This window comes from Ornithorhynchus anatinus, chromosome 17, assembly GCF_004115215.2.
Source record: "Ornithorhynchus anatinus isolate Pmale09 chromosome 17, mOrnAna1.pri.v4, whole genome shotgun sequence".
Lineage (NCBI taxonomy): Eukaryota > Metazoa > Chordata > Mammalia > Monotremata > Ornithorhynchidae > Ornithorhynchus > Ornithorhynchus anatinus.
In genome coordinates, this window is record NC_041744.1 from 21,965,145 (window position 1) to 22,070,067 (window position 104,923).

At 60.5% G+C, this 104,923-nt stretch overlaps 10 protein-coding genes across 15 annotated transcripts; 6 read left to right on the plus strand and 4 right to left on the minus strand.

Moving 5' to 3' along the window:
- Nucleotides 1–1,086: 1,086 nt before the first annotated feature.
- On the minus strand, nucleotides 1,087–10,155 carry PIF1 (PIF1 5'-to-3' DNA helicase). The gene is made up of 13 exons (XM_029082773.2): nucleotides 10,101–10,155; nucleotides 7,615–8,178; nucleotides 6,402–6,528; nucleotides 6,172–6,297; nucleotides 5,411–5,564; nucleotides 5,091–5,211; nucleotides 4,229–4,335; nucleotides 3,877–4,016; nucleotides 3,209–3,315; nucleotides 2,595–2,682; nucleotides 1,838–1,983; nucleotides 1,509–1,700; nucleotides 1,087–1,382 (listed from the first exon to the last, which is right to left on the minus strand). Exons 2-13 carry the CDS (start codon nucleotides 8,167–8,169, stop codon nucleotides 1,323–1,325), a joined length of 1,923 nt encoding a protein of 640 aa, XP_028938606.1. The 5' UTR covers nucleotides 8,170–8,178; nucleotides 10,101–10,155; the 3' UTR covers nucleotides 1,087–1,322.
- A 181-nt stretch (nucleotides 10,156–10,336) lies between these two features.
- Nucleotides 10,337–14,370, plus strand: FAM183A (family with sequence similarity 183 member A). The gene is made up of 4 exons (XM_003430180.5): nucleotides 10,337–10,570; nucleotides 12,315–12,374; nucleotides 13,068–13,171; nucleotides 14,184–14,370. The coding sequence occupies exons 1-4, from the start codon at nucleotides 10,438–10,440 to the stop codon at nucleotides 14,283–14,285; spliced, it is 399 nt and encodes a 132-aa protein (XP_003430228.2). The 5' UTR covers nucleotides 10,337–10,437; the 3' UTR covers nucleotides 14,286–14,370.
- Nucleotides 14,371–14,496: 126 nt separating this feature from the next.
- Nucleotides 14,497–23,292, minus strand: EBNA1BP2 (EBNA1 binding protein 2). The gene is made up of 9 exons (XM_029082201.2): nucleotides 23,191–23,292; nucleotides 19,074–19,157; nucleotides 18,769–18,938; nucleotides 17,687–17,810; nucleotides 16,003–16,092; nucleotides 15,483–15,558; nucleotides 15,281–15,374; nucleotides 14,980–15,142; nucleotides 14,497–14,819 (listed from the first exon to the last, which is right to left on the minus strand). Exons 1-9 carry the CDS (start codon nucleotides 23,263–23,265, stop codon nucleotides 14,769–14,771), a joined length of 927 nt encoding a protein of 308 aa, XP_028938034.1. The 5' UTR covers nucleotides 23,266–23,292; the 3' UTR covers nucleotides 14,497–14,768.
- A 76-nt stretch (nucleotides 23,293–23,368) lies between these two features.
- On the plus strand, nucleotides 23,369–48,391 carry CFAP57 (cilia and flagella associated protein 57). Of its 5 annotated transcripts, none has more exons than XM_029082196.2 (23): nucleotides 23,370–23,461; nucleotides 24,651–24,837; nucleotides 25,672–25,988; nucleotides 27,509–27,795; nucleotides 28,781–28,988; nucleotides 29,344–29,496; nucleotides 29,596–29,735; nucleotides 29,918–30,083; nucleotides 31,531–31,644; nucleotides 32,386–32,598; nucleotides 32,820–32,993; nucleotides 34,133–34,294; nucleotides 35,689–35,844; nucleotides 36,873–36,966; nucleotides 37,623–37,813; nucleotides 38,815–38,988; nucleotides 39,635–39,793; nucleotides 39,940–40,083; nucleotides 41,971–42,087; nucleotides 42,469–42,603; nucleotides 42,719–42,862; nucleotides 47,266–47,398; nucleotides 48,001–48,391. In XM_029082196.2, exons 2-23 carry the CDS (start codon nucleotides 24,681–24,683, stop codon nucleotides 48,186–48,188), a joined length of 3,726 nt encoding a protein of 1,241 aa, XP_028938029.1. In that variant the 5' UTR covers nucleotides 23,370–23,461; nucleotides 24,651–24,680; the 3' UTR covers nucleotides 48,189–48,391. The 5 variants fall into 5 exon arrangements, 4 of the variants coding, with proteins under 4 accessions (XP_028938029.1, XP_028938033.1, XP_028938030.1 ...); XM_029082197.2 differs by having other exon boundaries at nucleotides 23,375–23,450; XM_029082198.2 differs by lacking the exon at nucleotides 23,370–23,461 and adding an exon at nucleotides 23,606–23,623.
- Nucleotides 48,392–52,390: 3,999 nt separating this feature from the next.
- Nucleotides 52,391–54,668, plus strand: TMEM125 (transmembrane protein 125). Its single transcript, XM_001512731.5, has 2 exons — nucleotides 52,391–52,564; nucleotides 53,453–54,668. Exon 2 carries the CDS (start codon nucleotides 53,547–53,549, stop codon nucleotides 54,216–54,218), a length of 672 nt encoding a protein of 223 aa, XP_001512781.1. The 5' UTR covers nucleotides 52,391–52,564; nucleotides 53,453–53,546; the 3' UTR covers nucleotides 54,219–54,668.
- A 321-nt stretch (nucleotides 54,669–54,989) lies between these two features.
- Nucleotides 54,990–59,429, minus strand: C17H1orf210 (chromosome 17 C1orf210 homolog). Its single transcript, XM_029082240.1, has 5 exons — nucleotides 59,381–59,429; nucleotides 58,948–59,019; nucleotides 56,864–57,056; nucleotides 56,599–56,721; nucleotides 54,990–55,675 (listed from the first exon to the last, which is right to left on the minus strand). Exons 2-5 carry the CDS (start codon nucleotides 59,011–59,013, stop codon nucleotides 55,374–55,376), a joined length of 684 nt encoding a protein of 227 aa, XP_028938073.1. The 5' UTR covers nucleotides 59,014–59,019; nucleotides 59,381–59,429; the 3' UTR covers nucleotides 54,990–55,373.
- A 935-nt stretch (nucleotides 59,430–60,364) lies between these two features.
- On the plus strand, nucleotides 60,365–72,749 carry TIE1 (tyrosine kinase with immunoglobulin like and EGF like domains 1). Its single transcript, XM_029082242.2, has 23 exons — nucleotides 60,365–60,635; nucleotides 61,772–62,065; nucleotides 62,145–62,255; nucleotides 62,585–62,740; nucleotides 62,918–63,049; nucleotides 63,545–63,685; nucleotides 64,572–64,700; nucleotides 64,872–65,021; nucleotides 65,241–65,387; nucleotides 65,560–65,724; nucleotides 65,910–66,047; nucleotides 66,509–66,823; nucleotides 66,928–67,218; nucleotides 67,476–67,696; nucleotides 69,710–69,920; nucleotides 70,042–70,152; nucleotides 70,254–70,444; nucleotides 70,574–70,687; nucleotides 70,848–70,918; nucleotides 71,038–71,078; nucleotides 71,562–71,658; nucleotides 71,938–72,037; nucleotides 72,243–72,749. The coding sequence occupies exons 1-23, from the start codon at nucleotides 60,575–60,577 to the stop codon at nucleotides 72,312–72,314; spliced, it is 3,459 nt and encodes a 1,152-aa protein (XP_028938075.1). The 5' UTR covers nucleotides 60,365–60,574; the 3' UTR covers nucleotides 72,315–72,749.
- Nucleotides 72,750–75,213: 2,464 nt separating this feature from the next.
- Nucleotides 75,214–83,023, plus strand: MPL (MPL proto-oncogene, thrombopoietin receptor). Its single transcript, XM_039914557.1, has 12 exons — nucleotides 75,214–75,292; nucleotides 75,976–76,156; nucleotides 76,261–76,439; nucleotides 76,666–76,829; nucleotides 77,560–77,716; nucleotides 77,813–77,942; nucleotides 78,067–78,251; nucleotides 78,356–78,498; nucleotides 81,596–81,755; nucleotides 81,849–81,948; nucleotides 82,430–82,520; nucleotides 82,661–83,023. The coding sequence occupies exons 1-12, from the start codon at nucleotides 75,214–75,216 to the stop codon at nucleotides 83,021–83,023; spliced, it is 1,932 nt and encodes a 643-aa protein (XP_039770491.1).
- Nucleotides 83,024–85,986: 2,963 nt separating this feature from the next.
- Nucleotides 85,987–92,415, plus strand: CDC20 (cell division cycle 20). Its single transcript, XM_029081683.2, has 10 exons — nucleotides 85,987–86,277; nucleotides 89,019–89,164; nucleotides 89,268–89,364; nucleotides 89,516–89,644; nucleotides 89,859–90,055; nucleotides 90,988–91,082; nucleotides 91,186–91,414; nucleotides 91,543–91,668; nucleotides 91,759–91,876; nucleotides 92,218–92,415. Exons 1-10 carry the CDS (start codon nucleotides 86,088–86,090, stop codon nucleotides 92,394–92,396), a joined length of 1,506 nt encoding a protein of 501 aa, XP_028937516.1. The 5' UTR covers nucleotides 85,987–86,087; the 3' UTR covers nucleotides 92,397–92,415.
- A 283-nt stretch (nucleotides 92,416–92,698) lies between these two features.
- Nucleotides 92,699–99,636, minus strand: ELOVL1 (ELOVL fatty acid elongase 1). 2 transcript variants are annotated; one of them, XM_029082889.2, is made up of 8 exons: nucleotides 99,509–99,636; nucleotides 95,158–95,220; nucleotides 94,780–94,970; nucleotides 94,515–94,595; nucleotides 94,336–94,392; nucleotides 94,120–94,225; nucleotides 93,890–94,026; nucleotides 92,699–93,689 (listed from the first exon to the last, which is right to left on the minus strand). In XM_029082889.2, exons 2-8 carry the CDS (start codon nucleotides 95,201–95,203, stop codon nucleotides 93,456–93,458), a joined length of 852 nt encoding a protein of 283 aa, XP_028938722.1. In that variant the 5' UTR covers nucleotides 95,204–95,220; nucleotides 99,509–99,636; the 3' UTR covers nucleotides 92,699–93,455. The 2 variants fall into 2 exon arrangements, with proteins under 2 accessions (XP_028938722.1, XP_028938723.1); XM_029082890.2 differs by lacking the exon at nucleotides 99,509–99,636 and adding an exon at nucleotides 96,496–96,705.
- Between the last annotated feature and the right edge of the window lie 5,287 nt (nucleotides 99,637–104,923).

The window sequence follows — 104,923 nt, forward strand, 5'->3', positions numbered from 1 at the left end:
TTTTTTAAAAAATGGTATTTAAGAGTTTACTACATGCCAGACACTGTACTAAGCCCTGGGGTAGACACAAGCTAATCAGGTTGGGCACAGTCCATGTCCCACATAATAATAACCATCATCATGGTACTTGTTAAGCACTTATATGCCAGCACCGTTCTAAGCACTGGGATGAATAGAAGTTGGTCAAATTGGATACAATCTCTGTCCCCCATAGGGCTCATACTCTTAATCCCCATTTTACAGAAGAGGTAACTGAGGCCCAGAAAAGTGAAGTGAATTGCCCAAGGAGCTGGGATTAGAAAAATAAATAAAAATAAATGTTGGTATTTGTTAAGCGCTTACTATAAATGTTGGTATTTAAGCGCTTACTATGTGCAGAGCACTGTTCTAAGCGCTGGGGGAGATACAGGGTAATCAGGTTGTCTCACGTGAGGCTCACAGTTAATCTTCATTTTACAGATGAGGTAACTGAGGCACAGAGAAGTGAAATGACTTGCCCACAGTCACACAGCTGACGAGTAGCAGAGCCGGGATTCAAACCCACGACCCCTGACTCCCAAGCCCGGGCTCTTGCCACTGAGCCACACTGCTTCTCACAATTAGAACCCAGGTCCTACTGACTCCCAGGCCCATGCCCTATCCACTGGGCCGCACTACTTCAGGTCGATTCCTGTCAGACCCCAACTCAACACACTGCTGTGTGGAGTCAGGCAGGCTCAGGACGCTTCCGCTTGGCCGGTGACACTCCACGGCGAACCTTGGGCCCGGCCCCATCATAACAATAATAATAATGATGAGGGCATTTCTTAATCGCTCACTCTGTGCCAAGCACTGTTTTAAGCTCCGGGATAGACACAAGGTAATCAGGTTGTCCCACACGGGGCTCACAGTCTTAATCCCCATTGTACAGATGAGGAAACAGACGCAGTGAAGTGACTTGCCCAAGGTCACAGAAGAGACAAGTGGAGGAGCTGGGATTAGAACCCACGTCCTCTAACTCCCAAACCCGAGCTCTTGCCACTAGGTCATGCTGCTTCCCCCACTTCATCGTGCCCCTCCCTTCCCGGCAAACGCTATGGCCCCATATTGGAAATTCTATCAAAGGATGCTTTATTTCGGCCCAGCACGGGGCAAGGAGGGACACTGCGGTCTGGGAGTTGGAGTGGAGGGGAACCAGCCCCATCCCAGCTCCAAGGGAACAGGGGAGGGGAGAGGGCCCCGCGTCAACGCCCCCCCCCCCCAAGAAGGGGAAACACCGCTCCTGTGGAGTAAGGCAAAGAGGAAGGGTCCCATCTCCCCCACCCCCTAACCAGAGACAGGGTTCAGAGATCCGGGGCCACATTCTCCTGGTCAGAAGCGTCCCCTTCTTCGGTCGGAGGCATCTGAAATGCGCACGGGCCCGGGTCAGGTGGTGATCTTTGGGTCCTGATCTCACAACGCCCCTGACCGCGGTCACCTAGAAAGCCCCCCGTCCCCGGCCCCGCTCCCCACCCTCAGTCCCCTCTCACCTCACCGGGCCTGCCCTCCGGCCGCAGGGAGGCATAGTAGCGCAGCACCCGGGGGTCAGACCGCACCACGTCGGGGTCAAAGTCCAGCACGCGGAGGCCCTGCAGGCTGCGGGCTCTGGACAGTGCCACGTAGGCCTGTCCGCTCTCAAACACCCGAGCCAGAGAGATCTCCACGCAGTCCAGAGACATGCCCTGGAGTCAAGAGATCGGAGGGGCAGGGAGGCCGTTGAGAGTGGGGTGCAGAGTCCGATGCTCCCCCTTCCAGCTCCAGTCGCCCCCCCCCCCCCGTTTCTCGGCGGGGGCTCTCCCCAGCCCTCTCAGCCACCAACCTGGCTCTTATGGATGGACAGGGCCCAGGCCAGGCGGAGGGGCAGTTGCTGGCGACTCAAGGGTTGCCCCCCTGGGCTCTGCAGGTTCCAGCGCTCAAAATGCACAACCTCCGTGACCCCACATAGAAATCGCACTTGGGGGAGCCCTGGGAGAGGGAGAGACAGAAGAGACAGAGACAGAGACAGGGCCCAGGTGAGTGGGACGGGCAGGGAGGGAGTTGGGGCATAGTTGAGACAGCTGAGCGATATATGTAGGTATTTATTGAATGCTTACTGTGTGCAGAACACTGTACTAAGCGCTTGGAAAGTACAGTTCAATAATAGAGACAATCCCCATCCACACCGGACTTAGTCTTTGCGTGGGTACGGTCCGGTAAGAATAGACATGGTCCGAGGGAGCCGGACCTGAATATAAGCTACGGGTAAAAGACACCACCGAGTATAAGATGTATCGCTAGGTTCATCTGCAGAGACCAGGGAAAGACCTCCATCCCACCTTCTCCTCCCAGTGTGTGAAAGCTCACCCCAACCCTGGTGTCCTTGTAGCGCTGACCCTGGGACAATCGAGGCCGACCGTTTAGCTCTCCCCAGCCTGCCCACCTTTCCCCGTCTCCGGCCAGTTTGCCCGCCCCGACCCTCCAGCCAACACCCCCAACTCGAACCCACCCTCCAGATTACCTGGCTCCCGGAATCCACACCCCTCACTGCTGCCCCGCCCACACAAGCCTCCCCGACCCACCCCACCCCACCCACTCACCTTTCTCTCCGGCCTCAAATCCCACCACAACCCCACGGGCCCCGTTCACCAGTCCTCGGGTCACCGCCAAGTTCTTCACCAGGATCACCTGGGATGGACGGGAGCAGCCCGGAGAGGATGAGGCCGAGGGGGAACCGAGACCAGGGGCAGTCAGGAGAGGACGAGGGCGGGGTGGAAACGGGGGACGGGAGAGGTCAGGAGAGGAAGAGGCCGAGGGGGAACCTGACCTGACCTGACCTGATGGGACTAAGCCTCCCGGTCTCCTCCCTCCCTTCCCCTTCCCCCTTCCGAGCCCTGCCTCACCCCAAATTTGGGCTCACCCTGACCTAAGCATGGTGCCCACTACCACGCTGCTGTCTGCCCACATCTAGCTGAGGTCTGTGCCCGCGCTTCCGGTCCTTGACGACCTGCGACGTGGCCCAGGGAGCGAGAGAGCTGCAGCGGGGTGGAGAACTGGGGCTGTGGAAGCTCTGGCTGCTGGACCACCCTCCCCCTGTTCAACCCAACGGAACCTCAATGTGGGGAGGGGGAGCCGGGGGTTGGGGTAGAGGGAAAGCCGCCTTCCTGGATCCCGTCCCAGTCGTCAGTCGCCTCCTACCCCAGCCTTCGGTCACCTGGGCTCCCAGCTTAAGCTGCAACTGCTGCCCCACTGGACACTGCCTATTGATGGTTCCGGCTTGCTCGGGGTCACTGTCCACAGCCTCGTAGCACCGCACAGCCCCTGGGGGTGACGGAGTGGGTCGGGGTAAGGGAAGTGAAGCATGAGAAGCACTAAAGACCACCCTGCCGCCGCCGCCGTCCGTCTGAAGGAGGAGCGGCCGTCCCACACCCACCAGCAAGGAGCTAGACAGAGTGACTAGTAGGTTTAAGGATAGAGATGAGGGTCTCTTTATTTAGAAACCTGAGAAACGAAAGGCTCAGAGACCCCTCTCCACCTAATAATAACAACAGTGGTATCTGTCAGGCACTTACTACGTGCCGAGCACCGGAATAGATACCGGATAATCTCGTCAAGCACAGTCCCTGTCCCACGTGAGGCTCACAGTCTAGGGGAATGCAGAATGAGCTTAGCGATGAGGAGGCTGAGGCCCGGAGAAGGGAGCGACTTGCCCAAGGTTACGCAGCGGTTAAGTGGCAGAGCTGGGATCAGAATCCAGGTGTGCTCTGACTCCCAGGCCCGTCCTCTTTCCACTAGGCCACGCTGCTTCCCGGCGAGCCTCAAGGTCCCGTGCGGATCTCCCCGCTCAGACCCGTCCTCCTGCCCCCCCAAGCCCCGCCTCACCGGGCAGCTCCTGAAGACGTCGCCAGTTTGTCGTCTCCACGTCATCCTGGTGGGTGCAGAGCCGTGTGGCCACCACCCCATCCCGCTCCAGCTTGTGCCCGGCCGTGGCCCGCAGCTGCCGGGTCACCTCCTCCGGGCATCTGGAGGGGCCGGAGGGCAGGACGGGATGAGGGGAGGGGTCTGGAGGAAGGCGAAAAGGAAGGGCCCCTATCCCCTGGATTGCTGGGGGCAGGGAGGGCGGGGGTGGGACAGTCGGGCTTGGTTTGGGGGATGGAGGAGGAGGAGGACAGGAAGGGGTGCTGCCCCTTCCCCGGGGACCCCGCTTCCAACGTCTTCTCTTGGACGGCCCCACCTGCCCAGCCGCACATTCCGCAGCAGGGAGATGAAGGCTGGGTCGCTCTGCCTCCGGACTTGGGTCAACTCCATGGTCACCTGGATGCATCGGGACCAACTCCGGGCCTGGGCGGGGTGGGGGGAAGAGAGGATGGAGCAGTCTCACTGAAGGGTGGGAGCACCGGGCGACTGACAGAGCAAGGCAGAGACACCTGCGTTAGCCTGGGCAGCAGCAACATACTGAGTCCCTGGCCGGCCTGGGCCTGGCTGAGGTTATCTCATACCCCGGGTCTGATCTGTCTCCTCGACGTGGTTTGCAGGGAGAGGTCTACACACCCCCTCACGCCATTGCATTTCCCTTGCAACCACTCAAGAAGCACCACGGCCTAGAGCACGGGTCTGGGAGTCAGAAGGACCTGGGTTCCAGTCCCGGCTCTCCCACCAGTCTGCTGTGTGACCTCGGGCAAGTGGCTTCACCTCTCTGTTCCTCAGTTCCCTCGTCTGTAAAATGGGGATGAAGACTATGAGGCCCATGGGGGACAGGGACTGTCCAACCTGATTACCTTTTAACAGTGCCTGGCATGTAGTAAGTGCTTAACAAATACCATTCCAAAAAAAAAAAGAATAATCAAAGGTAGTGAATGCTTAGTTACGCTGGGAAAGAACAATACGTTGGGGCTGGTTGACCCTATCCCTGCCCTAAAGGAGCTTACAGATTAACTAGGGGAAACCAATACTAAAATAACAGAGAAGCACACATCCTTGTACTCTGCTGCTTCCCCTAAGTGCTCTGTTAGCCTAGTTTTTCCCGCTAAAAAAAGCGGAGCTAGGCACAGCCCCAACCTGGGCCACCTGTGGAGCCCCGGGACTCTCGACCATACCTGGAAGCAGAATTGGGGGCGCCGCGTGCGGTCCCCTGAGCTCACGGGTGGCAGCTGCAGGAAGTCACCACAGATGATGAGCTGGATCCCCCCAAATGGCTCCTCTCGCTGCCGCACGGCTCTATGGAGGGAGAAGGGGAGGAGGAGGGCGGCGACTCGGGGCTGACTCCCAAATGCCCCCCCCAGTCTTTCCCGCAAGCCCTAGAGTCGCTGCCCGCTACCGTTCACCTGCCCATCCAGCCAATCCATCCATCCCCTCAGCTCCCGGTGTCCCCCGGTCTCGCATAGCCCCCCGCTCCCGGACCTCAGCTGACCCTCACCTGGCCACTGCCTCCAGCTTGTCGAAGAGCGCAGCCTCCACCATGGAGATCTCGTCGATGACCAGCCGCTGGCAGCTGAGCCAGGCCCGCCGCACGCCTGGGCGCCGGGCCCGAGCCACGCACTGCTCCAGGGGCGCCTGGCCTGATCCGATGCCTGCGGTTTGGGGGACAGTTGAGGGAACGGACCGGGGGCTTTCCCCGGCCCCTCTGCTTGACCGCCCCCCAGACCCACCCTCCCCACTCAGCCCCACTCCCCACCGCAGCCCTCTAAATCTACCTGGGCTCCGGCGCCCACCCTCCCCGGAAAGCCGAGTGGCGCTGGAAGAGCCGAGTCTGGAGAGGCAGCCCCAGAGCTTTTCTTTTTATGGTATTTGTTAAGCACTTACTATATGTCAAACAATGTTCTAAGCACTGAGGTAATTAGGTCAGGCACAGTCCCTGCCCCGCATGGGGCTCACAGTCTAAGTAGGAAGGAAAACAGGTATCCCCGTTTTACAGTTGAAAAAACTGAAGCCCAGAGAAGTTAAGTGACTTGCCTAAGGTGACACATCAAGCAATTGGCAGAGCCGGGATAGAACCCAGGTCCTGTAGACTGACAGGCCCGTGGTCTCTCCACTGGCCGAGCTGCTTCTCAAGGACCCTCAGGCCCTCCAGAGCCACCCATTCGTGGGGTCTCCTTTCGCCGTGCCCCCACAGCTGGGCCGGGCCTTCCCCGCACCTCCGAATCCCCCCCATCCAGCAGGGCCTTAGCCCCCCTGTACCCGCAAAGCCGTGCAGCGTGGTGCCCCCGATGAGGCAGGCGGCTGCCCCGGTGCTGGCCGTGGCCACGGTGCCCGCTGGGGGCACCGACCCCAGGATCCGCTTCATCAGAAAGGATTTTCCTGTGCCTGCAGGGGACGAAGAGCTCTCAGGGCCCCAGGCCGGGAGCAGAGCCCTCCCCGCTCTCCGATCCCACCCCCGGGCCGCAGCTCTCCTCTCCCCATGCCCCCACCTGCGCTGCCCGTGAAGAAGACACTCTTTCCACGGAGCACGGCGCTCAGCACCTGCTCCTGCTCCCGGGACAGCTGGAGCCGAGGTCGGGGCCGGGGGGACCGCAGCGGCTCGGGGGTGGAAGTCTCCTGGAGAGGTGAGAAGGAGGGAGCTCCCGGTTCCCTAGCCGTCTCCCGTCGCAATCCTGCCTCTGTCCTGGAACGCCCTCCCTCCTCATAGCAGACAGATAACGGCTCTCCGCGACTTCAAAGCCTTATTGGAGGCACAACTCCTCCAGAAAGACTTCCCTGACTGAGCTCTCCTCTTCTCCCACTCTTTTCTGCGCCGCTCATACTTGCTCCTTCATTCATCCTCTCTCCCTTCCCCAGGGCGCATAATAATGATAATAATAATTATGGTATTTGTTAAACGCTTATTATTGCCGGGCACTGTACTAAGCGCCGGGGTGGATACAACCAAATCAAGTTGGATCTAGTCCCTCTCCCCTGTGGGGCTCAGTCTCAATCCCCATTTTCCAGGTGAGGTAACTGAGGTCCAGAGAAGCAAAGTGATTTGCCCAAGGTCACACAGCAGATGTGATGGAGCTGGGATTAGAACCCATGACCTTCTGACTCCCGGGCCTGTGTTCTATCCACTCCGCTGTGCTGCTTCTCCTAGGTATATATGTATGTTTATTTAGGTACATATGTATATATCTGTAATTTACCTAGTTATCTATGTATTTATTTTAATGTCTGTCTCCCGCTCTAGACTGTGAGATCACTGCGGGCAGCGAATGTGTTTAATGTTATGTTGTACTCACCCAAGGGCTTAGTACAGTTGCACTTAAAGTACAGTGCTTAGATTTACAGCATGGCCTAGTGGACAGAGGCCGGGCCTGGGAGTCGGAAGGTCATGGGTTCTAATCCCGGCTCCGCCACTTATCTGCTGTGTGACCTTGGGCAAGTTACTTCACTTCTCTGGGCCTCAGTGACCTCATCCGGAAAATGGAGATTGAGTCTGCGAGTCCCTTGTGGGACAGGGACCGTGTCTAACCCGATTTGCTTGTATCTACCCCAGTGCTTAGTACAGTGACTGGCACAAAGTAAGAGCTTAACGAATACCGCGATTACTATTAATAATAATGATAGTCCTAGGTCATCCCACCGTCCCCTCCAACCCTTGTCTGGCATCCTGTAGGTGTCCCCTTCCCCCCCCCCCCGGCCCAATCTCACCGTGTCGGCCCCGGCGCTGGGCCGGACCCTGGCCCCCGGCCCCGGCCGCTTCCGGGGGGTGGCATCTAAGGTCGCGTCCGCATCCTGGTGCCGGTTCTCAAGCTGGACGGGGCTGAGGGCAAGGAAGGCCCGGGGCCGGGGGGCGAGCAGGCGGGCCCGGGCCGGGGTGGTGGGGGGCCCGGGGGCTCCGGCCAGCTTGAGCTTCAGGGTGCGCAGGAAGCGGCGCAGCCGGTAGGGAGGGCAGTCGGACAGCAGCAGCTGGACGGAGCCCGAGCCGGAGTCCGGGGCCGGGCCGAGCCGCAGGCCGCTCCGCCCGGACGCCGAGAACCGGGTGAACAGCCGGGCCGCCCGCAGGGGGAAGAGCCGGGGTCCCGCTGCCGCCCCCGCCTGCAGCCGCAGGACCAGCTCCCGCCTCTCGTTGCGGCCCAGGCTGAGCTGGGCCTCCCGCAGGACCTGCCGCCGCCACGGCTGCCCGCCCGGGCTCAGCTCCTCCACCGAAACTCGGCACCGCAGCTCCGTCGCCTCCTGCTCCGCGGCCTCCTGCTCCGTCGCCATCCCTGCTGCCTGCGGGCGGGAGGGTGGGTCATTCATTCAATCACATTGACTGAGCGCTTACCGTGCCCGGAGCACTGGACTAAGTGCTTGGGAAGTACAATTCAGCCACAAAGAGAGACCATCCCTGCCCACACCTGGCTTACGGTCTATAACGGGGGGAAACAGCAAAACAAGGGAACTGGCATCAGTACAAATAAATAGAATTATAGTTATCTACTTTAGTGCCGTGGGGCGGGGAGAGCAGGGAAAGAGCAAAGGGAGCCAGTCGAGGGGACGTGGGACGGAGGGGGAGCTGAGAATAGTCTGGGAAGGCCTCTTGGAGGAGGTGAGCTTTCAGTAGGGCTTTGAAAGGGGAAGAAGAGTGATTGTCAGGTGGATTTGAGTAGGAAGGGCGACTCGGGCCAGAAGTAGGGTGTGGGTCTGGGGTCGACGGCGGGGCGGGCGAGATGGAGGCCCAGTGAGAGGGTTAGCGCCGGGGGAGCGGAGTGTTTGGGCTGGGATGGAGGAGAGAAGGGAGGTGAGGTAAGTAGGGGCAAGGTGATGGAGAGCTTTGAAGCCAATAGTGGGGAGTTTCTGTTTGATTCTTTGGCAAGGAGCAGGACAGTCGGGTCCCCAGGCCTGGGGGCGCAAAGCCGGTCCTGGGGGTGAGAGCAGGCGTGACAGGCCAGGCAGGGTGTCAAAGGGCAAAGTCGAGGCTGGCCCGCCTTCCACAATGCACAGATTCAGAGCCAAGGTGCGTAGAACTGGACGTAGGCCCAGGATGAAGGGTGCCCAGGAAGCGACATAATAATAATAATAATGATGATGGCATTTGTTAAGCGCTTACTATGTGCCTAGCACTGTTCTAAGCACTTGGGGTGACACAAGGTAAAAAGGTTGACCCACCTAGAGCTCAGACGATCCCCATTTTCCAGATGAGGTAACTGAGGCACAGAGAAATGAAGTGACTTGCCCAAAGTCACACAGCTGACGAGTGGCAGTGCCGGGATTAGAACCCACGACCTCTGACCCCCAAGCCCGAGCTCTTGCCACTAAGCCATGCTGCATCTGAAGGCCGGCACGGCCTCCTCGCACACAGATTCAGAGCCGGGGGTGGTTAGAGCCGGATGAAGGGTGCCCGGGGGGCAACATCTCCCTCCCGGCATCCTTTGGCACCGCTCATTCATTCGATTGTATTTATTGAGCGCTTACTATGTGCAGAGCACTGTACTAAGCGCTTGGAACTGGACGGGCCAGAGGACAGCGCCAGGAAAGAATCCGTGCCCTGTGGAAGCCGGGCCGGCTTCGACTTTGCCCTCCGACACCCTGCCTGGCCTGTCACGCTGTGTCTCTCCTGCCCCCACCCCCGGGACCGGCTTTGCGCCCCCAAACCTGGGGACCCGATCGTCCCGCTCTCCACCAAAGAGTCCGTCGCCGACCTCTCTCCTCTCCAGACCAGAATTCCAACTCCAACAGCGTGGCTCAGTGGCAAGAGCCGGGGCTTGGGAATCCGAGGTCGCGGGTTCTAATCCCGGCTCTGCCACTTGTCAGCTGTGTGACTGTGGGCAGGTCACTTCACCTCTCCGTACCTCAGTCACCTCCTCTGTAAAAGGGGGATTAACTGTGAGCCTCACGTGGGACAACCTGATTCCCCTGGAAATCCACCCCTGCGCTTAGAACAGTGCTCGACACGCAGTAAGCGCTTAAGAAATTGATTAAGAATGGATTCAGCGCTTAAGAATAGATCGACTTAAGAAATACCAACATTATTATTATTTGTTGCGATTAAGTTGTCTCGTTTTTGTCCGTCTCCCCCGATTAGACCGTGAGCCCGTCGATGGGCAGGGACCGTCCCTGTCTGTTGCCGACTTGTTCCTTCCAAGCGCTTAGTACAGTGCTCTGCACATAGTAAGCGCTCAATAAATACTATTGAATGATTGAATGAATCTTACCGGCAGCCTCCACGACCTGGATGATGCTCGACTCCCTCTCCGCACCGGAGCAGGAGCTTTCAAATCTTAGCTCAAGGAAAGCAGCCAATCGCCTGAGGGGCCTTTAACCCTCTCGGCCAATCAGAGGCGTCGGGGGCGTGGTCGGGGGCGTGGCCTCCAGGGCGGGCCGTACCACGGGGAGAGGGGAGGAGAGGGAGGCGGGCGTTACCACTTGCGGGGCGGGGGGGACGACGCCGCCAAAGCGTTGCCTGGAGACGGCGAGCTGGGCCAGCAGGGCCAGCAGGGCCAGCTGGGCCAGCTGGGCGAGCTGGGCCTTGGGCCTCGGTGGCCAGGGGGCATGGCCGGCCACGCCAAGGAGAAGCAGCCGCTGGACGAGGTCCAGAAGAACCTGATCATGTGCGAGCTGACCCGCAAGGAGCTGCGAACCCAGAAGCTGCACACGCAGTACAGCGTGAACCCCAACAGCAAAGGTGTGGGCCAGAGCCCCATAAGAAGAAGAATCACGCTGGGGTTTGCTAAGCGCTTACTGTGTGCCTTGCGCTCTTCTAAGCGCCGCGGGAATAATGCTGGGATTTAAGTGCTTACTGTGTGCCCGGCACTCTTCTAAGCGCTGCGGTAATAACGCTTGGACTTGTCAAGCGCTTACTATGGGCCTGGCACTGTTCTAAGCGCTGGGGTAATAATGCTGGGATTTAAGTGCTTAGGTGCCTGGCACTGTTCTAAGCGCTGGGGTTATGATGCTGGGGTTTGTCAAGTGCTTAGACTGTAAGCCCGTCAAACGGCAGGGTCTGTCTCTATCTGTTGACGACTTGTTCATTCCAAGCGCTTGGTACAGTGCTCTGCACATAGTAAGCGCTCAATAAATACTATTGAATACTATGTGCCTTGCACTCTTCTAAGCACTGGGGTAATAATGCTGGGATTTAAGCGCTTACTATGTGCCTAGCACTGTTCTAAGCACTGGGGTAATAATACTGGTATTTAAGCGCTTACTATGTGCCTTGCACTCTTCTAAGCGCTGGGGTAATAATGCTTGTATTTGTTAAGCACTTACTATGGGCCTTGCACTCTTCTAAGCGCTGGGGTAATAATGCTTGTATTTGTTAAGCACTTATTATGGGCCTTGCACTCTTCTAAGCGCTGGGGTAATAATGCTGGTATTTGTTAAGCGCTTACTATACGCCAAGCAGTGTTCTAAACACTGGGGGAAGATACAAGGTCATCGGGTTGTCCCACGTGGGGCTCACGGTCTTCATCCCCATTTTATTCATTCATCTAGCAGTCTTTATTGAGCGCTTACTATCTGCAGAGCACCGTACGGAGCGCTTGGAAGGTCCAATTCGGCAATGAAGACCATCCCTGCCCAATAATGGGCTCACGGTCTAAACGATGAGGTAACGTCTGTAAGATTTTCCAGACGAGGTAACCGAGGCCCAGAGAAGTTAAGTGACTTGCCCAAGGTCACCCAGGAGACAAGCGGCGGAGCCAGCATTAGGACCCGCAACCTGACTCCCAAGCCCGGGCTCTTTCCGTTAAGCCGCGCTGCTTCTCAATAACCCCCTGGGAGAAAGGGGAGAAGGGACAGAGTGGGAAGGGAAAGAAGAGATGGGACTGGTGTCACTGGGTGAAGGGGTAGAGGAACGCTAGGAGAGGGAGGGCATCCCAATGGATGGAAAAGAGGGGGAAATGACCCAAGGCCCCCTGTGATCGACAGGGAGGCAGAGGGGCTTAGTGGATAGAGCAGGGCTCTACTCCCAGCTCCACCACGTCTGCTGTGTGACCTTGGGCGAGTAACTTAACTTCCCTGGGCCTCAGTCCCCCCCCCCCGTAAAATGGGGATTAAGAGTGTGAGCCCAGTGTAAGACAGGGATGGGGTCCAACCTGATTAAACAATCAGGTTGGGACTGTGGAACTCTAAAGGACTGTGCCTCGGTTACCCCCATCTGTAAAATGGGGATTGACTCTGAGCCCCACATGGGGCAACCTTATACCTAGTGTGTGGCACTTAGTAAGCGCTTAACAATTAAACACTATCATTATTAACTTGAATATACCCCAACGGAGAACGGAGCTTGGCGCGTAGTAAGAGCTTAATAATTAACAAATACCATCATTATTAACTTGAACATGCCCCGGCACTTAGAACAGTGCTTGGCACATAGGGCTTAACAAGTACCATAGTTATTATTATCGTTATTGATTATACCTCTCCAGTTCACACCTTCACCAGGAAGCCCATGTCCAGGCACGATAACATGGAGGAACCCGCAGATGGTAAGAGCTCCTTCATACAGGGCAGAATCATTTGGGGTGGGTCTAGTCCTCGGGCCAGTTTAGCAGGCCGGAAGCCACCTCTGCCCCTAATTCTGCCTCCTGTCCACACGTCTGACCTGTGTTCACGGGTGCCTCTGCTGTTTGTCAATGTCCCGTGCCCACCGCTGCCAGTCAATTCCCATTCTCACCCGTTGCACCTAGCCAGAGAGCGACTCTGTCAGGCCCCAGCCGGCAGGACTTCCCAAAGATTTTCAGAGCCGATCTGCCCTTGCGGGTGTCACGCGTCAGCACTGAAACCCTGACGGGATCCGAGGCTTGCGGCCGCGGGACCGGATCTTCCGATCTGCTTCCCTTACCCGCTTTTCGGCCTCCCCCGAAGAGCCTGTCAGCATCGGTATTAAACGCTTCCCGCGTGTGAACCTCGCAGGCTCCGGTACCCGGCCCCAAATCCGCTCGACGGCTTTCCTAGACTTTGAAAAGCAACATCAGGCCGGAAACTAGTCAGGAGTCCAGATTTCGGAATCACCCACCGAAATTGGCCCCTCGAGGACCGTCCTCAGGGCTCGAGTTAAAAGGCAGGAGCGTGAACGGCAGGGAGAGAGGTGGGTCGACACGAGTGACCCGAGGCCGATGAGGGCCAGCGGCCTCGGCTCGGCTTCCCTAATCCCGTCCTGTCCGTCTCTCCTTCCGCAGCCAGGTTTCTCAAGCTCTTTCACTACGCAGCCCAGGGACCCAAGATGAAATACCCGGAGCCCCAGACGGAGAGCCAGGAAATTGGATGGGACACGGAGCCCTTGGTGATCGTCTGACTGCTAGAGGAGACCCCCTTCGGGTGTTGGGGGAGGACGGGGAGAATTCCCCACAGGGGTCAGTGTGGCTTACCAGCCTATACCGACTTCCAGGTCCTTTCTACGATGCACCTTCTATGCCCACAAACCTGTGGAGGTCCAGGCCGGGGAGGGCGCAGAGAGAGGAGCGAAGGCAAAGAGCCACTGTCGTCCCAGGCCTGAGCCGGGGTTAATCCCGGGGTCGGGTTCCGGCAGAGGTTACCCCACCATAAATAAGACTCCGAGCAAGCCGTGCCCGACATCACAAGCACCCACGCCGTGGATCCTTCCGACACGGCGATGCGCAGTACCCAGGCCAACGTGTGCTTTGTCAGGCTGGTCCCCAATCCGTTACTGCGTCCCGGCCAGAATGAGGAACGAGAGTTCGTCTTCTGGTGCAATGGATTTTCCCACCGGACTCTCCCCTGCGCATCCTAAAAAGTCTGGCAGCAGCATCTGACAGATGATTCCAATCTTGGGCCCAAAAGTGGAGCACAGAGGAATGCCTGATAATAATAATACTGGCATTTGTTAAGTGCTTATTATGTGCCAGGCACTGTACTAAGCGCTGGGGTGGACACAAGCAAAACAGGTTGGATACAGTCCCTGTCCCACGTGGGAGCTCACAGGCTCAATCCCCATTTTAGAGAGGAGGTAGATGAGGCACAGAGAAGCAAAGTGACTTGCCCAAGGTCACACAGCAGACAAGTGGCAGGTGTCAGGATTAGAACCCAGGACCTCCTGACTCCCAGGCGTGTGCTCTACCCACTGTGTCACGCTGCTTCCCCAATGGGAAGGGAAGAAGAGGGGAGGGAGACAGGGCCGAGCCCATGTTGTTGGGAGGCGTCCCGGCAGCTCCCGCCCGCTCAGCATCGCCTCCTTCTCCATCAAGTGGCTCCACCCAGATGGGCTCTCCACACCCTGCCTGGCAGGAATGGCCGGGCTGCAGCCCCCCACCCTGATCCCCGCATCCCTCCTGCAGATCGGCACGGACTGGAGCGACCGCCGGCTGCGCTTCTCCCACCACACCACCGAGCTGACCAGGTACATGGCCGAGATCTGGCGGGGGAAAGAGCAGGAGTAGCCGCCGGGAGCCGGATCCGTCGGGTGCCTTCCCCGCTCCGGGCTGGCTCCCGCCAGCAGCTGGAGATAAACCCTGTTGCAAGTTCTGCCTCTGCTTCTCACTGACCCTCGCCACCTTGGTGCCCACTGCCAGGCAGCTGCCACCGGTACCTAGGCTGCTCCTCCGCCACGCGCCTGCCCACCCCTCCCAACTCACGGAACAGAGAGCGCGGTGGCAGCAGGGCAGCCGAGATGAGCTCTTTAATGTGGTACCCGGAGGCCCCGACACAGGCCCGGATCCACTGGGGAAAAGAAGTCCGGGCGGGATCGGCGGGTCGGGCACCACCTCGGGCGCCGCGCCCCTTTCCGGGAACTAACCGGGAGGCTGCGGGTTCCAAGGGAACCCCTGGGCCGGCCCAGGTCTCGCCGTCGGCGGACGGTCGTCCCGGGACGAGTCGCGGGCGAAAGAGCCCCGGGCCGAAACGCAAGGTGAGGGGCCGTGCCGTCAGCGGGCTCTACTCTTCATCTTCTGCCTCGCCCACTTGCCGGGTCTCTTCTGTGGAAGGAAGATGCGGTCAAAGCCCGCTCCCACGTGGTACCCCGCCCCCGGGATGGGTTTGGACCCCACGGCTGCCGGGTCCCCCACCCCTCCCCCTGAGGTCCCGAACCCCACTGTCGGTCCCTGGTCCCCGGCCCCCAGCCCCCAGCCCACTCACGTTCGATCCCTTTTTCCCGGCCTTCTTGGCGCCCCTGGCGTGGGCCACGCTGGCCCGGAAGCCCGACACGTCGTTGTGGCTTTCCCGGGTGTTCCATTTGGAGCCCTTCTTCTTTCCCCCGAAGCCAAACTTCTGGTTCTTGTAGCGCCGCTTGGCGTTGGGCCTGAAACGGACCTGGGCTCACTCGGGCTGCCACCACACTCCCGCCGCCCCGCTCCTCCGCCCCGGGCGGCCCCCGGTGAGACCTGAGCCCCGGGCAGGCCCGTCTCACGCTAGAACCCAGGAGGAAAGTCAGACTCACCCTTTCTTCGTCTGTGGGGCTTTAGCGTCCTCCTTTTTGGGCCGGCTCGTGGACCCCTGGTCGCCCTCCAGAAAGTCCAGCTTGTCTGTCAGGCCTGAAAGAGCCAAAGAGTACCGCGGTCAGGTCGGCTGAAATCGAGGGCCCGATGACCTGGGTGGCGATCACGACGGCCCCTTCCACCCCCGTCCCCGTGCCACCTGACCTTTCTGGTACTTCTTAATGGCATTCATCATGGTTGACTTCTCCTTCTGCCTCTTCTGCAGAACTTCCGTTTGTACCTGGAACAGGGAGGGTGGTCTGTCTCCAAGAGACCCCGGCGGCCCAATCCCTCCCCCCACCTCCTCCAACCTCAGCGCCGCCCGGTCTCGACACGACGTCGCCGACCCCACCCAGGCCGGCACTTTTCCATCAGGGAGGAGAAGGTGGGGGGAGAAAGCAGGCAAAGTGTTCACCGCTGACATATTTCCACAACTGCCGACGTGGAGCGATGCCACTTTTCCCCCAGATATGGATGAGGAGAGGCCACCTGACCCCGTGCCATTCCTAAGATGAGCCTCCCACTATTTTCCCCACCCTCCTCGACCCAAGTTTCCCGTGACCCCTGGCATTCCCAAGAAAACCCTCAGGAGCCCCCGAAATGCCCCAAGACAACTCTCTCTGCCCCCCACCGACATTCTCCCTGAGGTCGTAAACTCTACTGGCCAGGAGGCCCCCGCCCTCACCTTCTTGCCGAATTTCCGCAGGGCTCGGAGCTGTTTGGCCTTTTCAGACTTCTCCATGGCCACCTGCTTCGCCTGAAGCTTCTGGCGGATCTGAGGGAGAAAGAACCCGGGGGGTGGGGAACAGCCACGGATGCCCGCTTTTCGGCAAAGCAGAGGTTTTCCAGTCTCATCCCACCACCCCACTCTGCGGTCTGAGTGCTAAGGAGCCCAGAACTGTAACTGTCCCATTGAACGCCCCCACACCTCCAAACCTCGCCTCTAGGAGACAAGAATTTAGCCGTATCACAGGATCTTGAAGTCCTAAGTTCCTTGACCTCTCCCCGCGTGGGGAGAGAGGGGAGTGTGCCCTCAGCCCCGGTCTCACACCTGCTGCCGGCAGTTCCTTCTTGACCGAAGAAACGACAGGTAACTGGTCGCCCCCACCTTGATACCTGAACTCAAGTCAGTTCGATAAGACGGGGGACGCAATTTCAGTTAGAATAAAACCAGGCAGGTGGCCACCTGGGAGGGACGGATCTCTTGAGGGGCAGCGTTCTCACCTGGGGAATTATCCTACAGGCCCGGGTCCCGATTACTTGGGCTCCTGGGGTTCTAACGACACCCTTGAGCCACGCCAATCAGACACAACCTGACACCTCCTGCCCTAATCAGAACCCAACACCGGCAAGAGAAAGAAAATTTCACTTGACCACAGGGACCCCAACCCTCCTACCCGGTCCCGAACGTTCAGGGAAAGCTAACTCCAAGGAACCACAACCGGCTCAATAGGCAAATCAGTTTGCACATCAGGGACCGTTTCGGCCCACTTGTGTGGATCTCCCAGCCCTTCCTAGTGGAGACCGCACGGTCCTGCAAGTCAGACAGACCTGGGTTCTAATCCCGGCTCGGCCACCCGTCTGCCGTGTGACCTTGGCAAGTCGCTTTACTACTCTGGGCCTCAGTTACCTCAGCTGTAAAATGCAGGGGGTGGGGATTAAGACTGCGAGCTCCATTAATAATAATAACGATAGTAATAATTATGATATTTATTAAGGGCTTACTGTGTGCCAGCAACGGTACTAAGCTCTGGGATGGATACAAAAAAATTGGATTGGACACAGTCCTTATCCCACACAGGGCTCAGATTTAATCCCCCTTTTACAGATGAGAAAACTGAGACACAGAGAAGGGATCTGCCCAAGTGACGGGGCTGGATTTAAAACCCAGGTCCTTCCGACTCCCAAGCCTACGTTCTGTTGACGGGGACTGTGTCCATCCTGACAACCCTGTACCTACCCCAGCGCTTAGTACAGTGCCTGGCAGATAGTAAGCGCTTAATTACCACTTTGTAAAAAGACCGTTCCCTCAGCTCGACGCGACCGTGGCCACAGAAACGCCAATCCCGGCTACCTCGAGAGCAACGTTTCTCGACCAGGCGGGAAGGCGGAAGAGAAGCCAAGGGCGAGGCTGACCCACAGAGTGTGAACGTCTCCGTCCCGCACTCAGGAAATCCACGTGTGCCGAGGGAGCAGACCAACCGGGATGGCAAATTCCCATTCACCAGTTCCCAGTAACTCCCGAAGGCCCGCTGGCAAGAGTACTGACCATCCACCGAGCCCCCCGCCTCCAGCGGAACCGTCAGGCCCGAACCGGGACCCCTCTCCCCCTCATTCTCCACACCGGTGCCAGGCACCCCCAGACTCACCTTCTGCATCTGCTGGTCCGACTTGGCCATTTCTGCGAAGTAGTCGTCGGGCCGCTTGGTGAGGACCTTGTGCTGATGGAGGCGGGGCAGGGCCGTGAGCACGGCCGCCTGAGCCTGGCGATAGCTGAGGGAACAGCGGGATCGGGTGGACGTCCGAGGGGGCCGCGGAGGCTCGCTGCCCAAGCGGCCGGCCGATTCCCCGCTTCCTCGACTCCCAGCCCACCCCCCGCCGAACACTCCCCCGGGAGAGAGGGAAGCGGACGGCCGGGCCACGAGGCGTCGCCGCTCGGACAACGTGCACACGACGGGGTTCTGCGGGCCCCCGACGAGGTCCTCGCTCTAAAGGGCACATCCCCGGTGCCTAGCACAGTGCCTGGCACATAGTAGGTGCTTAACAAACACCAGAATTATTGTGATACGCTATGTGCGGCAGGAGCCGTCGTGAAGGCTGGCTGACATTTCATCAGCAAACCATCGCAAAAATGCCCGCCCCCTTCACTCAGTCAGTCAGTCGTACTTACTGAGTGCTTCCTGTGTGCTTAGCACTGTACTAAGTGCTTGGGAGAGTACAATACAAGAATAAACAGACACATTCCCTGCCCACAATGATCTTACAGTCCTGAGGGCCTCCTGGAGTCACTCCCCTTCTCCTTGTCCCGAAGAAATGTCCTCGCCAAACACATTCCTTCCCGCCGCCCAGAACTGGGTTCCCTGGGGACACCCAGCCGGCGGGATGAATGTGAAGGGCAGCAAAATCCCCCCGTGTTTCAGAAGCATTTCTAGCCCCATTCACTTGTCCCCGTCTGGTTCGCCGCCTCCTAATCCCGGCTCTGCCACTTGTCTGCTGCGTGACCCCGGACAAGTCACTTAACTCTGGGCCTCAGTTACCTCATCTCTAAAACGGGGATCAAGCCCCATGTGGCACAGGGACTGTGTCCAACCTGATTAGCACGAATCTACCCAGCACTCAGAACACTGCCTGACCCACAATAAGCGCTTAACAACTACCACCACTATTATCGCCCTCCTGCCCCCCCCACCGTCCCCAGATCTTCGGCCCCAGGGGACCCTGGCTCACGTACAAGCTCATCTCCCTCTGGAAGTCGTCTTCCGGGTCGACCGCTTTCTGATCTGGCGTGTGAAGCGTGGGCTGCGAGCTGGGGATTTCTGGCACCGGCCCCAAGGTCACATCAAGTCTTTCGATCCAGGCCAGCTTCTTCTTGAATTCGGACAGACAGTGCTTCAGGCCGTCCTAAGAGGGAACCCGAGCCCGGGCCCGTGAGGGGCACCCCAAGCCAGCCTCTCCCGCCTGGGCCCGACCGGCTTGGACCCGCTCCGTGCCCCCGAGGGGCCGGGGCCGTTCCCGCTGCCCCAGACCCGCACTCACCACGTTGTTGACCTTCTTCTTCGGCCCTTCCAGCACAACATTGAGCCCGGGCTTCAGGATCCCTTTGGAGAACGCTTCCTGCAGCTGTGAGACACAAGGGGACACGCTCAGATTCTCCGCTGCCCCTTCGGTGCCCAGCCTGAGATGGGGACAACTCTGTCCACATGCCCGCGGGCATCCGATGGGGGCGGGTGCCCAGCCCACTAGCCTCCTCCGGCACCACCTCGCACCCCACCGTGGCGAGCCAAGGCCGACCCCTTGCCTTCATCCTCCGTCCGGTCCGGAACTCCCTCCCGCTTCACATCTGACAGTCCACCGTTCTCCCGACTTTCAAACCCTTTTTCTTTTACGGTAAGCACTTGCGTGTCCAACACGATTCTAAGCACTGAGGTAGGTACAACTTAATTAGGTCGGACACCGTCCCTGTCCTGCACGGCGCTCGCCGTCTAAGTAGGAGGGAGAACAGGCGGGTAACCCCCATTTTACAGTTGAGGCACAGGGACATCGTGACTTGTCCACGGTCAGAGGGCAAGCGATTGGCAGAGCCGGGATTAGAACTCAGGTCCCCGACTCCCAGGCCCATGCTCTTTTCACTAGGCCATGCTGTTAATCTCCTATCAATCGGTGGTATTTATTGAGTGCTTACTGTGGGCAGAGCCCTGTACTAAGCACTCGAGAGAGAACAACAGAGTTGGTAGAGAGGTTCCCTGCCCACCAGGAGCAGACAGTCTAGGGGGGAGAGGGACATTAAACTAAATTAAGGATATGGTCGTCAGTGGTCGTCGATATCAGATACTTAAAGGGAACAGATCCAAGGGACACAGAGGAGAGAGTAGGGGAAATGAGGGCTCAGTCGGGGAAGGCCTCTTGGAGGAGACGTGATTTTAATACGGATTCGAAAGTGGGGAGAGCGGTGGTCTAACAGATATAAAGGGGAAGATCCAGGCCAGAGCCAAGGAGGCGAGATGGGGGTCGGCGGTGAGATAGGCCAGGTCGACAGTGGCATTAGAGGAACAGAGTACGGAGACCGGGCCGTAGTAGGAAATCGGCAAGGACAGGTAGAAGAGGCAGAGCCGATCAAGTGTCTTCAAGTTGACGGTAAGAAATTTCGATCTGATGCAAAGGTGGATGGGCAACCCCTGGAGGTTCTTGAGGAGTGAGAGGGTGGGGACTGAATGTTTTTTAATAATAATAATGTTGGTATTTGTTAAGTGCTTACTATGTGCAGAGCACTGTTCTAAGCGCTGGGGTAGGCACAGGGCAATCAGGCTGTCCCACGTGGGGCTCACAGTCTTAACCCCCATTTTACAGATGAGGTAACTGAGGCACAGAGAAGTTAAGTGACTTGCCCAGAGTCACACAGCTGACAAGTGGCAGAGCCGGGATTCAAACCCATGACCTCTGACTCCAAAGCCCAGGCTCTTTCCACTGAGCCACGCTCAGACAATGATCCAGGCAGCAGAGTGAAGTATGGACCGAAGGAGGGAGAGACAGGAGGCGGGGAGGTCAGCGAGGAGGCTGGGGCCGTAGTCCAGGTTGGGATAAGCTAAGTGCTGGGACTGGCGTAGTGGCAGTAGGCGAGAGCACGGGCCTGGGAGTTGGGAGCTGGGTTCTAATCCCGGCTCTGTCACTTGTCCGCTGTGCAACTTGGGGCAAGTCACTTCACTTCTCTGTGCCTCAGTTAGCTCATCGGGAAAATGGGGATTAATGTGAGCCCCACGTGGGAGAGGGACTGTGTCCAACTTTATTGCTTTGTATCTACCCCAGCACTTAGAACAATGCCTGGCCCGTAGTAAATGCTTAACAAATCAAATGGAAAAAAAAAAAGGCACAGAACCGGAGACAGGAGTCCGGGGTTCTAATACCCAGATCTGCCACTTAACTTGGGACCTCAGTTTTCTCATTTGTAAAATGGGGATAATAATACCTATGGTCCCTCCCCTTTAGACCGTGAGTCCCAAGTGAGAGGGAATCAAACCCAGTGCTTGTCACTCCATAAACAAGCTCGTTAAGGGCAAGCTCATTGTGGGCAGGGTTAGTGTCTGCTAACTCAGTGGTACCGTACTCTCCCAAGCGCTTAGTATTAGGCTTTGCACGTAGTAAGCGCTCAATAAATACTAATGATTAAGTCGGTTGTTCAGTCAATTGAATTTATTGGACGCTTGTATGCAGAGCCCTGTACTACACACTTGGGAAAGTACCATATAACAATAAACAGACACATTCCCGCCGCTGACAATTTAGAAATGAAGACAGCCTTCAATACAAATAAACCACAGATATAGCACTTATCAAACACCGCAGATAAAGGATCAACAGCCTTGTTTACTGTAATTATTATTGCCTCTGTCCCTCAGAGAGAAACAGCATGGTGTAGTGGCTAGAGAAAGGCCTGGAGATCAGAAGGTCAGGGGTTCTAATCCCGGCTTCGCCACTTGTTTACTGTGTAAATTTAGGCAAGTCTCTTCACTTTTCCGGGCCTCGGTCACCTCCTCTGTAAAACGGGGGTGGAGACCGTGGGCCCCACATGGCGCAGGGGTCTGTGTCCGACCCGATTTGCTTGCATCCGCCCCAGCGTTTAGCACACTGCCTGGCACGTAGTAAGCGCTTAACGACTACCATCATTATTATAAGAGAAGCCGCGTGGTTTAGGGGAAAGAGCCCGGCCTTGGGAGTCGGAGGTGGTGGGTTTTAATCCCAACTCAGCCACTTGTCAGCGGCGTGACTTTGGGCAAGCCGCTTAATCCTTCATTTGTATTTACTGAGCGCTTACTGTGTGCGGAGCATTGTACTAAGCGCTTGGAAAGTACAAATCGGCAACAGAGAGTCCCTGACCAATAACGGCCTCACAGTCTGAAAGGGAGAGACGGGCGGTGCGACAAATCAAGTAGTCAGGCATCAGTGCCATCAAAATAAACGGGATCATAGCTATATCCACGTCATTGACAGAGTAATAAATCACATATAAAATATAAACAAGTGCTGTGGGGGAGCGGAAGGGGGTGGAGCGTGGCTCAGTGGCAAGAGCCCGGGCTTGGGAGTCGGAGGTCGTGGGTTCTAATCCCGACCCCTCCACTTATCAGCCGTGTGACTTTGGGCAAGTCACTTCACTTCTCAGTTCCCTCATCTGGAAAATGGGGATAAAAACGGCCAACCTGATGACTCTGTATCCCCCCTCCCCCCGCGCTCAGAACGATGCTTGGCACATAGTAAGCGCTTAACGGACGCCACCATTATTATTATGAGAGCAGAGGGAGGAAGTAGGAGGGAAGGGGGCGGAGGGAAAGGGAGGGCCCTGGGCACCGGTTACGTTGTCTGCCAAACGGGGGCTGAAGCCCGTGAGCCCCACGTGGGACGGCCTGGTTCCCCCTGGGTCTCCCCCCGCGCTCAGCAGCAGCATTGGGGCTCAGTGACAAGAGGCCGGGCTGGGGAGCCAGGGGGCGTGGGTTCGAATCCCGGCTCCGCCACTTGTCAGCTGGGTGACTCTGGGCGAGTCACGTCACTTCTCTGGGCCTCAGGGACCTCCTCTGGAAAACGGGGATGAAGACGGGGAGCCCCACGGGGGACAACCTGATCACCTCGTAAGAATAATATTCATGTTGGTATCTGTTAAGCGCTTACTCTGTGCAGGGCACTGTGCTAAGCGCTGGGGGAGATACAGGGTCATCGGGTGGTCCCACGTGAGACCCACAGTCTTTATTAATGCTGGTATCTGTTAAGCGCTTACTCTGTGCAGAGCGCTGTGCTAAGCGCTGGGGGAGATACAGGGTCATCGGGTGGCCCCACGTGAGGCTCACAGTTGATCCCCATTTTCCAGACGAGGTCACGGAGGCCCAGTGAAGTGACTGGCCCACGGTCACACGGCTGACAAGGGGCAGGGCCGGGATTCGAACCCATGACCTCTGACTCCCCAGCCCGGGCTCTCGCCACTGCCCCACGTGGGACAAGCCGAGGCCGCTGGCTCCCCCTCCCCCGGCGCTCCGAACGGTGCTCGGCTTAACAAATGGGGATTATTCAGAGCGGTCGGTCCCCGGCCGGGGCCGAAGGGGCACCACCAGCCTCCGGGTTGCGATGGGAATCCCGGAGGGCTCCCTGGGGGAGGAGGGGAGCCACTCACCTCCCAGTCCGTGACCTCGGAGGCGTCGGACTCGGTGTCGGACGGGGAGGCGGTGGAGTCCGCTGGATCGGCCATGCCGGCAGGCGGGCAGGAGGGCGGGGCGGGGCGGGGAGGATGGGGCGGGGAGGATGGGGCGGCCACCGGAAGTGGGGCCCGCCGCGGGATTACTTCCGCTTCCGGTCCGGCGGCCGCTTGGCCGTCTCCATGGCAACCGACCGGTACCCGGCCGGCAGGACCGCCTTCCAGCCCGGGCCCGTTTGGTAACGATGATGTTGGTATCTGTAAAGCGCTGACTATGTGCGGAGCGCTGTGCTAAGCGCTGGGGGAGATACGGGCTCATCAGGTTGGCCGTTTTTATCCCCATTTTCCAGATGGGGGAACTGAGAAGTGAAGTGACTTGCCCAAAGCGCTGGTCTAAGCGCCGGCTCATCGGGTGAGACAGGCTCATCGGGTGGTCCCACCTGAGGCTCCCCGTCTTTATTAATGTTGGTATTTGTTAAGCGCTGACTATGCGCTGAGCACTGGTCTAAGCGCTGGGGTAGGTACAGGGTCATCGGGTGGTCCCACACGAGGCTCCCAGTTCGTCCCCATTTTCCAGATGAGGTCACGGAGGCCCAGAGCAGTGAAGTGACTCGCCCACAGTCACACAGCTGACAAGTGGCAGAGCCGGGATTCGAACCCATGACCTCTGACTCCCCAGCCCGGGCTCTTGCCACTGAGCCACGCTGCTTCTCTTCCGATGTGCCGGGCGCTTCGGATCTGCCCGGCACTGTGCCAAGCGCCGGGGTGGGATGGGCCTGGGTCCCGATCCCGGCCCCCGCCACCCGTCAGTCGCTTCTCTTCTCGGGGCCTCGGTGACCTCCTCTGGAAAATGCAGAAAAGAGGCCGGGCTGGGGACTCGGAGGTCATGGGTTCGAATCCCGGCTCCACCACATGGCAGCCGTGGGCAAGTCACTTCACTTCTCTGGGCCTCCGTGACCTCATCTGTAAAAAGGGGGATTAAAAAATGTGAGCCCCACATGGGACGTAGTAAGCGCTTAACGGACGCCACCATTATTATTATGAGAGCAGAGGGAGGAAGTAGGAGGGAAGGGGGCGGAGGGAAAGGGAGGGCCCTGGGCACCGGTTACGTTGTCTGCCAAATGGGGGCTGAAGCCCGTGAGCCCCACGTGGGACGGCCTGGTTCCCCCTGGGTCTCCCCATGACCTCCATTAAGGCAGAGCCTCGCATGAGATGCGGACTGTGTCCAGCTTGATTAACTTCTATCTACCCCAGCATTTAGTACGGTGCCTGGCGCGTGGTAAGATCTAAAGAAATACTATTTTTTAAAAAAAAGTTGGAGTCCTGATGAGGAAGAAGGGAAGAGGAAGAGTTGCCTCTCTAAAGGAGATGAGAGGCCAGAGGAACCTCCTTCCCCCTTTTTCCCTTCCTCATCCCATCTCCTTCCATTCCACTTTCAGGGTTCAAGGCAGGTGTGGCCAGCTCCAGTCATGTCGACCGTCGTGGCTCAGTCTCTCCACATCTTCGGGCTCCGCTCCCGAGTCGCCAACAATATTTGCTTTTTCGATGAACAAACTATCATATTCCCCGCCGGGAATTACTGTGTGAAGTACAATGTGGACCAGAAATGGCAAAAGTTCATCCCAGGTAAAGCCCGCTTTCCCTCCGCGCAGGCCTCCCCTATCGCCGTTCCCAGAGGCGCTTGAGGCTCAAGCCGCTTCTCGCTTCCCAACCCCCGGAAAAATCCGCTCGAGAGGAGAGAGGCCCCGAGTCAGAAGCCCACGCGGGGACCAGCAGAAGTCGTTCCATCACCATGGGGGCGGAGGGGGGAGATGGACCTTGGGCAAGTCACTTCACTTCTCTGGGCCTCAGTTACCTCATCTGTAAAATGGAGATTAAGAGTGTGAGCCCCATGTGAGACAGGGATTGGGTCCAACCTGATTAACTTGTATATACTCCAGTGCTTAGAACAGTGGTTGGCACATAGTAAGCGCTTCACAAGTACCATACTTAGGCACTCACTCAGCGACACGTCCACTTTCCTTCTTCCCCATAGCTGAAATGATCTTAGCATCCGTCTCCCTCGCTAGAGCGTAAGCTTCTCGAGGACGGTGATGACTCCGAATTATAGTATGCTCTCCCAAGTGCTTAGGGCAGTGCTCTGCACGCAGTAGGTGATCAGTCAACACCACTGATCGGTCGATCAACTGGCGTGGGCCACGCCCAGAGGTGGGAGAGTAAGGTGTGGGAGACGGGGAGAATTGCAGAGTTGGAGCAGAGAACATGAATAATTGAATTGGGTAGGAGCGGGACCACTGAGGTAAAAGGAAGTTGGTTGGCGGAATCAGGAAGCCCGCGTTTGAGTTTTGCTTTGAGTGAGTCGGAAACGGTGACCCCCACGGTGAGATGGGCCAGCGGGCTCCCGCTGCTCGCTTCCCCCACCCCGGGTGACCAGCGTCGCTCTCCTCGGCTCTGCGGCAGGCTCCGAGAAGAGTCAGGGCATGCTGGCTTTGGCCATCAGCCCGAACCGCCGGTACCTGGCCATCTCGGAGACGGTCCAGGAGAAGGCCTCCATCACCATCTACGAGCTGTCGTCGGTCCCCTGCAGGAAGCGCAAGGTCCTCAGCAACTTCGACTTTGCCGTTCAGCGGTTCGTCAGCCTGGCCTTCTCTCCGGACTCCAAGTACCTCGTGACCCAGACGGACCCTCCCGAGTCCAATCTCATCTACTGGATGTGGGAGAAGCAGAAAGTGATGGCGACCATCAGGACGGACACGCAGAGCAACCTCATCTACCAGGTCGGCCTTCCGCTCGCCTCCAACCACGCTCCCCCCATCGGGAGTTGCCCAGTGCCCCTCGTCACCCCTGTAGGCAGAACGGTGTCCGGACTCGGGAACGTAAGATGAAAGGAAGAGTCCAGCCCTTTTGCCGAGGGGCAGGCTCGGTGGGGGAGACCGGCAGTCACAGCTCATCTGCGTACGATGGGAACGAGGGGGAAAATCGAGAAACAGCGTGGCTCAGTGGAAAGATCCCGGGCTTGGGAGCCAGAGGCCGTGGGTTCTAATCCCGGCTCCGCCGCTTGTCAGCTGTGTGACTTTGGGCAAGTCACTTAACTTCTCTGTGCCTCAGTTACCTCATCTGTAAAATGGGGATTAAGACTGTGAGCCCACGTGGGACAACCTGATCACCTTGTATCCCCCCAGTGCTTAGATCAGTGCTTTGCACATAGTTAGTGCTTAACAAATGCCATTATTATTATTATTATTAATAAAGTGAGCGTTAAATAGCCACCCTCCACCCCCCACGCCCACTACTTAGACTGTGAGCTTAAGGAACTGTGTCACATCTGTATCTATCCCGGCACGTGGTACAGAGTAAGCGCTTAGCAAATGCCGCTCATTATTATTATTAGAAATGTGCAGGTAAGCCCTGGCCCACAGGCCTGCGGACTGAAGGATGAAACGAGGCAGGAAGGATGCCCCTCCTTCAGGCTTTCGCGGCTCCCTGTCACCTGGTGCGGGGGAGCGCTCCCCTCCGGGCCCCGATATCCCTTACAGAACCCCCGGGAGGGTGGATTGACATGGTTCGGAGCCTAGTCCGCCTCAGGCTTGTCGCATGTCTGATACTTGCCCTATCGACCCCATGTGACACTTTTATAATACACAGCAATGTAGGCACCTTCCTCTTTAAAGCACCAACTCACATACATGTCTACTTCTCATCCTCCATTCTGTCATTTCAGCGTCCGCTTCCCCCGCCAGAGGAAAAGCGTCCGGAGGGCAGGGAACGTGTCTAGCGACACCACCGCTCTTTCCCAAACGCTGAGTACGGCGCTCCTCTCCCAGCGGGTGCTCAAAATGTCAGCTGGACGGAGCGAGTCGTTACATTCATTCATTCAATCATATTTATTAAGCGCTTGCTGTGTACAGAGCACTGTACTAAGTGCTTGGGAAAGAACAATACAACAATAAACGGTTACATTCCCTGCCCACAGTGAGACAGACATCAATACAAATAAATAAAATTTTAGATCTATACCTAAGTGCTGTGGGGCTGGGCCGGGGAGAAGAGCAAAGGGAGCAAATCAGGGCGACGCACAAGGGAGTGGGAGATGAGGAAAAGTGGGGCTTAGTGTGGGAAGGCCTCTTGGAGATGTGCTTTCGATAAGGCTTTGAAGCAGGGGAGAGTAAGCTGTGAGGATCAAGCCTGCAGAGCTGTTTGGGCAAAAGGCTGCATTCCCGGAAAATGCTTGGTATTTCCACTCCCTGCCAACCACCCGACACGATCTTCCTTCCCTGTCCTCGTTCCCCTCTTCCAGGTGAGCTTCAACCCCCAAGACAACACTCAGGTTTGCGTCACGGGCCACGGCATTTTCAAGCTGTTCCGCTACGCGGAAGGAATGCTGAAGCAGACCAATTTCCAGAGGGGGGAGCCCCAGAACTACCTCTCGCACACTTGGGTGTCGGACGACAAAGTGGTCGTCGGCACCGACACTGGCAAACTCTTCCTCTTCGAGTCGGGGGATCAGCGCTGGGAGACGAGCATAGAATACAAACAGAGCTCAGAGGACCTGCAGAGATCGATGCTGGCCCAGGAGTCCGAGAGGTAAAGGGGGCGGGCGGAGGGGGCGATCCGATCCGGAAGAGGGGAGATGACCCGGGCAGGACCCCGTGTCTGCCATTCATTCGTTCGTTCTGAGCGTGCACCCGCAAAATGACAGATTCCCAAATTCTGAGCTGGCTCCCCAGACGCTTTCCACTCGGTCAGATCCTCAGTTCTGGCAGCAGGCGGGGTACAGAGGAGACTGAAGAGAGACAGGCTCTCGTGCCCAACTGTTCCAAAGAACAGTCCAGGTCTCCCCCCTCAACCTCCACCGCCACAACAGGCCGATCTCCTCTGGGGGTCATCACACTGGATGTTGAGGCCGGGGGTCTCCCCATCGAGAAAGACGGGTCATTGCCAGTCCCCGGGCTTCCAGAGCGAGGACCGACATGTAGGGATCGAGGGCCGACAGGGTGGGTGGTTTGTCCGGCGCCCGGGCGCTGGATTCTCTTTGACGGAGCGAAAGGAGTCAACCGTCCTCTCTTCAGGCCTGGACTCTCTGGGCCATGAGGGCCTGCCAAGGGAATGATAATTTACATCATCACTGTGGTATTGGTTAAGCACTTACTATGTGCCAACCATTGCACTGAGCCCTGGGGTAGATGCAGGATAATCAGGTCAGACACAGTCCCTGTCCCACGTGGGGCTCCCGGGCTAAGAGAGAGGGAGAACAGACCGCGAATGACAGATGAGGAAACTGAGGCCCAGAGAAGTGAGTGACTTGCCCCAGGTCACACAGCGGGCAAGTGGCCGAGCCAGGGTGAGAAGCCAGGTCCTCAGACTCCCGGGCCCGCGCTCTTTTCAGTAGGCCACGCCGTTTTTCAACTTACGGTGTGGCCCCTCACGCCACCCGGGCCCCAACACAGCCAGCGCGCTTCCCCGCGGGGCAGCCACCCCCTTCCGCCTCAGCGGCGACCTCCGAATCTGCCCGTTCTCCCGGCCCAGGGGATCGCCGGACGCGTCACCAGGCCGCGTGTTCCCTCTGCAGCCTGATCGTGTTCCCCGGGACCAGCTCCCCCGACCTGTCCCAGGACAACCCCTTCGAGAGCAGCGGCATGCACCAGACCTCCCTGCCCCGGGTCTCTGCCATCGCCGCCTATTCCAAGGGATTCGCCTGCTCCGCGGGGCCCGGGACCGTGCTGCTCTACGAGAGGGTGGAGGAGAAAGACGCCTTCCGGGAGAGCCGGGAAGTCCGGGTCAGCCCTGACTCTCGTGCCCGCCGTCTCGCCCTCTTCCCGCCCCTCGGCGTCAATGGGGCGGGCACCGGTTTTCAGAAGTCGTCAGGGGGCCCTGATCTCGGGAACGCCGCTTCCCCAGGCCATCTCGGGGGACGTCCTCATTCTCCGGGAACCTAGAGCCGCCACCAAGTGCCGAGAGGGGTGGAGCGAGCCAGAGTCAGGGAGAGCCGGGAGGCCTCCCAGCCAGACGGGCCAAAGCGGGCCGGCCGGGGCGAGCGCGGGGGTGCCCCGGGTGGTGTGAGGCCTCACGGCGGTGCGGAGGCGAGGCAGAGTGGTACGTTATGGGAACCGCTGAGCTCTGTCTCCCGGACAGATTCCCCCGGACCCCAACAGCAGCGACCCCAGCCAGTCCGACAAGCAGGACATCGTCTGCATGTGCTTCAGCCCCTCCGAGGAGCTGCTCATCGTCAGCACCAACAAAAACCAGCTCTTCAGCGTCACCATGTCCCTCATCGAGATCAAGAAGGTGGGGCGCGGTCCTCGCGGCTGCTCCCCCCGTGTCCCTCCCCTAGCCGAGCCCGCCTGACCCCCCACCCCCTCCTCACCCGCTGCGTGCCCCGTCCAGGGGGAACCGGCCCACTTCGAGTACCTGCTGTTCCCGATGCACTCGGCGGCCATCACGGGGCTGGCCACCTGCATCCGCAAGCCCCTCCTGGCCACCTGCTCCCTGGACCGATCTGTCCGCATCTGGAACTACGAGACCAAGTGAGGCGGGCGGGGTCGGTGGGATCCCTGTCCCGGGACGGCGGGGTTGAGGGAGGGCAGTCTCGGACCCCCTCGTCCTTCCGACGCCCGGCTCGGTGCGGGTCCCCGGGGCCGGGAGGGCTCTCCCGAAACCCCCGGGGCTGGGCCCAGAGAGAGAGCCGGCGTGGCCGCTCTCTCCGCAGCAACCTGGAGCTGTACAAGGAGTACCAGGAGGAGGCCTATACCATCTCCCTCCACCCCTCGGGGCTGTACACGCTCGTGGGGTTCGCCGACAAACTCCGCATCATGAACGTGCTCATCGACGACATCCGGCCCTTCAAGGAGTTCACCGTGCGAGGGTGCCGCGAGGTGAGGGGCGTCCCGGGCCCTGCCGGGGGGGACCCCTGAGCTGGGGACCCAGGTGTCCGGGGACTTTCTTTCCCGGGGAGGAAAGGGAGCCCAGGCAGTTCCTTTCGGAGAAGCAGCTTGGCCTAGTGGCCTGGGCCTCAGGGGATCCGGCTTCGGATTCCGGCTCCACCCCTTGCCTGCCGTGTGACCTTGGGTGAGTCGCTTCACTTCTCCGGCCTCAGTTTCCTCATCTGGAAAATGAGGATTTAAATGCCCGTTCTCCCCTCCCTTAGACTGTGAGCCCCGAGTGGGACGGGGACCGCGTCCATCCTGGTTATCTTGGATCGACCACAAAGCTTGCCGTGGTGCTTGACACGTAGGAAGAACTTTACAGATGCTATCATTAGTATTATTATTGTCATCCTTCCTGTTGTCGGAATATTAATAATAATAATGATGATGTTGATTATGAAAATGATAATAATAATGGAGGCGTCTTGTAAGCACTTCCTATGTGTCAGGCACCGTACCGAGAGACGAGAGGGTCAGTGCATCAATACGTGACCGCTGAGGCAGGGGCTTTGTCTGGCCATCTCCCCCCCCCGCACCCAAGCCCTGAGTCACCGCTGGGAGTCCATGGGCAATGAGGGGAGGGAGGGAAGACGCACGCCGCCGTGCTGACCCTGGGAGGAGGTGGAGAAGGAGGGGGAAGGCAGCTAATATCAGGGGAGCGTCGCGTCCCGTCAGGGCAACGGGGAGCGGGGTGGCCGAGTGGAAAGGGCCTGGGCCTGGGCCTGGGCCTGGGAGGCAGAGGACCCGGGTTCTTAACCCAGCTCTGCTGCCTGCCTGACAGGTGACCTTAGGCAAGTCACCTGACTGCTCGGTGCCTCGGTTTCCTTACCTATAAAAATGGGGCTATCTGTCCTCCCTCCCCCTTACACTGTGAGTTCGATGTGGGACGGGGACCGTGCCCAATCTGATTTGCCCATATCCACCCCAGTGATTAGTACAGTGCTTGGCACATAGTAAATCCCGACCAAATGTCACTAGTATAATACTCCCCACCCTCGCCCCCGACCTAGACCTTGAGCAACCACGTGGGCCAGGGGCTGTGTCTGATCTGTCTGAATCTTAACTAGCCCGGTGCTTGGTATATAGTAAATGTCCTTATTATTATTATCAGGCAGGTGGGCAGGAAAGGGAGGGACTGCCTTGGGACTGAAGAGGAGAAATGAAAAGGCTGGGAGCAGAGGAACCTGGTGGGAATATACCCCCGGAATGTCTTCAGCCCACGGTGTCTTTTTCCTCAAGACTTTTCAGGAAGCAGGTTTCTCTGAAGGATGGACTCCACTCTCTCTCCCCTTCCTCCTCTCCCTCCTCCCTCCTGGCGTTCCCCTCCCGGGCTCCCCGTCTCCTCTGGGCCGGGCTGCCCTCCTGACTCTCCCCTGCCCGCCCCTCCCCTCCGCAGTGCGCCTTCAGTAATGGCGGCCACCTGTTTGCCGGGGTCAACGGCAACGTCATTCACATTTACACCTCCACCACCCTGGAAAACGTGGCCAACCTGAAAGGACACAACGGCAAGGTGAGCCTGGCGGCCCACCCACCCCCTAGGGGAAGGGCAGCCATGGAAAAGCACGGGGAGCCAGTTCGGAACCCCCAACGGTCATGAGAGGACAGGAGGCCGCGGGGTTTGCCCGAGCAAGTCCCACAGTCCGCGGCCCTTGGCCGGGAGGGAGGGACGGAGGGTCGAAGAGGCCATCGGTCCCCACGAACTGGAGAGCTGCTTCCTCCTCCCTGCTCCGCCACATCCCCCGTGAGAAGCAGTATGGCCTAGTGGCAAGAGCACAGGCTTAGGAGTCAGAGGACGTGGGTTCTAATCCCAGCTCCGCCACTTAATCAAAAATAATAATAACGTTGATGATACTTGTTAAGCGCTTACTATGTGCCAAGCACTAGTTCCAAGCACGGGGGTAGATACAGTGTAATCAGGTCGTCCCCCGTGGGGCTCACTTGTCTGCTGTGTGACCTTGGGCAAGTCACTTAGCTTCTCTGTGCCTCAGTTACCTCATTTGAAAAATGGGGATTGAGACTGTGAGCCCCATGTGGGACAGGGACAGTGTCCAACCTGATGACCTTGTACCTACTCCAGTGCTTAGAACAGCGCCTGGCACGTAGTAAGCGCTTAACAAATACCATAATTACTATTATTATTATGTCCCTGTAACCTACCTGGGGGAGAACACACAAGGGCTCTGTGTGTGTGTGTGTTTTGGGGGAGGGGGGTGGTCCCGCCCCTATCAGCCACGTGTCCCTCCTCACGCAGGTGCGCTGCGTGCTGTGGAGCGGCGACGACAGCAAGCTGATCTCCTGCGGCACAGACGGGGCCGTGTACGAGTGGAACGTGCTGATCGGGAAGAGGGAGTCCGAGTGTGTGCTCAAGTCCTGCAGCTACAACTGCATCACCGTCTCGCCCGACTCCAAGATCATCTTTGCCGTGGGCTCCGACCGCACGCTCAAGGAGATCTCCGACTCTTCGGTAACTCACACCGGGCCCTGCAGCAGGCTGGGAACGCGGGGGGCAGGGTTGAGCTGGCGGGCGCCCCTCTCTCCCCCCAACCCCACCAGGCTGCTCTTGGGGTACGGCCGAGCCAAGGGGAGAGGTCACGATGGAGACTGTTCCGGGCAGGAGGAGGAGGAGGAGGAGGAAGCAGAGGGGAGCGGGGCCTGGCACAGACCCCTGACTCCGCCCCACTGCAGATCCTGCGAGAGGTGTCGGCCTTTGATGTCATCTACACGTCTGTGGTCATCTCACACTCGGGCCGCATGGTGTTTGTGGGCACCTCCGTGGGCACCATCCGCTCGATGAAGCACCCGCTGCCCTTACACAAAGAATTCAATGAGTACCAGGCTCACTCCAGCTCTGTCACCAAGGTTTGATCCTGGGCTTTTCCCGCTCCTCTCCTCCCCGGGCATGACGTCAATCCTTGCTCTGGTCTTGGCCCCGGTTCCCCACCAGCCGTGCACTCTCTTCTTCATCTCTCCCCAGACTCCCTCCCACCTCCCATCTCCTCAGACTTCCCTGGGGTCTTTCTCTCTTCTCCCCCGTTTTCGGTCCCTTTCTCCTGACCCACGTTTAAGACCACTTCCTGTCCGGGAAGTGACAGGGCGGTGCTCAGGTTTCACATCCATACAGCTGAAGGAGTGGTTCGCTGGATGCGAGAGGCGAGGCCGGGGCCGGGGCCTCGTGCAACCCTTCTCTACGGCACGTTCTCCGGGCCACCTCCGTGGGTTCAGGAGAGAGGCAAAGCCCCCTCGGGGCCCCAGGAAGGCCTGGGCATTTGAGCTGGCGTCAGATTCCCCGGTGACCCGCAGCCATCGGCACGCCCACCGCTGACGCCCGCTGGGTTATCGAAGGCGACCCTTGGCTGGCATTTCTCCAGGCAGCCCCAGGCAGGGAGCGGGTCTGAAAATGGCACCGGGAGAGCCGGCCCGCCACCTCTTTCTCACGGGGAAGCCAGCATTCCCTCCCCCAGCAGACATCAGCAGGGGTCCGTCTGTCGTTTCCCCCCCCCCCCCCCCCGCGGGGCCAAGAGAGAGCTACGGACCGAGGAAACCCTGTGGCCAGGGGTCCTTTCGGGAGGACTGGCCCATGGTCAAATTCAGAAAAATCCACCAATAGCAGCCTAATGAGAGACGACCGCCCATTTCACCCTCCCCAGGGGATCGCTCTGGATCGTGGACACAAGTCCAGGAAAGCTTAGCAGATCCTGTTTCCACTTGCCTTAGCCTCCATCTCTGCCTTCCCCCGCCTTTCAACTGGGAGAGTTATCAGCTATGAACCTGGAGCTAAGCTGGCCACTGACTGGCTACCTGGCCCAAATAGCCCAGGTTTGGCCCCGCGTGAGCCCTGGCACTAAAGGGGGAATCTGCTTCTCCGCACACGGCCTGATCACTGCCGGGCCTGAGCCACCCCCCAAGGCCTGAGCCAGCACGGGGCCAGGTAAGGCCCCTCTGGCCAACAGCGTGTGCTCACCGGCCAACTCCGATGACTCCCTTCCCTCCCTCTTCAGATGGTCATAACGCCAGACGACCAGCTTCTGCTGACCATCTCCGAGGACGGCTGCCTGATGATCTGGAAGGTCTTCGACAAGGACAGTCGGGGGGTGAAGCGGGAGAGGGAAGTGGGCTTCTCTGAGGAAGTGCTGGTCACCAAAACGGACATGGAAGAGAAGGTAAGCATAGCGCTCCTCATCCGGTCTGCCGGTGTGGAGGAAGCCAGGCCGATCCCGCCCTCTCCCGTCACCGGACCCCCCGGCCCGGAGGGTTTCGTTACCACGGGGCCCGGCACTGGGAGGGAGCAGCCCAGGCCAGTTGGTTCCACGGGCCCCTTCGGGTGGCAGCACAGACTCCTGGTTGGTCAGCGTCCCTAGGGTGCAAAGTGCTGACTTCCCAACCCGGGTCCCAAGATGGGTCAACGTCCCCAGCCCTAAGCCGACCCCAGAGCACTTTAACCTCTCAACCGTCTATGAGAATTCCTTTAGAGCAGGTAAGGAGGGTTCGGATTTCAGTCCGGCGCACTCTTAACCTCTCTCTGCTTAGCCGACGGTTCCCCACGACAGCGGCCTCTGGTCGAAGGACCATCTGACTGAGTGGCAGAGAGATCTGCAGTGTTTTCAAGGCTTCTGAGCTACTTTATCATCATGCTTTTTTTCTTTTAGTTTCCTCTAAGACCCTCAGGGTCCAAGGAAATAATGAAAACAAGTGTTTTCTATGCACACGGAGCAGAGGAGGAGGGGATGAGGCTTGGGGATGAGGTGGTGGCAGAGACATGAGGGTGAGACCCTCTCCCTAAGCAGGGCAGAGCTGATGCAGCCTGATGCCGAGGATGGGAAGAGGAAGAAGGAGACAGGCTAATGCCAGGCCACCGAGGGCAAGGCCCACTGGGGAAGAGCAAATGGAGGATTGAGGGAGAGACCCAAATTTAAACCCCAGGATCCCAGACTATCCGGGTGTCCACCAATCCATTCCCAAAGCCCTCTTGGGAAGTTGGAAGCAGTGGCGGCTGGTGGGCAGGGCCGGGAAGAGGCCGGCATCTAGGTGTGTTTGGGTCCTCCCCTCGGGCCCAGGAAGGTGAAAAACGGTGTGGCCCAGAGGAAGGAGCCCAGGGCTGGGAGTCAGGAGACCTGGATTCTCATCCCGATCCTGCCCACTGGTCTGGTGGGTGACCTTGGGGAAGTCACCCAACCTCTCTGTGCTTCAGTTTCCTCATCCGTAAAATGGGTAACATTACTGGTTCTCCCTCCCTCTGAGGCTGGGAACCCCAAGAGGGGCAGAGACTATGCGTCCAATCCCCCAGACCTCGGCACATAGAATGGACTTGCTAAATTCTAGCAGGGTGAGGACAGAGTCCTCCCCTTCTCCGCTCTGCTGGCTCTAGTTACTCTCCTCCGATGACTGTCGGGGGATAGCTCCTCTCTGACGGGTTTTGGACCTCTTTAAGAAGACACTGTAGAGCAGGGGGCTATCTTTTCCCCGGAAGGCTGGCCTAGGCAGAACCCCGAGGAGGGTGCCACCCTTGCCCGAGAGACCTGTCTGCTTCCATGAGTCCGTACCCTCTCTCCTGAAGACCCAGGTGATGCTGGAGCTGAAGACCCGGGTAGAAGAGCTGAAGATGGAGAACGAATACCAGCTCCGCCTGAAGGACATGAATTACACGGAGAAGATTAAGGAGCTGACAGAGAAATTTATCCAGGAGATGGAGTCCTTGAAGACCAAAAACCAGGTCTGCTCTAGACACTCTGCCTCAGTAGCCTCAAGTGGGCACCTCTTTCTTTTGGAGTAGCAGGGTGGAGCCCTGTGTGGGCCAGAAATCGGGGCCGATCCTGGTCCTGGTCCCGGTCCCGGAGAAACCCAGGGCTGATCTAGATCTGAGTTGCTGTGGGGGTCTGTTACGGGGGGCTGCAGGGCGGCACCGCTGGACAGTAGAGCTCTGGCCACCCACGGGTTTGCTCCCAGCCTGGCAAGGTCCGGAGGCCTGCAACGGCCAAGGTGCCAGGGCTGTGGAGTGCTGGCCAGGCCTCCTGAGCTCACAGGATTAAAGAGGCGGGGCTGGGCTGGGTGCCAGCCCAATCTCGCTCCCCAGGGTCAGGACCCGCAGGTTAGGCCTGGCCTGCTCACCTTCAGGACCCTCGGCCCGCTCTCTTCGGGGCTCTCGGCCTGCTGCCTTCGGGGCTGTCGGTCTGCTCTCCGGCACTCCTCGAGTCAGGAACTCGCAGGAGCGGGCCCACAGAGGGTGGGCTTGTGGAGAAGAGAAGGGAGACAAGGCGGAACTCTGGAGGGCGGGGAGGAGAAAAATTCTGGACGTGAACTGCTTCCGGCATTGACCGTCTCTCGCCCAGCTGGCAGAGGCTAGAATTAGAACCCCATATCCTACTTCTCTTCTCCAGAGGATTCAGTTGTGCAGCAACATTCCTCCCTTTCTCCAAGTGGTGGTAGTAATAATAGTAATAAGAGCAGCAGCAGAACTGGTAACTAAGTGCTTGGGAAGGTCCCCATAAGCCTAAGACCCGTCCCCAGTCCTCAAGGAGTTTACATTCTGATGGAGACTCTTCTGGCCTCCTAGCTCCCCTGGGGAGCAGAGGCTAGCCAGAGAGCGGCCGCCCCCTGGATCTGCCCCATCGTCCACGAGGCCTTGGGGCCACTCAGAAGGAAAATACCACGGGAGGAGGGGGGGCGGTCATTGCCCGCGGAGGTCGGGGCAGCGGGCTGAGTTTCAGAACTGGAGACACGCAACTTGTTTGCTGGGGTTAGGTTCTGAAAACGGAGAAGGAAAAGCAAGAGACCCAGTACCACGAACAGATCTGCGAGATGTTGGAAAAGCAACGGCGGGAGTTGCAGGACCTCGGTCAGGCCACGAGCTTCCCCGGGGTCACACTGGGACAGGGGGAGGAGCGGGGTACCCAGGGGACCCTGCAAAGCCGGATGGGGCACCGGGGGAGACCAGGAGGCCATGAACATTTGGATGGACCCCGCGTGTTCAGATGGGGCCCTGGGGGGAGAGCAGGATAGGTGTCACCCTCCTACAGTTCCTTCAGTGAATTCTAGCCCCGTCCTCCCCCAGTCCCTTCCATAAAAGACCCCATGTCTGCTCCTCCTCCTCCTCCTTGGACTGTTTTTACACCACCCCTCGACTGACCCTCTTTCTCTCACCCCCAAATTCTGCCCTTTCCTTTCTTCCCTTTCCCCACCCTCACTCTCTCCTCTCTTCCTCTCTACAATCCCTCGGTGGAGGCCCTGGCTGGCGGCCCAGACTGTCGGAGAGGCTTGGTGTCCCGAATTCTCCTAGGAGTAACCCTCAGCCTTCCTCAGTCAGTCAGGGTCCCTCAGCACTGACCAAGGGAAGACGGCCCCTACTGGGCAGCCTTCCGAGCCCCCTGGGGATTTTGCGGTGGGGAGAAAATCAACTTCCCATCCCCCACGTCAACTTCCTGCGGAACTGGGAGTTTCGGGCCTCAGTGGGCTCCCCTCCTGCCTTCAATTTCTCACGTGTTGTTCCCCTAGAGTGTGGCAACAGCCAGAAGCTGCTGCTGGAGTACGAGAAGTACCAGGAGCTGCAGGTCAAGTCCCAGCGCATGCAGGAGGAGTACGAGAAGCAGCTGCGCGACACCGACGAGGCCAAGAACCAGGCCCTGGAGGAACTGACCGAGTACTACGAGGTCAAGCTGCACGAGAAAACCAGCCTCCTCGAAGAGGTACCCGGCACTTCCGGGTGTGAGAGCCGGCAGGCCCGCCCCCCGCCACGGTATCCCCGTCCTCTTCCCCCCGATGCTGGGGGATGGGAGGGAGCCTCATTTCCACCGTCCCCCAATCTCCCGGCCGAGTACCCGGCACTGCCCCGGGGGCACTTTCCGCCCAGACCTGCCGACCGACCGGCCTCCCCGACGTGTCCAGGGGAGGCCGGTGGCCGGTCTATGTGGGGGCGGTGGGGCTCTTCCCCGAAGTCCCTCTGGTCATCCCTTCTCCACACCCCTGCTGCCTGCCCCATCCGTTGCTTCGGTCCACCGGCTTCCGCGGACCGCTGTTTGGCGGGTGGCGGTTAGGTGGTTGGCTTGGTGGATGCCCCAAACCATCTGGGCTCCAGGGCTCTGGACCTTCAAACCTTCAAACCAAAAAGCCACCCCCACCTGATACTGGGACGTTCTGAGCTCCTGGGGTGGTGCTGGCGACCGCCTTATCTGATCACTTGCATATATAGACCTGGACACAGAGCCCAAATCTGCTTGGGCCCGAGTATGGCCCCTGCCCTCCTCTAGCCCCCCCCCCCCCCATCATTCCTACGGTGGATGGTTTTGCAGGGCAGGAGCCAGCAGCGGGCGACGGGGAGGGAACCAAAGGGGTCCCCTCTCTAAGGAAGCCCCAGCAGGGAGAGGAGGAGAGAGGTGAGGCTGAGGCTACGACCTCCTCTCAGGCCCCTCTTCCTATCGGCTTGTCTTTCTCCCAGTTGGGGCTCGCTCTGGGGTGCCGGTAGCCGGGGTGGGGCGGGGAGGGGGTCAGGATCGCCAAAAGTCACGGTCTGCTCTCAGCGGCTGCCACGACGGCCCCAACCACCCCCGCCTGTCCCCTCCGCTCACCTCAGGGGAAACAAAGCTGCCTATGTCCGCCTGCGGAGTTGCCTCTTTCTTCCCCTCCTTCTCCTCTCCTCCTCTTTCCGTCCCTCGTCGTCGCAGCCCCTTTCTCTGTGTCTCCGAGCCAGGCACAGGATGACGCCCGGCAGCAGCTGCGGGAGTTCGAAGAAACAAAGAAACAGATCGAGGAAGACGAAGATCGAGAGATCCAGGACATCAAAATCAAATACGAGAGACGGCTCCGGGATGAGAAAGAAAGCAACCTGCGACTGAAAGGAGAGACGGGAATCATGAGGAAAAAGGTGCCAACCGGTGCTCCAAGGGAACCCCAGGCTGGCCTGGCCGGAGAGCAAGAAGGCAGGCCTCCCTCGGCTCCCCGGCCCCGTGGACGGGAGAAGCACGGTCTCAGAAGTGGGGGAGCAGTGGGGGGAGCCCCCAGGTTTTAATCATGGCCTCATGGATGACCCATAGGAAAAGCAGGAATCTTATCCCCATTTTTCCGGTGAGGAAACGGGCCCAGAGAGGTTAAGCAGCATGCCCAAGGTCACATAGCAGGGCAGTGGCATAGGTGGGACTAGCACCCGGGTCTCCTGATCCCCACCTACCCCCAACCCCGAGACCCATGTACTCGCTTTAGCTCTCTTCCATTGGACCACGGGAGGAAAACAGTGTCCCCGGGCCGGCATGGAGCCGTGGAGCAGAGAGGAGAGGCTGTTGGGTTGAGGATCAGCAGCCTGGTCTCCCAGCTGCCTCCTCTGGGTTGCTTTGGGTCTAGGGGAGAGAGGAAGGCGAGGGCCCTCTAGGACAATCACATGGGTCTCAAGGTGCTGCCCTTGTGGGTCCCGGGTCCGGGTTAGCGAGCACGGAAGTGGCATGTGCAGGGTGCTAGCAGGGAGGACGGTGGGACGGAGTCCTTGGGGAGACTCAAGGGCCTGTGCGTCTCCGCAGTTCAGCAGCTTGCAGAAGGAGATCGAAGAGCGCAGCGGGGACATAGAGGCCTTGAAAACGGAGCAGCTGAAGCTGCAGGGAATCATCAAGGCCTTGGAGAAAGACATCCAGGGCCTGAAGAGAGAGATCCAGGAGAGAGATGAGACGATTCAGGACAAGGTGTGACATGGGGCTGCTCCGGAAAAAGCCCAGGGGGTCGGGGGCAAAGTCAGACATGCCGAATCTCTCGGTGACCTGGGCGCGGATGATTTCCCCACCTGGGGTCCCGGGCCCCCATATCCCTGCCTCTCTCCCGCTGCCCCCAGGAGAAGCGCATCTACGACCTGAAGAAGAAGAATCAGGAGCTGGAGAAGTTCAAGTTTGTGCTTGATTATAAGATAAAGGAGCTGAAGAAGCAGATCGAGCCCAGGGAGAATGACATTAAGGCAAAGAAGGAGCAGATCCAGGAGGTGACTGGCTCTCTGCCCGCATCGGCACTCTCTTGCTGCCTCTCCTGGGACATGCTCTCCCTCTGCCTCCTCTCACCGCCCACCGCTCCACCCGTTCACTCATTCATCCACCCACCCACTCACCTACTCATTCACCTAGTAATAATAATAATAATTACAGTACTTGTTAGGTGCTTACCATGTGCCAAGCACCGTTCCAAGAGCTGGGGTAGATATAAGTTAATCAGGTTGGACACAGTCCCCGTCCCACATGAGGCTCACACTCTTAACCCCATTCCATAGATGAGGTAACTAAGGCACAGAGAAGTGAAGTGACTTGCCTAAGGTCACACAGCAGACGAGTGGCGGAGCTGGGATTGGAACCCAGATCCTTCCGACTAGCAGGCCCCCTATGCACTAGGCCACTCTGCTCACCTACCCATCCGCCCACCCAGCCATCCGTCCATCCACCCTATCCCGACCAACCCACCCGAGCAGTCTCTTTCCCGGCCCACCGGGAGTGGGGTAAAGCGCCCCCCCCCCGGGTCTCCCTTACTTTCGGTGTTGCTCCCTGGAATCGGAGTCCTGCAGATCAGTTTGGGTAGGAAGTCACAGGTCAGCCCTGCGGCCCACGAAGGCCAAGGGGAGAGTTTGCAGAGGGGCCAGGCCCTGGAAGTCCCAGCCCAAGCTGGGGCAAGGAGGCTAGCCCACACCTGGGTACCTCCTTGCTGCCACCAGGGGGCGCCTACCCCGCACATAACACGAGGTGGACGCCCCCTCAAAGGGTTCCTGGCCGTGCGCAGGAGGAGGGGGCCCGGGGGGCTTGGAAGGGGGTGGCAGGCCTCTTGCTTCCTTCTCCACACCCACCGAAGAGGGACATAATAATAATAACAACAACGATGGTATTCGTTAAGCGCTTACTATGTGCCAAGCACTGTTCTAAGCGCTGGGGTAGATACCAGCTAATCAGGTTGTCCCACGAGGGGCTGACACCCTTAATCCCCATTTTACAGCTGAGGAAACTCAGGCCCAGAGAAGTTGAGTGACTCGCCCAAAGTCACACGTCTGATAAGTGGCGGAGGCGGCATTAGAACCCACGACCCCTGACTTCCAAGCCTGGGCTCTTTCCACTGAGCCACGCTGTTTCACATGGCATGGCGTGGATTAGTTTTCAAATCAAAGTCATGAGAAGAGTAGCACGAATCTGATGAACCATATTAATAGTCTGCAATTGCAGAGTCTGGTTATTCTTCCCCCTCGGTTACTATTATTATTCTATTTGTTAAGCACTTACTTTGTGCCAGACACTGTACTGAGCACTGGGGTGGATACAAGCAGATTGGGTTGGACACAGTCCCTGTCCCACGCGGGGCTCACCGTCTCAATACCCATTTTACAGCTGAGGTAACTGGGGCACAGAGAAGTGAAGTGATTTGCCCAGGATCAAATAGCAGACAAGTTTTCTCCGTCTCTCCATGAAACATCCCAGTGAAAGAAGGAGGAACGGATTTCACTATTCCCATCGAATAGATGGGGAAACCGAGACCTAGAGAGGTTAAGATCTAGTGGAAAGAGCCCCGGCCTGGGAATCGGAAGACCCCAAAGGACCACAGGCCTGCTGGGTGACTGTGGACAGGTCACTTCACTTCCCCAGGCCTCAGGTTCCTCATCTGTAAAACAGGAACGATAATCCCTCCCGCTCACCACTTGACAGGGATGTTGTGAAGATAACACACGACACGTAATGTCACACAACTTTGGAAAAATAAATGTGAAGGATTGTCGCCCAAGGGGGGAGGGGAGGGGAGCCCTCGAAGTAGAAATCCACGGGCTGCGTGGCTTCCTCTCCATTGGGCCTCCCTCGGGAAACCCCTGACCAAGAGACACTTTCCCCATCCCTCCCCACAGATGGAGTCGGAACTGGAGCGCTTCCACAAGCAGAACGTCCAGCTGGATCTGAACATCACCGAGCTGCGGCAGAAGCTCAAGGCCACAGACCAGGAGATGCGCAAGGAGAGACAGAAGGTGCGAGGGAGGAGCGGGTCCTGCCAGAGGGTCCGAGGGGATTTCCGGTCAGAAACTCCTCTCCCTCCCTCTCTCCCTCTCTTCCTCCTTCCCTCCCTCTTTCTCCTCCTCAGGCTCTCCCTATCACCCCCTCTGCCTCCCCGCCCCGCCCTGGCAGTGGATGTTGCCTATGGGACCATCTGGATGAAAATGCTTCCTTGCCTGCTGCCTGATTTCCCTCATTCGGGAGCAGCGGGCCCATGCCCATCTTCATGCCCAATTTAATGGGTTCGTGTGACAGACCGGAAAGAGCCCTCTTCCCCCCCTCCCCTGCGCCCTCCTTGGGCCTTGTGGTCCGGCCGGTCTGGAGCCGGGCCCCTGGAGGTCGGTGTCCGTCTGCAGGAGCGGGACCTGGAGTCGCTGGTCAAACGCTTCAAGATGGACCTGCACAACTGCGTCGGCTTCATCCAGGATCCCCGGAAGCTGAAGGACGGGATCCGCGGACTCTTCGAGAAGTACGTGCAGGAGGCCGACATGGTGAGTGCCCTTGCCCCCACGGGACATCCGGCCCCGCCCGCCCCACCCCCCGCCCCCTGCACTGCCCCGACCCCTGCGCCCCCGCCACCCTGACCCCCGTGCCCCGGCCGGCCAGGTGGAGATCGTCGGGGTGGACACAGATCTGCAGCAGGAGTACATCCGGCAGCGCGAACACCTCGAGCGGAATCTGGCCACGCTGAAGAGGAAGTTGATCAAGGAGAATGAGCTCCACAGGTCGGACAACGTGCGCATAATGCAGGTACTCGGCTCGGGGACACAGCCCTTCCTCCCTGTCCTGGGACTCTTTTAGTGAGGGCAGCGCTCGGGCCGGGGAGTCAGGGGACCTGGGTTTTAATCGCGGCTCCACCGCTTGCCTGCTGTGTGACCTTAATAATTATGGTATTTGTTAAGCGCTTACTATGTGCCAGGGACTGTACCTTAGATGAGTCACCTAATTTCCCTGTGCTTCAGTTTCTTCGTTTGTAAAATGGGGGTCTAAAAGGTGCTCTTCCTCCCACTTAGATTGTGAACCCCCAGTGAGACACGGACTGTGTCTGACCTGATGATCTTGTATCCACTCTGGTGCTTAGCATATAGTAAGCGTGTAATTATTAGGACGGGGCAGAAAGGGGGCAGGAATTATAGGATGAGGACTGGCGGGTAACACGGCTGTCAAAGGGAGTCGCCATCGAGGTCTTTTCAGCCCTGAGTGGAAAGTCTCGTGTCTGTGATGAGTAAACTTTGCCCCATCGCCCCCCGGGAGGGGCCACCTCCCACCCCAGAACCCATTGGTCACAAGTCCCAGGCTCTTTGGTCCCAACCGTGACTCTACCTCCCCGTGGAACCCCATCCTCAGCCTCCTTATCCTCGCCCAACTGCCTCCCCGCCCTCTCACCCCAACACCTCCTCCTCTCCCTCCACTCGTGCCTCCCTGCCGCCTGGTCCTGCACCGCCATTTCCCACCTCAGCCTTCTCTCGCTCCCCCCGCCCCCTCCTTCCCCTCGCCCTGCGGCCTCATCCCCCCTCCCCAGCCCCTCCTCTCCCCACCACCCCACTGCCCCATCCCAGCAGTCAGAGAGGGAGGGGAGCGCTGGGGACTTGGAGGAGATCCAATAGGGGGCCGAGCTACTCGACCCATCCACCCCGGAAACTGGCACAAGCCCCCGAACTGATGTACAGCCCCTCTGGGCTCACCCCGGGACCTAGTCAGTCACAGGAGCTAGTTGGGATTCTGAGTCGGTTGGGAGACCTCGATGGAGCTGATGCCTCAGAGTTGGGGGCAGGAGGCAGGGTGGCTAGGCCCGGACCCAGTAAGCAGAGCAGGGGCAGCATATAAGGGAAAATCTGAGCAGCGGCATTAGGGACGTTCGGCAGCGAGGAACCCCAGCAACCCTGGTGTCAGAGGTTCCATACGGGTGGGCCGACAGGGGAGCACCAAGTGAGTAGAATGCTTCCTCGTCTTTTGTTTTTTCCAGGGGGCCTCCCAACCCTCTCTTCTGTCCTTCTCTGTTTTCTCCCTGGGCTCCCCCGAGGTCTCTGTTGTGGGAGGGGCTGCAAGCAGCAAGACAGAGCACCCCCGCCCCACCACCCACCACCTAGGATTTCCCTGATCACTCCAAAGCTCCCCCGCCCCCCATCCTTCTCCATCCCCGGAGCCATCATCGCCCCCCGCAGCTGTAGCTCCAGCCTGACAGGCCATCTGGAACCCACTTCCGGTTTTCAAAACTGGATCCTGTTTGATTTCCTCCCCATTTTTCCAACTCTGGATCTCTGCCCCTGCTCCCAGTCTTCTGGAGAGTGGCTGCTCTTTCCCCAGCCCCTTCGCGGCCCCCAGATCACGGTGGAGGCCCGCGGGAGCCGTGACCTCAGCGCTCCCCTTTCCCCCCGCCACCTCCTCCTCCTCCTCTCCCCGGCAAAGCTGGACGGTGCTCTGGGGAGGGGTTGCTCCGGCCCAGTTTCAGGCTGAATCGAGGTCAGTGTCTAAAGCAATGGGGATAAACATTTGCAATAAGGTCAGAGGAGGCATCACTCGATCAATCGGAAGATTCTCAAGCACAGTCTCTGAAGAGTCTGAAAGTTATGTAATGGCTTCCCTGAATTTTTGAGGGAAGGGGGAGGAGAGGAGGGTAGGTCTCGGCCAGGGACCGTAAAATTAATCCCCACAGCCCGTGCCCAGGCCTGGCCTCAGTGGGCGGAAGCATGGGCCCCAGAGGTCTTAGCCCGGGGCCGGGCCCTGTGGCCACCGATCCAGAGAGTCGGGCCTGGCTAAGCCTCGGCTGGTGCCTCCCCAGCCAGCTCCGGGGCATGGAGAGTAGAGTGCCCTGAACCGGGTGGTGTGGCCCGGTGTAGCTGTGGGCCACACGGCTAGCAGTCGGCTAGCCTGTAGGCTGAGGTATCGGCCCCCTGGACCAGCGGCCAGTGGGAGGCCAGCCGCTGAGCCTGCCCACCCAGCCTCCGGGAGCCAAAGCTCATCTCTGGGACCTGGGCCTGGCGGAAGCCCGGGGCCGGTGGAAGCCCGGGGCCCGGCGGGATCGGGTTCTTCTGTCTGCCTCGTGTTCGTGTTCGGAAAATCCCGTGTAACTGTGGAGCGAAGAGGCCCGAGGCTGGCCTCACCCTTGCTGGGGTCTCCTGGCCCCAGGGAAGTAACCTCAGCCTCCTGCCATCACTCACACTCCCTCAAGCCGCCCCCCCCTGCACCCCTCGCCCCCCATTCTGGTTCAGCCAGTTTCGGCTCCGCCGCAGAGGCTCGGCTCCTAGCATCAGGGAGGCTGCCTACGGGCAGATCTTGGGGTTTGACGGGGTGTTTTATTTTCCCAGGAATCCCGGTGAGCTGGGAGAGGGAGAGACTCAAGCCTCACCCTCCCTCCCGTCCCTGGGGACCTGTGTGGAAAAGCCGCGTTCAACCCGGGGGACCAACCCAGGGTCCTCATTCATTCAGTCGTTTTTATTGAGCGTTCACTGTGTGCAGAGGACTGTACTAAGCACTTGGGAGAGTATGTATGAGAATAAACAGATACGTCCCCCGCCCACAAGGAGCTTATGGTCTAGAGGGGGAGGCAGACGTTAATATAAATAAATATATATCTGTATGCATAGTATATAAATATAGATATATAAAATATAAATAGTATCTGTGATAAATAAATTACAGATATTTACAAATTTATTACGGATAATGACGGGATAGCCCCCAGCGGCCAAGGCCACCCTGACCAGAGGCCCCGGGGCACTGCGCATCCGCCCGGGCTGGCCCCGTGCCCCCCCCGGCTCCGCTCCTGACCCCTACCCTCTCACTGCCCTCCTTGGGCTAATGTGCCCCTGGGCCTCTGCCCTTGGGGACCCCGGGGTGCAGGGAGGTAGAGGGGAGAGAGGGAGCAAGAGGAGGGTGAGAGAAGCAGAGCCGGAGTGCTGCAAGGAGACACAGAGGAAGAAGAAACGGAGGGCAGGGGAAAGCGGGGGTTGACAGGCAATAAGACCAAGGCCTCGTGAAGCCCACATTGGCACTGGGGTAGGAAAAGAGGCGACACAAGAGGAAGGGATAAGCCTGGACAATGAGGCAGCCTGCCTTCCTTGGCCCCTGCCTGGCCCCAGTCCTTCTCCCTCTCTCTCCTTCCCCCCCTTCGTGAGGAGGTGGCTGAAGGTCTCAGCTTCTCCAGTCCTTGGGCCCAGCCCCACCCCGGCCCCAAGGCTATGGGGCTATCCCACAGCCAAGGGCGCTCCCAGGACCTACTTCCAGGCTTGCATGTGGATTTTACAGGATTTTGATGATGGAGAAGCAGAAGATAGGTGGCACTGGGACCCGGAGGGCGGGACCCGGGATGATATCGAGGCCAAGCTGGGGAACAGAAGTGGCACGTGAGGAATTGAGGGGGAGGGAGGTATGCGAGGCCCGAGAGGTAGAGTGAGAAACAGCAAGTGGAGCATGTGAGGGGACCCCTGGGGAGCGGCTCAGCCAGACCAGCCAAAGAGGGTGAAGGGCGACTGTGCCAGGGGAAGGGAAATGGGGGAGGGGGAGAACAGTGGGCAGGGAAGAGGACTGGGACCCTGGGGTTTAAAGATGGCATAGTAAGCAGTGTGCCCAAGGACCAAGGACTGGGGGAAACGGGGGGACCGGAGAGTTGTGGCCGTTGGTTCTCTAGGCCAGCAGGACTCTGGGCCATCTCATCTCTGCCAGAGATCTGGCAGGCTGGGATCAGTAGGTCATGGGTTCCGGTCCCGGCTCCGCCACTTGTGTGCTGTGACCTCGGGCAAGTCATTTCGCTTCTCTGGGCCCCAGTTCCCTCACCTGTAAAATGGGGATTAAGACTGTGAGCCCCATGGGGGACAGAGACGGTCCAACCTGTTGACCTTGTATCTACCCCAGCACTTAGAACAGTGCCTGGCACGTGATAAGCGCTTAACAGATCCCATCATCATTGTTATTATTATTATCCCAGCCTGGAACAGAGTTGATGGGCCCAAACCCTCCCATTCCCATCTCCACCCACCCTGGAGCCGTGGGCTGGGACAGCCCCCTTTCCGAGGGTCTGGGAGACCAGAGAGCTGGATGGAGGGGCTGAGGGGGAGGGGGAGGCTCGAATACCAAGCCCGAGAGGGCCCCTTTCTCCCATCCCGTTCTGAAAGCTGGGAGAAGACCGTCTTCTCCGAACTCTTTCTCCACAGGAAAATGTGAGCCTGATCAAGGAGATCAACGAACTTCGGCGAGAGCTGAAAATCACTCGCACCCATGTTCACCACCTCGAGTCAGCACTGAAGCTGAGCAAGAAAAGCAAGAAATCGGAGTCCCTGGACACAGGTGCAGAACCCTCCGGGTTTCCTTTGATGTTGAGGTTCCAGGAGCTGGGGAATTTCAGGGTCCTGCTTAGACTGAGAGACACACACACACACAAGAACACACACATACATTCACACAACTTTTTCTCTCTCTTCCTGTTGCTATTGTTAATGCGTAGATAAAGAGGGAGGAAGGGAGGGAGAGAAATCTCCCAGCAGGCTCTGAGAGCTAAGACGGAGACAGATGGCTCCCTTCCTCTAGGACTCGTATCCCTTCCCTGATGGAAGAGGGGGCAGCCTTGGAACTTGGGAGAGGGGGATGAGGGGGCCCAGCAGTGTTCTGGGTTCAGGAAGCTCTAGGAAGGATGGGCGCTGGGGAAGAGCAAAGAGAAGGGAGATGGAAGAGGGGGATGGACCTGGCTGGGGGAGGCAGTCTGGGCAGCAAGAGGGGTGGGAGAACGGGGGAGTGGTGCCAGCTGGGCAGAGGGGAAGGGAGCGGAGAACTCGGAGCCCCACGAGGGCCGCCGTGGCCGCGGGCCCCTCGGTTCCCGGGCGGCAGGGAGTGGGAGTCGGCTCGGTCCGGACCCCCAGGGGGACCATCCTGGCCTGGGGCTCTCCCCACAGCTTTTGGCGAGGATGTGCCCGGCCGCAGAGGGGTCATCAGGCTGAACCAGGAGGAGGAAACGGAGAGGATCATAGAAATGCAGAGGCTGGAAATCCGGAGGCTGCGAGACCAGATCCAGCAGCAGGAGCAGATTCCCGGGCTCCGTTCCCAAATAAGCACCTACCTTCCCCCCCTGATATCAGAGTAGCCCCAGGGCCCGGATGGACCGGCCTGGGACCCTGAGCCCCGCGGCTGGGCCTGGGGTGCCCCAAACCGCTGAGCTGAGGCCAGGCTGGACGCGCCTCCCGCTGCCTCTACTATCCCCCATCGACTCTCTCATCTCTCCCTCTTCCCTCCTTTCCCTTGAGGGCTTCGGGTGCCAGAAGAAGTGAATAAAAGTTTGCGACTGCAGCTTGTCCGGGGTCACTGCCACCTAGCAGAAAGACCCCGGGCCTGGGAGTCTAATCCCACTCTCTCACTTGCCATCTGTGGGACTCTGGACAATTCGTTTAACTGTCAGGGCCTCAGTTTCCTCATCTGTTAAATGGGGATAAAAAATTCCCTGCTTTCCCCCACCGTTAGGGACTGAGGGACAGGGTTTGTGACCCATCTGCATATACCTGTGACTGCCCTGGTGCTTACTCCTTATGATTCTCCAGAGGGGCTTCTGGGCAGGAGAAACTCAGATGGAAGTGTCATCCCCACAGCCCCCAAGGAAAACATGGAGGGAAGAGCAGCAGGCTGCAGCAGCCTACAGCCCTGGGCGGTCAGCCCCACGGTCAACTCCACGGTCCACACCATCCGACCCCAGTCGCGGCACCGTTCTGAGGGCCGTGCTCAGGTCTGCCCGCCCAGTCCTGGCCTTGTCCAGAACTCACCTCCCTCTCGCCCTAGCCCCTCCTCACCCCTGCCCCCGTCCCCTCACACGCCGCTACCCGAAGGAAGAGTCCCAGTCTCGGAGAAGGTGGAAGCCCGACCAATTCTGGACTTTGGCCCCCTTGAGCCTGGGCTGCGGTCAGTCTGGGCCAAACATCTTTGGCCTCTGAGGTCTCTGGGGTTCAGACTTACCTGGGGTCTCGGGGATGCCACCTCCTCACCCTGGGTGCGAGAGGTGAAGGTCACTGGCCACCTTTCCCAGGAAGGAGATAGGGCAGGGACCAGCAGTACAGTGATCTCACGGGGGTGTGGGGGCATTGGGGTTGGACACAAGATCCCTGGCACTGCTTGGCTAATGGTGCCAAGACAGGCCCCAACGATGCCCGGGGGCCTTGCTCTGATCGAACCCTGCCAGCTCCATCAAGTCGGGTCCCTCAGGCTGCCTCTCAAACTCCCCAGCCACAGCCCGCTCCCCTCTGGATTTTCTGGGCTCATAGTCCCCTCCCCTTCAGCACTCCCAACTCTCTAGGCCCTGGACCTTCCCGGAAGCCAGGTCCAGCTCCTCACGGCACCTCAACCCAGGCCCCTCAAGCCCCAAATCTGACTTCAGCTCCACGTGTGCCCTCTCACTCCCACTCCTTCCCCTGCTCTGGGGGTCCCAGCAGCAGGGTTAGTTTTTAAGGATAGCCACTCCATCCTCCAGCTGCCTCCCGAAGGAGAAAGGTGAGATGAGAACGACCGGCCAGGTAGGAGAAAACGGAAGGGGAGGCAAACGGGAAAATGGAAGATCACAAGTGGGAGAAGACATTGAGGTGGAAGATCCAGGATAAAAGGACACCCTTGGGAGACCAGGACCAGGTAAAGGTCACCAGGCAGAGAGAAAGGAGAAAAACAAGCGGAAAAAAACCACAAGGGAAGCAGAGATAGCACTGGAGCCAGAAACAGGAAGGAACACGGACTGGAGAAATAATGTGGACGGGGTAGTGAGAGGAGATGGTGAGAAGGGAGAGAGGGGGCCGTGGGTGGAGGAGAAAGAAGATTCATATTTGTTGAGCGCTTCCTGTGCACCGAATACTGTATTAAGCGCTTGGGAGAGTACAATGGGAGGTGGACAGAAGGGACGAGGGCAGTGAACTTCCCCAAGGAATTAAAGTGAACCAGTCCTCTTGTGGCTTCTGTGACCCTTGTTCTGCTGGAGCTGTTGAGTCTCTAGAATCCTCAAGAACAAGCACCTCCCTCCAGCAATCATTATCTATCTCCCTGTAGACCTTTATTGCTTTTGTCTTGTCAAAAGCTTCCATCAATAATTAAGCAGGAGCCAGGCCTCCACCCCTCACCCCTCCCCCGCCACTGGGCCGAGGCCTAAATTCCTTCCATCCCAGAGCAGGCCGGTCCCCCCCACTGTCCCCCGCGTCCCCAGAGGTGGGGCCCAGAACCAGGGCTGAGACACCTCTTTGTTCACACAGATGGCGCAGATGCCCATGACGTTAGATAGGTCACGCTAAGTGACGTCACGGATGGCATGAAGACCCACAAGAAACGTTTCGAGGAAATCTTCGGAGCCTAGAGAGCGTCTCCGCTGCCGGCTCTCGAGCCTCTGCGTCCCCTTCACGGGACCCGTGAACACGGGTGCCACTTCCGAGTCGCGGCACTTGGCCACAGAAACCCAGCCGGAGGGAGGCGGGGAGCGGGAAATTAAAATACCCTACAGAAAGGAATCTGGGGCCACGTACGTACCAGACTGGAATCTGAAAGAACAATAATATAATAATAGCGATTATTGTTCTTTTCGGTAAGTGCGTTCTAAAGTCAAGAACAGTGCTAAGCTATGGGGTAGACACAAGATAATCAGGCTGTCCGGTAAAGTGCCGGATGATTGGTCACCCTAATGTAGAGCTCGTGCGTGGGGACTGCTTGGGTCTGCTGTGTGGCTATGTGGGAGTGTGACACTGAGTTAGTGTGTGGTATTATTTGTGACTGTGTCTCTACAACCAATTCTGTAACGGCTGGAGGCTCCCCAGACCTGTGGTTGGGTCTGTGAGTGTCTGGCTGTGACCATATGACAAACCGGAAGCCTGGGGTCCCCTTCCCCCCCATCCCCCTTAAACTGGACTTGGAACCCCTGGATTTGTGCTGGGGATGGTACGAAAGGCAAGGGGTGCCAACCTAACTGTGCCCAAGTGGGATGTAGGGGGGCGGGGAGGAAGCTGAGAGAGAAGAGGAGAAAAGGGGGGGAGGGAGCAGGAAGAAGAGGGAGGGGGCAGGAGAGAGCAGCGGGGAGCGGGGCAGACCGACCGCATTCCTCCCGGGCCGGGCGAGTGGATCCCGTTGTTTCCGGCCGGACTCGGGGAGGCCCGAGTAGCCAAGGCTCCACCCCGGCCAGGTGAAGGGACAGGGCCGCCTGGCCAATCTGATCCGGAGGCCGGGCCCGGCACCCGCTGGTGAGGATCTCGGAGCAGCCCCACCCCCACCACGGTCCCGCCTAAAGGAAGTGCTGTCAACAGCTCACCTGAGACAGGTGAGGCGACGCTCCCCAAACGGCCGGGCCCGGTCCGACCGGGCCCCGGCCTCCTGCTCCCTGGGCCGGATTCAGCTCTTCAGACGCCAGTGAGTGACGGACACCCGCCCTCCTCTTCCCCTCAGCCCCATATAACCCCCAATGGTGCTTCCAAACACCTGTCAGCTGTCTCCCTAGACCTTTCCCCCCAGCCCTCCTGTCTGTCTGCTCCACGAGCTTCCTCCCACCCCGCTCCTCTCTCCCTCTCCACCACAGCCCTGTGGTCAGCGCCCGCAGACCTTCACTTTGCCTCCCCTCGGTAGAGCGGTCTCCCCTGACCGATGACCCTCAAGTCACACACGCACACGTATACGCAGCTCACGACCACTTTACCCGGAGTCACTTGAAACAGACACACACGACACATGCAGAGTCATACACGAACACCAGTGCACGCTTGCTCAGCCGAGCCCAAGTCTGACCGCTCTCGACCTCCCTAAACCTTCTTCACCAGGAGAACCCTCTGAGAGCAGAGCGGAGGGGCTAGGGCTGGGTCTCAGAGGAGTTCTGGGGTGATATCTCGCGGGGGGAACGGCTCGCATCCCTGCGGCTTTGGCTTTCCGGAGCTGGAGCAGGAAAGGTGGGATGAGGAGTTTTCTCCCCATTTTAGAGACAGAAAAACAGAGGCCTAGACAAGTCAGGTGACTCGAGTGTGGTCATGCAGTAGGGTCCGGCTCCCCAGGTTCGCGTCTTGGCTCCGGGCGCCGGGTCCCAGGGAGGGGGCACGGCCTGCGTCTTGGGGATGACACGGCCTGGCCCGGAGTCCCCGGCGCCACCCCCCGCCCCGTCCCTCCCCCCCAGGCCGCCCTGCCAGGCCCCGGCCCACGAGGGTCTCCAGCCCAGCTGTACTGTCGCTCGTGGAAGCTCACCCCGTGCCCCCCGGCGCCCGGCCCCGCTCCTCCCTCCCGCCGTCGGAGCCGGGCGGTGACAGGGGCAGCGATGGCCTGAATGGGGCTTTATGTGAGGGGGCCTCCCCTCCCCTGTCACACCGCCCCTCGCTCCTCCCTGTCTGTCCCCCGCGGCCCGCACTCCGGGCAGCCGAGGGCACGGCAGGCGGTGCGGCGGTAGCGGTCAGGGGGCCGGCGGGGCCGGGAGCGGGCACCAGGCGGGGAGAGGCCTGGGGCAGGCTCTCCCGTCGGGAGTCAGCATGGGTGAGTCTGGGCCGCGGGGGCGGAGACGGCGAGGGGGGCTGGGGGTCCGGAGGGAGACCGAAGGGGTGGGGGCGGCGGCGTAGGGCCAGGGGTAGGGCAGAGGGACCGGGAGCGCGAGCCGTGGTCCGGAAGGACCCGGCCCCGCTGAGAACACAGGTGAGCGTGGACATTTCCTCCCGCGCAGGCAGAGGGACTGCATGAGGTGGGGGTGCTCGTGGGGGATGGGGGTGGGGGAGGGAAGGGGGCGGTACCAGCCCGTCTGTCCCCACCCCAGCGCTTAGTACAGGTCCTGGCAAATAGTAAGCACTCAACAAATGGCATAATTTTACAGAGAAGCAGAGTGGCTTAGTGGATAGAACGCGGGCCTGGGAGTCAGAAGAACCGGTTCTAATCCCGGCTCCGCCACCTGTCTGCCGTGTGACCTTGAGCAAGTCACTTGACTTCTCCGGGCCTCAGTTACCGCATCTGTAAAACAGGGATTAAGAGTGTGAGCCCCATGTGGGACGGGGACTGTGTCCAACCTGATGAACTGTATCTACTCTAGCGCTTAGAACGGTGCTTGGCATATAGTGAGCACTTAACAAGTACCTTTATTATTTCCAGCGCTTAGAACAGTGTGTGGCACGGAGTAAGTGCTTAACAGATACCATCAACATTATTACCATTATAATTAAATCTTTAAATCCTGTTCGACCTGAAAATTATTTAGGTTCAGGCTTCCCCGGTAGACCGTACGCTCTTTGAAGACGGGGATCACGTCTGTCTACTCTCTCGTACTCTCTCAGGTCCAGTGGTCGGCACCGGGGGGGCTCAATTAATATCATCTACCGATGGATCGACGCCCTCCCCCCGCCAACCCGGGGCCTCTCTCCCATCTCTCCCATCCAGGTGACGGCCGTGGCGGGCGCTGAGCCCGAGGGCGCGGCTCCCCCAGCCATGACGACCGGCCCCCGCCCCCGGCCCTGACGCCCCCGCCCGGCCTATGCCCGAGCTGGAGGCCTGGCCCCCGGGGGCGGGGGGCGCTCCGCTGGACGCCGGGCAGCAGCTGCAGCGGGCGGTGCTGGCCGAGCAGGTGGAGCTGTGGTGGTCCCAGGACCCCCGGCGCGCGGCGCTCTGCTTCGGCCTGGCCGTGGCCCTGGTGCTGGGCTGCGGCGCGGGAGGGGTGGCCCTGCTGTCGTCCACCAGCAGCCGGTCCGGCGAGTGGCGCCTGGCGGCGGGCACGGCCCTGTGCCTGCTGGCGCTGCTGGTGCTGCTGAAGCAGCTGCTCAGCTCGGCCGTGCAGGACATGAACTGCGTGCGCCAGGCACGCCACGTGGCCCTGCTGCGCAGCGGGGGTGGGGCCGACGGCCTGGTGGTGCTGGTTAGCGGCCTGGTGCTGCTGCTCTGCGGGGCCGTGCTCACCGGCCTGGCCGCCTCGGCCGACGCCCGGCCCCTCCCGGCCATGTTCAGCACCGGGGTGGCCCTGGTGACCACCGGCGCCCTGCTGCTGGTGGCCCTGCTGCTCTATCAGGTGGTCACCCGGGTCGGCTGCCGTCCGGGCCCCTCCCCGGGCACCGGCCCGCGCGGGGGCCTCGCCCGCGTCTTCACCGTTTCCGGGCGGCTGTGGCCCGGTCAGCGGCCCACGGCCGCCTCCAGCATGGCCAACCTCATCTGATGGATCCCGGCCCCGCCTCGACCCCGGACGCCTCCAGCTGCCCCCGCCTGCCTCAGGAACCCGCCCCTCTACCCGTCGCCGAGAACTGCCCCAGCTGCCCAACCCCACCTGAGGAAACTGGGCCCAATCCTAGCACCGCCCAGGGCCAGCCAAACTGGCCCAGGCTACTGGCTCTTCCGTGGGCACGGGGAGCCATCGTCCGGGTGTGAACGTGTGTGTGGGGGGGTGAGGGTCAGCGGGAGTGAGTCCGGTCTGGATTTGGAGCTGGCTCCCCTTATTCGCCTGTCTTCCTCGGATGTCTTTCTTGACCCCCTTGAGGCTCGCAGCCTGACCCTCTATATACCCCATCCTCCATCCGGGCTCTGCCATTTTTCCTCTCCCTCCCCGAAGCCACTCTCTACCCAGTCCCCTCCAGCCTGTAAATAAATACTCCAACAGTACCCCTCGCCATCCGGGCTGGGCCTCTTCTGTTTCCCTTCCAACGGGAGCGGTGGGATGTGGCAGAGAGAGGGAATTTCTGGGCATGGAGTCACGTGAGATGGGGCATCCTGGCCCTCCCCAGGACAGGAAACCCTGAACGCCACAGGCAGCGGGTGGGTACAGCCCGGGGGCTCCGGAACCAGGGGACTTGGCTTTAGCTCACTCTCCGTCAGCCCGGCCCCCGCCGGCCCCGGACAGGAGCCGCCGCCGGCCCGCGGACCCCGGCCGAGAGGCTGGGCCTGCCGGAAGCCGCGGAGGGGCTGGGCCGAAATGAAACGACACCGCCACGGATCGGTCGTGCACCCTTGTATTTTCCAAGGTGTTTTCACATCCGTCGTTGCCTTTTCGCCACTTTCCAGCTGAGGAAACTGGGGCCCGGAGAGGGGAAGCGATCTCCCAAAGTCACGGAGCGGGCCAGTGGCAGAGCTGGGATTAGAATTCGGGTCAGTACTCTCAACTCCCAGCCCTGTGCTCTTTCCACTGGTCCCCTACTGCCCTCTTCTACTCCCGTACTAATGCTCCAGGCCCAGGTCAGACCTCGGCGAGGCCTGCAGTTCCAGGGCGCCTCTGCTCCCTCCAGGGGAGGACCGGGCCGAGGTTAGTGCTTCATGAACACTCAACGGATCCAGCGGAACAGGAAGAGAAGGAGGTTGGAGGGGGGCGGCCTCAGGGAAATCAGAGAGGGAAATGAGCCTCGCTGCCCCCAGGGACTCCCCTGCCCACCGGCTCGATGTAGTTATCCTCGATAAAGCCGTCGTCGTCCTCCTCCTCCTCTGGGCGCCGGGGCCGGCCCTGCCCCTTCTCCCCTTCGGGCAGCGGGCGGTGGCGGTAGCTGGCACGGTGGCGGCGGCACACGTGACACTTGGCGGCGAGGGCCAGGAGGAGGGAGAGCAGCACGGCCCCGCCCACGAAGCCCACCAGGTAGGGCCAGGGCCGGCCGCTACTCCCCGCCGCGGACCCGGAGGGCGCGGAGGCCGCTGGGGAGGGAGAGCGGAGGTCAGCAGCGAGCCGGCTCCTCCCTGTCCGGGTCCGGAGGGAGGTGGGCCCGGGTGGGGTCGGGAACGGACGGGGGCACACACCCTCCCTGTCCTTCTCCCCCTAGCCAGGGACTCCTCCCCCTTCCCATCCATCAGGCCAAGACTCTCCCCACGTCCTTCAGAAAGCCCTCCCAGATTCCTTTTCCCTTCCCAATGACCACGGCCCTCTCCTACCCATCGATTTACAAACTCGGCTTTCCCAAGGCATTTCGTTTTCCCAGGCACTTTTTCCTTGCAGCTGTAAATGATTTGGTCCATTTCTGCTTCCACAGAGTGACTTCCTTGGCCGCGGTGACCGTGATTACCACTTCTACCGTACCCTCCCAAGTCCAGTACAGTGCTCCACTCACAGTAGGTTAGAACGGTGCTTGGCACATAGTAAGCGTTTAACAAATACCTCATTATAATAATGATGATTATAATGATGATCATTATAATAATAATGATGGTATTTGTTAAACGCTTACTATGTGCCAAGCACCATTCTGAGCACTGGGGTAGATACAAGTTAATGAAGTTGTCCCACGTGGGGCTCACGTTCTTAATCCCCATTAAGGTAACTGAGGCACAGAGAAGTTAAGTGACTCGCCCCAAAGCCACACAGCTGAGAAGTGGCAGAGCGGGAATTAGAACCCACGACTTCTGACTCCCAAGTCTGTGCTCTTTTCCCTAAGCCACGCTGTTTCTCTGTTATCGATATTATTAGTTAGGTGCTCGATAAATACGAGTCTCTGATTGATCGATTGACTGACAAAGGCTCTGGGAAGACGAGAAGTCTACCTCCTACTTCACTCGGAGCCCATCCTCCCCTTCACCCCCTCGTCCCCGCCCCCCGCCGTGGGTCTCCCCCGCTGCAGACTCACTCTGGTTCCCTCCTAGCGGTCCCGGCGTGGGCGAGGTGAGGTCCCTCCTGGGTCGGCTCCTGGCCAGGAACCTGAGGGCCCGGCCCCTCAGCTCCAGCGGGGAGATGCAGTCCCCCGGCTGCCCTGGGACACAGTCATTCATTCAGTCGTATCTACTGAGCGCTTGATGCGTGCGGAGCACTGTACTAAGCACTTGGGAGAGTAGGATACAACACTAAACGGACACATTCCCTTGCCCTCCTCCCCCGTCCCCCCGCCCACTCACCTCTGCTGGGGTCCCCACAGGCCCAGGCCTTTCCCGGGAGCTGCAGGCTTCGGGGCAGCAGCCGCCGGACCCAAGGGGGAAGGACATCGTCCGGCTGCGGGGTGAGGATGGGGGGCTGGTCGGGGCAGGACAGGGCCCAGAGGAGGTTGGGGGGCACGGGGGCCAATGTTCCCTCAGAGCAGGCATCGGGAACCTGCGGACAGAGGCACGCAACTGTAGCTCTCGGCCATCCGCTCTCTCCGTTTCCTGGACGGGGTCACTGAGGTCCAGAGAGGTGAAGGGGCCGGTGCGAGGTCACACAGCAGGCAGAGCCTCAGGCCCAGGACACGAGAACCGACCCAATCTCCCCGTCTCCGCCTGGGACCCCGGGAGCGGCCAGAGGAAACGGGCAGGGGCCGTCGCCCTCCCGGATACCACCCTCTCCGATACAACGGTAGGACCAGCGTGGCCTCGTGGAGAGAGCACGGGCCTGGGAGTCAGGGGACCTGGGTTCCGATCCCGGCTCCGCCACTGTTTGCCGGATGACCTTGGACGAGTCGCTTAACTTCTCTGTGCCTTAGTTACCTCATCTGTAAAATGGGGATTAACACTATGAATCCATATAGGAAATGAACTCTGTCCAACCTGATTGTCTTGTATCTACCCCAGAGCCTAGTATAGTGCCTGGCACATAGTAAGGACTTAAGAAATACCATTTTTTTTAAAAAAGACGACGGAACCCCTTAGAGAACTCCCATGGTTGAGAGGAAAAAATGCAAGACTAGAAGCCATGACACCTGACTGCTAATTGCAGCTCTGCCATTTATTACTATGCGATCCTGGGCAAGTCACTTGTGCCTCAATTTCCTCCTCTGTAAAACGGAATGCAATACCTATCCTTGCTCCTACTTAGGCTGTGAACCCGTTGAGGGACAGGGACTATGTCTGAACAGATCATCTTGTATCAACCCCAGTGATTAGCCCCCTGACTCGTCCTTCTGGAGACCCCCCCCAAGGGCCTTGAATTCCTCCAAACCCTCTTGAGGCTTCTAGTGAGCCGCTCTAGCTTCCCCAGTGGACTGTGGGAGTCCTTCTCCACTTCCCTCCACCCCCAACTCCCTGCCCTCTTGCCCCCAACCCCCCCCAGGTGCTCAGGGAACCACGGGAGTGACAGCCCAAAAATGATAATAATGAAAACTGTGGCATCCATTAATAATGTCGGTATTTGTAAAGCGCTTACTATGTGCCCGAGCACTGTTCTAAGCGCTGGGGTAGATACAGGGTAATCAGGTTGTCCCACGTGAGGCTCACAGGTAATCCCCATTTCACAAATGAGGTAACTGAGGCCCAGAGAAGTGAAGTGACTTGCCCACAGTCACACAGCTGACAAGTGGCAGAGCCGGGATTCGAACTCATGACCTATGACTCCCAAGCCCGTGCTCTTTCCACTGAGCCACGCTGCTTCTCACTGAGCCACGCTGCTTCTCCATTAAGCCGTACTATGTGCTAAGCACTAGGATAGATACCACCCTGTGAAAGCCGGGTGGCCCAGTGGAACGAGAAGGAGCGTGGGAGTCAGAAGGTCATGGGTCCTAATCCCTGCTCTGCCATTTGTCTGCTGTGTGACCTTGGGCAAATCATTTCACTTCTCTGGGCCTCAGTTCCCTCATCTGGAAAATGGGCATTGCGACTGTGAGCCCCTCGTGGGACAGGGACCGAGTCCAACCCGATTTGCTCGTATCCACCCCGGCGCTCAGTGCAGGCAGAGGTCATGGGTTCTAACCCGGTTCCGCCGCCTGTCAGCTGTGCGACTCTGGGCAAGTCACTTCACTTCTCTGGGCCTCAGTGGCTTCATCTGTAAAATGGGCATTAAGGCCGTGAGCCCCACATGAGACAACCTGATCGCCTTGTATCCCCCCCGTGCTTAAAACAGTGCTTTGCACATAGTAAGCGCTTAACCAATGCCATGATTGTTATTACAGCGCTTGGCACACAGTAAACGCCTAACAAGTACCATCGCTATTATTATTATGCTATAATCAGATCAGCCAGAAGAAGCTTGAGGGAGAAGCCCCTCTGCCCCCCGCAGGACCCCCAGCCGTCACCTGGACCTCGGAGCCAGCCCGGACCACGGAGCCAAGGAGAAGGAGCCCCAGCGCCACCGCCGCCATGGAAACCTGTGGACAGAGCGCCAGTGACCCTTCCCCGCCACCGCCTCACGGGTGCAGGCCGGGCGCCGGCTCGGGCCTGTGGACCATGACCCTTGACCCCGGCCGGCACACGGCTACCCCCTCCCTCCCCCCGAGAGCCAGCGGGGCCCCGGCCGGCCCACCGCCCCCCGGGACCACGCGACGGCCGGCGCTGACCCTCAACCGGGCCGGTGGAGGCCAGCGGAGCCCGGGTCGCCCCCTCCACCCCAGGCAGGACCCGGGGACACTGACCACCCCCTCCCCCAGCTGGGGGACGGCCGGACGCTGACCGCTCTCCGTCTTCGGCCGGGCCCCTGACCTTTGCCCTCTCTGGCCCTCCGCCCGGTACCTGGAGCTGCGGGTCGGGGTCCCCGCTTCCGGGACCTGGGGAGGGGAGGGGCTGGGGCCTCACCTGGATGGGCGGGGCGGGATCGCTGGACCAATCCCGGGAGGGGGGCACTCTCTCTGGGTGGGGGTGTGTGGGGGGTGTGTATTTGTGTTTGTGTGTTTGTGTTTGTGTGTTTGTGTGTGTGTGTTTGTGCTCATGTGTGTGTGTTTCTGTTTCCTTTTTCACTCCCCTATCAGGCTCTCTGCTAGTAATAATAATACTAATAATCATTACGGTATTCCTTAAGTGGCTACGTGCCAGGCACTAATAATCATTACGGTATTCCTTAAGCGGCTATGTTCCAGGCACTGTACTGAGCGTAGTGCGTCCTCTCGGTGGCCCCTGGCCTTGGCGAGGGATGGGAAAGGAGTGTCCCCCACCCCCCAGGTGTTTGTGAGGTGGGGGGATGTTGGGGGAGTGTTTTTTCCCTCCCCTGGATGAGCCTCTGGTAGTAAGAATAGTGCTATTAATGATTATGTTGTCTGTTAAGCGCACTCTTACTACATGCCGGGCACTGTACTAAGTATAGCGCATCGACTCGGTGCCTGGTGGTGGCTAAAGGCCGCGGGGGGGGCGGGGGGGGAATGGGCGAGGCTCCCCAAGCAGTGTCCGTCCCCCGCCCCCTGCCCCCAACTCAGCATCAATGGGCGGAAACGGCAGCCGTTTCCTCTTCTTCCTGTAGCTCTGGGTGGGGGCTGCTGGATTGGCAGGGAATGGGGTGGGGGTGGGGAGCTGCATGTGGGGAGAGGGTTGTGGGGAGCTGCAGGGAGGCGGGACCCCCCCCCAAAATCCTGATCCCGCCCCCCCCACATGACTCCCCCAAACTGTCCCAGGTGAGGGCTCCCTCCATCACGTGGGAGGGTCACTGTAGTCAGTGCTTGGGAGAGGAAGTGGGGTGCAGTGGGTGGGGATCCCCCCCCTTAGGGAGCCCCGAGAGAAGGTTGGGGGCATAGGAGGGGTCTGGGAGTCTCTCCTGGTGGGCCCCTTCCCCCGTGAAGCCCGGTGTTCCGCGTCCTCCCTCCCAGCCCTGGGCTGGCCAGGCCTCATTTCCTCCCCCGCCCCTCAAGAAGTGAGGTGGGGGTTGGACATAGACGCCCAGACTGACCAGTGAGTAGATATCCCAGCGGCCGGGACCGGGCCTGGTCACGGCTGACCATGAGCCAGGGGGGACCCCCATTCTCCCCCCTCCTCCTCCTCCTCCTCATCACTCGGACAGGTAGGTCCCTCACCGTCTGAACTCCCACCCCATGAACCCCGTGGGCACCCCTAGGATCTTAGCAGGACCGAAAGAGGGGAGGAAAACAGAGTGGCTGAGGAGGGGAGAGGTCAGGAAGAGGGAGAATTGGGGTTGGGAAGAGAGCTGGGACTTGCCAGTGGGGGGCCCAGGGAGCTGGGAGTGGGGAGCCGGGGAACGGCGGGGACCAGGAAGGTGGGAGCAGAATGATCAGGGAGCGCGGGGGCACCTGGAGGGTCTTGGGCCTTTTTGGGAGGGACATAAAGTCAGCTCCCCCGCTTGTCTGCTATGTGACCTTGGACCAGCCGCTTAACTTCTCTGTGCCTCAGTCACCTCGTCTGTAAAATGGAGATTAAGACTGTGAGCCCCAAGTGGGACCACCCGGTTACCTCCTATCTACCCCAGGGCTTAGAACGGTGCTTGGCACCTAGTAAGCGCTTAACAAATACCACCATTATAATTCTAAAGGACAGTGGGGGGTTTGAAGGGGACAACACTGTGGTATGGGGAGATAGGGTCAGGGGATGAGGAGGGCAGACGGAGAGATGGGGACTATACAGCCCAGCCCGTGGACTACATTTTGCTCCTCTAGTGCCAGCTTGCTCACCATGCCTCCATCTCCTCTATCTCTCCGCCAACCCCTTTCCCATGTCCTCCCTGTGGCCTGGACTTCCCTCCCTTTCCACTCTCACCTCCTTCAAGGCCTCACAAAGGTCACATCTCCTCCAAGAGGCCTACCTCCATGAAACCCTCATCCCCCCACCTCTGACTCCCTCTCTCTCCTGCGTACTCTCTGTGCTCGGATCTGTACCCTACGGGCACTTGGTATTCATCCCACCCTTGGCCCCTCGGCATTTTTGTGCATATCTGTGATATATTTATTTATTGATATTAATATATGTTTCCCTCCGAGACCTTAAGCTCATTGTGGGCGGGGAATGTGCCTACCAACTCTGTTGTATCATATTCCCCCAAGTGCTTAGTACAGTGCTCGGCAAACAGTAAGCGCTCAGTAAATACCATTGATACAGGACTGAGCGGAGGGCTGGGGGGGTGGGGGGGTTCCCCAACCTGGGCCCACCGGTTGATCGTCCCTTCCCTTCTGTCCCCCTGCCCAGGCGGGATCGTGGACCTGACCCTCGTGGCCGACTTCCGCATCGCTGACCCGCAGCTCTCCTTCCTGTCCTGCGTGTCCGGGGAACCGGGGGCCGCGGGCGAGGGCCGGTCCCCGCTGCTGTTGGAGAAGGATGACCGGATCGTCCGCGGCCCCCGACCACGCGTCCCCCTGCGCCTCGCCCCCGACGGCCCCCGCCGCCTCACCCTGCGGGGCTTCTCCCAGCCTTCCGACCTCATGGGCGTGTTCTCCTGCTTGCGCGAGACCCGCGTCACCTACGTGCACAACAGCCCCAAGGGTGAGCCCGGGCCGAGGCAAAGGCGGGTGGTGGGAGGAGGGGTGGCCAGGGTGACGCTGACCCCTTTCCCGGCCCTCAGCCTACCTGCTCCCGGACCGTGTGACGCACACGGTGAACGTGGGAGACACGGCCACCCTCTCTGCCAGGATCCAAACGGCCAAGAGCACCGACGTGTTGTGGAAGAGCAATGGTGAGCGCTTGCCCCTCCCCTCCCCTCTGTCCCCCTCCCCACCCTTCCCCCTCTTTTCTTTTCCTCTTCTGGCACCTTGTCCCCTCAGGAATGGCCCTCAACGATCCTCTAATTCCTGACCTTCTTCGATCCTTGGCCGCGAGTGGGCGGGTGAAGACCCCGGGGTCAGGGTGGACCCCCCAAGACGGACGTATCTATGTTGGATCGGGGAAAGTCACAGCAAGTGGGGAGGTGGAGTTTTCTAGTTGTAATCGTGAGGTCCAAATCTCGGGCTGTCTTTGGACGCCAGGGTCCTTGCCCTCTGACCCCTGCCCTCTCTCCCCTGCCAGGCTCGTATTTCTATGCTCTGGACTGGCAGGAGGCCCAGGACGGACGGTTCACGCTGCAGCTGCGTGACGTGGGAGTAGCCACGGGCGGCGTGTACACCGCCTCCTACTTGGGGACCAGCCCGCTGGAGAGCGGCTTTTTCCGACTCATCGTGCGGGGTCAGCGGGGCCCAGGGAGGGGAGCTGGCGGTGCCGGGCCGGTGGCCTGGGGAGGACCGGGACGGTGTGGGGGAGCTGGGACTAGGGAAGCTGGGGGTCGGGGGTCCCCGGGGGACTGAAGGTCCAGGGTGGGGGCCAAGGACAGACCCCATCGATCTCTTTGTCCCCAACCCCTAGGCTGTGCGGCGGGTCGCTGGGGTCCCAGCTGCAGCAAGGAATGTCCCGACTGTCTCCACGGGGGCGTCTGCCATGACGGCGTGGGCGAGTGCGTCTGTCCCCCCGGCTTCACCGGCCCTCGCTGCGAGAAGGGTATGTGGGGCCAAGGGTGAGGGTGAAGTGGCAGGGTGGCAGGGTGTGTGTCTCAAGGTCAGGGGAGCGTGTCTAGGCTGCGGTGCCTGGCCTTGCCCCGGATAGCCTTGGCTGCAGTGGGCCCGGTCCTGTGGAGTCTGTGCCCGCGGCACGTCCGTGCCTGAGGTCTCGGGGCCTGTGTGCATCTGCGCCCATGGCACGCAGAGCCCGTTGCGTGTCTCTCCCTGTGGCGTGTCCGTGCCTGGGGCCATAGCGGGGCCGCCCGTGTCCCGTCTGCCCGGGCCGTGTCCGTGCCTGTGGGGCATCCGTGGCCGGGTGTTAGTCTGTAAGCCCGTCAAACGGCAGGGACTGTCTCTATCTGTTGCGGACTTGTTCATTCCAAGCGCTTAGTACAGTGCTCTGCACATAGTAAGCGCTCAATAAATACTATTGAATGAATGAATGAAGTCTCTGCCCCGTCGACTCTCCGGGCTGGTGACCGGCGGGTCTTTCCAGCCTGCAGGGAGGGTCGTTTCGGGAGGAATTGCCAGGAGCAGTGTCCCAGCGCGCCGGGCTGCCGCGGCCTCACCTTCTGCCTCCCCGACCCCTACGGCTGCTCGTGCGGCTCCGGCTGGAGCGGGCCCCAGTGCCAGGACCGTAAGGATCCCTTGACCTCTGAACTCTCCCTCTCCCTCTCCCGCCTCACCCCCAGTCCTGGTTCCTGCATCTCCAGGCCCAAACCCTCCAGTCTCCTTTATTCCAAGGCCCAGTGGTCTGAGCCCTCACCTCTCTGGGTACCCCAGGGGTGAGGCCCCAATCTGGTCTCCTCTCTCTCTTGTTTTTTATGGTATTTGTTAAGCGCTTACTATTAATTAATTAACGATGTCATTTGTTAAGACCTTTTACGTGTCAACCTCTGTTCTAAGCGCAGGGGTAGATACGAGGTAATCGGGTTGTCCCACGTGGGGCTCACCGTCTTAATCCCCATTTTCCAGATGAGGTAACTGAGGCACAGAGAAATCAAGTGACTTGCCCAAAATCACACGGTGATCATTGTCGGAGCCAGAATTAGAACCCACGACCTCTGACTCCCAAGCCCGTGCTCTTTCCACTAAGCCACGCTGCTTCTCTATGTGTCAAGCACCGTTTAAGTGCTGGGGTGGTTATGCTTTAATTAGGTCGGACACAGTTCCTGTCCCACAGAGGGCTCGCAAACTAAGTAGGAAGGGGAACAGGTATGCCCATTTCACAGTTGAGGAAACAAAGGCACAGAGAAGTGAAGTGACTTGTCCAAGGTCACACAGCAAGAAATTGGCAGAGCCGAGATTAGAAATCAGGTCCTTCTGACTTCCAGGCCTATGGTCTGTGATTTAGGCCACACTGCTTCTCTTCTGCCCGTACCCCAACCTGTCCCTGAGGCTGTCCAGAGGGTGAGACCTCCATCCGGTCTCCTCTCTCCCTCCTGCCCACCTGCCCCCCAGCCTGCCCCCTGGGGCTGTCCAGAAGTTAAGGCCTCGTTCCCGTCTCGTCTGTCTCACCGCAGCCTGCCCCCGGGGTTGGTTCGGGGCCGGCTGCTTCCTGCAGTGCCGCTGCCAAAACGGGGGCACCTGCGACCGGTTCAGCGGCTGCGTCTGCCCCTCGGGGTGGCACGGTGGACGCTGCGAGCGCTCAGGTACGGGGTCGGCCGTCAGCACGGGGGGGGGGTGGGGTGGTGGGTGCTGCGAGCGCTCAGGTACGGGGTTAGCGGTTAACATGGGGGTTGGACATCCTGGCGGTCAGCGTGAAGGGGCACGGGGGGATGGCTTGAGTCGCCTCGGGCCACACCCGGCGGTCCCGCCCCCAGATCGGATCCCCCAGATCATAGACCTGGCCGCCGAGCTGGAGTTCAACCTGAAGGCCGAGCCTCTGGTCAGCTGCGCGGCCACCGGGAACCCCCCGCCGGTCAGGGGCAGCATGGAGCTCCGCCGGCCCGACGGCACCGTCCTCTCCGTGAGTTCTTTTACCGTGGTTGTGGAGCGAGCGCTTACCGTGGGCCGAGCCCCGCGCTCAGCGCTGGGGTGGCTACACCGGACCTGGGCCCTGAGGGAGGGAAGGAGAGCAGGGATCTTCTCTCCATTCTACAGATGAGGAAGTTGAGGTCCAGAGGGGTTAGTGACTCGCCCAGAGACCTCTGACGCACCCCATCGTTCCCTTCCCTTCCTCCCATCCTCAGGCTGCCAAAGGCCCATCATGGAGACAGACAGGACCACGTCGGAGTTCCGAGTCCCACCGGTCAGCGCCCTGGACAGAGGTCCTTGGGAATGCCGCGTGTCCACCTCCGGGGGCCAGGACAGCCGCCGCTTCCTGGTCCACGTCAAAGGTCAGGGGACCACCAGAGCTAGGGAAGGTCGTCGGGACCCCAAGGGGACCGGGCCGGGGCCGAGGTGCCCGAAGCCCAAAGCCATTCACCCCGTCTGCCCGCCCCCCGCCCCATCAGACCCTTCCACCCGGTTCCTTCCGCTATCTCCCGTGACCCCGTGACCTTTTCCCAGTCCCTCCCAAGCCCCTGGCCCCACCCCGGCTCCTGGCCCGCCTCAGTCGCCAGCTGGTGGTGGCCCCGCTGGCTCAGTTCTCTGGAGATGGCCCCATCTCGACGGTGCAGCTTCTCTACCAGCCCCAGGATGGCCCCGGCCCCGGCCCCTGGTCCTCCGTCACGGGTGAGTCTGGGGCTGGAGACGGGAGAGGGGGAAAGCGGACGGGGTGGAGTGGGAGCATAAGAGCAGGAAGAGGGAGCTAAGCATGATCAAGAGGCAGGATGTTGGGGCGGGCATAGCGAACGGGATAACCCCCACGCCCTCCCGCCAGCGGCCCCCCGCTGACCCTCCCGTTGCCTTTTCCTCAGTGGACCCCCGCGAAAACGCCACCCTGGCGAACCTGCAGCCGCAGACAGGCTATCGTGTCCGCGTGCGGCTGAGCCGGCCCGGGGAGGGCGGGGAGGGGGAGCTGGGGCCTCCCGCCCTCATGGTCACTGACTGCCCAGGTACCCAGGCTGGGGGTGGGGGGGTTTGTACGTTGTGGGGTTCGGAGGGGGAGGGACGGTCAGAAGACTCCTGTGCTCCCATCCCTTCAGACTGCCATCAGCCCTCATTCCCGCCGACCCCCCACCCCGCAACCCGGACTGACCCCCGAACACCATTGAATTTCCCCGCCCGAGCGATCGGGGAGCGGACGAGCTTCAGGAGGGCCGTGTGTCCTGCTTCCTGAGCCCAGGGCCACTGTCCACGCCCCCCCACCTTCCCAGGAGGAGTCAGAGGGGATGGCAAGGCCGAACGGCCCTGGGATTAGCCAGCGGGGCTTGGGGAAAGAACCAGAGGGGCTCTTTGGGAAGGGGCTTGGCCGGGTCCCACTCCTCTCGGGGGTATCTGGCGGAGGCCCTGTCCATTGACTTGATGGAGTCCGACCTTGCCGAGTCTTGGATGACCTCTGACCTCCGACCCCCAGAGCCCACCGTGCAGCCATGGCTGGAGAGCTGGCACCTGGAGAGCCAGGACACCTTGGTGGTGCGCTGGGCCCTGCCCGGGGGCTCCGGAGGTTCCGGGGGTCCCTGGAGTCCCGGGGACGGCTTCGTGCTGCGGCTGTGGGATGGCGAACGGGGCCTGGAGCGGCGGGAGAACGTGACGTCTCCCCGAGCCCGCTCGGCCCGGCTGAGGGACCCTGGCCCCGGCATCCTCTACGAGTTGGATGTGCGGCTCTTCCGGTGCGGCAGCCTGGGGGCCCCCCGTGCCCACCGACCCCGCGTGTTGGTGCCCCCGAATGGTGAGAGGACGGACTGAGGGCCGTCCGTCCGGACCCGGGTGGGGGAGGCCGGCCTCTGGCCGCGGGGATGGGAGTCAGACGCTCGTCCGTCTCTGCCTCTCAAGGCCCCCCGCCCCCCCCGCTGCTCCGGGCCAACCCCGTCTCGGACTCGTCCATCCCGCCTCATCTGGGACCCCCCCCGCCGCGCCCCCCCGGGGCCGTGTCCAAGTTCATCGTGGAGCTTCAGGCGGTCGGGGGCGGCTCGGAGCCCCTCTGGGTGGACCTGGATGGGTCCCAGGACACTGTGGTCATCGACAGACTTAACGCCTCCACCCAGTATCGCTTCCGGGTGCGGGCCAGCGGGCTCGGCCCCGGGGAGTGGAGTAACGTCGCCACGGCTACCACGTTGGGGCTCGGTGAGGCTCGGCGGTCGCCCCCCCCGTCCTTCTAGCCCCATTGCCCTCCCTCCGTCCCCAACAGTGGCCCACTGAGCTCCCCCAGCTGCCCCCTCCACGAGCCCCCCAGATCCACTCTTCGTGTCCCACGGTCCCCCGTCGAGCTTCCCCGGCCTCCTCTCGCTTCCCCCCCAGGCCTCCCCGCCCCCGCTGTCCCATCGCCCCGTCCGTGGCCTCCAGCGGCCACCTCAGCGTCTCCTCCGTGGCCCCCCCCATAGGGTTGCAGGGCTCAGCCCCCGCCTTGGAGAGCCGGGCCGGGACCGGGGCCGGGGCGGCAGCGGCCCCCGGAGCTGTGGGCCGACGGCTGGTCCTGGCCGTGGTGGCCTCTGTGGCGGTGACCTGCGGCTCCATCCTGCTGGCCCTGCTCGGACTCTTCTGTCTCCGCAAGGCAGTCCACCACCGCCACCGGCTCCGCACCTTCACCTGCCCATCCCGATCGGTTAGTACTGCGCCCTCCCGCTGCCTCTGCCCCGCCCAATCAGCCTGTGCCCCGCCCGCACCTCAATCAATAGGTCAATCGGCAGTGTTTAGTGAGAGCTTAACAAATTGATCGACCGATTGCAGAGCGCTGTACTGAGCGCTAATACAGTTCAGTCGGTAGACTATCCCTGTTTTCAAGGAGCTTATGGTCCAGAGGAGGAGCCTGCCATTAAAATGAATCACAGCATGAGAAAGATGAGATCGAGGTACAGAGAGGAGAGGTTAAAGGAGCAGCGTGCGTGGGCTGGGCTCTAGTAGGAGATCAGCGAGGTGAGATAGGAGGCAGAGAGCTGGGGTCGGGGCTGCCGGGGTCCCCCTGCTCGTCCCGATCAGTCAGTGCCGCCCCTCGCCCCCTCTCCCACCCAATCTCGCCCTGCCCATCTCCCTAAAATCCCTGCCCCCTTTCCGCCCTCGTTTGCGGAATGAAATGTTGGTTTCTTTGTGTCCAGCTGTGTGGTCCGTTTGTGCGTGAGTGAGTTTGTGTCCACGTGGGGTCCTTTTTTTAATCTGATCCATGTGTGTGAAGGAAGGTCAGCGATGTGTTTCCACACCCTGGGGTCACTAGTGGGGTCATCGGTTACATCCCTGGTACCAATGGGGCACTGCTGGGGCCTGGGGCCTAGGGTGCACCCCAAAAACACATTTGCAGAAGAGGTTCCTGTCCTCGGGGACCACTGGACTGGATGCTTCTCAAGGCTAGAGATCGTGTTTGTCTACTTAGCTCTACTGTGCCCTCCTGAGTGCTCAGCAGAGTGCTCTGCACGCCAAAGGTGCTTAATAAATATTACTGATGGCGGGAGCTTACCAGTCAATCGATCAATAACGTTTCTTGATCGTCTCCTGTGTGTAGAGCACTCTATTAAGCCCTTGGGAGAGTACAGTAGGGTAGGTAGACAAAGTCCCTGCCCTCAAGGACTTTACATTTTCATGGGGGTGACCAATACGAAAATAAATTACGGGTGGTGGGGAGGCGGCAAATATGAGAGACTAATTAATTAATTGAGGCATCTATTAAGCACTTACTGAATGCCGAGCGTTAGAGTAGAGACCCTGTTGAGAGGGCAGACACAGTCCCAAACCCACAGGGGGCTCACCCATCCCCATCTTACAGAAGCTATGCCTGAAATTAATCATTCAGCCCATGCTATTTACTGAGCGCTTATTAGGACCAGAGCACTGTAGTGCTTGGGAGAGAGCAATACAATCGAGTAGACAAGATTCCTGCTCGCAAGGAGTTTCCAGTTCTACTAAGGGAGTCAGGAGGGCGTAAAGCCTTCGGAGGTTTGGAACTGGGGGGCCGTGAGAATCCCTGGGGGAAAGGAGTTTGTCCTGTCTGCGTGGGTGTCCTGTGTCCTTTGGTAACTGGACCTTCCTGGGTCTGGGTCCAGAGACCTCAGTGGCGGGGCCCGATCCCAGCGTCTTCTGTGTTCATATTTATGTGTATTGCCTGTCCATATGTATCCCTTGGAGCAGTGTGGCTTAATGGATAGAGCACAGGTTTGGGAGTCAGGAGCTGGGTTCCAATCTAATGTCTGCTGTGTGACCTTGGCAAGTCACTTCACTTCTCTGGGCCTCAGTTACCTCATCTGTAAAATGGGGATTAAGACTGTGAACTCCCGGAGGGACTGTGTCCCACCTGATTACCTTGTATCTGCCCCGGTGCTTAGAACATTGCTTGGCACATGGTAAGCGCTTAACAAATGCCACGATTATTATTATTATTAATCAATGGAGTTTGGTGTCCGTGGGATCCGGTGGGACCCTGCCCATGTACGTGTGTCCAGGCGTTCCCAGGGCCCACGTGCCCATGTAGGTGAGGTGTCCCTGTATATCCACGTCCAGGGGATCCGAGTCCCACGTCATCATTTGTGTGGGGCCAGTGGAGCACCGTTGGCTCCCCGCGTCCGGGTGGGCCCCCAGTCGGTGTGCCTGGAGTCCACATCCGTGACCGTGTCCGTGCCGCGCGCTCCAGGGCAAGGAGACTATGATGCAGTTCAGCTCCGGGACCCTGACCCTGAGCCGGCGGCCACAGCGGCCGGCCGAGCCGCTCAGCTACCCGGTGCTGGCCTGGGAGGACATCACCTTCGAGGACCTCATCGGGGAGGGCAACTTCGGCCAGGTGCTCCGCGCCATGATCACCAAGGACGGACTCCGCGTCAACGCCGCCGTCAAGATGCTGAAAGGTCGCCACCGGGGCCTCCGCCCCCCATCCCCCAGCCCCTTCCCCTCCGGGGTCCGTGCCGTGTCAGGGGAGGGGACCGGGCCGGGAAGGAACCGCCTGGGCGTGGTCGGTTCTCCCTGCAGAATTTGCTTCGGAAAATGACCACCGAGATTTTGCCGGGGAGCTGGAGGTGCTGTGCAAACTGGGGCCGCATCCCAACATCGTCAACCTCCTGGGGGCCTGTGAGAACCGCGGTGAGGCCCTCCCACATCCAGGCCCTGAGGGGCTCCCGTCTTCCCCCAGATAACTCCCTCCAGGCCTCCGTGACCCTAGGCCTCCTCCTTGCTCGCCGCAGGCTACCTGTACATCGCCATCGAGTACGCGCCCTACGGGAACCTGCTGGACTTCCTGCGCAAGAGCCGCGTACTGGAGACGGACCCGGCCTTCGCCCGGGAGCACGGCACGGCCTCCACCCTCACCTCCCAGCAGCTGCTGCAGTTTGCCAGCGACGTGGCCAACGGCATGCAGTACCTGAGCGAGAAGCAGGTGCGCCCGGGGCTGGAGGTGGGACCCTCGGGCCTCCCACTGGCCCGCCCGTGCTCTGGGACCCCGAGCCCCTGCCCGGTGGGTCTCCTCTGCTCCCTGGGGCCTGATCCAGGGCCTGGTTTCCCCCAGTTCATCCACAGGGACTTGGCTGCCAGGAACGTGCTGGTCGGGGAGAACCTGGAGTCCAAGATCGCCGACTTCGGGCTGTCGCGTGGGGAGGAGGTTTACGTCAAGAAGACGATGGTCAGTGCCCAGCGGCAGTGACCCACCCTACCAGGGGCTCCCTTTGGCCCGGGCTCTGCCCCACAGACTCCTCCCCTGCAGGCCCCGTCTCCCCTGTGCCTCCGCCCACCCCCTGACTCTCAGCTCTGACCCTCCACCTCCCGGTGCCCGTCTCCCCCAGGGGCGGCTGCCCGTGCGCTGGATGGCGATCGAGTCCCTGAATTATAGCGTCTACACCACCAAGAGCGATGTGTGAGTGTGGGAGGCGGGCCTAGGTGGGGGCGGGGAGGGGAGCCGCCTGGGAAGGGCGCGACAGGGAGGAGGGTGTAGAAGGGGTCGGGGCTCATCACCGGATTGCTCTACCACCGCAGCTGGTCCTTTGGAGTTTTGCTCTGGGAGATTGTCAGCCTTGGTGAGTCACCACTCTGTGCCCCCGACCCGCTCCGCATCCTCCCCTCTGCTCCCCCCTCCCCTCCACCCCGCTCCCCACCAGGGCCAGACCCACAGCGCTTCTCCAGGGAGAGGAGAGATGCAGAGTCCACGCTCGCCATTCTGGCTTGGCTGTAGCAGGGCGGAATTGGGGCAGGGGACCGGGTCTCCCCCAGAATCCAGGCTGGAGGGGGGTCGGGGGGAGGGGATCGCGTCTCCCCCGGAACCAGGCTAGGTGGGTGTTGGGGGCTGGGGCCCGGGTCTTCTCTGGAATCCAGGCTGAGGGGGTTTGGGGGCTGGGGACCGAGTCTCCCCGAGGATCAAAGATGGGGGAGGGTCAGGGGCCGGGCACCGGGTCTCTCCAGGAATCCAGGCCAGTGGTGCTCAGGGAGCTGGGGAGAGGAGTTCCCCCGAGTCGGCCTGTACGGGTTGTGTAGGGTACGGGCTGAGGGCCGTGTTTCCTCAGGGGGCACCCCGTACTGTGGCATGAGCTGCGCTGAGCTCTACGAGAAGCTGCCCCAGGGTTACCGCATGGAGCAGCCGCGGAACTGTGACGACGAAGTGTATGGGACCCCTAACCCCACCGACTTCCAATGGCTCCCGCCCCATCAGCTCTCACAACCTCCCGGCCGTCACAGACACCCCCCGCCCCGCCCCTCCCATTCTCCCATTAACCCCGCTCCCTGCCGAACTTCCACTACCCCCCCATTTCTCCCTTCACCCCCACCTCCTCGGGTCGGGTCTCCTGTCCTCCTCCCGGCCAAGATGCCGGCGTCCCCGGACCACCCCCCCATGCCCTAACGCCTCCTGTTGCCCCCCTCGTGCCTCCCGGCGCGTTCCAGGTACGAGTTGATGAACCAGTGCTGGCGGGACCGGCCCTACGAGCGGCCCCACTTCGCCCAGATCTCCCTGCAGCTCGGCCGCATGCTGGAGGCCCGGAAGGTCAGGCACCGTGGGAGTCCGTGGTCTCAGACCCCGATCCTCCCCTCCCAGACCCCATCAACTACGTCCCCCGAGGGGAACCACAACCCTTCCCCGGCCCCCCAGACTCTCCTCCCATGGACTCTCTAACCCCTCTTGACCCACCCCACCTGCTGAGACCCTCTGCGCTTCCGGGTGCCCCTGAAATATTCCCCTGTGCCCTCAGGCCTATGTGAATATGGCGCTGTTCGAGAACTTCACCTACGCCGGCATCGATGCCACCGCCGAGGAGGCGTGATGCCCCGGCGGTCCAGCCTGCCCGGCGCCCACCGTCGCCCGCCGTTCGGGCGGACAGGTGGATGAGCGGTAGCTGGCTTCCTTTTTGGACCCCGATTGCCGACACCACCATCCGGGCGGCGGGGCAGAAGCTGCCTCTGAACTCAACTCTGACACCCAACTCTGGGCCCCGCCATAGTCTCCCCTGCCCCATTCCCCACCCCCCCACCCAAGATCCCATCCCTCTGGATCTCAGCCCTTCGTAACCCCAGTTCCCCTGACCCCAGATTTTCTGAATCTCGGTCCCTAACCCTACCCCGCCGTGCCCTCCGCTCCCAGGCACTGTGGGGTTCGAGGAAGGAGAAGGGTGGGGGGTGGGGGTAGGGTCGGGGTCAAGAGGACTCTGGTGCTAGCCACCCCCGCGGGCTCGGGGAGAATAAAGTTTCTGACTGAGCAGCTTCTGTGTCTGCTCCATCCGGCCGTTCTCCCCTCACCCCACCGGGCTCCCCGCCAGAAGCCTGTGGTTCCGGTGGTGAAATCCAGACTCTACCAGCAGCATCCCCCGACCCCCTCCCCATAGCCCCCGACTCTGATTCCCCCCTACCCCAGACCTTCCTGCACAAGACACGCCCCCTTCTCTTTCCCCCTTCCCACCCTCGGCAGCTCTAAAAGGGGAAAGGGGCTTCTAAGGTGAGAGGGCAAAAAATAATAATAATAATTAATAATAACTGTGGTATTTGTTCAGCGCTTACTATGTGCCAGGCACTCTACTAAGCGCTAGGTTGGACACAAGCAAATCGGGTTGGACACGGTCTCTGTCCCATGTGGGGCTCACAGTCTCAATCCCTACTTTCCAGATGAGGTAACTGAGGCGGAGTTAGTTGCCCAAGGTCACACAGAGGACGAGTGGTGGAGCCGGGATTAGAACACATGGTGCTGTACCCACTACGCCAATAACTAGCTGCCAGGGGAAAGCAGGGCAGAAAGAGCCGATCTGGGGCATCTGCAGCAACAGAATCGCTGGTTTTATCAGAGATGGGGAGAGGTGGACTGGGAACCAGGCCCAGGCAGCTGTGAGGGAGGAAACAGTGGGTTCCCCGCCTTTGGAGTGGGCGCCTCTCGGGAGTTGGCAGCTCGCACACACGCACGCAGCTTCGAAGATCCCCTTACCCACACCCACGCACCCAGAGAGAACCACTGGGAGACACGTACAGATCCTCGCTTCCCCCACAACAGACACACATGGCTGCCCTCTTCCCGAAGGCCATGTGCACGCACGTTATCCCATACGCTCCGGCCAGGGCCCTATTCCCCTCCCATCCTCTTTGGGGGGAGCTCACCTGCTCACAGGCATTTCCTTCTAGTTCCACGTCCGGCCGGTCTCTCCGACCTTGGTGGACTTCCTCCGGTGCCCCCTCCCGACCTTTCCTCGCTCCATCAGCTCCTTCTGCCGCCCCTGGCCTCCCACCCTGGGATGTGCCCATGGGCCACTCTGGCTTCTTGGCGGCGAAGGTTGCTCGAGTAGGCGCCACCCGCCTCGCCTGGCTCTTCGCCGGCTCCATGGCCTCATATGTGGTCCGAGCCATAGCCCGGTGCTCCTGCATCCTCAAGCCACCCTCTTGCCGGCCGCTCCCGGACCTCTCCTCACCCGGCAGATGAGGGCCCCTTGGCGGGGGGGTTGATGAGCTCTTCCTAGGTGCCAAGCACCGGGCTAAGCACTGGGGGTGACCCAGGATAATTAGGCCGGTCACAGGCCCCGTCCCTCCGCCGAGTCCGATGGAAGGCAAATGCAAACTTTTTAACGCCCCTCCCACCTCTCCTCCTTCCTGCCCTCGTCGTCTCCCACTACATCCTGCCCTAGCACTTCCCCTGGGCCCGTCGTCATCATCATCATCATCAATGGTATTTATTGAGCACTTAATGTGTACAGAACACTGTACTAAGTGCTTGGGAGAGTACAGTACGACAAAGTTGGAAGGCACGTTCCCCGCCCATGACAAGCTTACAGTCTAGAGGCTCGCCACCCAGAGAAATGACTAAAGACGGTCACATCGCCTTCCTACCCGCGAGATGTTGATGGTCTGCTGGAGGAGGACACCCGAATGTGAACCGATGACAGAAAAGCCCATCAGCGAGAGCAGCGCATAGCCCGGCTGATGACACCGAGCAGGCGCCAGTCCTGGGTGGCTCCCTGGGGCCACATGTGTGGCAATCCGGGAAGGCTTCTTGAAGGAGGGCAGGGGCCGGGGTTGGTATTCCCGTGGCAGGAGAGCCGGAGGGTCAGTAGGAGGGATGTTGACTCCAGGTGGGCAGAGGGGAGCACTTAAGGCAGAAAAGAGAGTGGCCCGTGACCGGTATTGATCCCGATGACCCAAGGGCTTCAAGAAGGGCCTTGCGCGGCATTGTTCGGGCATGTCTGCCGACTAGTCACTCACTAGTCCGGGTCCCTAACGTCCCTCAAATCTGCCGAACTGCGGCCCCACGTTCTCCAACCCAGCTCCTCCAACCTCCCCCATTCAGTCCCCCGACCTCTACGGTCCAGCCTCCCAACCTCTCCGACCTGGCCCCCAAACCCTTCTGACCGGCCCTCCCATCTTCTCCAGGCCGGCATTCCGGCCTCTCCAGCCAGGACCCCCAACCTCTCTGGCCCGGCCCCCTGGCCTCTCCGACTCGACCTCCGACCTCTCCAAACCCGACCCCCTTCCGGCAGACCCCCGCCCGCGGGTCCCGCTGTGGTCGAGCCTGGCTGCTTCCCTGGTTCCTGACTGTGGCCCGCGGCACAGGACGCGCTGCCCTATCTGACAGGAACCTGCCAGCTGAGCGGGGAAGGGGCTGGGGCCCAGCTTCCTGAGGGGAGACACGTTGCTGGGGAGGGGGCAGAGTCGCGTGGAGAGCGGCCAGGCGCACAGCACCCAGGCAACATGCCCGTCTGGTGTCTCTGTCTGGCCACCTGCTGCCTCTTGGTGCCCGTACAGGGCCTGGGGCCGGTGACCAGCCAAGGTGGGCAGGGAGCGGGACCAGATCCGTTAAAGGAGCGAGGGAGGGAGGTCAGGGAGCCGAGGGGCGGGTTGGGTGGGAAGAAGGGGAGGAGGGGGAGAGGGGAGGGAGCAGGGTGGGGGCGGTGACGCTGAAGCTGATAGGGCAGGGAGTCGTGACGGTGTCGGAGACGGTGATGGAACTGGGGACTGGTGAGGGTGATGGTGTCGGAGGACAGTGACGGTGACCGTGCCGGGGAATGGTGACGGCCAAGGGACTCGAGGACAGTTTCAGTTCCGGAGGACGTGATGGTGATGGTGCCGGGGGACGGCCAAGGTGCCAAGGAGCGGTGACAGAAATGTGCTGAGGCACGGTGATGGTGATGGTGCTGGAGGGCGATGAGGGTGATGGTGCCGGGGCAGGCGATGGTGACGGTAAGGGGGGATGGTGACGGGGACGCTGACAGTAATGCGTTGAGGCACGGCGACGTTGATGGAGCTAGGAGAGGTGATGGTGCTGGGGGGCAGTGACAGTAACGTGCTGAGGCACGGTGATGGGGATGGTGCCGGAGAATGGTGGCGATGACAGTGCTGGGGAGGAGGGCGACGGTGATGGCACTAGGGGTGACAGTGATGGAGATGGGGGACTAGGACAGCGACGGGATTGCCGGCTCCACCTGAACCCTAGGGGCCTCCCCTCCCGCCCAGATGCCGCCCTGCTGGCTGCTGTGCCCGACTCACTGCGCTGCTTCTCCCGGACCTTTGAGGATCTGACCTGCTTCTGGGATCAGGAGGATGAGCAGCGGCAGCAGCAGGAGGAGGAGGAAGAAGAAGAGGAGGAGGAGCCAAGACCCGAGGAGAGCTATCAGCTGCTCTTCGCCTACCCAGGGTTTGTGCCCATCCCTCATCCCTTAGGATCCCTCCTCTTCTCCCCATGGTTTGGGTTCTGGCTCGACCCCCCGACCTCTGACCCTTGGTGCCGTCGGTCCCCAGGGAGGCCCCGCGGGTGTGTCCCCTGAGCGTCCAGCGGCTGGCCGGCGGCGGGGTCCGCTACGCCTGCCGGCTCCCGGCGGAGGACGCCGTGCGGCTCTTCTCCCCTCTGCGGCTCTGGGTGAGGGACCCGGACGGGGCCCGGAACCACACTCAGCGGGTGCTCAACATCGAGGCAGTCGGTGAGCCACGGTCGTGCGTCCCCCCAGGCCCCGTTCCACGGTCACCATCCCCTCCGGAGTCAGCAGTCAGATGCCCCTGAAGCTCTGACTCTGCCACCCACCAACTGATGTGAGGGCAGGAAGGGGCCTGACCCAGCAGGGGGCTGGTGGGGGTGGGGGACGGGAGGGGTCAGCATCATCCCAACTGGCCAGTAGTGCAGTCCAAAAGCCACGTGCTGGCCCTCAGGGCTGCCGGACCCACCCAGGAACATAGTGGCCACGGCCACCTGCCGCCGGGGAGAGCTGCGGGTCAGCTGGGAGGCCACAGATGTGGGATTCAGTGAGTTCTTGAGCCATCAGATCCGCTACGGCCCTGCGGGCCTGTCAGAGCTGGCCCACCCCGGGGTCCAGGTGAGGCCACACAGGTGTGTGTGTGTGTGTGTGTGTGTGTGTGTGTTGGGGGCAGAAGGGTTGGGGGAAATCGGCCCCAGGCCCTGGAACAACCAGGTCCTGCTCCCCTGCCATGGGGAATGGATCGGTCCAGCCCGGGCTGCCCCTCCACCAACCTGGGGAATCGATCAGCCCAGCCTTTCTCCCCAGCTCCAGTCCCCCTGGGGTCAGGGAATGGATCGGCTGGGGGGGGTCCCCTAGACTGAGGTGGCCCAGAGGACCTGGGTCTGGTCACCTCTGAGTCGGATACATTTTTCTGTGGATTTTCCGGGACACCAATAAAGAGGGAGGTGGGACAGATGCTGAAACTGCGGGACATCCGGTCCACTGGTACCCGAATGCTGCACCTCGCCGCCCCAGACCCCTGGCATGCTCCACAAATTTCCCGGCTTTCCCATGTGGCTCTGGCCCCTCTCACCTGCCTCCAGCTCCCTCAGGCAGCACCCCCCCCCCCGCTGTGTGACCTTCCCACCTCCCCAAAGCAGACCTGGATCTTGGCCAACACCCAGCCCACCAGGGATCCCCCTCCCCCACCACCCTGTCCGGATCCTGGGGGATCCTTCCGCCACCCCAGCCTGCACCCGGCCCCTTGGGGTCACCTCGCCGCCCCAGTCCGTGCCCATCACCCCCAGGGCCTCCCCATCGCCCCGGCCGGCACCCGTCCCCGGGTTTGACTCTCCCCCCAACACAGTACCTGGATCTGGGTGGAGAGAACTGCGTCCTCCTGGGGCTGCCGTCGGGAACCACCTACCAGCTCCAGCTCCGCAGCAGGCCGGACGGCATCTCGCTCAGCGGCTTCTGGGGCCCCTGGTCACCCCCGCTGGCCGTGGAGCTGCCCCAGGATGCAGGTGGCGGGGGGGACGGGCCGGAGGGAGAGGGGAAGCGAGGCGGGGCCGGGGCCGGGTGCGGGAGAGGCCAATCCGACCCTGGGTCTCTGCCCGCAGCGGAGATCGGGCTGCAATGCTTCACGCGGGACTTGCGTTCCGTCACCTGCCAGTGGCAGCGGAGGGAGAACGCCACCTCCGTGGCCGCCTTCTGCCAGGACGGCGGTGAGGGCAGCTGTGCCAGGGTCAGGTGAGGGGCCCGGGGGCAGCCGGGGGGACGAAGGGGGTAGCAGCGCCAGATCAGGTGTGAGGGTCCGGGTGGACGGCCCGGCCCAGCCGGTTCTGAGGCCCCGTCGGGGGCGGTGGCTTCGCAGGGACCCAGTCTGGGAGCGGTGCGAGGAGGAGAGGCCCGCGGGCCCGGGGACCCGGCCCCTGCCACCCTCCCGTTGTCACCTCCAGCCCCGCAACGACAGTACCATCGCCGTGCGCGTGGAGATGACCCTTTCCCCGGGCACCATCCGCAGCTACCTGAGTGCCCCTTTCTGGATGCACCAGGCCGGTGAGCCCCCGCTGTCACCCAACCCCGCATCCTCGGCTGGACCCCTTGACCTCCGACCACCCCGCCGTGGTCCGAGGCCTGACCCCAGCTGCCTTTCTCCGCAGTGCTCACCGACGCTCCCCGCCTGAGGTGGATGGAGGTGTCCAGCGGGAGGCTGAGGCTGGAGTGGGCGGCCCCGCCGTCCTGGCTGGCCAAGCAGATGCGCTATCAGCTCCGCTACACAGGAGAGAACCTCTCCGATTGGAAGGTGACGGAAGGGAAAGGGGGAGAGGGGGAGAGAGAGAGAGAGAGAAAATGAACGAATATGCAGGACACACAACAGGAGCTGGGTTCTGAATGAGGAGGCCATGGTCTGGTGTAATAATAATTATGGTATTTGTTAAGCGCTTACTATGTGCCAGGGGCTGTACTAAGTGAGGAGTAGAGACAACATCCCAGATGAGAGGAAGGAGCTGGGAGAGACGAGTCAGGAGACAGGAGGGTGATCCGAGCGGAGGTCAGAACGTGGCAGCAAGGATGTGGCAGTTGGCGGGAGACCTGAGATCCCAGGGTCAGGAACTTTAGTTCCCACCGGAGGAGGCGGCGGCCAGAGCCGGGGGGTGGGGGTGGTCCTGAATCTGGGAGATGGGTGTCAAGTAGGCACTTGAGAGATTATCTCCAGACTGTCACCACAAACTGAGAGATCTGGAGGTCTGAGAGATACCATTGGCAGGCCCTGGAAGCCGACCCACATTGGCTCTACGCTGTTCTCCCCAGGACCGCCACCGATGGCCAGTGCACGCGCAGGACTGCAGAGGCCCTGGCCACAGCGAGTGCGGGACTGGTTCGTGGCCAGGGGCTCCACGGCGGATCTCTGGGCGCCTCTCAGCTGCAGTCCCTGCTCTGCCCGCTCCCAGCCTGGGCCCCGTCGGGGAGGGAGACGCTCCCTGGGGCTGCATCTTTCTTTCAGTGGGGTCCCAGGCCGGTGCCGGTCCGTGGCTGGGTCTCCCCAAGATGGCACAGAGTTTCGGAGTCCGCAGGCACCTCGTTGGACAAGAACGGCTGGCAATCCACTCCTGCAGCTCTTGACGAGAGAGTGCCTGACAATCCCTCCATCTGAGGGCATGGATGCCAAAGGGAGGAGACAGGGACACGCCACTGAAGATAGTCAAGCTTACACGCCGGCCACCCCCGCCAAATCGAGGACTTTCCCGCATGCTGCCCGTGGACGGTTCACGGTTCCACCCTCGCCCCGGACGGGGAGGAGAGCCTGCCATATGGCAGTAAGGCTCAATGAGCTCCTCACCCCGCTGCTGCCATCCAGGCCGCTGCCCCATGGGCACCAGAGAAGGCGTCACACCGGGCCGGGTCCCCACTCCAATCTTGGAGGATGCGACTGCTGCAGTTAGAACAGTACTTGGCACATAGTAAGCGCTTAACAAATACCATAGAACCGAGGATGACGGCAGAGCAACGGCCAGGATCCCATGTCTATGCCACTGATGGCTTAATTGACTCTAGCTCCCTGGGAGAGTTGGGCTTGCAAGGGTGGAACAGTGGACCAGTGGACCTTGGCTGCCGCTGGAGTGGGATCCTAGCCGGATCCACCAGGACCGGTTACCGACTAACGTCCTCCTTCCCGCACCCTTGGGAGGACACGCTCATCAGACGGTGCTCTTTGGACAGACAGCGACGCAGCGGAGCGGATGGGACTCTGGCTGCGCATCAGGGACGGACATGCTGGGAGTCAAACCAAGCCCTGGACCCTCCTGGCTTGTATCACACCAGACGGGGCCTCCAGCAGGTTTGGCTACTCTGGGAGGCTCTTCAGGATCCCGAGCCTGTCTCTCTAAGCCAGGGTGCCTCGCCTGCTCCCTTTCACACCTCCACGGGAGTCAAGGAGGGCCAGGGGAAAAGACTCAGTCTGTAGTCGGACTTATTCTGTGCAGTCATGTCTGGAAGGATGGGCAGAGGCAGAGAGGGGGCCGGGAAGCTGTCCCACTGGGGAACACTTCCAACTCAACAGCCTACCAGCCCCACTGAGGAATGAGCCCTTTAAGACAGGCTCTTCACTGGACACTGCTCCCTGAAGTCCGCTCGTGAGCACTTTTCAGCATCAGCCGAGCACTGAGGTCGGACAGTGAACCTGAAGAAGGTGGAAGTTACGCCCCTGCCAGCACCTGGGAAACTCTACTTACAACCAAAGATTTTCCGTAACAAGAAAAGCTGAATGCGGTCATTTAATTCTGCTTTCTAGGCAGCATCTATTACACGGAGAGACAGAGATATAGGAAACCAAATCAAGAAGGCCAACGTGGCTTCTGGGAGAATGCCAGGCACGGTGGGGCCCCAGAGGGCCATCAGACTTCTACCTGAGTCTGATTTATGTAGTCTGATCACCCTGGATGATCACAGAAGGCTTGAAGCCACATTCACCTTCAACAATTTCATCAGTGGCTCCCATATGCACTTTCTCTCTCCCCCCCACCTCCTTTCCCTCCATTTTCTTTCTTCTCTCTTCCTCTCTCTCTCCCCTTCCCCTCGCTCTTCATTTTCTTCCTCTCTCCCTTCCTCTCTCTCCATTTTTCTTTCTCCCATCTTTCTCCCCTTCCCTCCTCCATTTTCTCTCTCTCCCTTCTTCTCTCTCCCTTCCCATCTCTCCATTTTCTCTGTCCCTTCTCTTCCCCTCCCCCTTGCCTCTCTCTCCCTCTTCCTCTCTCCCCCTTTCTCCCTCTCTTTCTCTCCCTTCTTCCGCTCTCTGCCTCCCTCCCCCTCTTGGCTTTCCCCATCTCTCTCTCTCTCTCTCTCTCTCTCTCTCCCTGCACGGGTTGGGATCCTGGAGCCTGACTGAACCTGCCTACCAGGAGCACACCCCTGTACCTGGACAAGTAGTATGGGTGGGAAACTCACGTTCAGAACATTTTTATGTTCAGGAAATGTGAGATGTGAGCTCATGTTCAACTCAGCGGGGCAGGCGCTGCAATAGGAGGAGGAAGCTTCGTACGGGGACTCCAGTCTCGGGTGTTCCCCGCCACGGGTGCGCCCGACCTCGGGAGTGTCCAGCTTTGGGTGTGTCCAGTCTTGGGTGTCCCCGGCCTTGGATGTGCCTGGCCTGGAGTGTAAGGTTCAGATGGTCTCTCTGTGCCGGGAGCCTCGACGGCTCCCGGCACGGGGATTCATTCATTCATTCATTAGTATTTATTGAGCGTCTACTATGTGCAGAGCACTGTACAAAGTGCTTGGAATGTACAATTCGGCAGCAGAGACAATCCCTGCCCAACGACGGGCTCACAGTCTAAACTGGGGCCGCTGGCCACACAGGCCCCAGTGGCCTCCGAGCTGATGACCCCTCCTCCTCTGGGCAGGTGCTGGAGCCACCACCCGGGGCCCTCGAGGAGACCCTGGAGCTGCGGCCCTGGAGCCGGTATCGGCTGCAGGTGCGGGCCCGCCCCGACGGCCCTTCCCACCGTGGACCCTGGAGCGCCTGGTCTGTGGAGACGCTGGTGGAGACGTCCCCCGGGGGCGGTGAGAGGCGGGGCCCGGGGAGGGGGCCGGACCGGGCCGGGCCTGGGGATGGATGGCCCGGGAGCGCTGATCTGCCCCCCTCCCCATCCCCAGTCTGGGTTTCCATGGTGACCACCCTGTCCCTGGTGCTGGGCCCCGGAAGCCTCCTGGTGCTGCTACTGCTCCTGAGGCGACTCCACCCAGCATCCTACAGGTATCCCTGTGCCCTTCCTACTCCTCTCACTCCAGGTATTCATTGCCTCCCGGGCCTCCCCCAGGATCTGCTCCTACCACCCCCTGAGGCTCTCCCAAGCTCCCCCCTCTCTCTGGGCTGGCCTACTTTCTGGATTCATCTCACTGCCACCTCCCCAACCCTGGGTCCCTCCAAGGTCCCATCCCTTGCACCTCCTCTCCCCTGGACCCCAGGCTTCCACATGGCCTAGAGGCCCAAATGGCCCTCGCGCCATTCCCTGCCAGACTCAGCCCGGGGCAGAGCGGCTGGTGGCCGGGAGCCCACGGGGCCGGGGGCACCGGGGAGAGGTCGGTGCTTTTTGGTCGGCCCTGGGGGCAGGGCACCCCGACAGGTGCCCAGTTGATCTGCTGCCGGCCGAGCCAGCCCATGCCACCCTCCGGGAGGGGACGCCAAAGCCCCTTCCCGCTCCCTGCCCCCACTGTCCAAAAATCCACTCCCGCAGGAGCCTGAGGCAGACCCTGTGGCCGTCACTCCCTGACCTGCACCGGGTCCTGGGGGGCTTCTTCACAGAGACCCAGACTCCTGCCAGCCTGGTGAGCATCTCGCCTCCCCTGCCAGGTCTCGCCCCCCTCCTTCCTACCAGTGCCCCTTGCCCCCCCAACCCACACGCTGGGACCTGGTAGAACAGCCCTAGCCCCAACCCTCTATCCTCCATCTCCTCCCCCATCCCCAGCCCAAGGCCCCAGACGCCGATGCCGTCACCGTCATAGAGGAGGAGGAGCCCTGCCTCCTGGAAGTCCTGTCTGAGGTCCCCGAGACCAGCCGTCACCCTCCGGGAGCCCCCGGGCCTCCTCCTCCCCAGCTGGACTACACGGTGCTGCAACCTGACCGTGGCTGCGGCGACCCCTGCGTGGAGGCCTGGTCCCTGCCTCACAGTTGGCCCCTTCTCCGGGGAGATCAGGCCTGGGGGTGGGGCGGCCCTCCCCTGGAAGCCGGGCTCCGTCCCCCTACCGCCACCCTCATCGCCAACCACTGCTACCTCCCCTTAAGCCGCTGGGAGCTGCCCCCAGACCCGGAGGAACCGGGAGCTTTCTAAAGCCTCCAACCTTAGAGACGTCCCATTTTTCTCTTCCCACCTTTCCCTGCCAAATCCGTCCCTCTTTCCTTTCTAACGATTTTCCCCATCGTCTCTGCCTCAGTGCCCTGCCTGATGGGGGCTGAGTTGGGGTCTGGCCAATTTGGGCCAATTTTTCTCCTCCCGCCTTTTCCGGCCAGATCCGTCCCTCTCTCCTTTCTAACGATTTTCCCAGTCGCCTCTGCCTCAGTTCCCCGCCTGACGGGAGTGGAGTTGGGGCCTGGCCCGTCACCCAACTTCTCGCCATGGCCTCCGGTCCATCTGGCCACCCATTCTCTGTGGATCCCGGACTCATCAGATCAGACCCGGGAGGCGACCTCATCTTCCCACCTCACCCTCTCCCTAGTCCACCGTGCCCACGTTTCCAGTGAGCCGCTGACCGGCCGGTGACTCCGGGCCTATGGAGGGCCTAACCCGGTGAGGTGTCGGAGGAGGGAAGACAACTTGGCCATCCTCCCCCTCTGCGTTTGGTCTGGGATGGCTGAGATTCCCTCTCGCTCCCGCCCTGTTGCCACAGTCTCCGTCGCCGGTCCCTGGACTCAAAAACTAATTGATTTCTTCCCCTCATCCCCTCCCTGCCCAAAATGACACCCGTCCTCTCCCTCCCCATCTTCACTCCCTTCTTCCCGCAGACGGGCACTCCTCAGAGGGAGACACCTCGAGGAATGATCTTTCCCAAATGATGAAAAAAAAACCAACAACGAGGGCACTCCTCAGGGGGAGACAGCTCTAGGAATGATCTTTCCCAATCGATGGAAAAAAACAACGAGGGCGTTCCTCAGGGGGAGACACCTCGAGGAATGAATGATCTTTTCCAATCGATGGAAAAAACAACAACGAGGAATGATGTTTCCCAGTTGGTGGAAAAAAACCCAATAAACCCAAGCTCGGCCCCTTTTGGTTCTTTTTCTTGACAATAAAATTGGATTGACCCCGAGGCCTCTTTATGTGGTGGATTATAGGTGGATTTGGGCACCTGATGCCAGTCTCCTTCGGCGGCTAAAATCTCTGCCCCTCACCATAAATCTCACTCATTCATTCATTCAGTGGTATTTATTGAGCGCTTCCAGTGCTCGGCAGAGCACTATACCGAGCGGTGGGGATGTACGATCCGTCAACAGAGGGGGACGACCCCTGTCCGAAAGCGGGCTGGGCCTCGGGCGGCTGGCGCGGCGGGCTTTCCGGGGTGAGCGGAGGAGGAGGGAGCGGCAACAATAATAATATTCAATTGTATTTATTGAGCGCTTACTATGTGCAGAGCACTCTACTAAGTGCTTGGAATGTACAATTCAGCAACAGATAGAGACAATCCCTGCCCATTGATGGGCTTATGGTCTAATCGGATAATAATGTTGGTATTTGTTAAGCGCTTACTATGTGCAGAGCACTGTTCTAAGCTCTGGGGTAGATTTACAGGGTAATCAGGTTGTCCCACGTGAGGCTCACCGTCTTTATTAATGTTGATATTTGTTAAGTGCTTACCATGTGCAGAGCACTGTTCTAAGCGCTGGGGTAGATATTGGGTAATCAGGTGGTCCCAGGTGAGGCTCACCATCTTTATTAATGTTGGTATTTGTTAAGCGCTTACTATGTGCAGAGCACTGTTCTAAGCACTGGAGAAATGTTGGTATTTAAGCACTTCCTAGGTGCAGAGCACGTTCTAAGCGCTGGAGAGATGTTGGTATTTAAGCGCTTCCTAGGTGCAGAGCACCGTTCTAAGCGCTGGAGCGATGTCGGTATTTAAGCACTTCCTAGGTGCAGAGCACTGTTCTAAGCGCTGGGGTCGATACAGGGCAATCGGGTTGTCCCACGTGAGGCTCCCAGTCTCCATCCCCATTTGACAGATGAGATCACCGAGGCCCAGGGAAGTGGCCACAGTCACCAGCTACCCTTGACTCTATTTATTGCCATTGTTCTTGTCTGCCTGTCTCCCCCGATTGGACTGTAAGCCCGTCAAACGGCAGGGACTGTATCTGTTGCCGACTTGTTCATTCCAAACGCTTAGTACAGTGTTCTGCACATACGTGGCTCAGTGGAAAGAGGGCTTGGGACCTAGAGGTCATGGGCTCGAATCCCAGCTCTGCCACTTTTCATTCATTCAATAATATTTATTGAGCGCTTACTATGTGCAGAGCACTGTACTAAGCGCTTGGGATGAACAAGTCGGCAACAGATAGAGACGGTCCCTGCCGTTTGACGGGCTTACGGTCTAATCGGGGGGAGAAGGACAGACGAGAACAATGGCAATAAATAGAGTCAAGGGGAAGAACATCTCGTAAAAACCGATGGCAACTAAATAGAATCGAGGCGATGTACAATTCATTAACAAAATAAATAGGGTAATGGAAATATATACAGTTGAGCGGACGAGTACGGTGCCGTGGGGATGGGAAGGGAGAGGCGGAGGAGCAGAGGGAAAAGGGGAAAAAGAAGGTTTAGCTGCGGAGAGGTAAAGGGGGGGGTGGCAGAGGGAGTAGAGGGAGAAGAGGAGCTCAGTCTGGGAAGGCCTCTTGGAGGAGGTGAGTTTTAAGTAGAGTTTTGAAGAGGGGAAGAGAATCAGTTTGGCTGTGTGACTGGGGGCAAGTCACTTCACTTCTCTGGGCCTCAGTTCCCTCATCTGTAAAAAGGGGATGATGCCTGTGAGCCTCAGGTGGGACAACCTGATGACCTTGTATGCCCCAGTGCTTAGACCAGTGCTCTGCCCATAGTAAGCGCTTAACAGACACCAACATTATAGGAAGCGCTCAATAAATACTACCGAATGAGCTACCCAGGCCCTCCGCCTCCCGAGCAGAGGACTAGGGGCCGAGGCGGCGGCGGCGGCGGCCCACTTGGGCCAAGTCTCGCGAGAGGTTTCGCTTGGGCCCAGAAGCCTTCGCGGCGGCGACCGTTGGCCGTTCAAAGCGGCCAATGGGAGCGCGGGGCGGGAGGCCCGAGTCGGGCCAAGGAGAAGGAGGAGGAGGAGGAGGAGGAGGCGGCCGAGGCGGAGGCCCAGCGCGGCCTAGCAGGACCGGCTACCCTCGCCATGGCGCAGTTCGGGTTCGAGAGCGACCTGCACTCGCTGCTCCGGCTGGACACCCCCATCGCCAACGCGCCCCCCGCCCGCTGGCAGCGCAAAGCCAAGGACACCCCGGGGGCCCCCGGGCCCGGCCCGTCGCCCATGCGACCCGCCAACCGCACCCACGGCGGCGCCAAGACCCCGCGCCGCACCCCAGGTCAGCGCCGGCCACCGCTCCATCTGCCGCCGAGGTCGCCCGCCCGAGCGCTTAGGACGGCGCTCAGACCGTTCACTCGATTGGATACGGCGGGGACGATGGCATGGGTTAAGCGCCGACGATGGGCCGGGCACTGTGCTCGGCGCCGGGAGGGGATGATCATAAAAAAAATGATGTTGGTATTTAAGCGCTTACTGTGTGCAGAGCACTGTTCCAAGCGCCGGGGTCATAATAATAATGTTGGTATTTGTTAAGCGCTTACTATGTGCAGAGCACTGTGCCAAGCGCTGGGGTCATAATAATAATGTTGGTATTTGTTAAGCGCTTACTATGTGCAGAGCACTGTTCCAAGCGCTGGGGTCATAATAATGTTGGTATTTGTTAAGCACTTACTATGTGCAGAGCACTGTTCTAAGCTGCTGGGGTGGATATAGAATCACCGGCTGGTCCCACGTGAGGCTCACCGTCTTTATTAATGTTGGTAGTTAAGCGCTTACTGTGTGCGAAGCGCTGGGGTAATAATAATGTTGGTATTTGTTAAGCGCTTACTATGTGCAGAGCACTGTTCCGAGCGCTGGGGTGGATACAAGGTCATCGGGTGGTCCCCCGTGAGGCTCACCGTCTCTATGTTGGTATTTGTTAAGCGCTTACTGTGTGCAGAGCACTGTTCTAAGCGCTGGGGAAGATACGGGGTCATCAGGTGGTCCCCCGTGAGGCTTACTGTCTTTATTAATGTTGTTATTTAAGCACTTACTGTGTGCAGAGCACTCTTCTAAGCGCTGGGGAAGATACAGGGTCATCAGGTGGTTCCCCGTGAGGCTCACCGTCTTTATTAATGTTGGTATTTGTTAAGCGCTTACTGTGTGCAGAGCACTGTTCTAAGCGCTGGGGGAGATACAGGGTCATCGGGTGTCCCACCTGAGGCTCACCGTCTTTATTAATGTTGGTGTTTGTCAAGCGCTTACTATGTGCAGAGCACTCTTCTAAGCGTTGGAGTACAGAGTCATCGGGTGATCCGTCATCGGGTGGTCCCCCGTGAGGCTCACCGTCTTTATTTATGTTGGTATTTGTTAAGCGCTTACTATGTGCAGAGCACTGTTCTAAGCGCCGGGGTAGATACAGGGTCATCGGGTGGTCCCACGTGAGGCTCACCGTCTTTTTTTAATGTTGGTATTTGTTAAGCGCTTACTATGTGCAGAGCACTCTTCTAAGCGCCGGGGTAGATACAGGGTCATCGGGTGGTCCCACATGAGGCTCACAGTCTTCATCCCCATTTTCCAGAGGAGGTCACTGAAGCGACAGATGAGGGAACTGAGGCACAGAAAAGTGAAGTGATTGGCCCACAGTCACACAGCTGACAAGTGGCAGAGTTGGGATTCGAACCCATGACCTCTGACTCCCCTTTTTCACTGAGCCACGGGATGCAAGCCTCTCCCAGCCTGAGCCCCCTCCCTTTCCCTCTGCTCCCCCTCCTTCCCCTCAGCCCTGTGCTCATGTGTATATATTATTTATCATCCTATTTGTTCTGTGAATGAGGTGTATATCTCCTTGACTCTATTGATCTCGATGATGTCTTGTTTTTGTTTTGCTTTGCCGTCTGTCTCCCCCGTTTAGACTGTGAGCCCGTCGTTGGGCAGGGATGGTCTCTCTCTGTTGCCCAATTGTACCTTCCAAGTGCTTAGTACGGTGCTCTGCACATAGTAAGCGCTCAATAAATACTGTTGAATGAATGAATACAAGGTGATCAGGTTGTCCCACCTGGGGCTCACGGTCTTCATCCCCATTTTCCAGAGGAGGTCACTGAAGCGCAGAGAGGTGAAGTGACTTGCCCAAAGTCACACACATTTAGACTGTGAGCCTGTTATTGGGCAGGGACTGTTACCCACTTGTACCTTCCAAGCACTTAGTACAGTGCTCTGCACATAGTAAGCGCTCAATAAATACTATTGAATGAACAAATGACAAGCGGCTGAGCTGGGATTTGAACCCATGACCTCTGACAACCATGCTCGGGCTCTTGCCACTGAGCCACGCTGCTTCTCAATAAGAAGAGGACAATCCCTGCCCACAACGGGCTCACGGTCTAGACCGGGGCTGGGGGGAAGATGGGCATCAATACAAGTAAAACAGGCATTGATATAAATAAATAGAATTATGGATATATACAGAAGTGCTGAGGCGGGGGGAAGGGGAAGGGGAGCCAGTCAGGGTGGCAAGGATGGGAGGAAGAGACTATTCATTCAGTTGCATTTATTGAGCGCTTCCTATGTGCAGAGCACTGTACTAAGTGCTTGGAATGGACAATTCGGCAACAGTTAGAGACCATCCCTGCCCAATAACGGGCTCACAGTCTAAATTGGGGAGGCAGACAGGAAAACAGAAGAAAACAAGTGGGGCATAATAATAATGATTGTGTTCGTTAAGCGCTTGCTATGTGCCATATGCTGTTCTGAGTGCCAGGGTAGATACAAGGTCATCAGGTTGTCGCACGTAGGGCTCACGGTCTTAGTGGCCATTTTACAGATGAGGTAACCGAGGCGCAGGGAAGTTGTGACTTGCTCAAAGTCACACAGCCGATAAGTGGCTGAGCCGGCATTAGAACCCACGACCTCCGGCTCCCAAGCCTGTGCTCTTTCCACTAAGCCACTGTCTAGAGCTTAGGCACAGCCTGTCTCGCGGTGGAGGGTTGGGGACAGGGAGGAGGCCCAGGCCGTGACCCCCGACCACCCGCATTCACCCAGGCAAGGCTGCGTCCAAGGCCCAGAACACCTCGCCCAAGGCCGGAGCTGACCGCTACATCCCCCAGCGGAGTGCCGCCCAGATGGAGGTGGCCAGCTTCCTCCTGAGCAAGGAGAACCAGCCCGACGACCAGTCCCCCACCAAGAAGGTGCGGCCTGGGACAGGCGGGGGGACAGAGGAGGCCTGGGGAGTCGTGGGTGGGCCATCCCCTCTGTGTGTGGGCTTGTGTGTGTGACACGCTGCGCCCCCAGGAGCTGCAGAAGGCCTGGGCCCTGAACTTGAACGGCTTCGACGTGGAAGAGGCCAAGATCCTGCGGCTCAGCGGAAAGGCCCAAAACGCCCCTGAGGGTGAGGTTCGGCAGGGACCCGCACTGGCCAAGCCTCCCTACCCGGAGCTGATGGGGGTTGGGGGACGTGACCCGCCATTGCCTCCGGTCCTGCTTGAGGCCTGGGTGATGGAGAAGGTGATTCCTTCCCACCACCCGGTGACATCTCCTAGGTTACCAGAACAACCTGAAGGTGCTGTACAGCCAGAAGACCACCCCCGGCTCCAGCAAGAAGACGGGCAGATACATCCCCTCCATGCCAGAGCGTATTCTGGATGCTCCTGAGATCCGCAATGACTTCTGTGAGGGAGCGTCCTGGGGGCGAGGGGGGCTGACGGGGCTTCAGGGCTTTCTGGGGGTGACTGTGCGTGCTCCCGGCCGGCCCCACAGGTCCCCCAGCTTCTCTCTCATCAGCCCCGCGGGCTGGGCCTCCCTGGGGTTGGCACCGTTGGTGGGTCGGAAGTTTCCCTGGTTGGCGACGCCGGAGGGTTACCCTCCCCTCCTGGTCGTCTGCAGACCTGAACCTAGTGGATTGGAGCGGGCAGAATGTGCTGGCCGTGGCGCTGGACAACTGCGTGTACCTGTGGAGCGCCAGCTCGGGGGACATCCTGCAGCTGCTGCAGATGGAGCGGCCGGGGGACTACGTCTCTTCGGTCGCCTGGATCCGCGAGGGCAACTACCTGGCTGTGGGCACTAGCAACGCCGAGGTCCAGGTGGGTCTGGGGTGGGAAAGGAGCCGCCCGGGCCGATGGGCGCGGCGACGGCCCCCATCTTTCTCTGCCACGGCCCTGCCGGTTCGGTCTCAGAGCCTCCCCGCGTCTTCCTCAGGCCCCGTGTAAAGGCGGGCACGGTTTATATCCTCTCTTGGATGTTGAGGCGAGACTGGAATCCTAAGATTTTAACTGCTGGTAAAGAGGTCATCTTTTTCGGCGACTTGGTCGTGATGCCTTAAGGGCCATGAGGTCATCCGACTTGAAAACGTGATCCAAACTGACAGCGGACCCTCCCCCCTCCCCCCCAAATCCTGGATCCATTCATTGCCGATTGCCTAATGTCATCTCAGGGGAGAGAGCACTGCTGGAGCCAGTGGGGAGGACCCCCCCTCCCCCACCACTTCCTCACTTTCTCCCCTGATCAGTTCCCAGCTGCCCAAGCTGTATAAATCCAGCAGGGAGCCTGGGCACTTAGACTGTAAGCTCCCCGTGGGCACGGAGTGCGTCCTTAGTTCGACTGGATCGCCGTCTCCCAAGCGTAGCCTAGTACAGTGCTCGGCCCACGGTAAGCGTCGAAGAAACATCATCGACCTATTGGTCTTGGCATCCACCCCCGGCCCTTTGTTTATAGATGCTTATTAGGCTGTCTGGCAGTCTTTCGGCCTGCTTTACGGGGACCCGTTTAGGTGTCCGTCACCCCTGTTGGTGTAAAAACACCCTGCAGCCTGGGAGTGGTCTCCTTGTGGTTGTTTCCCCAACGCTCCTTGTCCAGGGGATGCTTAATCAAGTCCATCCCCCCTCGGCTGCTGCTCCTAAAAGAGCGCGCCAATCCCGGTGGGGGACGGGGCCTCCCCGGTGCCGGAGCCCCGGGATTGGGCGGGATTGCTGACCTGTGACTTGATCCTTCTTCACCCCTACCATCCCTCCCCAAGCTCTGGGACGTGCAACAGCAGAAACGGCTTCGCAACATGAGTAGCCACGCGGCCCGCGTGGGTGCCCTCAGCTGGAACAGCTACATCCTGTCCAGGTGACCGGACTGGGCCAGGCGGGGGCTGGGATGGGGTGGGGGGGGATGGCCGGAGGGCGCAGGCGGGCACTGAGCGCCCCCTGTCCCCTCGGGCGGCTCCCAGCGGCTCCCGATCCGGGCACATCCATCACCACGACGTGCGGGTGGCCGAGCACCACGTGGCCACGCTCAGCGGCCACAGCCAAGAAGTGTGCGGCTTGCGTTGGGCCCCCGACGGCCGGCACTTGGCCAGCGGCGGAAACGACAACCTGGTCAACGTCTGGTCGGGCGCCCCCGGGGATGGGAGCAGAGCACCGTTGCAAACCCTCACCCAGCATCAGGGAGCTGTCAAGGTGAGAGTGGGGAGGTGGGGAGGGGGCTGCCGGCGATCCTCTCCCGGTGTGGGGGGGGAGGGAGTGGGGCTACTGAGGGCCCAAATGGGACCATCCCCTCCCCCTGACGCTCTTCACCCTCCCTGCAGGCTGTGGCCTGGTGCCCCTGGCAGTCCAACGTCTTGGCCACGGGAGGGGGTACCAGCGACCGGCACATACGCATCTGGAACGTCTGTTCCGGGGCCTGCTTGAGTGCGGTGGACGCCCATTCCCAGGTAACGGACCGCCCGCGCCCGCCGCCTCGTCCCCGTGCCCGTCCCGCGCCCACGTCCCCTCCAGTTAATGGCCCCTTCTCTCCCCCGCAGGTGTGTTCCATCCTTTGGTCTTCACACTACAAGGAGCTCATCTCCGGTCACGGCTTTGCCCAGAACCAGCTGGTCATCTGGAAGTATCCGACCATGACCAAGGTGGCTGAGCTCAAAGGTGAGTGGGGCTGAGCGGGCTGGCTGACGGGGGGCGGTCAGAGTTGAAGGGGGCCAGGACCCTGCGCTCTACCAGCGAGCAATGTGGCCTAGGTGATAGAGTATGGGCCCGAGACTCAGCAAGACTCGGGTTCTAATCCCAGTTCTGCCACTTGTCTGCTTGGTAAAGTCACTTGCCTTTTGGGCCTCAGTTTCCTCATCTGTAAAATGGGGATTGAAACCATGAGCCCCGCGAGGGACTGGGACCGCGTCCAACCCTCTTTGCCTACATGTGGACCAAGCGCTGCCCGCGTAGCCCAGTTCTCATCACTGTGCCCTTCCCTCGTCTTTGCCTTTGCCCAGGTCACACGGCCCGGGTCCTGAGTCTGACCACGAGCCCCGACGGGGCTACGGTGGCTTCTGCGGCGGCGGACGAGACGCTGCGCCTGTGGCGCTGCTTCGAGCTGGACCCTGTCCGCCGGCGGGAGCGGGAGAAGGCGGGGGCCGCCAAGAGCAGTCTCATCCACCGGGGAATCCGCTGAGCGGGGCCGGGATGGGGGAAGGGGCGGGGGGGGGGGGGGGGGGGGCGCCGGTGGGGGATTGGGCGGGGGGCGGGGGGGATCTGCTCTTGTATTGTTGTAATAAAGAATCGTCCATCTGTTTGTCCAACCGGACCCCCTCCCCACTGACTCTTCCTCTCCGCTGCTGTGGCCCTACCCTGGCTCCAGCCTCCTACCTCACTCGGGCCCTACCACCGCCACCCCCCGCCCCCACCCCGTCACCCCAGCAAAGTTTTCCCCCGGATGGGGGGAAAGTCCCCCAACCCCAGACGTGGAGGCTGAGCTGGCACCTTTTCTTGGCTCACTTTATTTGAGACTTGGCGTGAGCGACCCCACCCCTCCCCACCCCCAGTCTTTGGCCTGGCCCTGCTTTGGTCCGGGGGGGAAGAGAAGGGCAGCAGCAGTGTGGGCCTCACGGGGGAGGCAGGCCAGGAGTGGAGGGGGGGAGCGGCCTGCCCCCAGAGTGCGTGTGAGTGTGTGTGTGTGTAGTGGGGGGTGGGGGAAAAACAGGATGGGGGTGCACCTGGAGGCTGAAGGTATTATTGCTGAACCTGCCCCCAAGGGCAGAATTCAAGTTTGGTAACAGCCCAGAGGGGGAGGAGGGTAGTGTGAAACGCCCCCACCCTCGCTCCGGCCGCCGGGGCCGGCAGGAGTCCGACCGCGGCCCTCCCCGCGCAGGAGAGACCGACTGCCCCTCTCCACTCGGGCGAGGGGGGGACGGGGCGGTGTTGGCACCAAGCAGGGCAGCAGCCACAGGGGTGGAAGGAAAGAGGCCAGAAGGCGACTCTCCCTCTGGCGCAGCGGGCGGGAAGAAGGCACGGCTCCCACGGCGGCTGGACGCGGGAGTGGGATGGGAAGGGCCTGCCCCCGCCAGCCCCACCTGGGAACGAGGCCCCCCAGGCTGCGGGGTCCCCACGGGGGCGCGAGACGCCGACGGGCGGGGCCCGGGCCTCAAAGCCGGCGGCCGCCGGCGGGTGCGGTCCCGAGGCACTTGGGTGGTAGGCGCACGGCCAGGGGTCCGGGCGGGAGGGGGCCGCCCACTCAGTTGGCCTTGACCTTGACCTTGGCCCCACAGGCGGCCCCGTTGTGCGTGGCGGCGGCCGTCCGTGGAAGCCGTTTGCCTTTGGTGTAGGAGTGATACCAGAAGTTGGAGAAGAGGAGAAAGAAGACGGTGCCGTAAATCCAGATAAGGTGAATGATGACGGGGTACTGGTAGCCGCAGCGGGGCATGAAGTAGTACTGGGAGATGTGCAAGGAGACCAGCACGAACTGGATCTGGAAGGGGGGACGAGGAGGGGCTTAGGCATGGGCAGGGGATGGGATGGGCGGAACCACTGCCAGGAGGAGCGGCGACCCCCCTCCCCAAATGAGACCCGGGGAAGGGGAGGGGGCTGGTTCGTCCCGAGGCCCCTCCCTCACCTGTCCCAGTCTGCGCCCCCCCGCACCCTCCCCCACGGCCCCACCGGCCCCCTCACCAGCTGGATAGCCGTCATGTGCTTTTTCCACCAGAGGAAGCGCTGGGCTACGGGCCCGAGGGCGGCCAAGCCGTAGTACAGGTACATGACCACGTGGACCATGGAGTTCACCATGGCGTGGAAGGACCCCATACCACCTGAGGAGCGGGGGACGCAAGGCAGAAGTCGGGGGTCAGAGGTCGCGGTCGGTCCCACACGGACCCGCTCCGGCAGGGGACCCCCAGCCTCACCTGGAGCAATACTGACGCCCCACCACCAGCTCCAGGGCAGCACGGAGTGGTGGAAGACGTGGAGGAAGGTCACCTGTCCGTCCTTCTTCCGCAGAATGAAGATAACCTGGAGGGTGGGGGGTGCCACGGGAGCTAGCGGTCAGGGGTGGGGACGGCGGGGACGCACGTGCCGCCATCCCCGCCCCGCAGCCCCCCCACTCCTTCCTCCTCACTCACTGTGTCTATGAGCTCAATGAATTTGGAGAAGAGAAAGAGCCAGGCCACTCGCACCATCTGCAAGTAGACAGAGTCAGCCCTGCCCCCAGGAGCTCCCACTTCCCTCCCGGTCCCCATTTCTGCTCCCACAGGCCCCCGCCCTCCCTCCCTCCCATCCCTGCCCCCCACCCCCTACTCACCCGCAGGGCCTCGGGGTTGTGGGAAAAATCCACGGGGTCGCAGCGCCAGGTGTAGCTGCCCAGCCAGCCGGACATCAGGAACTGGAGGGAAACAGGGACTGGGCACAGTTCGGTCCACGCCTGGTACCCTGGGACCGCCCTTACCTTCCACCTCCACGCTCCCACCCTGGCCCCGGGCAGGGCCACGGACAGCGGTGGACAGCCGGTCCCCTCCCTGGGTTCTCCCCCCCGACCCCCACCCCGATCCATCCAGAGCTCCCCGCACCTCATAGACAATGTAGAGAGAGAAGGCCACCAGAGTGAAGTTGTAGACGATCATGAAGCCCCGCAGCTGGAAGGGTTTGCGGTTAGCCATAAGGCGGGGCCCGAGCGACAGCACGAAGTAGATGTAGGTGAGCAGGATGGAGGTCATGATCAGTGGGGACCCCATCAGGGGGTAATCCTGGATTCGGGGGTCTGGGGAGACAGGCAGGAGTTGAGGAAGCCCATAGGGGTTAACCCTGAACTGGGGAGACATATGGGGGTGGTAGGGAGAAACAATGAATTCAGGGGTCGGGGGGGGAGACGTGGGGGATGGGAGGAAACCTTGGGGTTGGGGGGCCAGGGGAAAACAACGTTGGGGTCACGACCCGTGAGATCTCACCTCCCATCTTGACCAGTTCCTGGTACATGGTCACGACGGCCTCCATCCTGACTCGGGGTGGGTCTGTGGGAGAGGAAAGGGGTTATCCAACAAGTTTGTCCCTCCGGTATCCTGTCCTCAGGTCCCTCCCACCCCTGCCGCCCCAAAGACACCGGCCTCTTCAGGAAGTGGACAGCGGGAGAGTACGGAGGCTCCAGAGCATCCCTGAATGTGGGGATGGGGGGGAGGGGATGCCCATCTGAGAGGTGTGCGGGACCTGATGGTCTAAGAGTCTCTGGGGCATTAGACCAGTCAGAAAGGGCACTGGATCCTAGAGGGGGGTCAGCTATGTTGGCCTCAGGGATGGCAAGGCACAGGGGAGGGGAGATCAAGGTAGAAGGAGATGAGATGAAGAGTTCTGGTGAGGTTAGAGGGGAAAGGATGTAGGAAGAACATGGCTCGGGGGGAGGGCATTTCCTGACTTGTCTGAGACTTGAGACCTCTGCCCCCGCCACCCACCCCAGCGAGCACCAGCCCCTCTTCCTTCAGGCCCCAGATTTGGCTGCCCCCCACCCCCACCCCTCGGGGTCCCAGCTCCTGCCCTTCTCTCACGCAGGCCTCTTGAGGAGAGACACCACAATCCCAGGCCAGTCTGGGCCCTAAGCCTGCCTCCCTCCCTCCCTCCCACAGTCTGTCTGTCCTACTGGAGGACCTCCCCCAGTGGACTTCTCCCTGCTGCCCCCACCCAGCAGCCCCTTGCTCGCTCTCCAATGGGACTGGATCTGGGGAGGCCAGTTCATCTATGGGGCTCTCTGGACCCTGGACTTGGGTTGGGCCACTCCAGCCTGAGGCTCCCTTGATGGACCCCTCTTGGCAGCAGCCCTAGAGCCGGGGTGGCCACCGCCAGGCCCGGGGGAGGGTCCGGGACCAGTCGGGTCCTGGGGTTCGCCTGGAACGGACATGGCCGCAGACACAGGGCCCACCGTCGCCTCCTCCCCAACACCAATGATCGAATCTCCGTCTCACCACCCACCTCAGAACTCCCACCTCCCCAATTCCCTCCCCACCCTGTCCCCACTCCCCAATCTCCTGCCCCTTTCCCCTATCCTCGGTCCTCATCCACCTCCATCTCCTACCCGTCTTCCCTCTCCATTCTCTCCCAAGTTTCTTGGTCCACGTCAAGAGGGGGCATGAGTCTTCCCGCTGCTTCCCACTTGTGTGGGAATCGCTGCTGTTGGTCTTCTGCTCTCCCTGCCCCTCGCTCTCCTCCCTTTTGCTTCCCGGGTGGCTCCCCCGTCCCACGGCCCCCAGCACTTCCCCACCACTGAGCTCCCGATCCAGCCTCCTGCCTCTCCCTACCTGCTCGAGACGAGTTTCTGCTGGGTTGTGCCTGTTCTGCCGGCTCTCCTCTCCTCTCCTGTCCCCTCCTCTCCTCCTCTCTCCACTTTGGGGATGCTTCCTGCCCTGGCCGCTCCACCTGTCTGACTAGATCGGGCACCGGCTCCTCCCTCCGCCCGCGCAGGGCGGATCCAGGCTGCAGGTCACCCAGCCGCTGCCGTTGGGAATGGGGAGGGGAGAGCAAGACAGCAGCGGGGGAGGAGGAAGCGGAAGGCGGGGGAGGAGAGACTTGGGGGGAGGAAGCAGGGGAGGAAGGGCGGAGAGGGGAGCGGCTTCCACACCTGTGAGGATTGGGAAAGGAGGCTTGGGTCCTGGGCTAATGGGCATATTGGCCACCTCCTTGAAACCTAGTTTCTGCCCGGACGTCTTATATCCAGCTCCTGCCCCAGGCACTCGACTTCTGCCCTGGGCACCATGTGTTAGTCTCCTTCCCCGGTACTAGACTCCAGCTTCTGCCCACAGGCATCCAACTCCAGTTTGGGCCATCTTGCTCCCGCCCCAAGCCCTCTGCAGCCAGCCGGCTCTTCCCTGAGGGAGATGACCTCAGAATGGAGATAGAGAGAAACAGGGAGGGATTCAGGAGAGGGTGGTCAAGGGAAAGGACCAGGTGGATAATCTGCTAGGGCCACATTCTGTGGAAAAGGGGGGGAAACCAGAGCGAGCAACTTCTCCAGACGACCTGCCCAGCTCAGTCCCACTGCTGCGTGTGCTGGCTGGCCGGGCAGGCGGCCTGTCTGCCCACCTGTCGTCTCTACTGACGCCACGGGCGCAGTGGGAAGGGGCGGAACAGACACGGCTCCTGCCCTGACGGGGCAGGCCACCTCCGCCGGCTCTGGCTCCCGGTTTCTTCCTCAGACTACCTCCGGGGAATGAGGAGGAAGAAGGGCAAGCGATAGCCAGATCCTGGGCTACTGGGCCGGAGGGGTCTTGGATACCAGGGGCTGACCCTCCTCTGGCATCTGAGTGCCAGGATGGCAGACGGTCTCCTCTCTTGTTCCCCCCTCCCCAAGCCTGTCCCTCTCTGACCAACTCCCACCCCCTGGGGACAGGAGAAGTTCGGAAGCAGATGGGGGAGAGGAGCAGGGTTAAAGGGCACAGCATCCAAAGGGAGGGAAGAGAGAGCTCCGAGATCAAGACCAAGAGCCGGGAGGAGATGCTGGCGAGGGTGAGCCAGCCATGCCCGTCGGTCCCCTGGGCCCCTCCAGCTCCCACAGCTCTATACTTCATTCGTTCTACTCGATTTATTGAGGGCTTACTGTGTGCAGAGCACTGTACTAAGTGCTTGGGAGGGTACAATACAATACACGTGGGCCCGGGATAGACCGTGGGCAGGATGGGACCCAGTTGGGGATGGTGGAGCTCCAGGCTCCTTGAGCTGCCGCTTCATGGTGTCCCGGCCAGGAGTCCAAGAGCCCACCGGCGGACTGGGGAGGAGGCCGGAGGCTGTGAGGCAGGAAGCCCGAGACGGGGCCCAGTGGACCTGGGCCCTTCCGGTCCCTGGACCTCTGGTTCCGGGCTAGGATGTGGGTGTGCCGGGGGCCCGGGGGGCGTCAGGTCAAAGAGGCAGAGAGATGGCCTTTAGTTCAGCCCTCCCCGGGCCTCTTCGGATCGTCCCACACTTCGTCTGACCACCCGATCGTCCTCCTGTTCTTCCGACGCCCCCATTTTCCCATCAGCCGGCTCATTCCCCCCATTCTTCACCCCATCACCCACTCCCCCCGCTGCCTTTCCAGAAATCAGTCATTCTTTTCCTACCCTCCCAGCTCGTCCCACCACACGCCCTCCCTGTCCTCCACAGAGACCCCGGGCCAAGCCCCCTTTGTATTCAGATTTCCCCTGGGTGGGGCAAGGGTTAGGTATAGGTACAAGGTCACAGCGGACAGGGAGGGAGAGATTCGGGCCTTCTGGCCTCAGAGGGGACTCCAGAAAAGATGGAGAGAAGGAGGGAAGGAGGGAAGGAGGGAAGGAAGGAAGGAAGGAAGGAAGGAAGGAAGGAAGGAAGGAAGGAAGGAAGGAAGGAAGGAAGGAAGGAAGGAAGGAAGGAAGGAAGGAAGGAAGGAAGAGCCACTTCTGGCCCCCTGCGGCTGCTGTGCCCCATCTGCTGACCCTCACACAGGCCTGGCCAAAACACACAAACACACGCAGGGTCCAGGATGGGCAGAGACTCAAATGCCGAACAGGTGCCCAAGGCAGACACCCTGACATGTGCCCATGTGGACCAAGTGGCCGGAGTCCAGGGCGGGCACCCCTTCACACCCAGATCGAGAGGCCGCCGCCCGGGGTGGGCAAACGTTCCTATAGGGACGAGATGCTCGGGGTCCAGAGAGGGCATGCGTTCCCACAGAGGCGCTGGGAGAGCAGCATGGGTAGACAGTTACAGGAGTGTCGTCCAGGACGGCCACACTGGCATTCCCCCCACCCCGCGTACAGAGTCAGAGCCCAGGGCGGTGCCTCCTCACCACCGGGCAGTCAGTCCGGAGCTCCGGCGGCTGCCCGGCCGGACACTGGGGTCCTCCCCTCTCCCTCCCACCCCGGAGCCCATCGGCGGTGCCCGGCGGGCGGAGCGGTTACCCGACCCCGCCCGGCCCATCCTCCCTGCCCGCCAGGCCGGCCCGGTGCCAACCTCCGCCCCCGGGTCCCTCCGGAGAGAGCGGAGGGGGGCGAGGGCGGGGCCCCAGTCGGGGAAGCCTCGGGGGGCCCCCCACCACCCCATCCCACCGGGCCCGAGGGAGCCCGGGCCCGTTCCCGGAGGCCGGGCGAGGCCGGGAAGGACCGAGCAGGACTGGGCAGGGCCGGACCGCCGAGGCGGGCTCCCGGGCCTTCCTCTCCTCCTCTCCCCTGCCTTTGGCGGGGAGCTGAGCCTCCAGGCTCGTCGTCGTCGTCGTCCTCCTCGCCCCCCGCGTCCCCTCCCCAGCACGTGGAGAGGAGCGGGGTCCCGGCAGGAAAAATGGGAAAACGGGAAAATGGTACTCACCCCGGCGGGGGCGTCAGGCGAGGAGCAGGAGGGCGAGCGGATGAGGGGCAGGGGCCGGCCGAGAGTCCCGGGGGCCGCCGGCTGCCACTTCCTCATCTGCTCAGCAGACTTTCTGTCACCCTAGGGGGAGGGGAGAGGAGGAGGAGGAGGAGGAGGGCGAGGGGGCCGGCTGGGCGAGGGGCGCCGCTGATTGGGCCTGGGCCGAGCTGGGGACGGGGCGGGATTCCGAGGCAGGAAGCACACGCTCAGGCTCACTCACACCCAATCCGCCCTCTTCTCTTCCCTCTCCCAGTCCTCTCCGGCCCGCACCGAGGTCCCCGGGCCTGCCCCGGACTGCCTCGCCTCTGCCCACCCCGGGGTCACCACCTCAGCTGGCCCGGCCCCCCTCCCACCTGACCCCCACCGGCCCACAGCTGGGATTCCGGCTCCTCAGAGGGCCGGGGAGGTTAACAGCCCTCCTCCTGGCACCTGGCTCGCTTGCCCCTGCCCTTGGCCAGCCCGGCTTCTGATCCCAATGCTGGCCGTAGCCCCGGGGCTCCTGGGCCCTTGTGACTGCTGCTCTCTGGGGGGCCCCGCAGGCTGGGTCATATGGGGCTTCCCAGGCCCCCAGCGTGGGTCCCCCCCTTGTGCCCTTCAGGTACCTGGCCCGGACCGGACACCCCACGGGTCCTAATAGTTGCCGTATTTGTTAAGAGCTCCCCGAGTGCCAAGCTGTACTGGGAGCGGGGGTACGTCCGGGGTATTCGGGTCAGATACGTTCCCTGGTCAACGTGAAGCGCCGTCTAAGTAGGTCCTCTCGGGCGGCAAAAGCCAAACGGAACCTGGCGCTCCAAAAGCCAAACGGGACCGCCTAGTTCCCCGGTCCCACTCTGGCCCCGAGGTCCCCCAGCTTTCTGAAAGTCTCGTATGTCTTAGTTCCCCAGAGCTGCCTGCCCGCCCGCCTAGGTCCACGTGCCTGCCTGTCACGTCCTATCCTGCTTGACCTCCACGGGCCACTGAGAAGCTCCCTGAGAGTTGGACTCTCCAGCTTGGGGGGTGGCATAGGGATGGCCCGGTGGTAGCTCGGGCTCCAGCTGAGGGGAAGGGAGGGCAGGACTCCTCTCAAGCTCAGAGGAGGGGGGCAGGGGGAAGGTGGCTGGGGGGGTGGGCAGCTGACCCAGTGCACCCTCCGGATTGCATAGGAGGAATGGGACCGGGCAAAGAGGCCGGTTGGGGAGCGGAGTTGAGGGGATCTGGTAGAGTGGGGCGGTGGCCCCGGAGGAGCTCTGCTGGCGGAGGGGGTAGGCTGACCGCTTCAGAGGGCTTTGGAAAACCCTCGGGCCGCCGGAGCCAGGGAGGCAGGGGTTGGACCGATGGGAGTCAGAGGGAAAGGGTTGGGATGGATACGGGGGGAGTGGTCAACGGCAGGACGCATGGGCCGGGGCAGAGGGAACCTGTCCTAGGCCAACGGGAAGTAACGAGTCAGCGACAGGATGGGGAGACCCAATGGGGAGGGCTGGGGCCGGGGAGGGCCTGGGCTGTCTCCCTCGTGGTTTTCTGACATGGCCACCCCAGCCCCCCTCCCCGCCTGAAGCCCTGCTGGGGATTCCGGCCCTGGGGCTCACTCGGCAGTCCGCGGGCGCGGTTCATCCTTGGGAGACGGGACCTCCACGTTTGGCCAGCTGGACGGGCCCCCTCTCCCCCCACTCCTGTACACGGAAGAGCTTGGAGCCCCCCAGCCTCCCCAACCCCACCAGGGCTGGAGCCCGGGACCCTACGCCGGTGGGAGGTAGACGGTGTCGGGGGGCCGGGCCGGTCGACCACCAGCCAAACCCTGGTGGTTGGCTGTTCCCACGCCCCGCTGCAGGAAAGGATGGGGCTGTGGGCTCCCGTCCAACCCCGCTCCCCCCAACACTGTTCACTGGCCATCCTGGCGCCCTCTTCTATCGGCCTCCTCCGGTCCTCTTGGCCAACTTCATCAGCCACCCCATCATCTAATCACCCTGCACCACCCTGGGCCTTCTCCAAGCCTCACCCTGTGCCTGAAATTCCCCCCCCTGCCCAGACTGCCCAGTCTTCTCTCTTCCTTTCTTCAGGCCAGTCCTGTCACCCTAGAGATATGCCCTCTTCCAGCTAGCTGAAGCCTGGCTGAGACCCCAGTCAGCCTGCGGGTCCCACACCCTCTCCCGGCCGCAGATCTGCCAGTGCCGCGGCCCCTGCCTCGGCCCTGGGCTTACCCCTCACACACCTGGAGAGGCCTGGGAGCTGGCATGTGAGATGGGGGCCGGGCCTGGTCCGAAGAAAAGGGGCTTTGCCTCCAGGAAGGGAAACTGTCTGGGGAATTGTCCGGGTCACTGCCTCTGCCGCCTTTGAGGTACCCACATTTCTAGCTCTAGGGAAGCATTTTATTTAGGCCGTGAATTTGTTACATCTAGCTCCGTTGGAGGAGGCGGGGCCTGGAACACCTCCTTCCCGCTGCGCCTCTTATCTGAGAGGGCAGGACTGGGTTTGGGCCCCAGCACAGAGGCTTTCCGATGAAAGGGGTGGCCATGGGGAGGGAAGGAAAAGGAGGGCCGGAGGGATGCAGAGGGGGCTCCAGGGGGACCCAGGGGGAGGCTGGGAGGAAGGAGGCCTCGGGGAGGTTGGCAGGGTTGGGGAAAGACAGACAAGAGTGAAGGGGAGGGGGCACTGCTAAATTGGGGTGGAGGAGGGAAGGAAGGGAAAGCAAAAGAGGGGGAGTGAAGGTGAATAGGGCCCATTGTGCGGTATTTAACTTGGGTTAATCATTTGGTGATGTCACATGGGGCTGGCACCTCCTTTAAGTTGGGTTGAGTGGTTACCCTTCGGGAGGGCAGGCCTACCCACCATCAGAGAGGCCGGGCAATGATTGACCACAAGGCCCGGGATGGGGGGCGGGTGGGGGGTGGGGTAGCCACCTGGAGGCAGGTACTGAATTGGGTGGGGAGGGACAGTCAGGGAGAGGGTTGCTGCCCTCTGGCACCCTGGACCGGGTCACCGTTGGCTTTCAGATGGGAAGCCCTCTCCCTCCAGACGGTCCCACTCCCAAACCCACCACCACCCGCACCCTGGGAGAGAGGGCAGTTCTTGGGAACTGGGCCTGGCACTGGGGATGACACCTTGGAAACTGAGCCGTGGCCCACTTCCTGTGCGGGGCGGTGGGGAGAAGGCCCAGAATTCACGTTGAGTGAGTGCTTCCTATGCGGCCGCAGACCCCTGGATCATTTGCTGGGGAACGTAAGGTAAGAGTAGAAGACCCCGCCTCCGTCCTCCAGGAAAGGCAGAAAAGGCTCCCCGCTGTGGAGCTGGTAATGTCATAGATGGGCCAGGAAAGAAGGGGAGAGAGATGGGGCTGGTCTTCCGAGGCGGGCAGGAGGGACCACCTTTTCGCTCAGGCTCAGGACGGCAGGAGAGGGAAGAATGTAAAAAGTAGAGAGGTCTCAGAGGGCTGCCAACGGGTATTTTCATCGTCACCGGGCTCCCACGTCAACAGAACCAACAGCTTGGCCGCAGGGATGGTGGGGGGGCAACCTCAATGGAGCCGGACGGCGTCGGCTGCAAGCGAGTCTTGATAAATGCCTCTGATTTAATGAGTTGTACTCTTCCAAACGCTCAGTACGGTGCTCGGCCCAGAGTGAGCGCTGAATAAATACGATGATCGATTGAGTTAATGAGTGAGCGAGGTGTGGGTCGGGAAGGGGAGATGGATAGCCGCAGCGCTCCCCCCCCCCCCCGGTGGGAGGGGCCCAGAATGGGCAGAGGGTGGAGCCAGCCGGCCATTGGGTTGGGAGCACTGATGCGCTGATCAGCTTAACCGTGCCCGGCCTGCAGACCCCCTGGCCTGGCTTCCGGGCGGGCATCTGGTAGGCCCGGCCCCCGGGTGGGGCGCCCCAGGGCCAGACAGCGGAGCCATGCCACACCCCCTGGCCACAGGGTACCTTGGCCAGCCTCACTCCCCTGCCCGGGGCTAGAGGAATCTCTTTGCCCCGGAGCGTGCCAGGGACCCGTTGACCAGGCCCAGAGGCGGGAGCAGTAGGGTCCACGGGCACGGGGAAGGGGAGCGCGGTGAACTCCGGGGGGTGGCCGCCTCTTGGCCGCGCTGCTCGGCCCGGGGGTTCTGTGCTGGTGGGGGCACAGAGGGACATTGTCTTTCGGAAGGATTGTTCTCTCGGAGGAGGCCGGACAAAGCAGGGCTTGTTTCCGAGGTCCCCGGGGGTTGGGTCTCGTGTTCTGGTGCATTTCTGAAAAGATTTTCCCTCCCAGCCGTCCTCAGGGCAGGGGAGGCGGGCACGGGCGGGTGGTCTGAGCTGCCCACCCCCAGCTCGGGCCAGGAGAAGGGGCCGTGCTCGGAACAGTGGCCCGATAGAGAGCCAGAGAAGTAGGTGCCCGGATGGTGTGGAGAGTGGGCCCAGCCTGGCCTGCATCCAAGGGGGTGCTCTGCTTGCCCTCTCTAAACATGGTGCCCTCGCTGCTACCACGCTTCTCTGAGCCTTGCCCCGTGGTAGTGGTGTGCGTATGTGTGTGTGCCGGTGTCCGGCAGGGAGGGGGGCCGGGCTGGGGCACGGCCTTGGCTCCTCTAGTACCAACAGCCCAAGTCCTTGACTCTAGGGACCCAAAGTCCTTGACTCTGGGTCAACTCCGTTAAAGCTGGTTGGTTGGGTAATGGCGACCTGTGCCAAGTGGCATGCAGGTGGTGGGTGGGCAGACTCTCCTCCATCGCTTGACCCAGGGCACCACCAGCCTGAGGTGCCACGCCTGCCCTCTTTCACCGTCAAAGACCATAGGAATGCCCTATCTCCCCCCGACCCCGGCTTTCATTCTTGGGGCATTTCCTGAAGCGCATCGTGGGGGCTGAATCTGGGCACGTGCCCGCTGTCCCAAGCTGGGACTTACTCCATAGAAGTATGAGTAGAATCTGCTAGTAGAATGACTATTTATTAAGCAATTTCAGTATGAAAACCACTGTACTGAGAGAAAATACCCAGGTGGGAATTTAAGCTCGTTAGAGGCAGGGAACTGTAAGTCTAACGATTAGACTGTAAGCCCGTCAAACGGCAGGGACTGTCTCTATCTGTTGCCGACTTGTTCATCCCAAGTGCTTAGTACAGTGCTCTGCACATAGTAAGCGCTCAATAAATACTATTGAATGAAGGGAATGTGTCTGTTTATTGTTGCATTCTCCCAAGAGCTTAGTACAGTGCTTTGCACACAGTAAGCGCTCAACAGAATGAACACAGTCCCTGTCCCTCGTGGGGCTCACAAGCTAAAACCTCAGGTGGGGAGGAGAGATTGGAGACAGACAAATCAGGATTGAAGTATTAAAATACAACACATAGACAAAATAGGCTCAAAATCTCGGCGGCCATGGAAGAGGGGTCCGGGAGCAAGCTTGGAGCAGGGACCCTCAGTGACGTGCCC

Excerpts from the sequence above, each read along its gene's own strand:
- C17H1orf210 (XM_029082240.1), bottom strand. The coding sequence starts at position 59,013 with ATGGCGGCGGTGGCGCTGGGGCTCCTTCTCCTTGGCTCCGTGGTCCGG. Across the intron at positions 56,722-56,863 it reads CTGTGGGGACCCCAGCAGAG|GGCAGCCGGGGGACTGCATC; the intron begins GTGAGTGGGCGG and ends ACTGTGTCCCAG. Across the intron at positions 55,676-56,598 it reads ACCGCTAGGAGGGAACCAGA|CGGCCTCCGCGCCCTCCGGG; the intron begins GTGAGTCTGCAG and ends CTCCCTCCCCAG.
- MPL (XM_039914557.1), top strand. The coding sequence starts at position 75,214 with ATGCCCGTCTGGTGTCTCTGTCTGGCCACCTGCTGCCTCTTGGTGCCC. Across the intron at positions 75,293-75,975 it reads GGGGCCGGTGACCAGCCAAG|ATGCCGCCCTGCTGGCTGCT; the intron begins GTGGGCAGGGAG and ends CCTCCCGCCCAG. Across the intron at positions 76,440-76,665 it reads GCTCAACATCGAGGCAGTCG|GGCTGCCGGACCCACCCAGG; the intron begins GTGAGCCACGGT and ends GCTGGCCCTCAG.
- EBNA1BP2 (XM_029082201.2), bottom strand. The coding sequence starts at position 23,265 with ATGGCCGATCCAGCGGACTCCACCGCCTCCCCGTCCGACACCGAGTCC. Across the intron at positions 18,939-19,073 it reads AGAAGAAGGTCAACAACGTG|GACGGCCTGAAGCACTGTCT; the intron begins GTGAGTGCGGGT and ends GTTCCCTCTTAG. Across the intron at positions 15,559-16,002 it reads TGCGGAAATTCGGCAAGAAG|GTACAAACGGAAGTTCTGCA; the intron begins GTGAGGGCGGGG and ends TCCCTGTTCCAG.
- CFAP57 (XM_029082196.2), top strand. The coding sequence starts at position 24,681 with ATGTCGACCGTCGTGGCTCAGTCTCTCCACATCTTCGGGCTCCGCTCC. Across the intron at positions 27,796-28,780 it reads CTGGCCCAGGAGTCCGAGAG|CCTGATCGTGTTCCCCGGGA; the intron begins GTAAAGGGGGCG and ends TTCCCTCTGCAG. Across the intron at positions 42,863-47,265 it reads ACAACGTGCGCATAATGCAG|GAAAATGTGAGCCTGATCAA; the intron begins GTACTCGGCTCG and ends CTTTCTCCACAG.
- PIF1 (XM_029082773.2), bottom strand. The coding sequence starts at position 8,169 with ATGGCGACGGAGCAGGAGGCCGCGGAGCAGGAGGCGACGGAGCTGCGG. Across the intron at positions 5,212-5,410 it reads AAGCTGGAGGCAGTGGCCAG|AGCCGTGCGGCAGCGAGAGG; the intron begins GTGAGGGTCAGC and ends CTCCCTCCATAG. Across the intron at positions 4,336-5,090 it reads GCCCCCAATTCTGCTTCCAG|GCCCGGAGTTGGTCCCGATG; the intron begins GTATGGTCGAGA and ends CACCCCGCCCAG.
- TIE1 (XM_029082242.2), top strand. The coding sequence starts at position 60,575 with ATGAGCCAGGGGGGACCCCCATTCTCCCCCCTCCTCCTCCTCCTCCTC. Across the intron at positions 67,219-67,475 it reads GGCTACCACGTTGGGGCTCG|GGTTGCAGGGCTCAGCCCCC; the intron begins GTGAGGCTCGGC and ends CCCCCCCCATAG. Across the intron at positions 67,697-69,709 it reads TCACCTGCCCATCCCGATCG|GGCAAGGAGACTATGATGCA; the intron begins GTTAGTACTGCG and ends CGCGCGCTCCAG.
- FAM183A (XM_003430180.5), top strand. The coding sequence starts at position 10,438 with ATGGCCGGCCACGCCAAGGAGAAGCAGCCGCTGGACGAGGTCCAGAAG. Across the intron at positions 10,571-12,314 it reads CGTGAACCCCAACAGCAAAG|TTCACACCTTCACCAGGAAG; the intron begins GTGTGGGCCAGA and ends ATACCTCTCCAG. Across the intron at positions 12,375-13,067 it reads CATGGAGGAACCCGCAGATG|CCAGGTTTCTCAAGCTCTTT; the intron begins GTAAGAGCTCCT and ends CTCCTTCCGCAG.
- ELOVL1 (XM_029082889.2), bottom strand. The coding sequence starts at position 95,203 with ATGGAGGCCGTCGTGACCATGTACCAGGAACTGGTCAAGATGGGAG. Across the intron at positions 94,393-94,514 it reads ACAACCCCGAGGCCCTGCGG|ATGGTGCGAGTGGCCTGGCT; the intron begins GTGAGTAGGGGG and ends GTCTACTTGCAG. Across the intron at positions 94,027-94,119 it reads GGGCGTCAGTATTGCTCCAG|GTGGTATGGGGTCCTTCCAC; the intron begins GTGAGGCTGGGG and ends CCCGCTCCTCAG.
- CDC20 (XM_029081683.2), top strand. The coding sequence starts at position 86,088 with ATGGCGCAGTTCGGGTTCGAGAGCGACCTGCACTCGCTGCTCCGGCTG. Across the intron at positions 89,645-89,858 it reads TGAGATCCGCAATGACTTCT|ACCTGAACCTAGTGGATTGG; the intron begins GTGAGGGAGCGT and ends GGTCGTCTGCAG. Across the intron at positions 90,056-90,987 it reads CTAGCAACGCCGAGGTCCAG|CTCTGGGACGTGCAACAGCA; the intron begins GTGGGTCTGGGG and ends TCCCTCCCCAAG.
- TMEM125 (XM_001512731.5), top strand. The coding sequence starts at position 53,547 with ATGCCCGAGCTGGAGGCCTGGCCCCCGGGGGCGGGGGGCGCTCCGCTG.